At 40.5% G+C, this 144,179-nt stretch overlaps 1 protein-coding gene across 1 annotated transcript; it reads right to left on the bottom strand.

Annotated features, from left to right (window-relative positions):
- Positions 1-464: 464 nt before the first annotated feature.
- On the bottom strand, positions 465-112,403 carry p3h2 (prolyl 3-hydroxylase 2). Its single transcript, XM_039765912.1, has 15 exons — positions 111,606-112,403; positions 35,817-35,969; positions 29,873-30,062; positions 27,457-27,588; positions 26,582-26,724; positions 21,137-21,226; positions 15,565-15,605; positions 15,095-15,186; positions 10,170-10,297; positions 9,984-10,079; positions 9,718-9,868; positions 5,091-5,208; positions 4,862-4,937; positions 4,637-4,777; positions 465-2,306 (listed from the first exon to the last, which is right to left on the bottom strand). The coding sequence occupies exons 1-15, from the start codon at positions 112,023-112,025 to the stop codon at positions 2,214-2,216; spliced, it is 2,064 nt and encodes a 687-aa protein (XP_039621846.1). The 5' UTR covers positions 112,026-112,403; the 3' UTR covers positions 465-2,213.
- Positions 112,404-144,179: the final 31,776 nt, after the last annotated feature.

A 144,179-nucleotide genomic window follows, 5' to 3' on the forward strand; every position in this document is an offset into this window, starting at 1 on the left:
TTTTCAGGTGGCACGCATCGCGGTCCCTGAAATTTATCTGTGCAAAACCTTTTATGACAAGCCTGTTGTGAGCAAAATCCAATGAAACTGTTTAAATACAATAATACGTGGATTCCCAAATTTAGTGTGGTGTGAAATTTCATCATCTGAATAAATAAAACCTATTATTCGAAACAGTATTTAGTTCATTTAACGCTACCATAATTCCGTTTCGCGGAAGTCAACTTCTACTTCTTCACTGTTTGAGCTTTTGGTCACTAGATGAAAGCACAAAGCCGACACTATTTAGTCTTCAGTAACTCTGCCTCACAGAAACCGCTCGCATTTGTTGTTATACGTGCACTGCCGCTGTACCGCATCATAGTCACTAGATCTAAGCACAAAGCCGATACCATTTCGTCTTCGGTAACTGCGTCACATACAGGCCGAAGGCAGGATTTAGTTTCGGGACGGAATTTATTAATTTATGTACATGCACAAATTTTTTCAGTAATTTTATGCATAATTTCTTCCAATTCTTTAACTTTTATTCAGATTTCGGGACGGTTTAGACCCGAACTTCCCCCCCTTACAGCTCTCCCTCCCTTTCAACAAGGTGTGGGGTGGTACGCAACGCAACTCACTTAATCTCACGTGGTACTTGACGTCCAAAGGTTTGGGAACCCCTGGCCTAGGGTACAAAATAACCTGGCACCGGCACTGGCTGTAGCCATAGTCCAAAATCTTAAAACTCTGGTGGTGTTCTTTTTTTTTTTTAATGTGAGCCCTCTAGTGGTGATTGTTAGAGTGACAGATATGCACGCCTAAACATTTGCATAGCTGCTCACATTGGCCTCCCTTGCCAGTTTTCATGCAAATGGTACCCTCGTGTCCGGAAGCAACTATGTTATCAGAAAGTTTTTCTTTTCTTATTTTTGCTCTTTTGAATACCCAAATATAGTAACTCCTCACCATGAGGAAGCAATGACAGGTTCTTTTAAACCTACTATCTTAAGTTTCTGAAATAATAAAATGTGCAAGAACTCATTTGAAATAAAATAAATGAAGTTTCTCTGATTGTCATCATTTCAAGGCTTTAAATCTCAGGAAAAGGCAAAGGAAAAAAAAATTAAATCAAAGTCATTGAATGCAAGTATAATGCTCTTAGACTTCAACCTGTGATTGTTTTGTAATATTTTTAGATGATGTCTAATCAGCAGGAACCCCTAACTTTTTCTGTACAAAAATAGTAAATCATTATTTTCAAATATAAGTGCATCTGTTTGTATTTTTAAGGACACTGAGAATGTACACAATTAACTGATGGTCAATTCTGAGCTACCTTCATTATAGCAAATAAATAATTGCATAGAAACACATTATATGTAAGGAATGTCTGCCTGGGATAAAGACTTACACTAACATAATTCCCTAAGCACATCCCTGCACTCTTCCATAAATGTTTTTTAGATGTTAAGCTGTAAAGACAGCCATCAGAACATGTTTGGCTTTTCCGAGCTCACAGCTGCAGTAGCTCAGCTTGCATGATGCCAGTTCTGTAGCACCCTCTGGTATGTCTGAGTCTGGAATCTCCGCCTCGGTTCCCTAGTAGCTTATGTGCAGCGTTCCCAAAATTCACCAAATGCCATCCATGTCATGGTCAGTAAAAAGGTCAAGATTCCACTACCAGAGCCATGACAAGTGATTTTATAATCTGAAGTAAGCAAAGTAATGTCAGTTTGAAAAGTAGGGATTCACAAGTGAACGGTACAACATCTATAATTTTCCTTTTCTCCTTGATATTTCTCCTGAAAAGTGAGATGGTGATCCTTACTTCTTAGTCAAGGAGCAGTTCTGAATTCTAGGTTAATAAACAACACTGTTTGTCTCTCTCTGTGACTGCTCAGACTTAATTCTGGGAAAGAGATGGAAAGCAATACTTGAACGGAGTTCAGAGAATAAAGTCACACACAGATAGCCACACATACACTTGGCTTTTAAAAAACTAAGACAAATCAATTTAGTAACAAAATGTAAAGAACCCTGAATGCAATCATCTGCTACAGCACATAAAATAATAAGACCACACAACCAAGCATACACCAAGCAAACTCAAGCAGTGCTCCAAGTTTCACACATTGGCAGCCAACATCTGGTCCAAAAGAAGTAAAAAAATAAAAAATTCTGTTGAAGATTAATGTCATTAAATAAATAAGATATCACTGTTGAGATTCCTACAGTTCATCTTTGGGGTTTATCAGGTTGTCCAAGTCCCAGTGCTGCTTGCTCTGCAGGGAGTCGATAACTTCATCTGCCTGTAGCCTCTCCTGCAAGACAAAAAAAAGATGGAAGTGTCAGTCTAACATTCACACCCTTGTTCTAGACTCATAGGAGTGATGTCCTGTAGTAGCAATCCATCTCTAAACCATTAGCTACTTTGTGCAAGTGTTGCTTTTTAGTATAAGTTGTTTGCGCTGTATAATGTCTTTGAATGGTGAATGCTGTAAAAGATGCAATCTAAGATCTATAAAATGGTAAATGGTAAATGGCCTGTATTTGATATAGCGCCTAACTAGAGTTCAAGAACCCCCCTAGGCACTTTACAACACAACAGTCATTCACCCATTCACACACACATTCATACGCTGGTGATGATAAGCTACTATGTAGCCACAGCTGCCCTGGGGCACACTGACAGAAGTGAGTGACAGAAAAAATCATCTCTGTTTCGTATTCTGTAACATCATTGGTATTCATCAAAGGACAGGAGTAAATTCAGGTACAGTAAAGCAATGGAATAAGATGGCATCATTCCCATACCTGGACAGTGGGCCTAATAATGGGTTTTGACAGCAAGAGCGATGAAGAGTTGAAACCAACAGCACTATACAATGCAGAATGCACTCTTGTTAAATTTGTTGTGCCTCATGTCCACAGTGCACTGTCACACATACACAGCTGCCTTGATCATCTTGCAGGACACTATAAGGTGCCTACATTTGGTATTTCTCAGAAACTGAGGCATCCAGAATCTGTTCCAGTAGACTATTTGTGCTCATGCGGCTTCAGGTGGTCATGTTGGTGTGAAAAGGTACTGTATGTCTGCCTGTAGAAAATGAGCGATATTGTGATAGCAGAGGGAGGTGCACAAAGAACTCAGTGATAGTACATCATGTCTGAACAGTGACTGTCTATGGCTTAACAGTACTGGGACACTGCCCTGTGAGACTGGGAATGCCATTAGTAACTAACAGTGAAAGACATGCTAGCAGGGGTTGGTTAGCTACCTCTTGTTGATGTGTCTGGTCAGTGAAGGTGGAGTGCTGCACTGTGGGCCAGGGCAAGTGTGGTCAGCCAAGGGTCAAAATGAGAGAATGGCGGACATTTAGAAGTGGAGTTCTAGCTTTAAATTTGAGCTTGAGAGGTCTGTAGCTGACCAATATCCCTCAATCTGCTTTTATTTCACACGTTTGATTTTTGTAATTATTGACCATGTGGCAGAAATATTTTGAAATAACTCTTTCAGTTAGTTTTATAACTTCTGAGTCATATTTCCTCTGTTTAATCTCAATAATAATTATCTGGCCTTTTTTCTCTCTCTCAAACTGCATTTAGAAGAGCGCAGTAGTGTGAGATTTATTATATGTAATTTAAATAATTGCATTTTTGCCATATTTTCGAAGTTCTTAAGTCCCCTTAATTTTTTTTCTGTTCCCCTTTTTTCTGTAAAGTTTGCTCCCTTAATTGTAAATTAATACTGACAATTAACAATGAATGGAGTAGACATCAAGCAAATTATGCAGAATAATGAAAGGCTTAATAACCAGAAATTTGCTAAATTCTATTTTACTTATGTTGCATTGAGATAATTTAGGTGCTTTTTTGTTTATCCAGGTTTTGAAGATTTTCATCACACTCGTTCTAATATTCATTGCACCATTCCAGGTGTTCTGTGGTCTGCCAGTGAAATACCTGCAGCCTTTCATTATTCACAGTCCTTTGCACTCATGTCTCCTCCACTCCATTAACTGTCATAGAAGAATTAAGGGAGCAAATTTTACAGACAAACCTAAATTAGTGGGAAAATTACAAGACAGTTTAGAACTTTGAAGTATGAGGATATAAATCTTAGTTCTGAATTTCTTAACAATGGCAAACAGTGAAGTGCTAAATTGACTCACAAATTATAAAACTGGTTGGACCAAAACTGCAGCCACAGGGGTCCTTGGGACTGGAATTGGAAAGCACTGGTTCACTGGAAATGTTACAGTGTATTGATTTGAGAAATGCAATAGGAACTGACCACAAATTAAGTAATTGGTTGGAATGAAAACATGTGGCTCTCTTTAGGACTGAAGTTGCCTACCCCCAGCCATTTGTGCAGTAGATTCAGTTACAACAAGTTTTCAATTGCTGCACCTTTGGGTCCAGGAAGGCAGTGGACATGGTACAGTGTTTCAGCTGGTAAAACATTCCTTTTGATATTATTATTTCACTTTCCTTCGACATCTACTTTAAACGGAACTCCTCAGTCTTTTATGTGGAAGAACAGTTGTTTCTCATGGAAAATACATTATTCTAACAGCCAATCTCGTGCACACATCTGATCAGACACTTCATTGTGCTTATATAGTATGCCAAGCAGTAGCCTGCTCACCAATTCCCTGAAGAGAGGATCCAAAGTGAACCAAAGAGCTACAGCACACCGTTGTCCCTTTGTCACGGCTTTAACTCCATGAGGATTCTCCCCACCAGAAGAGAAGCTCACCATGCGACCACAGGTGGGTTTAACTGAGGCCTGAAGAAGGAAACAAGTATAAGGACTTTGTTTAGATCTAAGTAACGCTAAGTCTTCCAGATGACAGTGCAATAAACAACTTACCGTAACTGTCTTGGCATCCATTTCAGTAAAGATGAACTCTCCCCCATCAAAATCTCCATTAAGATACAAAAGGGCACTGAGGAAAAGGGATCAGGGTAAGCATATGATGAGTACATGTCTCAAACATGAAACACACCATTTTAATCATTTTTGATAACACATGGAAACGTATCCTGTACATATACATTTTTCTCCAAGTTAAACAGCTTACTATGGCTGCCTCACACACCTGTAATCTCTATATGTGTAAGCAGGAGGCTCCTTCCAGCATTCATTGGCTTCAGGGTCCAGAAGACAGTTGTCTGCATGAATTGGATGGCTCAGATCATTTCGATGGTCTTGCTGACCTGGAGAGGTACAGATTGCTGTTGAGGTTTGGAAGTGAAAGACAGCAACATGCTCAGCAAATGTGTTCAATGTGGACATCAGGAGACGTGTATGTAGAACATTTCACATGAAATGACGCCAGGTCAGTGGGGTGGGAATAGTAGAATGTCCTATATTGCCTTTTTGATTGATGCATGTTAAATATGGAAGTGACTGTATTTAAAGAAAACATTCCGTAAAGCTGAATGTAAATGGAGAAAAACTAAAGTGATAGTTCACTATGAAATATCGAAGGCTAAAATAACGGAATATAATAACATAGTCCATCTGGAGAGGTGGTGTTACTTCTCTAAAATTACAAATACAGTCATATGAAAAAGTTTGGGAACCCCTCTTAATTCCTTGGATTTTTGTTTATTATTGGCTGAGCTTTCAAAGTAGCATCATAACAAAATTAGGTGCATAAATTTGGGCGCCACAACAGAGATATTGCATGAATACTTAGTTGAGCCTCCTTTTGCAAATATAACAGCCTCTACACCCCTCCTATAGCCTTTTGTGAATGTCTGGATTCTGGATGGAGGTATTTTTGACCATTCTTCCATACAAAATCTGTCCAGTTCAGTTAAATTTGATGGCTGCTGAGCATGAATAGCCTGTTTCAAATCATCCCATAGATTTACGATGATATTCAAGTCAGGGGACTGTGACGGCCATTCCAGAACATTGTACTTCTCCCTCTGCATGAATGCCTTTGTAGATTTCAAACTGTGTTTTGGGCCATTGTCTTGTTGGAATATCCAACCCCTGCGTAGCTTCAACTTTGTGACTGATGCTTGAACATTATCCTGAAGAATTTGTTAATATTGGGTTCAATTCATCTGACCCTCGACTTTAACAAGGGTCCCCCAGTCCCTGAACCAGCCACACAGCCCCACAGCATAATGGAAAATCCACCAAATATGACAGTAGGTAGCAGGTGTTTTTTTTGGAATGCAGTGTTCTTCTTCCGCCATGCAAAGCACTTTTTGTTATGACCAAATAACTCCATTTTTGTCTCATCAGTCCAAAGCACTTTGTTCCAAAATGAATCTGGCTTGTCTAAATGACCATTTGCATACAACAAGCGACTCTGTTCATGGCATGAATTCAGAAAGGGCTTCTTTCTCATCACCCTGCCATACAGATATTATTGTGCAAATTGTGCTGTATTGCAGAATGATGTGCAGATACACCATCTGCAGCAAGATGTTCTTGCAGGTCTTTGGAGGTGATCTGTGGGTTGTCTGTAACTATTCTCACAATCCTGTGCATATGCCGCTCCTGTATTTTTCTTGGCCTGCCAGACCTGGGTTTAACAGCAACTGTGCCTGTGGACTTCAATTTCCTGATTACATTCCTTACAGTTGAAACTGACAGTTTAAACCTCTGAGATAGCTTTTTGTAGCCTTCCCCTACCTAAACCATGATACTGAACAATCTTTGTTTTCAGATCTTTTGAGAGTTGCTTAGAGGATCCCATGCTGTCACTCTTCAGAGGAGAGTCAAAGGGAAGCACAACTTGCAGTTGACCACCTTAAATATCTTTTCTCATGATTGGACACACCTGTCTATGAAGTTCAAGGCTTAATGAGCTAATCCAACCAATTTGGTGTTGCAAGTTATCAGTATTGAGCAGTTACATGCATTCAAATCAGCAAAATTACAAGGGTACCCACATTTTTGCACAGCCAGTGTTTCACATCCGATTTTTATACAACTAAATACTGCTTCACTAAAAATCTTTGTTCGGGAAACCCCCCAGTACTCGGATGTTCCTAGGAAATGAAAGACATACCACTGTTATATTTTTTGTTGAAAGTAAATTATTGTGCAGGCTGAGAGGGGTTCCCAAACTTTTTCATATGACTGTAATTTTAAGAGTTTTATTCTCTATTATTGATTGTCTGCTAAACCCAGGTCACTCAATGGAAAGTCTCCAAAAAACTACCAGTAAAGCTTGTGAAGTTTTTGCTTTCATTTTTAAACATAAAATTGATGATATTAGAAAAAAATACTGTACAGTCCCCCAAAGCTGATCCTATTAATTCCCTGTATTCCATTTTAAACAAATTACATTCATTCACCAGGATAGATTTACTCGATCTATGTAGAATAATTTCTCAACTGAAACCTTCCACCTGTGTCCTTGACCCCATACCAACAAGCTTTTTCAAAGAAGTATCCGATGTGCTAACTGATAGCGTGCTTGACATAGTAAACTCATCACTAGATATGGGGGTTTTCCCAGACTGTCTTAACACTGCTGTTGTTAAAACTGCTGAAGAAAAATAATCTTGACTCATCCATTTTTGATAAATTTAGACCTATTTCTAACTTGCCTTTCTTAAGTAAAATTCTAGAAATGGCAGTCTTTATGCAGTTAAATGATCACTTGAATAAACATGCTATTCTTGATAAGCTCCAGTCAGGTTTTAGAAAAAAACACAGTACAGAAACTGCACTCGTTTAAGTAGTAAATGACTTGCGGGTAAATGCAGACAGAGGCCATTTATCTGTTCTCATCCTCTTAGATCTGAGTGCCGCGTTTGACACCATAAACTGCAATATTCTTATAAATCACCTTGGTCAATGGCTGAGCCTCTCTGGCAGTGTCTTAAATTGGTTTGAATCCTACCTGGCAGGTAGAAAATTCTTTGTTAGTTGTGGTGATTATAATTCAGACACATGATATTCTATATGGTGTTCCACAAGGCTCTATCCCAAGTCCGCTGCTTTTTTCGATTTACATGCTTCCATTAGGTCAGGTTATCTTGGGGCATAATGTGAGCTACCACAGCTATACTGATGACACACAGCTGTATTTATCAATAGCATCTGATGACCCCGACACTCTTGATTCACTGACACAATGTCTTACTTGTGTTTCTGAATGGATGAGTAGTAATTTTCTCAAGCTAAATAAGGAGAAAACAGAAATCTTTGTTATCAGCAAAAATGAATATAATGAGGGTGTTAGAAATAAACTTGATCTATTAGGATTAAAAGTCAAGATGGGGGTAAAGAATTTAGGGTTAATTATTGACTCTGACCCAAATTTTAAATCACATATTAATCGGATTACCTGGACAGTATTTTTTTTACTTAAGGAATATAGCAAACGTTAGCAAGATGCTGAAAAATTTGTTCACGCTTTCGTTTTCAGTTGGTTAGATTACTGTAATGCACTCCTCTCAGGACTACCCAAAAAAGACATCAATCGATTACAACTAGTGCAGAATGCAGCTGCTAGAATCTTAACTCGGAAACGAAAAGCACATCTCTCCATTTTTGATGTCACTACATTGGTTACCGGTGTCATTTAGAATTGACTTTAAAATACTGCTAATGGTTTACAAAGCCTTAAATAATCTCAGTCCGTCCTATATTTTGGAATGCCTGTCACTTTACACTCCCAAGTTGTAACCTTAGATCTTCGAATGACTGTCTGCTTATAATTCCAAGAGCTAAACTTAAAAGAAGTGGTGAGGTGGCCTTCTGCTGTTATGCACCTAAAATCTGGAATAGCTCAACGCTCATAGAAATTCGCCAGGCTAATACAGTAGAGCACTTTACAAAATTGCTAAAAACTCATTATTTTAACGTGGCTTTCTCATAGCTACGTTTTAGTGTATCCCTGTCAAACTGCATGTATGTTCAATTATCATTTTCATCAAGGCTCCGCAATCCATACTAATCCCTACAATTATCTGCTGTTCTTTTTCTAATTTTCTATGGTGGTGATCTGTACCACCACCACCTGATTAAAGCACCGTGCAGTCCCTACATTGATGGATTGAAGGCCAGAGGTCCACATGACCATCACCGTCTAATTCTTCCATGTGAAGCCTGACAACCTTGAGGACTGATTTAGATCATTTATGTTAGGTAGAATGCCCAGTGGGTGGTCTCTTGGCCATGGAGCCCCTGCAGATTTAGTTTTTTTTCTGCAGCCCATCTGGAGTTTTTTTTTTTTTTAAATATTCCAGGCCAACTGACCTTACTTTATTCTTTGTTACTTAGCATTGCCTAATCTTATTTTTGTTTGATATAAACGTTTCTTTCTTCATCTTGTAAAGTACTTTGAGTGACACCATTTGTATGAGAATGTGCTATATAAATAAATGTTGCTGTTGTATGACATTAGATAGGGTCCGATTAGTTTAATAGAAGCTGTCTAATGCTGACTGGACTGCAGGTTATGAGATGAACTTCAGTTGGGGGAGTAGGGGAGGGTCTCAGGTGTTGCACCTCAGTTTTGTTAGGTTAAAATGTAACAAACCTGAACAGTTTTAAACTGATTAATATTGACCCATATTAGTTGCGTAAGCCTAAGCAGATATTATTTAGTTGGGTTGAAGGACACTCGATGAAGTCCTGCAAATGTAACATTTTAGATGGGCCAAAGGACGCTGAGCTGCTTAGCTTGTAGAAGTCGTATGCTTCAAGCGATAATGTTGTACAAGATAAACATGAGTTTCTTTCCATACCTGTAAGAGCAGTGCGGCACACTAGGTGAGTGTATGAGAAGTATAGCGGGGAATTCAGCATGAAGTAGGACTCAACAATTTTCCTTGCTTTCTCACTGACTTCATAGAAGAGCTGGGCACTTGTTAAAGGAATCCGTCCCTCAAAGCCATACTGGGAATACAACGAGTATATAATTAAACTGCTGGAAATTTTAGAAGCTATATATTGATTGTATGGTGGTCAGTACAGCTGCTACTACTTGCTCGTGAAGGTTCTAGACACCCACCTGCAGGGCTTTCATTACGGTGGCACCTTCAAACTTTTCATTGGGTGTGTGTGGTGACATTCTGCCCCTGTAACCGTCTCCAGCAATGGAGATTGTCTGAGAAGAGACAAACATAAATCCAAGTCACATTAAGTCTGGTCAAAAGATCACTAGTTTTATTAAATAATTTAGATGAAGACCACTCACATTGGCCACCTCTTGGAGAGCTTGACATTCCTGCTTCGTTATGACTTTTTCAAATAAAGCCCTCTGAGTGCCATTGAGTGCTTCTGAGTTTAGGACCAGTTGTACGTTGTTGTAGACTAGGGGTCCACCTGTGGAGAGAAACAGAGTGATGAATAATTCCGTGTGACGTTTCCTGTGATTTATAGAGGCATTCTTGTCATGTGCACAAAATTCAATAAAATGTAATACATGTTGACACTCCCCAATGCCATGATTAACAAGCATATTAACCTTACCTCAAAACTTTCTTAACGTAATAAATAATTTGGGTCCTCATAATCTGGTACTGGACTAAGCAGATTAATAAAAAAGAGAAGCAAATAAAAATGACAACGAGCTGGGAGCCACTATCCCATCACAATACTTAGACTGCTTTTTGAGGCCCACCTGATATCTCACTATTTTCAATTTTAAGCTTATTGTCATATTAGGTGAAGTTCTTACTTGTATGCCTTATTTTTGGATGCTTTCCTTCTACATTGCATGGATATGTGCCTACTGTGGAGAAATGGGATTAGCAATTGTTTTCCCGCATAGGACTCACTGGATTGATTCCTTTTTTTGTTTGGACGTTTTTTTATTTTCAACCAAGTAATGTATTTGATTGTTGCATCATAATTCGTTTATTGTAATGGACATATTAGGAAATGAATAAAATTATTAAAAATGGCTTCACACTCTTAAAGACAAATGGAAAAATCATCTCACAGAAAGGAACAACAGAGGAGGTTGGGTGTTTATGGTGCCATAGAGGTTAGCATCCATCCTCCAGGTGACAGAGTATGAATCAAAGGCCCAGTCACTGTTTGTGTAAAGCTTGCAGATTCTTTTAATGTCTGCACAGATTTCCCATTTTGTGCTCCAATAATATCCTCCCTCATCCCAACGACGTACATGTTAGATTAGTTGGTGACGATAAAGTTGCCTCAGATTAACGAACATGGGTGTGTGCACAACTCTGTTTTGCAATAAACTCCCACCCACACTTCAGGTCTAGCTGTCTTACACCCAGTGCTAGGCTGTGGCCTTCGTAAGTGTGACTTGGCTTAAGCAGGTTTGATGATGGATGAAACAATGGACAACTTGCTATTGTCCGTTTTCTGCAAAATTATATTTCATTTAGTTCTCTCTATTCATATTTTCATTCTCTTACATCTACACTGCAGTTTTGACTGGTGGGTAAGCCCTCCTAACAGTATCAGCAGTGGAAACGTGTACTGGCACTAAACTCCGCATTGCTTACCTTCTTCATGTTCTTCATATGAGTATTCCTCACTTTCCACATCACTGCCTCCCCTCATGTTTACCTTGCCATTCCTCGTCTCACGTCAACCTATTTGATCTTCACTTCACATGATGGCAGCTCTCCTTTCTTCACCTCATGCCCACATCCTTCAGCACATGCTCAAGTTACTCATTGTGCCCCCAGCTTTACATGTAAATTTGTTTAGCAGACACATTTATTCAATTAAATACATAGCAGAAGTAGGAAGTCAAATATTAGAAATAAACTTCACAAACTGATATTTGCAAAGAAGGCTGGCCACAGGCAATAAAGCTGCCAGCCCAGTGGGTGTCACCAATTCAGAACCAGACCAAGCGATTTCCTCCAAAGGGACAACATGTCTAATGACAGGCACCCATTTAAACATTTCCTGCACTGAGGTGGCATACTGGGTGTTAACTGGGTTGGAGTGAAGGAGGTTCTAATTAATAATGAGCAGTGAAATCAATTAATTACGTTAATCGAAAAATAGTATGTTTATGTTTTACAGCGTGCTAAAAAGATGACTGAAAACTGGAGTGAATGGGTGAGTACTGAAAAATTATTTTATATACTGTGCATAAAATCATAGCATTGAAAAATTGATAAGGCCAGCAATGGACTAATGCAGAACTAGAAAGAGATTTCCTTCTCTGCAGTTGTTGCTGCCTTGATGAGCTCCAGCTTTCTGTGGTCTTCAGTCAGGAGTATAGTGAAGGAAAGGATGAAAACGTACATCCAATTATTAACACATTTATCAGACAACATAATCTGCAGAATAAATATTTTAAAATAGTTAAGAATACAATCTGTAATGATAAAGTGTAAAACCTTTTAGTCGGGTTTCTCTGTTATATTTTTGTTACTGTGGAGATTGCATGTACATTACAAGTGGCATATCTAGATGTCTTCATACTAGAAATGATCACAGCATGTGGTTTCTATTTATAACATTTGTGAATTTCCAAACTATTTATAATGTCTTTAAAATAGCAGAGTTTTTTTTTTTTTTTAAATGACCTGCTCTGGCACAGGATTGCAACGCAGTATTGTACACTGTCCCAAGTGTAAAAGCACATCTTAACAGAATATTCAGTTTCTGTGAAGATCTGTCTAATTGAAAAAAAGTTTGTACTGTGATATTTTATATTCTTGGTTATTTGTTTAAGTGTAATTGCTTTATTGATTGTATATGTATGAGTTATTACATCTCTGCACATGTGGCAATCAACTTTTATTACCTGTCCTATTACACTTGCTGAACAAACAGGCCGCAGCCTAATGCTACCCGATTATGTTTACCTCTGTTGTAAGTCGCTTTGGATAAAAGTGTCTGCCAAGCAAATAAATGTAAATATTTAAAAGAGTGCCAACAATATATTTTATACACATACAAAACTATATTTAATCAGTTTACAAATTTCAAAAGTTCTTTGTGAACATTTCAATGTATTATATTTTCTATAGCTGTGTTTATAGGTACATTTGCATAAAATGCGAAAAGCACCTATTGTTGTTGTCATGTCTGTCCAAAACAAACAGCTGGACCCCGACATTTTTTAATATTTAGTACATTTATTATAGTTAAATATTTATCATTTAGTACAGTTGTCATGAAATCTCAAATATGTGCAAATTTTTAAAATTTCAAATGCTTCCATTTATAAAGCATTGGCTAATTTTCAAAATTGCCCACCCTAAAACAGAAGCATTGTGAATGCCCTAATTAAGTACTGTAACCAGTAGAGGGCTCCACTAAGCCCCCAAACCCCCAGACACAAGTAAACAGCACAGTCCTCGGTTCAAACACAAGATCTTCTTTATTTTTTTAATACCACCACCAATCTCCAAATTCTCTTTCACAGCAGCATACTATGATAATGGCTTTCTTTTCCCCTTCTGCACCTCCCTTGAAGCCTTGTCCACACTCCTCCCAACTCTAACTGCCCATGCTGGAAATTCAGCTTCTTTTATGCCAGATCCGGGAGTACTTCCAGTGCCACAGTATTGCACATTGGAAGCCATTTAAGGAGCTTTTAGTGAACCCGTAGCTCGCTCCAGGCGGCACTAAAGAACCCCAAAAGGGCTGTCCCATAGGATTGCAATTCCCAGCCTGCCCTGCGCATATCCTTATGGGTGTCCCACCAGTGGAATGCTGCCACCATGTTTATGAGGAGAATACGACCGTGGGAGGCAGACACCCTCTGTCCTGTGTCCTGTGATTGTGGCATCCTGTTCTGGATGCCTGTCCCTTTAACACTTCATTCACACTGCTGTGTTTACTCTTTCAAATTTACTTTGAGAGAACTCATTTCAATTTGTATATTTTCTTCTTTTACACATTCAATAGCTGCTCTAAATCCTTTATACGAGTTACTGAAATACCAGCGCACATGGCCAGGCGCTCGCTGCCACCGTAGCTGTCTGTAATGACAAACTTTAACATAGAATTTCACTCTCCATAACATAATGAATCTTTCAAAAATGTTACATTTAAGAAGTATTAACTACACTTAGACATGGACCCTCCACAACCAATAACTAATGACAGTACATCGATCAATGCCATCACTTGAATTGGAATCTGCCATCTCTAAAGGCTACTTGAACCATCACAGGTCTATTCAGCTTCAATTAAAAACATGTTCCATACACTCTACTAATGCATCTCTTTACATTCTATAATTCACAGTTGTTTCAAAAATATATTAAAAAGCCAAAAATTGATATATCTATATTTGATGAAGAAAAAAAAAATCAAAAATTTCTAAATTCTAAAGTCTGAATTAGCGTAAGTCACCCTAATTCAGGGTGTTCATAAGAAAATTAATGATTTACTTCATGAGGTAGAAGTGCATAATAAACAAGAAAAGTTGCATCAAATATTTGAAAAATTAAACTGTGGGCTTCAATTGAAATATTTCAAGTCAGAATATCCTTGATTATAAAAGACATTTGCCATTTTCACCATCTGATAGTGGCACTAATAGAGAGATAGAGGGCTAAATCCCTAGTACAAGATAAAAAATCAAAAATAACAAATTTGTAATACTTGTCCTTGAAATAATCTAAAATGATACCCTGCATGCTTATGTTTGAAATTTGTTATTTTTAACCTTCTTTTAGAGGGCTGGACCCACTGGTAATAATAATAATAATAATAATAATAATAATAATAATAAGGGCGGCACGGTGGTGCAGTGGTAGCGCTGCTGCCTCGCAGTAAGGAGACCTGGGTTTGCTTCCCGGGTCCTCCCTGCGTGGATTTTGCATGATCTCCCCATGTCTGCGTGGGTTTCCTCCCACAGTCCAAAGACAGGCAGGTTAGGTGCATTGGCGGTCCTAAATTGTCCCTAGTGTGTGTTTGGTGTGTGTGTGTGCCCTGCGGTGGTCTGGTGCCATGCCTGGGGATTTTCTTCCTGCCTTGCGCCCTGTGTTGTCTGGGATTGGCTCCAGCAGACCCCTGTGACCCTGTAGTTAGGATATAGCGGGTTAGATAATGGATGGATGGATGTTATGTAAAATGTCAGCTTTTTCCTTCCTTTCTCAGTTTTTTCCTTCCCTATTCTAGTATGCTTTGCCCAAAACCTCTACAAATATATTCCATTCAAATATCATTTACCTTCTCTCAGCTCTCGATCTGGGAGTAAAGAATTGTTCCTTTTTTCCGAGATGGGAAAATACTCCAGCTCTCCATCTGTGCTCGATGGAACCCTTAGTAGGAAAACAAATGCATATTACTGGCTCATTTCATGTTGTTCACAGGCTGACTTTCAAAATTCTTTTCTAATCTTCCATTGTTGATTACAGTGAAAGGAAGACATGACATAAAATAAAGACAGACTGAGCTTTAGTAACGTGGCACGGCTATCCATCTGGTTAAGGCCAGGCCACTGTTGGATGTGAATGTTCAATGTCCTTCTTATGTTTTTGGTTACTTAATTATTTTTATATTTAGGTATTACTTATTTAATGCCATTGACTTATGTGGCAAAGATCTGGCATGTGCCCCCAGCTCCATGTGACTACCCATTCCTATGTCCTGCTATAATGTGTCGTAGCATTGGCACTGAATAAGGCAAGCGGGCATACCTATTGATGTCCTCCCGTCCACCACTGGAACTCCAGTAATTCTGAAATACACAAAACACAAAGTTAGAAAATGCCAGCAAGTGGCAACTCAGCAAGGATTAATGGAATAATGGAGGAGCAAATACAACATATACATACTACTACCAAATTAGCAATGTATCATGGTGACACACCGTCACTTTACAACAGGCACATGAGTGCAGTTCTACAGTTGTAAGGACCTACACTCAGTGCTTCCCCATTAGTTCTCCTGTTAATGGTACAAAAGAACAGAAGATTGTTTTTATGACCTTAGCTCATTGGAAAAACAAACCTAAAAACAGGCCAAAAAAAAAAACAGCATTTCACAAAGGGTCTGTTTTTCAAAGCACCAATTCTGGGTGTGATATTCTTTCTTCAGTTTAATGCATGGAGAACCCTTTAACAGTGCAGTAAACGAAGCTCAAAAAGCTCAGACTTTGCACACGTAACCCTACCAACTCCCCTAATCAATGACACAAATACAACAGGGTCACACACAATGTCACACAGGTCAGAGGGATTATACTCTGTAGCTTAAGAGATGCCAGGGTGGCTTCTTTCTGACTGAAGTGACACAATGGCTCAATACTTCCACCAAGTCCTGCGCTGATACAAGTCGCTCCTGTTTTAATGCTGATGACCATTGTAGTGGCTCAAATATTAATATTAATACACCGGGTCCTCAAAGACCCTGAATTGGATTAAAGAGATGACATATTATACAGTATACAGATTTCTTTCTTTCTCCCTTATCCTACATCTGTATCTTTTTTTTTTTTTTTTTTGTTTATGCTGCATTTTGTTTCTTTTTATATCTAGCACAATTATGATTCATGTTTATGTTGCACTTCCTTCTGTAATACTATATTTGTAATTTTTGTATACTTTTCTGGGCAAAGAATAAATTAAATTGTAAGTTTGATGGATAATTACTTTACTTAGGGTGAAATTTAGCTTTTACAGAAGTTCAAAAAAGATAGAAATATTAAACAAAAGCAATAAGCACTCCTTCCTTGAAAAATAGGAACTTCTGACATAGCAATCCCAGTCCCAGTGAGGCGTTATGCTGACATATTACTCTTGGTATAAGGAGCCCCAGTTTTGTTTTTGACACACTTCTGCTGAATGATTCGTTGGCTGAAAGTCCTCAGTGTTACGGTGTCAAGCATTATTTATAATGCCACTCAGCTTGTTGGACTTCTCTCCTTTGCTACGGCCTCCAGGGGGCCCAGAGTGTGTCCCGTAACTGAGCCTGACCTTTAAATTAGCTTGTTGATTTGGGGAACCTCTCTTGAAGTGATTCACATTGGGTATCACAGAGTTATAGATGTGAAGGATGTCACATTAAAAGAACTGTCTCCTAAGGAAAAACAGCCTGCTCTGCCCTTTCTTATACAGTGCCACTGTGTCATGAGACCAATCCCGCCTGTTACTGAACCACCCTAAATATTTGTTGCAGTTCATCATCTCCATATTCAATCTCTGAAGAGTGGGCTTACGGTGAACTGGATTTAGTGGGCTTGGTAAAGAATATAATGGAATCCCAGCCAGTGCTGTTTCCTGCCTTTTGCTAATTTTACAAGGATATGGTTTAGAATGGATATCTTCTTCTTCTTCTTCCGGCTGCTCCCGTTAGGGGTTGCCACAGCAGATCATCTTCCATATCTTTCTGTCCTCTGCATCGTGTTCTGTTACACCCATCACCTGCATGTCCTCTCTCACCACATCCATAAACCTTCTAGGCCTTCCTCTTTTCCTCTTCCCTGGCAGCTATATCCTTAGCATCCTTCTCCCAATATACTCAGCATCTCTCCTCTGCACACTTCCAAACCAATGCAATCTCGCCTCTCTGACTTTGTCTCCCAACCGTCCAACTTGAGCTGACCCTCTAATGTACTCATTTCTAATCCTATCCATCCTCGTCAAATGGTTTAGAATGGATAAAAGGATCCATATTTTTTAATTGTAATATTTTTTGTGCTGTTTACTATAAATTTCTATATTCATTATGTGTGCAATGTTTTGTCCTAGACTGCTATAAAAAATAAAATAAAAATAAACTGAATGGAAAAATGGAACTGATTGATGGTTTAAAAGTTATTTATCCATTTTCCTAAACTGTTTTTCCAGAGAAGGATAGCAGACAGATTCAGCATATCCAAGCAATCATTGGGCAGGAACAATATTGGGTGAGGGCACCAGTCCATCTCACACACACACACATACGCACACATCAATTTAGCAGCAGTGTTAATTTAAGCTATTACTGTACTAGGCTGGATGTTGCATCTGACGAAGAAAACAATTCTCACCAGCAGATGTCACTGCTGATCTATAAATATGAAATTTTAACTCTCAGCACAGCAATGAGCAGATTATGCTGGGGAGAGGTAATGGAGTTTGGGGAGTCTTGTTAGCACTTAATGCCCCTATTTTGTTATGAATGTCATCCGGGATTTGAATTTCAATTACGAAAAAAAGGATTAAATGCTAAAATTGATTGCTATAGCAAAGAAGTATCTGATCCTTAAACCCCTGAAATTCATTCACTTTCTGAGTTTATGGCCGTGTAAAGGTGAATCTAACACTGCAACTCAGAGAACACATTTTCCAGCCAGCTACTAAACATACTGCAGAAGTCTTCTGGAAAGGATTAAACCCAGATTTTTTCACTCAATGAACGTCTATGTCTCAGCTTCTTACTAGACCGAATCTAATTAGAACACTTTTAGGAAGAAGAGACCACTCAGGCCAAAAATACCTGTCAATCCAATCTACCTAATTCCTTCAAAATAACAACAAGTCGAGTTTTGAAAGTCCCTAAAGTCCTGCTGTCTACTACACTGCTTGGCAATTGATTCCATGTGTCTGTGGTTCTCTGTGTGAAGAAAAACTTTCTAACGTGTGTGTGCAAGTTACCCTTAACAAGTTTCCTACTGCATCCACATGTTCTTGAACTCATTATTCAAGTAATAGTCTTGCTCCACTGTACTAATTCCTTTCATGATTTTGAAATCATCAGTCATATCATCTCTAAATCTGTTTTCTTAAAACATTCCAGCTCTTTCAGTCATTCCACATAGTTCATACTTGGCAGTCCTGGAATTAGTGGACTTTGCACATACGCTGCTATACCTTTTTTGTAATACGGAAACCAAAACTACACACAGTATTCCAGGTGAGGCCTCACCAGTGTGGTAAAAAGCTTAAGGATAACCTGCTCCAACTCGAACTCCACGCATCGTGATTTATAACCTAACACCTTATTAGCCTGGATGTCTAGTGCTCTAGTGAGAGTATCGGTAGTAGTAGTAGTGTTGCACAGTACTGAAAAATACAATCTGTAAAACAATACGGTACCAGCAATTTAGTGCTTTTAGTACTGGAAGTCAACAGTAGGTTTAGAACACCTTGCGCTTAGCACTTTGTTATTCTGGTCTTTGAGGTTCTGGATACTCCACTGAACCATATTCAACTTTGAAGAGAAGGAGACTCCATGCTGCTCTTCAACACGCTGGAGACTCCACTCAGGTACCCCCTCCCAACAGTCTTTGACACACTAGAAACTCCATGTGGAACCTCCTCCACTCCTCCCATCAATGTGCTGGAAAATTGAAAAGGTGGATGTGCAGCATCTGGTGGTTGAAGTGGCTCTCCACTCTCTATGTCAAGCACATGGAGTGTTCTGAAAAGCAATGCAATGTCTTCTTCTTCTTGTTGTTCAAAAGAGGAACCTTGGTACTCTAACCCTAACCCTAACCCAGAAAGGCAGGGAGGACCCAATTTATTTGGCACAACAGGGAAGTTGCGCAATTGTGTGCCACACCATGGAGGATGTAGTGAAACACTTGAGGGTTCATCCATGATTTGCTTCAGTATCATTTCAATGCTAATATTGAAGTCTGAAAGCTGGTACCAGTATCAAAGTTAAAATTTCAATACTGATCCAAAACTAAGTAGTGATGGTAGTGCTAGTATCATGGTATGTGCAAAGTAGATTGAAATTTTTACTTTCATAAAATTTCCAACATGTAGCACATTACCACTCTTCAGCCCCATAGTAGAGAAGAATGCATTAAAATAGAGAACTCCACTACGACTCCTAAGCCCTTCTCATAAGGTGACTTTTCAAGTTTCAAGCCCCCCCTTGTGTATTCCAGCCTAACATTTTTACTTCCTATGTGTAATACTTTACATGTAAAACATTAGACTTCACCTGGGGTGGCAGGGTGGTGCAGTGGGTAGCGCTGCTGCCTCATAGTAAGCAGACCTGGGTTCACTTCCCAGGTCCTCCCTGCATGGAGTTTGCATGTTGTCCCCGTGTCTGTGTGAGTTTCCTTCGGGTGCTCTGGTTTCCTCTCACAGTCCAAAGTCATGCAGGTTAGGTGCATTGGCGATCCTAAATTGTCCTGGGTGTGTGCACGTGCCCTGTGGTGGGCTGGCACCCTGTCCGGGGATTTGTTCCTGCCTTGCGCCCTGTGTTTGCTGGAATTGGCTCCCATGACCCTGTGTTAGGATATAGCAGGTTGGACAATGACTGAATGATTCCATATGCCCCAAATTTGCCAAAGTCCCACTGTAATCATCTGCTATTCCATTTAGTTAAATATCATCTTAAAACATAAATAGCTTGTTATTTATGTTCTTGTCAAAATCATGTATATATGTATTTAATAAGAGCTGTGGCTCAGCAATGGAATGGGACACCATTTTTAACAGAACAAAATTTTTTAAAAAATCCACACCATTGCTGCCAGAGTCAATTTTGCATCCACCTCCAGACTATACCCTGTATTTGATCCTTAGACTTACCAGAATTTGAGACAATGGCATGATACAGAGACGGTAATTGCACAGAAGAGCCACTAGGGGTCTCATTTTGAACGGTTTTGAAATTCTTGGCGCAAAGCCAACCACCTGTCCCTAAATTGCTGCTTCCCCTTGTTTGAGTGCAGCCAGCCAGGGGAATTCCTGGGTGTCTCTGGAATGGCAGCTTATGCTATGGAAAACAGAAACATGGATACATCATTGGAAACCCAGCATCTGCGGATCTGTGCTTGACGCCTTCATTCTGTTTAACAGAGTAGCTCAGAAAACCAGAGAATTTCACTTAAATTCCAGAAAAGCTTGTATGTAGATTTCATGCCAGGCATCCCACTGAATTTTACTGCTGTCAACTCTATTTTGGGCAGCAGTGTCCCTAGGAGCTTAAAATTGCAGACACTGAGCAGTGAAAATATCTTCCAATTTCCGCTTGGCGGAGATCCTCTTGTTCTTTATTTCATGTCCTTTGGTGCACCCTGCCCTTTAAGGTTTGCCCCTTTGTACCCCTTTTGAGCTGCTTGCCAGTTGAGCTTGGTCACTGAAGTTAAACAGCATGGAGTGTAACAATCTCCAACATCTCCTTTTACCTTGGTGCTCCAGAATGACTTATGGCTCGACTTTGTTTCTTCTACAACTGGGACACAACTTTAACTGCTTCTCACCCAATGTATCCCCAAAATTATTAAACACACTCAAAACCATTAAACATATGCATAAGCTGCTATACCGATTCAGTGAAATCCAGTTCCATGATCTCACTTCCTAGACGGAGCAGTTCCACTTCCTTCTTGTGCCTCCTCACATAGCGCTCCACATCCTGTTGAGACAAAATACATTAGTACACTATTAATAGACCTTCTTATAATTGAGGGTATACTCTGGTCTGACTGACCCTCAATGTTTTAGACATGTTCTTGAATGCACCTGCTATGAGAAATCTGTGATGGTTTCCACAGCTTCTATTAGAGACCAGTTAGACGTCCCATCACATTGATATTAGATTTCCTGTGTATATATGCAAATCATCAAATGTCATTTCCACAAAAAGTGTGATACCTCCAAATCAGCAGTGGGCAATGTTGGTCCTAGAGAGCCGCAGTGGCTACTGGTTTTTGTTCCAACCCAGTTTCTTAATGTGCCAGACTGAAAATTATCTGTTTTAGGCTTCAAATCATTTGGATGATATTCTTGGAAAGTAAAAAATCTATGATATAAGAATCTTACATTGAAGACTAACAAGCCATAAAATTAAATAATGTTCAAGACTGGCAAGGATTGGTTTCTAATTAAGCAGTTGGGTTGGAATGAAAACCTGTAGCCACTGCGGTTCTCCAGGACTAACATTGCTCACCCCTGCTCCAAATGATTTACAAGAAGCATTGAGAAGGGTCTGAATGGCAAAAATCAACCATACCACTTCCCCTCAGCCCATCAGGGCAATGGCCACGATGAAATTTAGTCTGATCCACTTAATGCTTCAGCTCTCCCATTACATCTCTGCTCTGTAATTTTCTCAGGGTGATGCCCCCCACTCAGCTACTCATCATCCCTGAGACAGCAGCAATGGAACTAAAAGTAGAGGCCAATCTGCACTTCTAACTGAATTACACAGCAGGAGGCTCACACCCCTCGCTTTACATTTGTCGATCCCCTGAGTGACTCTAAGTCTCAACGCGATTTGTTTCTGCTCACTCATCCTCCCTGAAACTGTAATGGCAGATTGTGGCTTAACTACAGTTTTGGAGGAGAATGTTCTGTAAACCAAAGACCCCAAGTTTGAATGTCAACACTACGGTCTGAAGAATGATCATCAGAGATAACATGCGTTTTCTTAAATGACTTAGTCGACACATTGGGTGGTGAGGCACAAGACCCACCAACTGCACTCACTAATACCAGACCAAATTTAACCTCCTTATAGTGGTATTCTTATCCTGTCGAATTTTTTTAACAAGAAAAATGTTATTATGTGTAACAGAAACATGCAAATCCCAAAACATCAGCATGAATACAGTAGAAAAGGTATGTCTAGTGTCCAGTGCTGAACTGTTACAGATTTAACACACATCCCTCATGTAACAAGTTTTGAGACAGTCACCAATGTTGTAATAGGCCTGTAAAAACAAGTTTCTTTGCACACTTTTCTTATATATTTTTTCTATTGCTTGTACATGAGAGTGGGCGGAGTGGTGGATCTGAGGCTAAGGATCTCCACTGGCAATGAGAAGGTTTGGTAAACACCAAAAGTAACTCTACTTGATTGGGCCCTTGAGCAAGGCCCTTAACCTGCAATTACACCGTGCTGGGTAAGACGTTAATCTGCATCCAGCCCTGCATGTAGGCCCTCCAACCTGCAGGGAAAAACTTGGGGGTTGGTAGCAGAATTGGCACTCCAGCCCACATAACAAACTTCACACTGGTTCCATTCCATCCAAACTAATGTGGTGCTGAGGTGTCACCCGTTGTATGGCTGCACTTGGGTCCTAATCTAGGATGTTGAGTTGGTTTGTGCGGCAATGCACGGTATCAATGCATGCTCCTAACCTAACCTTGCACATGAGAGGGGAGAATGTCAGTGCCTGACTTACACAATGGACATGTCCATTTTGTTATTGTAGGCTCCACAACCCAGCACAAACGTTGACAGTTGCTGCATTGTGAACACTGCCTAGGAGGCTACCATCTTTCTCATTCTACCACTTGATTGCAATCATTTCACACTTCTGCCATACTGAAATATCACAAGACTAAACTCACCAGACTTATCATGGCAGTTTGGTTGTACAGTGTCATATGCATCAGATTCACTATCTGTGTCAGCATCTGGCAAATAATTCACATTGTCACCTCCATCATTTCAACTAATGGTACAGTTTCAGCTTGTTCTAGAACTGGCTTTACACTTTTTTGTTTTTTGATTGTGTGTTTTGGTTAAAGGCTCCTCATCACTCATAAATATTAGCACAGAGGGGAAAAACAGACATATTCATGACTTTTTGCAGCATGATATTATTTTATCCACTAGGTGGCAGCAGTAGTCTGTCCTGGGCATCATTCAGGCTTTACACTACGCATTGAATCACACTAGTTTACCCAGAGAGACACTTGGGCTTAACCATATTTCCATAGAATTCCAAGCCTGAGATATGCTCAGGGTTAACACCAAAGTGGTTAACAGAACAGATAACATAAAACAGATGTTTTTGTGGATTACTAAAAAACTCCAGCCCACATAACAAACTTCACACTGGTTCCATTCCATCCAAACTAATGTGGTGCTGAGGTGCAAACCCACTAGGAATACATTTTTTTTAAGTTGTTACTCCACTATTTATATTTAACCCTACTAACTGCAATATGTGACACTTTTATATGTATGTCCCTGTCTAATTCACAGTTGTTATGCCCAAATAATTCATTTTTAGTGGAAGTTCCAGGTTTTGTTTTGTATTTGCAAAGTTGCTTTTAGTTACAGTTTTAATTTTCTTTGTTTGCATAACACCATCTTATTTGCTGTCATATGACCATAATCATCACCAGGAATGGCATAACAGGTTGTGACAATATAAATATGGCAATGACTGCACACTGATTCCTCCCTCAGAGTTAGCTGATTTCCCAAGATGGCCGTAGCATTTTGTACTTTGGTTTTGACTTTGTTACTGGCTTTGACCTTTGCACTCATCTCATCTCTTGGAATTGATTGCCCCTTCACTTTGTATAAAAAAGTCCATTGGCTCCACTTTCATTTGCTGGCTTCCCTTTTGCTCGCATTATCCTGAGGCACATAAATGTGTCTTTAACACTAGCTGATGTCCACTTTAAATCTTGATAGTCTGTTAGTTTTGTTGGGCTGCTGCATCTTCAACACAACAAAACCTGGTAGCCATGGTATCACAAAATATGGTTGACGTGTTATAAGTTAATATGTCACTTACTGTTGCCATGCATGGAAAGACATTTGCCCCGCTTCTGAGAAGAGGCTGTCTACCTGATAGCACTCACTACTTTTAAACTGACTTAATTGTACATTTTCAGACTTCTGGGTACCCCGTAGGTAAGGGTGTTTACATAAAATATTGTAGCATAACAATCCAATCTTTTTTTCCTAATTCAGGTCTGAAGCGGACCAAAGTCTGTCTTGGATGCACTGGGTGCAAAGCACAAAACCAGTCTACCACAGGGCCCACTCACACATAGCAAATTTGAAATCACCAAAGAACTTAACTGGCACATTTGGTTTATGATTCTTGTTAATATAAGCTGGGGCGAGATTAACATACCAGTCAGATGGCCCGTCAACCCCAAAACACTTAATCCCCTAAACGCTTACACTTGACCTCTGAGATGAGCAATAACAGGAGGAAGTTGCAGTGTTGGTCATTGCTGGATGTTTTCGTCAGGCATTTGGAGGTGTGGAAGATGTTGACAGTATGGAAGTCTTTTTCCATAGGAAGGAAAATCACATGAAATATCCCATTATTTTTAAGAAATTCCTCCAAATTACCCCCTCTAAGACACTCTTTCCTGCATTTAGGACATCTGAATGAAGACTTCGAATTTAGTTTACTGTTTTAGGGTTTAGACATGCGTTAGGGTGGCTGTTTGGTGACTGAATCTGGCCAGTTTACTGGCATTTCCAGTCCATGGACCTCATTTATAAAGCTTGTGTACGCACAAAAAAGAGTCTCGAAATGTGTGTACAGAACTTTCCATGCAAACACTGGGGTTTATAAAAGAAAACTTCACATAAAAGCGTGTGTGTATTTATAACAATTCTGGAGAAACTGGGAAATCATGACCCCCTTGATCAACTAGGTTAATGCAGCCAAACCAGCTCACGACTCACGTCTAATTCATATCAATGAGCACCTTACTATAATGTGAGTTGAATGACAAACATGTTAAACCCTGAAAAGTATGGAATATGATGTATAGACTCAATCTGGGTTCTCTTTCAAGAGGGCCAATGCTGCGTATTTGCACTGAAGAACCTTTTTGGTTATTTATCAGTTTTCTTATTGGCTCTCTGTTGTGATTTCTCTGGGACCTGGGTGGACAGGTCAGGAATATCTCAGCCAAGCTTCACTCCATCACTCCATCATCCATCTTCTGTGCCATAAGTGGACTGAGGAGGTACTACCTCCTGTTTTTTGCATCACTTGGATGTACATACATAAAACAGAAAATACTTTTGCTAACATGAAAAGGCAATTTGCAGCAGTGTCCGGTTCTGCTAATGTAATTGCGATCACTTTACTGCACTCATATTGCTTTTGTTAACCGTAAGCTGTTACATTCTATTAACACACAAGTCATCTGTGTTGCCGAGATGAGACAGACAAATGTCATGGCTTCAGTCTCCTGGTCAACCTGTCATTTATTTATTTTGAGGCAGTGTAGCTTTGGCAGATGTGAGGGGTACTGGCTTGTTGGTGAGGAAACTGTCTGACCCCCAATTTTTCATATCATCTATAGTATTCATTGTATCAGCAATCACATCATTGCATGTGCCAGGTGATAGTGGCTACCCGCTCAGACGCTGGCAGAGAAAAAGCACTATAAACCCTGCTTGACCTTACGCGCTCAGTTGCAGAGCACAGGCAGATGATCTTCAATACAAGTGGTGGGGTCTCGACACATCAGGATGAAGGCTGCTGTACCAGCCAATGAGCACCTGCAGCATTGCCACTGCATATGTATGAGGTTGATTAGCATCGAGGTGCCTTCACGAATTCACACATTTACAAGATGATGTGAAATATACTGTACAGGTAAATTGTGTAGAAATCTGCATATGTCGGGTTTCATAAATCTGTTTTTTAAGAATATCCATTTAAAATTTTTTGGCATGTGCATATTTAACAATCAAATCCATGCAAAGTTTTATAAGGACATCTTCAGTCACTTTGTTTGTCTTTCCTTATACATGGCATAACGCACATCAGGTAATTTATTAGTCAGGTAGCAGCCTAAAGACTTGGACAGAAACTATCTGTCTAATTAGGCAAGAAGGATTTAGCCTCCAATTAAGTAAGACTGGGCTGGTGGGCTTGAAAGCTCCCAAATGAAATCGCACAAATTGCACACAGATAATGATGAGAGGCCCACCAGGCAAGTTAGCTTCCAGACTCTTCAGTCTGCTGGCGGGTTAGAGCTGTAAAGGCTTTACCTGCCGTGGTTTAAATTCATCTGATATGCCCTCTTCCATCAGACTTCTTCTGTAGAAATCCACATTTTCCGAAAGAAATTCATCTCCCTCATGAAAAAGCAGGTACGAAAGAGCACATTCAAGAGCCTTGTCCATCTTTCCAGCTAAGAGAAGAAAAAGAAAGATTTACACTTACTTATTTTGTCTGACACTTTTATCCAAGGTGACTTCAACAACATTTGAGAAACATTTGGTTATATTTCTTTTGTTTTTCCAATTGGAGCACAAGCAGGGGAAGTGACTTGATAGTGGACTTGATAGTGACTTGATATGAACACACAACCTTGTACAATTAATCCTGAACATATTGGACTTAACTAGTGACCATCCACTTAGTTATGGAGCACCAAAATGCAAACACGAGAGATGGCAAAAAATATAAAATCAGTGCATAAACTTGTAAAGAAAAGTGTAAAATATAATAAAAAAGTAGTGAATAAAATTAAAAATCAATGTGTAAAATTCTGCGGTGGGCTGGCGCCCTGCCCGGGGTTTGTTTCCTGCCTTGCGCCCTGTGTTGGCTGGGATTGGCTCCAACAGACCCCTGTGACCCTGTACTTAGGATATTGTGGGTTGGATAATAGATGAATGTGTAAAATTTTAAAAAATGGTGCATGAAATTATCCTAGAAAATAAATTATCAAAAAATTCAAAGATTTGACACCAAAAACACTGGTTTCAAATTTCTTCCGTTCTTTTTCTTTGTGTTTCCATTTTTTTTTCCTTTGCCTCTGTTCTGAGCCACATTCATGCAAGTTAAACCAGAGCAGAGGACAAGCAATCCCAGACCCTCAAGACCCAATTCCATCCCAGCTCCTGTAGTTCCATTTCATTACCTTTAAAGTAGGCAAACTGCAGGTAGTCGTAGTGCAGAGGGAGGTAGTTCTCCATGGGAGAAAGTCGGCCAGGCCTGGTGGCGAGGTCTCTCACACACTCGTGCTTACAAGCTAAAACCTGTGTGTAGTGATCTGTAAGAGAAAGACCAACATCACTGACGTCCAAGTCTCCAAAAAGTGCTCAGGTCATGCATGCAGCTCTAAGTGTTCAGAAAAGGAAATCTTCCATGAGCACCCAACATGTTCATACCTGGGAAGTTTATTTAGATCTATAATGGGACGAGTGAACTCTTAGGGTCTGTCTGTGTGATAGCTTTGCAAAGGAGTGTCTTAGTCTATAGGGGATCTCTCCGAAAAGGATCAAAGTCTCCCAAAGGGCCAGAATCTGGGTACATAAATAGTCACACATGTGGGCATGGGAGGCAGCTAAAGGGCTTGACTAAGGGCAATTCCGAATCAGACCAGGATGTGGCAGAGTGCACTGACTCTTTTCTCCCTTTCCTGCAGACCATTCACGGGAGATTCCACCTGGCCCTCTTGACGTCACTTCCGGGTCCGAGCCTTTGGAAGAAGACCTTGCCGGCTCCAGCCCCTATTATGCCATGTCCGGGCTCAAGCCTATGACTGAAGACCCTTATGAGCCCAACCTCTTTGCCCTCACTTCCTGTCTTCCCCTTCAAAAGCCTCCACCTTTTCCCTGTTTCCTCAGTTCTGTTTTGGACTCAGTTTTGTGCACATCAGTGCTGTTATACATTTTGCAGCTTTGCAGCCAGGATACCAGTATACGGCTGGCCGCCCCAAACCTTTTTATGACTCTTATGTCTGGTTTTTGTGACAAGGGGTATGTCCTATCTTTCTGTTATTAAAAAACTGAACTAAGTTCTAGGATCAGAGCCCAACTCTGTATTGGCAAATGTCCAATGCTGCTTAAGTCCTACAGGGTGTAGAAAACAGCCTAAGTTAATAAAACGGCTGGTGTCTCAGAACAGAATGACTGTATAAACCTAAATCGGAACGTGAACTTCACAACCTGCACTAGTGAGGGAACTAGAGCTCCACCAAGTGAGGAGGCTAATGGGCTCTAACTTGGCTGAGGAGCCCCGTCACAGTCCCTTACTTTGACAGAACATTAAAGCAAAGCCAATTCTATGATGATCTCAACTCGGCAGATGTAGGCCTTTGCTCCCTTTAATTAAACCCACTTGTATTAAATCAGCTGACTGGCACCCTGCCATTTCCAGCAGGATCCTAGTGAAGTAACATGAGCAGGAAGATGCTGTAACTGCACTTTTCTAACACATATTCTGTAGCATTGCCTTGCTTATTCTTTCCTGTGAGCTTTATAAATATATAACCTCTGTGTATATATATAGCAACATTTATTCTCACGGGACTGATATTGGTGGTGTGATGAGCTCCTGCTGAGATGGGTGGTTATGTCTGGAAGTAACCAAAGTGAAAACATTAAACAAAGAGACACCAGAAGTAAGTGTCTGAAGTGGAGGAGGAGACAGTTTGACTCAAAGGGCTTAAGTGACATATGGCTGGGAGTCCACAACGAAACTGAGGGGTGACTTCTTGGAAGGTAATGGAAGAACCTGAGAGGTGATACAGAAAAAAACCTGAGAAAATGACCAAGGAGAACACTGGCTGATGTTCCAAATTAGACACTAAATCACAATCTCCGCTGCCCGCCTCCAGTTCAGTCACTTCCTCGCTGTCCATTTGAGAATCTGACTCTTGGGCCAGGCTTCTGTCTGGGATCTTTAACACCACCTCCTTCCTTTCTTCATCCCCCTGAGTATAACTCAGAGTTCATATGCAGAAACATTTTTATGTCAATTTCCTTCTTTCTCCTTAAATCAAAACCTTGAGCAAACACAGAAATCCCTGAAGTAACGTGCCTTTAGCAGCCGTTGGCTCATTTCCTTCATTTGTTTTCCAGTTATTCAGTATCACATATTGTGCTTCTTGTACCATTGCTGGATGATTTAAGGATTAGTGAAGTTTTCCCTCTCTATTTGAGCAGATTATTTTTTTAATTGGTCATTTAGACACACAGACTGACATGGAGCCCTCGAACAGCCCCTAACACACGTCTACTCGCAGCTGCAGACGCACATGAGAAGCTCTCCCTTTTGATCCTTCAGTTCTGGTGATGCCTAACTCTACCTCAAACAACTCCTTAACACATACCCAGAGGAAAAACAGAAGACATTTTAGCTCTTTTATTTGTATTTATAAAAGCAGCCATTTGTATCAAATTAAGCTGTTCATTGCTCCAGGGCTGTTGATTTTTTTTTTGGGGTTTCCTAACATTGGGATTATGTGCATCCTAAAACTTTCACATACCCAGAAATCAGCCCCCAGAACAGGGAGCAAGGTGCAGTTCAAATAAGCTAGTCGATCGGTCTACCTGAAATGGCCTTGTGTAGGTGCGGCTGATACTCCAGATACGCATGGTCTTCAAATTTCTGGGGGCCTTCACACAGAGCTCGGCACTCCACGTCCGCCTTGAAGTACTCGACCAGGGCTTCTTCAAACGATTTGATGGCTATTTCATAGTTTTCATTGTCATAGTGTTTCACCCCAGTGCTGAACGCTTGCTGTAACAAAGGTAAGCACAGTGGTTAGGCAGGGGCAGTTGGGGGGACATGTTAAACAGGAGAGCACACTGATATTTGAGCCAAATACAAAATCCGTTGAAGGATTAGTTTGGTATTTTTCAAGTCAAAGTTACTTTTTTCACAATGTGGTGTACATTAATTTGACGCATGATATTGTGTTCTAAAGTGAAGCACTTTTTTAAAATATTTAAAAATACTGTAAAGTGTCGGTCAGTGTTGATCAGTGAAATTCACCGAAGCGTTTTGGCAGTGAATATACAGTGTGACCTCTTTCACTGAACATTTCCCATAGAAACACTTTCCATAAATGAATTGTTTTTCCCAGTGCCCCATGATGCTTTGCAAGGCCGGTGTGATATCACATAATGTTGAATAGAACAGTTCCCCCACCCCAAGTATACAATGTTAATTCTAGCAGTGGGCTAAAAATTAGCAGAAAACTTGTGAATATATTTAAACAAAAAGCATGCCACACAGAAGGAAACTGGAAATGTGTCTGTGTATTCATATCTTGGCATTTTGTATGGACTTGTTTGTGACCTGTATGTAAGACATAAGCCATCCCCCTTTAATAATATTACCCTGAATGCTGCGCAGTTGATACAAACAGGAAGGAGTGAAGAATCTGGTGCTTTAATGTTGCGCTTATTTGGTAGCAGCGGCAGTGAATGAGCAAAAGCATCAGCGAAAAACAAAACAAACTGCACTTTTCAGTTTAAGAAAGGTGAGTACCTATTATAGAATCTGTGGTGGGCAAGCCTATTGAATTCAGTCTTCCTGTCTGCCACTGTCTGCAAGAAATTTTGCTGTTTTGATATTTATTAGGAACGCAGTGGTTAGCACCACTGCCTCCCAGCTCAGGTCTCATTTTTGGCCACAGTCGGTCCAGTATAGTTTCCCTAGCCATCAGGGACACTTTAAAGACCAGTGCACCTTTATAATCCGCTAAGAAATAGTTCAGTTCCTTCTTTGCCATTAACTTTCACAGAGTTTCAGCGAAGTTGACAAACCTTTCTGCAATTTTGCCACACACAAGGCAAAGCTAATTTAGTGCGGTTTGATCATCATTACTCTTTAAAATGGGATCCAAAGGGAAGGAAATCCTTTGGAGAGTACATAATAAACCCAAAATCAACATGGATAGGATGGCTCTGTTGGCTCTGAGGCTAGGGAGCTGTGCCAGCAAGCTGAAGGTTGCCGGTTCAAATCCTGTAAATGCCAGGAGTGATTCCACACCATTGGGCCCTTGAGCATGGCCCTCAACCTGCAATTGCTTTGTCCCGGGTGTGACGTTAACCTGCAGGCAGGTCCTCCAACTTGCAAGGAAAACTTGGGTGTTGGTGGCAGGATTGACACTCCAGCCTCTGTAAAAACCTCACACTGTTCCACTCCATTTGAACTAATGTGGTGCTCGGGTGTTTCATGGGTTCTGATATGGAATCCTGAGGTGGTTTGTATTGGGTATGGCAATATGCATACTTCCATCCTCCTCCTCAACATGGATATGAAAGGGAAAGAAGAAAAGAATATATATATTTTTTTTACTTATAAAGATAAAACAAATAAATTAGAAAATACACGGAAGTGCATTCAGGGACCTGGTCAACTCTGTTCAAAGTGGAAGCATTTTTACTTCTTCAAAGAAGCCTGTGACAACCATCCCTACTGATATCAATTTATATATTATATTTATATATACAGTATATATATTAAAACTATATTTATTATATATTTTGTAACAATAAGTCATATTCATAAATCACAGTGATAACAGAATGTAATCTATATATATAAAAGTCAATGTATGTGTGTGTGTGTACACGTGTATGTATGTTCCAGCATCACTTCGAACAGCTGGAGCGATTTTCATGAAACTTGGTACACGTGTTTCTCAATGGTTGACTACCCACCCCCTTCTGGGTCTTGTATGCATGTTATCATCCAGTTGACACTCGGAACGACCACCAGAGGGCGAACTGGAGGTGACTGGCAGCATTCTTTATGTTTGAGCACCAGTGCGACCCTTTGGCTTTTGAAATTAAACAGAGTTGGCCGGTTCCATGCGTCAAATGGTAACATACATAAAAGACAACAAGACAAGCACATTAGTGAGTCTTCATTGTTTGTTAATTTATTTTTATTTTTAAAGTTGTGCTTTTTATTTTTGTAGTTTTCTCAAACAATAAAAAAAAAACAACTTTATTTTCCTCCTGGGCATTGCTGGGTATTTCAGCTAGTTAGATATACTTTTTAGGGAACCTAACATATATGTTTTCAATAGCATTTTATAATATCAAGCACTAATAAATGAAGCCCGAATAAGATTGTGATGGTATAAGTAGCTTTGATAGTCAGCAGCGTCCGAGTCTCGTGATCCCGGAAGGGCATCGATTGATGGCCTAATGTTAGCTGCTAGTCATGGAGTAGGACCTATGACCTTGTAATTCATATTTCTTAAACAAGATATTTTTGAAAGAAGTTCCAGATGGAGAGGTATAATCTGTATTTAAGTCACCACATGCACAAGCAAAAGAAGTGAATGTGATGGCGAGTTCTCGGCCCCACTCATGACTCTGCCTCCACTTCAATAATTTTCTTTTGCTGTCAGCAGTTACAGTATCAGACATGGAAAAGAAAAAAAAACAAGCACATTGAAACAACCTTTCTTAAGGCAAGTTTGAAAGAATAAACAAATCTGCAATTGAAGTATTCAGTTTAAGGACAGACAATCTCAAAAAATGGGAGTTTACAAAAAATTAGTACAGAATGCTGTATTTGGGATACCTTAAGGAAAATTTAAATTTTGTGACAAATTTCGTGTAACAAATTGCAATGCAGTTGGTCTACAGAGAGTCAAGTTAGTTCATGTGGATGACTGACAGACAAATGTGACAGCAGCAATTGGGGGTTCAGCAGCTTATATAAATGCACATAAATATTATTTTGTAGGCAGGGACAACCCGGATCCGCGTCAGTGGCAGACACATGCTGGTCGGCGGGGTTTCAACGGCACGGTGGCGCCTGCGGGAGCTGGTGAAAAGGAGCCGCTGCAGGAGGGGAGTCAAAATGTCCCTCCCCCTGACATGCACGCGGTTGGATGGTGTGTCTTGCGTGCCCGCCAATGACTGGAGAGTGGCGGGACGAAGGAATCTCCTTTGCATGCCGGGGGGAGACCCGATTGGGCCGGAGGAAGAGGCCCACAGGAAGTTGCCGGCGTCTGGGGCTGACGGACAGGTAGGCTCCACGTCGGTTAACGTCCTGTCTTTGCCGATGGCTCTGTCGGAGCTGGAGTCGTGCTTTCAGCCCGCGGAGCAGCGTGTGTCGCAGGTGCTACATGCCCTCCGGGCAGAATTGCGAATCCTGGAGATAAAGGCGGTTGCGTCTATGGAGGAGCTTTTGCTAGCGATCAGACGGCGCGACGCTGGATTCTTCAGCCGGAGGTGTACGGCGGGGAAGGTGAGTACAGCCGCCCCCGTAAAGCATGAAGGAGGGTCTGCTGAAAACGGCGGTGATTGCAATGATCAGCATCAAGTAAGCAGTCCTCCGACAGTGGATGCGGCACAGGAGGCTGTGCGCGCGATGAGGGGAGAGACAGCTAGAGGGCTGGCAGGACATGGGCTGTTGAGTGCCCCAGGTCCTAGCGCCCTCTGCCCCGAGTCGGCAGCAGTCTCGTGCCGCTCTACAGGGACGCAGACAGGAAGGAGGCTCTTTGTTTTTAATAAGGAGGCTCAGACCATCAGGGTGTCCCAGAGCGACAGGAGGAATCGGAAGGTGAATGCCGGTTCCTCCGATAGGATGGGATGTGGTGCTGGGTGCAAACGTCCGGGTGCTGGCCGCCCTCTGCGTGGGCAGAGGGAACCCTTGAGGTCAGCAGAGAGGAAAGGAGTGCAGGCGGTTCCGTCTGTTCCAACGACAGGAGGGACACGGAACCCGCGAAGGGGGTGCCGAACAGGCAAGTGCCGGGGTGCCGGATGGAGGGGGGAACGCTGCCAGTGCATGGCACAGAGGGACGCCAGGGAAGGGTGTCCAGGCAGCGGTTCTGTCCCTTTGTTTCTGTCTGTTTCAGGGCCGGACCCCAGACAAGCTGTAGGACCCACTTCGTTGGGAACCCGCCCTCAGGAGACAGGCCGTCTACTGGAAGGACTCTACGCTGGTGTGCGGGTGCCGCCACGGCTGGAGGAGGCTAAGAGGGAGCGATTGGCTCCAACCAAAGGGGCGCGAAAACCTCGGAGGGGGTGCCAAAGGAGTGGGCTCCGGGGTGCCGGTAAGAGGGGGGAGCGCAGCCTGTGCAAGGCACAGGAGGAAAACAAGTGGTGGTGTCCAGATGGCATCTCCGCCCCTATCCCTGTTGGGAGAACAGGGCCGGACCTCGGCTGCCCAGGAGTAGGACCCACTTCGGGGGTAAGCTGCCCTCGCGAGACGTGTCGCTCCTCCTGAGTGGTCTTCGCTGGCTGTGGGGCACTGTCAGGGATGCCAGGGGCAACGACCCGGCCTGGACGCCTTGAGGGACCGGAAGAGGGTCTATGCCCGCCCTGGATCACGTGGGGGCCGCCATCCTGGTTGCTTTGGGGGCCACGGGTAGAGGGCTTGGAAGCCCAACCCTGTAGGGACCCGTGGTCACCGCCAAGGGGTGCCCCAATGCCTTGGGGACCCTGGACCTCAGCACTTCCACCACACCAGGAAGTGCTGGGGGGAAGAGGAGCAGGGACACCCAGAGAGCTTCCGGGAGAACAGCCGGCACTTCCGCCACACTGGGGCGTGTCCAGGGAGGAGTGCCGGGAAACACCTGGAGCCCATCCGGGATGAAATAAAAGGGGCCGTCTCCCTTCATTAGGAGCTGGAGTCGGGAGGAGGCAGGACAAGGCAAGAGAGAGAGAGTGGAGGTGGCCCGAAGAGAAGGCGTTGAGTGGCCAGGACTTTGTGGGGGTTTGCGTGCACGGACTTTGTTCTGTAAATAGTTGTAAATAAACGTGTGGTGGTGAATTAACAACATGTCTCCCTGTCTGTGCCCGGGCCGCGTCCACAAGAGACACTTGAGGATGGTGACTTCTGTCCAAATTAAGAAATACACACAACTGCATACACACGTTCACATAACGCACGTTCACATGCGCAGCAGTACACACTCTCACAGCATTCATACAAAAGCAAACCCACAGGAACATATCTGGCTGTGCTCACCAATACACAACCTGTCACTTGGGCACAAGGTCACACTTCAGTGCACAATCCACATGTGTTTTTACTTACTGCCTGTAATATTATTTCTTCTGCACAATGTTTTCATTTGGTGCTTGCTGATATAAAATAACCACTGATGGGTGGAGATTTGCAAAACACAGTTCCACCATACCATGAACACAGTCACCCGCTACAAATACACACAAGTCTCACCCAGGCAGCCAAATAAAGGCACATTTGTGCGCACAGCTACTCTTTTACTGTGGACCCCATCTGAACAGAAGCACAAACCACTGCACTCCTTTAAACACACAAAAAGGCAGGCATATTTGAGTCATTGAGCAAGACCCTTAACCAGAAGATTGCTGCAGGGGAGCATAGTACAATGGCTGATCCTGCGCTCTGACCCCCAAAGGTCATGCAACAAGACTTAATAAAGGATTAATAAAGTGTAACAAATCAAAATAATTGTACACATATACACAGTCCTGCATGTAAACCTTGTGCCCTTTATGCCACCTCCACAGCCTCACACATGCATCCATTGCTCACCTGGTGCGGCCGAGCCTCTCTGTCCAAGAAGTGGCTTTCTTCTACCCCGTCTAGCAGCTTGTACCGTTCCAGGTTCTGCCTCATTTCCATGTGCTCTGGGTTTGCCACGAAGAAAGTGTGAGCCGCAGCAGCTGCCTTGTCCATCTGGTTTAACTGGGAGAAGAACATAATAGACTGGTTAGGGGCAAGAATCCAGGAGACAGTAGAAAAAATGAAAATGAAGGACAGCAAACTTGGCACTGGTGGTCAACAAACCAAATGCTGTATGTGGGGCAAGCAGAGCTGCTGGGAAGTAAAAGTTAACGAACATTGTGACAATGCCTAACGTCATCCCAGTTTGAACTGTGATGTTGAAAAGGATCAAATGAATTATGCTGTTCATCCACTAATCCTTGCAAAGGCAAACAAACATTTTATGGCTTTACTTATATAATCATAATTTGTTTAACTGGGATTACTCCACACTGCGACTGACGTCTTATTCAGGATGGGTTCCTGTCTTGTAGCCAGTGCTGCTGAAAGCAGATGCAACCCCCAGTGACCCTGTATTGGACTAAACAGGTTTAGAAATTGGATGGAAGGAAGACTTTCTGGTAGCTCATCAATATAAAAACTTAATAATGTCAGACCAATTGATCCATTTTCTGATCCACTTTATTTAACTGTTGGGCCATAAGACCTCAGAGCCTCTCCTGGCATCATTAGGCACAAAGTGGAAGCCAGCCTGAAAGGATGCAAGTCTGAAGCAATTATCCATCCATCCATAACTGAACATACGTAATCTGAATCAGGGTCACATGGAGGGGAGAATTTGGCAGCATCCATTCATCAAAAGCTACTTTTAACACATACTCCACCACTGATATGGACCCAGCTTACCAAACTGCACAGCTTTGGAAAGTTAGAAAAGAAGAATTTTGTCCATTCCTCCACATTATATTTCCAAATAAAGAAAATGACTTGATTCCATAATTATACAACTTAACTGTAACAGACCTAAGGAGATAGTCACAGGCGAGGAATCACTCAGTGTCCGACCGATATCTGTTTCATATCCTGGAATCAGAAGTGATAACTTATCCAAGGTCAAGGCCATCATCTTTTTATTGTCACATGTACAATGTACAGAACAATTCTTACTTGTGTAATGTTCTTTGCAGACACAGCATGAAAAAAAAGCTTGAATTTTAATCTAATATCAATAATAATCACAGCAAATAAAGCAAAACACAACATTAAAATCGCAGAAGACATGGCCCTTAATTCACTTAGTTGATTACAGAAAGTTTATCACATAAGACTATTGAACAGCCTGCCGATAGAAATTGTCCTTAAATCTTACCATTCTGGTGTTAATAGTTTTATAGTGTATACCTGATGGAAGGTGACTGAGGTCCTTTATGATTTGTTTTGCTTTTTCCTTGGCAAATATGCCCTGCAGAGATGGCATCTGTGTCCTGTTGATGTTTTCATCACCCTCTGCAATGCTTTGTGGTCCCTAGCGGAACTGCTGCCATACCAGCAAACCATGCAGCCAGAATGGACTCTACAGTACATTTCTGAAAGTTCATTGAGAGCTGCTGGAGACATCCGGGCCTTCCTTAGATGTCTGAGAAAGTAAAGTCATTTGTAAGACTTTTTGAATAACGTGGTAGTGTGTTCTGTCCACCTAAGATCATTGGTGATGGTAACCACCAGGAATTTAAAACTGTTGACTCTTTCCACAGCCTCATCCCAAATATAAATTGGGGGTGTGATTTAGCTACTGCTTCCTGAAATCCATGATCATCCCTATAGTCTTGCTGACATTCAGAGAGAGGTTATTGTCCTGACACCACTCTGACAGGAGCCTAATCTCCTCTCGACAGGCAGTCTCATCATTATCTTTGATCAAGCCTATGATGGGGGACTTGTCAGCAAACTTTATGATGGTATTGGACAGATATGCAGAAGGGGGAACTCCCCTCTGTACACAGACTCTGGTGCAACTGATTGTAAAAAAAAAAAAAGGTTGCATCATTGGTAGAATGATGTTCAGCTTTTAAGGCATTTTCAGGAAGCTGAGGTCACGTGAACTAATCTCTAGTAAGACCTACAGTTGGATTATAAAGCTTCAGAGCAAGATCACGTAATGGAGGTAAACAAACACTCAAAACCAACACAAAATAAGCTTACTGAATAACAACTAGGAGGAATGGTGTAAGAAAATGGGTCAAAGTTGGTATGGCCTTCAAACGTGAACATCCAGCAAGGAGACCTTTAAGTGAACTACAGCTGAAAGAATAACAAGTGGGCCTGAGGAACCAAATGATTAAAAGGTCTGCAGTGAGAACAAAAGTCAAGATATTGTGAAAAAGAGTGGTTTGTATCAAATTTTGTTACTTTATGCAGCTTATTAGAAGATACTGAAGTTTAAAACCAAGTGGAAGAAATTCCTCATTCTGATGAGATTAAAACTGACATTTAGTGGAAGCATAATAGCGATCACGAGCCTGTGACCACCATCCCTTACTGTTAAGCACGGCTGGATGCAGCAATACGCCATGAAGATCAGCTTCCTGCACAACATCTGAAGACAGAAGGGCAAGATGGATAGCTTTAACAAAAGCCGCGGTGGAAATATGACTTGTGGCAAAATGTATCTTCCTTCAAGGGACAGAAAATAATATATATTTAGATATTACATATAAATAAAAGGGTTCAAATAGGAGATTATGGAAAAAAACTAAATGCTGGGGTACCAGCTGGTAACCCTTTTTAATGGTGATGAAAAAAGATAAAGAGTACAGGGCAAACATGGGTGAAAACTGACATTTGCCATGTCAAGAGAATAAATCAAAGTTGAGGAAACGTTCCATCCTCTACAAGTGACTTTTTACAAATGAACCCAGACTACCGGTGACTTCTGTGATTTTGATATTGCCAACTAGGGAGGGCGGAGCTTCAGGGCAGAAGCATAAACTGGGTCACATGTCTTTAAGCCAATTAGCTTCATTACTGCAGATAAAAGAGGAGACAATCAAGCTGTAGTGACCTAAAATGAGAAGAGCAACATTTTGGAGAAGCTCCAGTTGAAGTCCAAACTTTAATTTAATCAAATATGGAATTCTCAACAATTTTGTCAACGACAAATGAGACGAGCCTGCCATGCTGCTGTCCTAAATGTCATTTACCAATGATGTTTCTTCTGTTTAACTAGTCAGAATTTTGACGAATAACAAATAAATAATTAAACAATCAGACTAATAATACAAATTAAAAACATCACAATGTCCCTGAGGTTGGTCTCATTTTTGGAATGACCTTTTGCTATTAATTTGCTTAGCCTGAAATCAAAATGAGCGCTGTTTTTTTTTTTGTTGTTGTTTTGTGAAAGAGTGTCGCCATTTTGTTTCTCATTAACAGGCCCTTATGCCGGACATGTGATGTGTGTCGGCCATCGTTTTCCATCATTGTGTTATGTGTATAAAACATAGAGGGTACATTTGGTTTTGGATCAACTTTAAAACGCTTTCATTTTTATGTAGTTGTGGAGGAAGCTAAAAGGCATTTCCAGGAAAGTTAAATAGTGTTAGGTTCTTTCTATTCTGTTTTCTTGACTTCAAGTTTTGCTTTGCATTTTGCAGTTTTGTTTACTTATCTGATTGATTATCCATTTACAACAACCTATCCCTTCAGTATTTATTCTAATTTACCCCTGCATTTACTCATCTCTTACGTAAATTACAACTTTGGTTTTGATACTGCAAAAATGCATCTATTACTCATTGACTCTTACAGTATTTTACAAGACATAACAAAGGCTTCTTTTGGTCTTCATCACACTCATAAAACATCGCTAGATTGGTTATTCATCTTTGTGCTGATGATAAAATGACTTGTTAATATGAAGGAGCCACAGATCTTACACTAAATATGTCATATCAAGAGAAGTGTATCTCAGTAAAGCTCTCCAAAGTGACGTTTAGTTAGTAGGTCACATTGCAGAGATGAAGAAACACTTTAGTGATGCTTTGGAAGCGTTATGAAGATCGCTATGAAGTGTTTGTTAAGGTCATGTTGCATGTACAAGATGCATTTTTTTGCAATATCGCTCTAATGCCTCACTTACACTTGATGCCTTGATGCACTTGATGTCTTGGCCTGAATCAGAACTGGTGAAGAACTCTGATCCAATGTGTGTGCTCATTACACTAAACAGACTGCGTTCTTATGAGCGTCAGGGAGACGATGCAACACGTCAGCAGCTGATGCTCAAATGAAGCTCACTTTCTCTGTCTTGCTGGTTTTAACTCATCTTCACAGTGAGGGGAACAGTGATAAAACCGTAAATGTAATGTCATTCGCAGGGCATGACTACCTCTGTGCTGGGAACAGGAATGGAATTTAGAGTAAGAGAATGTGTAACCCACCTGCCCGGTTCCACTTAGGTTTAAATTATTCCCTATAAGACACTTGTGAAGTTCACATGTCTGACAACATACACTTTCAGCTTATGTAGAATATTTGTGCCGCACTTGCATTGAAAAATAGTGTTGCTAGCAGGGTGTAAACATGGAAACTTGTGTGTTTGGTTCTGCTGATGTTCAATTTTTTTTTACTCTTTAGAAGCAGAGCTATTGAGTGCTATGACAGAATATGCTTTGAATTTTTGTGGCAGCTTCCTCCACCTCCATTCAGAGAAGACTCTGATACACAACAGAAGCCAAGAGTGGAGCAACTGTATTGTTAGCTGCTCTGATGACTCCAAGTGACTGGGGAACTTTCAAACAAACAAATGTCAGTTGATTATCTATGCAATCATATCCCACTTTCCATTTAAAGTGTCACAGCAAACATAGAAGTGATGTAATCAAGCCTCATCCTTGAGTGGAAACCTGACTGATAGACTAGAATTGACTTGAAATTGACTACTGCAGCCGGTATCTGATCACCAAAACAAAAAAGGGATACTACGTGGTTCTCAGGTGTTTACACCAAAATCCAAGCTGTGTCAGATACAAGGAAAAATCCTAATCTGGTCACATCAGGCTGCTAGTGTAGACGCGGCCATTATGAACAGTTGTCTGGCTTACAGAGTGAGTCAGCAGTGAGATCTGAAGCTGTGGCCTTGAGAACTGAAGTGGAAATCCTTAGTCAGATGAACACTTCGGCCAGTATTTAGTAGCGACGCCATACCAGAACATGTGTTCTGCCTTGCTGACAGACGCGACTTTCAAGCCGGTCCTCAATTTCCCACTGATACTGTTAAGTAGGGGAAATGAGGCTGAGGAAGGTCATTCTCTGCATTTTGCTGGGGTAAACGTGCCAAGTGCATTCTGTAACATCACCGCTGATCTTAAATTCTGAGCGGACAAATTTTAAGAAGAATGTTAGTCCTAATTATGCTCAGTGGAATTGCAAGCCAAGATTTTGCCTTTTATCTCTGTGATGTGAGCTAAAAATTAAACAGTCGAGTAGCGCACTCGTAACCAGTGAATGGAAGAAATATCATTTAATGGGTGCATAAATCTCTGGAACGTGCACCATGTATGGGCATAATTAAAGAGCTTTACCATAAGGCCTTCTTTAAATGGTGCCTTAAAAAGTATGGGCTGAATGCCGATAGATTGTATTGAGCACCTTAAAATACTATGAAGGCTTCAGCATGCTTTGCAGAAAGCCTTTTCAATAACACCAGTTAGGAGAAATGGTTTCTCAAATATTGATTGAGTGAGAGATGATGTGAAAAGCGTTAAATGGGGGGTAAATAATGCAAGGACAGGTATGTTACGGGGTCATTAAACTTCTCTCTCAAGTAACATTAAAGTGCAAGGAATAAAAAACTTAACAGCCAAGGTGAAAAACAAACTCAAAAAGAAAGGAAGATGTCAGCGGCTCCCTTTATGTGAAATGTGCCATCCTTTTTTTTCCCCAGACTTTATTGTGACAGTTTGCATTTGTAAACATTTTAAAACTGTGCTACCAAAGAAGCTTAATTCAAAAGTCGTGATATTGAATAATTGAACTACTATGATGAACCATGTACCCGTTACAAAGGCAAATCCAAGGGTAACGCATGAGACCTCGATCTGATTCCTGGATTGATCACCGCCTGTGTGAAATGTTCATGTTCTTCCCATCTCTCCATTGGTTTTCTTCTGGGTTAACTCTCATCTCAGATAAAGGAGCAATGGAATCATTGGATGGAAAGGTTATCTCATCAGATTGGACATCACTGACTATTGGAATGTAGGAACCCCGACAGGTTTGCACTTCCGGACAGCCTATCCCAAGCAACCTTGCAGGTGTCCCAACTGGGATCCCATATGAAGACCATTGCCACCTTGCATATGGGGGATGAAAACTCTGCTGAATCTTAGTTTCCACTGGTCCTTCCATTATCTCCTGCCATCTGAACACAAAGTTACTTTTCAGTTCTGCTGGCCAATTTGTCGTCACTCTGGCCTCCCGTGTGGGTAGTGAATTTTTCCCCATTTCATCTAGGATGCCCATTCTCCTTCTACAACAGATATTGTTGGTTTCCATTTCTGCTAATCAGCTTCTACTTTGTTTTCTGTGCGCATTAACAAATATGTATCTTTATATGTAGATTAGATTAGATTATATTACACTACATTAGATTAGATTAGTTTAGATTAGATAAAATTAGATTAGATTTGATAAACTTTATTCATCTCATGGAGAAATTCAGAAGCATACAGCAAAAGAAACATAAAAAGCAAGAATACAGACTCACAGGACAGATAATACAGCCAATCCATCCATTCAACACTCAATCGATCAATCAATCAATAAATCAATCAACAAAAATAAATGCATAATGTGCAGATATTTCAAAATGAATTTAACGAGGACATCAGGAGGATGCACCGAATTGCCTGATGGACAGTTAAGACCCACTGACATACTTCTTAGCACACCGTGGGGGAAATGAGCCTTAGCTAAAGGTGTCCCAAGAAAGTGCCTCTTGGCATCCAATTTTGCCACCATCCTCTTTTCCACAACAGTTTCCAGTCTCCAAGGTTCGCGCAGTGATGGAGAAAGCTTGTTCAGGCATTGTGCTCCTTTAGAGCTCTGGTTGCTTCCCCAGGAGACTGTAGCATAGAACACCACCCTGGTTAGTAGGGACTGGTAGAACGTTTCCAGCAGCTTGCTGCACACATCAAAAGACCTGAGCCTCCTTAGCAAGTACGGTTTGGTCTGGCGCTTCTTGTGCACCACTGTATTGTCAGACCAGTCCACTTTGCTGTTTATGTGAACCTTCAGGTAGCTCTGCACCACTTCCCCCATCCTCTCCTTCAATGGTGACTGGCCTCAGAGGCTTCTTGGCATGTCAGACGTCCACCACCAGTTCCTTTGTCTAGCTGATGTTGAGATGGAGGTTGTTGTCCCTGCACCATTAGACAAACTCATCCACAATCTTCCTGAACTCTGATTCATCTCCATTATTAATGGAGCCTAGGAGTGAGGAGTCATCTGAATATTTCTATAGATGGCAAGCAATGGTAATGTGCTAATACTAATTCTGTATTTAGTAATTAGTGTGATCTGTACTTGAATTATACCTAAGAATTGGTCACAGTAATTTGTTCTTTGTGAAAAATGGTGCACAAAAATAAATTGTAATGAATTATTTGTATCATAGATCCCAGAATCACACAGGTTATTCTCAACAATGGACGACTGTGAGATTTCCCACCCAGATTTGGGTCCAAAGCTTTCAGGATTGGCTTCAGAAGAACTGGGTTCAGCAAATAGATGCATTTCACTATATACAGTAAACATGTCCAAAATGGATGAGTAAAGGGATTGCTTCAGTGTTTTGTGGATTTGTTACAATATTTTAAACCAAGAACAGAGCTGCTAGAAGGCTGCTAAGTGTGTAAAAGTAAGACAGTTAACTTGTGTAGCACTTGCTGCTCATCCTCCAAGTCTTGCTGATTGTCTTGTTGGTCCTTTAAAGAAACAACTGTAGAATGGCACATGCTGGTGTTCCACCGCATTCAAGCAGGATACAAGATGAGATGTCGCTGTTGGCGCACAGGTCAGATTCAGCGAACTGACGCTCAGTCAACCCACTTCTGCACTCCTTCACCCAATGCGAAGCGTTGTGCACGTGTGATTCTGAGACTCCCGACAACCCCCACACAGATGCAGCTTTATTTAATAAAATCAAGTCTGAAATTTCCAGAGCTGCACAAGGCACTGGCCACATAAAGACTGCTTTCTGCAGTGAGGAGGGAAGGAATGAAGCCACCCAGCTTTGATCCGAGTCTGAATTCTAAAATGTATATAATCATCTCAAAGTGGCGACTGGTGCCAGGAGCGCTACTGGAAACCACATGTGAAGCGGAGCACAAGCGTTCCTGTCTGCACCACACCTCACCATGAGGACCATGCAGCATTTAAAAGTGTTTTCTGTAAAAACACATGGAGACAGGGGAAAACGTATGAGAGCACTTGATATTTTGCAGTTGAAATCTACAGTTGTGCTTGAAAGTTTGTGAACATTTTAGAATTTTCTATATTTCTGCATACATATGACCTAAAACATTATCAGATTTTCACTCAAGTCCTAAAAGTAGATAAAGAGAAACCAGTTAAACAAATGAGACAAAAATATTATACTTGGTCATTTATTTATTGAAAAATAAAATAAATAAAATAAATAAAAATAAATAATAATAAAAATGATCAAATATTACATATTTGTGAGTGGCAAAAGTATGTGAACCTCTAGGATTAGCAGTTAGTTTGAAGGTGAAATTAGAGTCAGGTGTTTTCAATCAATGGGATGACAATCAGGTGTGAGTTGGCACCCTGTGTTATTTAAAGAACAGGGATCTTGTCAAAGTCTGCTCTTCACAACACATTTGTGGAAGTGTATCATGGCACGAACAAAGGAGACTTCTGAGGACCTCAGAAAAAGAGTTGTTGATGCTCATCAGGCTGGAAAAGGTTACAAAACCATCTCGAAAGAGTTTGGACTCCACCAATCCACAGTCAGACAGATTGTGTACAATTGGTGGAAATTCAAGACCATTGTTACCCTCCCCAGGAGTGGTCGACCAACAAAGATCACTCTAAGAGCAAGGAGTGTAATAGTCAGCGAGGTCACAAAGGAACCCAGGATAACTTATAAGCAACAGAAGGCCTCTCTCACATTGGCTAATGTTCATGTTCATGAGTCCACCATCAGGAGAACACCAAACAACAATGGTGTGCATGGCAGGGTTGCAAGGTGAAAGCCACTGCTTTCCAAAAAAAACATTGCTGCTCGTCTGCAGTTTGCTAAAGATCACGTGGACAAACCAGAAGGCTATTGGAAGAATGTTTTGTGGAAGGATGAGACCAAAATAGAACTTTTTGGTTTAAATGAAAAGTGTTATGTTTGGAGAAATGAAAAGACCGCATTCCAGCATAAGAACCTTATCCCATCTGTGAAACATGGTGGTGGTAGTATCATGGTTTGGGTCTGTTTTGCTGCATCTGGGCCAGGACGGCTTGCCTTCATTGATGGAACAATGAATTCTGAATTATATCAGAGAATTCTAAAGGAAAATGTCAGGACATCTGTCCATGAACTGAACCTCAAGAGAAGGTGGGTCATGCAGTAGGACAACGACCCTAAGCACACAAGTCATTCTACCAAAGAATGGTTAAAGAAGAATAAAGTTAATGTTTTGGAATGGCCAAGTCAAAGTCCTGACCTTAATCCAATTGAAATGTTGTGGAAGGACCTGAAGTGAGCATTTAATGTGAGGAAAATCACCAACATCCCAGAGTTGAAGCTGTTCTGTATGGAGAAATGGGCTGAAGTTCCTCCAAGCCGGTGTGCAGGAATGATCAAAAGTTACTGGAAACGTTTAGCTGTGGTATTGCTGCAAAATGGGGGGGGTTTGGTCACATCATTTTCCTTAATAAATAAATGACCAAGTATAATATTTTTGTCTCATTTGTTTAACTGGTTTCTCTTTATCTACTTTTAGGACTTGAGTGAAAATCTGATGATGTTTTAGGTCATATTTATGCAGAAATATAGAGAATTCGAAAGGGTTCACAAACTTTCAAGCACAACTATAAGATTGGTTCAATTTTGTTTTCATTAATAAAGTCAAATTATCCTTTTTATGTTCACCTTTTAGACAAACCTATCACTAGATGGGACATCCTTGACTTGAAAAGGAAAATATGGAAAGAAGACATCAAGTACATCCTAGCTTGTAAATGAACCTTGAAGGGTTGTGTCTGGTAAAGTGGTAATTTCAGCTGCCTAGTGATAACAGGTACCCATTTTAGAATTATTTTTTTGTTTATACAGAGTACAGAAAAAAACACCCATACATTTCCTAATGTGTCTTGTGATGGATGGTCAGGGCCATTACCTGGCGGGGATCCTAGCTGGATGGAAGGACTAAGGAAGTGAGCACATTTGGTGAAATATCTTCCCCGGGATGCTAGAGGGCTGCCCTCCTGGGTTGCTGCAGCACCATGGATTCCCAAAGGGCACACTGGGAGTTGGATTATGGAGCAGCCGTGTTCGGTTCCATAGGCACTGCCAAGGAGTGCCGCAGGTATGGCTGAGCTCTTTGTGGCACCTCTTCTGCCTCACTGATGCCAGAAGAAGGCCGTGGAGCACCTGGGGCACTTCTGGGTGCCCTATAAAAGGAGTCAGCTGCCACTACTCGAGGAGCCAGAGTTGGGAGGAGGTGAACAAAGTTTGTTGGAGGAGAAAGAAAGAGAAAGGAAGGTCTATGTATAGTGATTGGTGCATTGTACTGTGTTGCTGTGGGGAGTGAGGGAAAAGCGCTTCCCCACTATAATAAACGTGTGATGTGCTTGAACTTGTGTCTCTGCCTCTCTGTGTCGGGGTTGGGGCGGCTGAAGCGGGTGAAGCACCCCTGGTTTGCACAGTCACATTTAGGCAAAGCATTTGTTCTTTATATCTGTTCAGCTGATGATCCCAAACAAGAGGAAGCTTCAGATATTCAGGTAAACTAGAAGACCGTCCATCTTTAAAATATCATGGATTAATGCTAGCAGCCATGAGAAGGATAGAACCTCAGAACTGCAAACACTCAAAGAACTGCAAAAGAAAACTGAGTTATCTGCACCCAGGAATGGGCTCTCATTCAAGTGGTCCACATAGCTGTCCCTAGAGGCTACTGACGAATGTCCACCCTTCCCAGCATGACTTAAAAAGCAAGCTGCAACTGAAGCACTGACATCAATCAAGTGACCCAGATATAGCCAACCACCTGTCTGAATAACTAGACTCTGCCTCACGGTTGCCATAGTAAGAAATCTCAAATGGCCATTAGACATTCCAGTCAAAAAAAAAGCTGGTATCTCATATGACAACTGGATGAGGCTCACAGACCACCAAGATCAAATCGTGTTGTTGTCATGGCCAATGTTAGTGAACGTTTCAAAACCTTCAGCTCACAAGGGGCTTACAAGCCCGGTCAGCAGTATGTGGTAAAGATGCACAACAGCCCTGTCAAGAAAGGGGTCTTCTAGATGAAACTCTCACCTTCTTGTTTAGCAGCTCCCAGCATTCAAAAAGAACATCATTGTGTCCCAACACTCCTCTATCCTAGACAGCAGTAATTATCACCTGTGCCATTGGACAGTGACACATTTGTGACCTCCAACCATCTATTTCAGGTATCGCAGTATTCATATTTTATTGAAAGAGTAGCTTACAAATGGAGTCTACGCTGCTCATAGTGAGCTAGCCAAGGCCTGAAGTGAATCATTCCTGAAATCAAAGGCAATCGCACTGGGTGCAAGTTAAGTTTGACATGTGAAGAACCTGAAAAGAACTATGCAGTCACAGCCTATTAATGTTCAACTAGCAGAGCTACCGTGGAATAGAATGCAGGTGCAGTCACATTGGGAAAAAATTTGGCCCCAAACCAAAATTTCAGTGACTAAACCTACCATGAGGAGCGACTATGCGTACTTGTGCCAAGTCCCAAAAATGCCTTCTGGCGGAGGCGCACTTCCCTAATAAAGCACAGATGTGGTCATCAGGGGGAAACTTTTCCCCGGTGTGATTGTGGAATGAAGCAAAGCTTATGGCCTTCCCCTGTGCAAATGATGAGGAATTTGTGCAAAGTTTGGCAGAGATAAGATGTGTGGATCAAACACCCATTCAGCTTGATCTACATTAGTAAGGTAGAGCGTATGCCATAAGTCACTTGAAAAACTGATTCTTCAATGTTTTAAGGATTTCAAACTAATTATTGATCTGCTTTTAATACACAACATCATTGTATTATAGCAGCTTGCTATTTATAAGAGGAAACGCCTTACCTTGTTGATTCTATGGCTCATTTGAAGGCTCAAAGAACTGAGGCATATCACTCTATTATAATAAAAAAATCCTGGGACATTTTATCCTGGGATGAGACGTGACTTTTTCAGAGAGATACTTTCATGTCCTGTGAGACGAGACTTTGTGCTGAGGGATTTGACCACACCCGGGGCCGGAAATAAAAGACAAAGAGTAGATGACAAAGTAGAATGTCGTAAAGAATTCAAAAACGTTGGTGCGATACACATGCAGAGCAGGTTAGAGATAATGAAAGTACTAAAATTTGAAAGTCTCAAAAAAATGATAGTAAAGATCACATTAGCGCAAAAAAATGGAAATTAGTACTCTGTGAAATAATGGAACAGCGAAAAGAGATCGAATATATGGACATAGGTGATATGACAGAAGTATGTAGATATTGTTCGGATTTAAACTTTAAGTTTAACTTGTAGATTGTCTAATTTGTGTTGCCATCAGGGAAAAGTAGTGCTGTCTCCCAATGAAGAGGCGTATTCGCAATTTGTTGCGAGCGGCAGAGATGCTAAGTGGCAAGTGAAGCGGGGGGTTGGCAATCGAAGCGGGCAGGAGGCAAAGCCCCCTAGTAATAGTAATATGAGAGGAACTCCCTTCTATAAACCCACAGCCAGAGTTAGGACTCGTCCACAGTTCTTTCAGCCAGCATCACTTTTTGGGAAATAAAACATGTGTTATGCTGGACTGGACATTGGCCTGAAGAAACTTCTACTAAGCAAATGCATTCCAAATGTATATTTCTTATTGTTCCAAACCAATATAAGGCAATGGAAGCTTTAGTCAAAACCAACTGCAAGACTAGCTGTGTCTGTCACTCTGCTTGACCCGCCAAATTCATTGCTATTTGACTTCTAAACTAAAATTACTTTTTATTTCTCATTTTATTCTCTGCAGTGTGTATTTAACAGTAAATTGTTCATTCGTGTTTTTTTCCCTTTGGATAATGTGCATTTCTCTTTAATACATATTTTGCCAACTTCAAATGATATTAAGTCCAATCCAGCAGTTTTGAGAAAAAAAAACATGGGACACATGAATGACAGCAGCATTCAGCTTGTTCAAACAAAACAGCATGCAGAAACAGCTGAAGACTAGGATTTTCTAGACCTAACAGAAACATGGGACAAAGTCTGGTAGAGTGGATTTGCTGTAGAAACTCATTTCCATCTCATTTTGTCTGCTAATGACAAATATGTTTTGAGGGTTTTTCAAGTATAGAAGACAATAAGGTCACCAATCACTGCACTAGATCAGAAGTTCCTAATGCAGGGGGTGTGAGATGGCAGTTCACAAAGAGAAATACCTTGTCGTGTTTCGCCAAAATTGAGTGAGGTGCATGGTCCAACTTATTCTTGCAATGTGCCGTCACATGTAGGTCATTTGTTAGTTAGTGCTTGTGTTCTATGATATTATAAGAGTGAAGCTCTGAGCATGCAATTGTCACCTGTAAATGTGCATTCTCTTGTGTTATTTGCTGTGGCTGAATTGTTTGTAAAGATGGAAAATGTTTTTAAGAGAATGGAATTTGGACCTTGCAACGATCTGTAGAGAAGGACGAGGACTAGTACTGATTTCTGTGCAAGCCCTGAACCCAAAGTATCACTGATTTTGAGGTTTGATTGGCATTTTTGCCTGGCAAAGGGGACTGAATTGAAGGCAACACCTGCAGATTACAGTCATCCCACCTCTACTTCTGGCCATCCTGACTGTAGCGCAGTAATTTTAACCATGCAGCGTGTCTGTTTTTGAACGGCAGTGCAGGTGTTATCAGGGGACAACTATGTTTAATTGCTTACTGGCATGTTGGCACCTATTGCTTCACAGGGGCGTCCGATACCCCAAAGCCCTTGATCGTTGATCGTGCGCCATTTCCTCACAACGCTTGATCCTTCTCGGGATACCCCAACCCATGGGTCCTCAATGGCGAGTCTAAGTTTCATGAGGAAAATATTTACAAGATTACCGAGATTTATAAAGGTAAATCGCTCAATTTATATTTAAATTTTATACACTGAGTTAAAAGCATATTTTTCTGATTTCAGTTTGTTTACCCAGAGTACTGTATGTGGTTCAAAAATTTGAAATTTGACTTCTTCACCTTCAGATGTGATATTACTTTTGTAGGGGGCACAACCATAATCAAACAGAAGGGGTGCAGGGCGCAGAAAAGGTTGGGAACCACCGTGCTAGAAAGTGGTGCATTGTTGCATGTCGGTTATCACATGTAAGAAAGAATTTTACTGTACTCTGTACACGTGATGATAATGATCCAAAAAAACCTATAAACCAATTAAGTATAATACCACTGCGGTCTGCACTATAATTGTTAAGCTTGTGTTGGTAGCAATGTTAATTACTGCCTAGTAGTCTACCACAGTAATCCATTTTGGTCTCAGTCACATCCCATACATGCACACAAGAGTGAAAACACTGCCAACGTACAAGTGAATGATGAAGACCAATGCCAAGCACTGTGTTTTCAGACAATTTGAGGACTACCTAAACATGAGGCACTGCCAGGCGTGACAGATGGTCAGGGGCCTTGCCATGTTGAGATGCCCTTTTGATGGAAGGACCCGGAGGAGGGGACATGTCCATAGCAATATCTCCCCTGACACATGAGAGGGTAACCCCCCTGGATTACATCAGGGCCATTGGAAGCTCAACCATGCTGGGGCCCGTGGCCATTGTTAGGTGGCACCTGAACAGTTCTTGAGCCCTGGACTACAGCACTCCCGCCACACCTAGAAGAGCTACTAGAAGTGGATCACACAGCACCTGGAGCACTTCCAAGTGCACTATAAAGAAAGCCGCCTCACTCCGTTCGAGGAGCCAGAGTCGGGAGGTCGAGGATAACGCTTGCTGGGAGAGGACTGGATGCAGCAGAGAAGAGAGAGAAAGAGAGAGAGAAAAGAGAGAGAAGGGACTGAACTTTATTGTTAAGAATTGTGTACATTGTGTGCTGTAAGGACAACAAACAAGATTAAAGGGTGTGTTGCTTTTGGACTCGTGTTTCTCTGCCTGTCTGTGTTTGGGTTTGGGGAGCTGAATGTCTCCGATATACCACACAGGATACTTGGGCATACAAGAAACAGTGCAACCAGGATCAGAAGTTGGAATGTCCAGTAGACAATACTGGGAGTCATTTTATGGGGCACTGAAGGAAGAACGTTCTCACGCTTTTCCTTTGTACGTCATTCTTCCAGATTACAGAGCAGCAGTGTGAGCTCATTCATCAGACAACACTTAGTTAACAAATTACACTGGCTGAGGTGTTGAACACTGTTCTGCCAACATTAGCTTATACTGATCCCTGAACAATATGATTATATAATAAAAAAATACCAACCAACACTAGACTACCTGAGCACCAACTGCTAAAGGCGCTCATAGTCACAAATATTCCGATGCTGATAACAATTCATGAATTCTTCATATGACAGACAGTCAGGAGGCCCACAAGAGACTCCAAAGAAAGCAATGGGATCAACATGGTGGCCTCAGCAGTACTGTACTTTTCAAAGAAGGTAATTGAGTGTTAGGATGAGATGTTTGTTCACCAAGTGCGTGCTTGTTCAGTCACTCAGCCTGCTGTCAGTAAAGCACGCTAACTCAAATGCACCAGATGGGCTATTCTGCATTTTTAGGTGCATGTGGTCTGCTTTTTCTCTCCTTCAGCATGAAACAACACAAAACTAAGTGGACCGATCTGGTTGAAATTTGGCCCACTTATTTTTCAAAAACACTTGTCTGGAAAGTTCATCTTTTGTTGAGTTATCTCAAATTGAATGCTCTGTATAAACCAACCAACCATTATCCAACCCGTTATATCCTAGCTACAGGGTCATGGGGGTCTGCTGGAGCCAATCCCAGCCAACACAGGGTGCAAGGCAGGAAACAAACCCCGGGCACGGCGCCAACCCACCGCAGATGCTCAGTATACATTTTTTGAAATTGCTAACACCTCTGGTAAGAGTCAGTCTTAGAATGTTTGATATTAATGTTAAAAGGCACCTGAGTGATGGCTTAATATGTTTAGAATGTGAGTTTCGCATAACTACATTGGTAATCGACGATTCTGTTTAACCTCTAAAACTAATGTGTAATGGAACTTCCTTAGTGCTCCTCTTTATCTGAAGTACAATAATAGAATTTTAGTCAAGTTTAGTTAGCTGTTTGATTTGCCTTGTTTTCAATGGAATAATGGCGGCATTCTGAAAATTAATATTTCACGTCTGCAAGTTTGACATATGAACATGAGACTGTATGTTATATAGAAAAACAAATTATTATCTGTTTCTCTCTTTATTATTTGTGTAAACTGTTTTTGCTTCATATTTTTAAACGTAAAACGTTTAAAATGAAGGCACTTGAACTGTCGAATTTCTTGCATGTGTGTCCATGAGTTACACTCATTGCCTGAACCCCATAAAAAAGCAGAAGCTGTGAAATTTGTACTAAAACTTTTAAAAAGAAGACACTTGAACTGTGGAAATATTTGCTTGGATACATGTTATCATGAAGGACGTACAGCTTTCCTGGCTGGGACAGAGGGTATATTCTTGCCTGGTCAGGAGGCCATAATAGAAGGACGTCGAGAGTGGAGACATAACCCAGCCAGAGTACCTTACATTCTTCATGGACTTCATGAATACAGAAGTTGTAGACAGTCCTTTCCACCACAAGGTAGGTGGCAGCGTCCCTCCAAGTTTGTCCCAGGACTCCTGCAGGGTTTAACAGAAGTTGAGTTGGAGATGCAGAAGAGCAGATCTGTTGGGGTCCATAGGTGCTGCAAGAGGGTTCTGCTGGTGATGGGGGGGACTTTCCTGGCTACAGTATGACCCGGAAGTGCTGCGGATGACCTCTGCTGTGACACTGGAAGCATTCCTGGGACTGGCCTAAAAGAAGCTTACCACTTCACCTCAGTGAGTGAGGAGTCAGAGGGCAAAACTCACTTGGAGGAAGAAAGGAGAGAAGAACTTGTTAGTTGTGTATATTCTTGTGTTAGTTTGGCTGGTGCTCAATTGGGATTTGTGCTGGGTGCTATTGTGTCTGTGGTTTGGGACTCAGTGGCACCCCCTTGTGGTTACAGAGTCCATACTCATTGCCTGAACTCCCATGAGAACGCAGTAACTGCAGAATTTTTGGAAACAAGATGAACACTGCTACACCCCCATTGTAAACCATTCTCAACAATCTAATAACAGAGAAACTTCCTGTGCAACTTCAACGACCGATTCATTTGCTATTCTGCTTGTATATTTTTTGTTGGTTTTAGTTGTCTGATAAAAGCTCCTGTTGGCTAAACAGATCCTGAATACAAGTAAACACTAGCAGAGCTGTGGTGACTTGAGTTAACATCTGCCACGCAAACTCATTTCTCCTGCTGCTTAAAGTTATGCCAGGTCAGTTCATTTATCTGTGTGACCACAAAAGTAAAACATGCAAGCAAGGAAAGAAGAAAAAGTCAGTTAACTAATCAAGAAATGAATGAAAGATGAAAAGAGCTCTGCAAGTATAGAGTGAATAAACGCGGACTCCGTATTTAAACAGCCTCACAGCTGCATTGTCTGCAGATTACAAAGGTTTGAAATTTCACAGACCCTAAAACTTACCAGCAAAGCTCCACAAAGACCTGCAGGCCATCATGGTCAGCACCATTGCAGTCAACAATTTTAGCTTGAGACTTCAACATCGATCATAAATTTTCATTTGAAAAATTTTCATTTTTCTTATCCAAAGATCTTGACCATACATTGTTCTTCTCTCCCTTGTTAAATGGACTCTAGCCTGAATGAATCTATTAATTTCTTACATTTAAGATTTCTCATTTAAAGATTTACCAATGTTGTCTTGTCCTAGTGTGTATATAAACACAGGGAACTCCAGTTTTTGTATTGAGTTGCCTTGAAAGCTTGCATATTGTAATCTTTTTAGTTAGCCAATAAAAGGTGTCATTTTGCTTGGCTTTGCTCTACATTCATAATGGCTAACACGGTACAAACACCCTAGTACTACACTTTTATTTCTGAAATGTTATGTATAAAAAGTATAAACTAAAATGGCCCTGCACTAAGCAAAGTACAAAAAGTACAACTTTTAAATCACTTGAGTTCTGCTAGCAATGAAGACTCCTTCCACTGCCACAATCTTATTTGGGCTCAAATTTTAGTTACCTGATGTGGTAAGATGCTATTAAATCTGTACTAATATATATAATTATATTCTATCAGCACTGTATTTTTGAGTATGACTCATTGTTACAAAAATATTTCATAAAGAAAAATGTGACTCAGCAAACAAACAAAAGTTAAAAAGGCTCAAACTTTCAAAATGGTCCGTTTTCTCATTTAGTTTTATCTAGGAGGGTCAATTCCATTCCATGCCATTTCCATTTTTGTACTACAGTCATTTCCAAGTGAACCCCACAATCCACTGCTCTCATAACAGATCCGTTTCTGCAGCTACTCTGAAAGTGGAATGATGTAATGCTCAGAAACAGAATCTGCTATCTAAGAGTTTATTGCCAGCATCTGAGCTTTTGAATGACTTCTCAAGTGGCTCGTGACAGAAAGCTGAAATGAAATGCGGGGGACCAGGTGACACGAGAACATGCGGTTTTCAAACAACGGGCCTCTTCACAAAGTGTTTCCAACAGCCAACAATCGGCCCATTCAAACACTGCGCCGTCTAGCTGTCTGGTTTCTTGGCATATTTTCCTGTCCTCCCAAGAGACAGGCTTACATTTACTGTGGGTCTTATCAGGGTACAGTATGTAGGGCATGTGAGAAGGGCTGTATGCCACTCTGCCCACTCAGATTTTCAGTTCTTGTCAGCTAGCATCCAAGATCTTCATTCCAGCACACCCAAGAAATGCAGGAAGGTTTAAGCTTAGAATAAGGACTGCAGGGAGGCATTGACAGCTGGGGTCATGAGGGCAGTGCCCCCTTCTGCTGTGTCACAGCTGGGGGTCAGCTCAGCTGAGGAGGCAGCCTTCATACATATACCACTTCTCCCACCAAACAATTTAGAAATTAAATTCAAAGTAACATAGTAAAGAACAAAATGCAAGTGGTGTCACCCTGACACTTTCGAAGAGCAGACTGGCAGCACATCACCCACTTGATGTTCACATATAACAACCGTAACAAATTTAACTACTACTAACTGGTGGCAGGCTGGCATTCAAGCCAAAATGCCAATCAGCTGCCTTGTTGTCTTTGTCTTCACTCAGGCAGAAAAGTCCCTGATAAAGTAGGCCCTCGACCCCCCTCCACATTCAGAGGCTGCATTACTCATACATTTTATTTTATGGGTCAGTAAAAAAAAAATAATTAATTAAAAAAGTCCTCACTCACCCACTAGGTAATTTAAGACATAAGGCAACAACACACTGCTTACGAGACACAAAAGAGAGACCATTCAGCTACATTTTAACAACCAGCATGGGACTTTGGAGCAAATGGAATCCAGAGATTGGCAGGAATGCCCCTTGTAAGACACGTCATGTCTTGTAAATCCCAGGATTTGGGAGTCAAAAAAATTGCGGCACACTGTCTTGATGTGGGCAAGATTCTAAAACCAAATCAACACCCAGTGGAATCATCTCAAGCTACCACAGTGCTGTTCCGTCAGTTTGGAGCAGGGGAGGACCATTGAACATTTGATCCATGCGTCAGCAGCCTGCCTAATGCCAGAGCTGACAGTTGTGGAACATAAATGCTGCTGCCCCCATCTTATTACCCCAGGGCATACAGGAGTCAGACACTCTCTCTAAAGAGGATTTTCACAAGGATCAGAGTGATGCTATGCCAAGACCAGCTGTGGGGCTTCCACAAGGATCACAGTGTCCATTTCCATATTTCAGCCGCTGGAACTCAGATTCTTGTCATTCCGAAGTAATGAAGGCACAGAAAATATGATAGGGATAGTAAACAAGAGGAGGCGTAGAGAGGGAGAGTGGCTAATTCTAGCAGGCAGGGCCTTGATGACAGAAACTTTGATTAAGCACTTGGAATCTTTCTGCTAGTACAAGTTATTATCCTGCAGAGAATGCTTAAACGCCTGATTGTGCAGTTAGCCACTAGTGCAAGAATATCCTTCCGGTAAGACGACTGGATGAAGCTCATCGCTGACAAACCCACCGAAGTATGCAGCAGGTGAAAGTGAGTCCTACCCACCCTGCTATTACATCAGCATTGTACCCCACCTCTGCCCCTGGTGCTCCTTTCCTGTAATTATCTCTCCAATGCCAGCATTTAACACTGCAATCTGGGTTTTATTCCAGGCCTGTTCAAACGGAAAAATTCCATGTCGAATTAGAGAGTTAGTGCAACCGGAGGCTGCCTTGGTGTGTAATTATTGAGACATGGCACACTGAGATCAGTGCTAAGAAAAGACTGCGCCACCCTTTCCTTCATGCCTAGAGGGTCCCTGAATATCTGAGAAGTTGTCACTTTGACAATCTAACACTTAGGGTGGTCTGCTCAATGTAATGCAGTCCAGAGACAAAGGGCCCACCACCTCCAAGGGGAAATGGGGGGAAAAACAATAACAAAGGTATGAGGTTTCTAAACTCTTTTGGGATTCCCCCCACTGGAACGACATGCAGAAAAGTGTCCCTAAGCATGATCACCATGTCTGTGGAAGACTGTTTATCCTTTTCCGTGGCAACTGCACGTTCACAGTGCAGCAGCGGCTTGCCACCAAAGCAAATCCGAGCCAATCGCGGTTGTGCTATAAGTGGCTGTCGTCGATGGGTGATGCAAGGAACATTAGAAATGTAGGGAATAGTATTACTTGGCCACTAAACTGGCCATGGACCTGCCTGAGTGCTGTGTCTGTGTATAGGAGAATGGTAGATCCCACTACAATAAATAACCGTGCTGTTCCTGTTTCAAGCTGAATAATGCTACTTTTGCTAAAGTACTGAGACTCAGCCTCGTGTTTTGGGGTGCAAGACAGTGACTAACACGTCATAAAGAGAAGAAACAAGAAAAATGGACTGTACGGAATATAATTTCATCAATTCAAGACTGAGGAAGAGAAGTTGCAGATAAAGCTAGGTGAGATTTCAATATTACCAAGATGGAATGGCTTACTTGTCTGGTGCCCAGCAACAGCCAAATATTTATGCACATGAATTACAAATGCGAACCACAGAAGTCTTCTCATCCACAACAGCAAGAGATGTTTGGAGAGCTAGAAGCTTTCATTGTTGTATAATGACAGCAAAATGAGAAAGAGCGATCATGGCGAGTGTGGCAAGCTGCATGTTTGTAGCACATCTGACCATTATTGGTTTTTACCTAGTCTCGAGGGGGCCACTCTTGATTCTCAAGTGAGAATACACGTCTGGGGACAACTTGCTAAAAGGTTTAGAGTGTATAGTGGCGAGATCCTGCCCTTCCGACAGGGCTATGCCTACTGGGTTTCTTCCTAAGACACCCGCCACCAATCCCTTCAGTCTATGCACTTTAAACTGGCACAGAGGTTTCAGGGAGACAGCAAATTAAATTGAACAGAAGACCTGATGCTGAGACAAAATAAAAAAGTTATAATTGCGGTCATTTCAGGATCTCTGCAGCATAAGGTAAATGAAGCTTAATAATTAATTTGTATGTTGTAATGAGCACTGCAACAGTGGAGGCAGACAGACACAGGCAGACAATTGCAGCTACTTGGCTCCACACATTTGTTTCTGTCTACTATGATATCTTTCTGTGATCTTGACTACTGCAAAAATAAGACAAACTGCCATGTAATCTCAGAAAACAGCATGCATCCACTGTACAGATTGGGCAGCGTCCTAAAATGTAAAAATGGTGCACATGTGTGGTGCAAACTGGACAGGGAATGCAGATCAGGTACTGAGACCTTCTTTGGGGAATTACAACTGAAACCAACGCTTTTTAATTAGCAGACCAGGATCTGGACTCATACCAAAGACGATACAGGGGGCCCATCAACAAAGCAAGCCTCAGGTATCAAGAAGTGAGAAGGGGGCTTTTTAGTTTAAGAAAATGAAACCACTGGTAAAGGCACTTTTATGTTTGTTTGAGCCTAAGGGGGTATGAACTTCCTCAGTTTTGTTGTGATATTTTATGATACTACACTCATAAAGAAAAACCTGATGGGGTTTGGCTTATTTTGTTTTATAAACTTCTTTTTGCACGGAAACTGGTCCGTGGTAGTGGTTATTCAGGATATGAGCTTAGCTTAGGAGCGCTTCTGTAAGGTCACAGTTTTGTGCTCACTGGAAATGAAATGGCCAGCATAGGATAACATTGACACTGACTGCAATACAGACTCTCATCAATGACAGGTACTGCTTAGGATTCTGGGACATTGGGCAAATGACAGCATAACAATCAAACAAAAAGAAAGTAATCAAGTAGTAGATGATGGTGTGGTCAGGTGCAGTAAAACAGTTAAGCACACCACTAAAACCACTAACAAAGAGGCAAGACAAAAAAGTACAGGCATAAGATTAAAAAAACAAAGGTTCAAAACATACAGAAGAAAAAAAAAAAAAAATCCTAAATTGTCCTTTGCGTGTGCTTGGTGTGTGGGTGTGTGTGGGCACGCCTTGCCCGGGGTTTTTTTCCTGCCTTGCGCCCTGTGTTTGCTGGGATTGGCTCCAGAAGACCCCCCGTGACCCTGTAGTTAGGATATAGCGGGTTGGATAATGGATGGATGGATGGATAAAATACTAAATACTAAAATAAAAATAAAAAACTAGCAATAAGGATCAATACCTGAGTGCCAAGTCAGTGCTAGTACACAGCTTAAATAGGGAAATACTAAGGCTGAAGCAGGTCATGGATGATAGCAGAGAGACAGAGAACCAGATTGAATGCAAGGTAACAATAGAGAGAGTAGCCACATCGACTTTATCAGTAGATGAGAGGACAGACACAGGACTGTTATTGCTGCTATAACTGCCAAGAATATTCTGGGTGTATCTGAGTGACAGGTCAGATATTACAGAAAAAGGGTAGGTAATTATATACCAAGTTAAAGCCCATAAAAGAGCCTAATACTCAAAATCAGGACCTACAAGGTTGAGAATTGTTAAAGAAGAGATGGTGGTGAATAATTGTGCAAACCGAGTATAGTGCTTAGGGGCTCTTGTGGTGAGTTCACCCTGTCTGGGGCAAATCTGACCATATCTGTTGAGGTTAAAGCCTGTAAGTACGGGTGCACCTGGGGCCTATAGTGGGAGAGTCAAAGATACAGCCTGGCACTTGTACACAACTTTTAGAAGCCTGGAAGGTTTCCCTGTTATTTGTTACCATTTCTTTCCCTCTAATTCCCTGCAACCATTTATTATCATCATTTTGATTTATTCTAGGAAATATTTAGACCTCTAATCCTTGAAGTAAGCGGTTCTTATGAAACACACCCCAGGTCACTCTGGTGAGGGTGTCACCACTTTTTTTGTGCCCAACTGGTGTGTATGACTTGTTTTTGTGAAGAAAACGAACAGTCAGACTGTGCAATGTGTTTATAATGTTCCTTGCATCACCCATCGACGATTGGCGCTTATACTGCGACTGCAATCGACTCAGATCTGCTTTAGTTGCGAGCTGCTGCAGCATTGGAAGCCCTCGGTTGTGCCGGCAACTGATAAACTGTCTTCCACAGACGCAGCAATCATGCTTCGGGATGCCTTTCGGCGTGTCATCCCATTGGGTTCCCAAAAGAGTTTAGAAACCTTACAATATACTGCACATACTGTAGATACTTTGGCCTCCTTTGAATTACTTGGGTTCTGCTTTGGCTCATGAGTGTCCCTTCTGCTAACAATACAAGGTTAAATGTGTTCCTTTGCTTTAGCCTTTCTGCTCCAAATAATTTTGTTGACTGATATGCAGAAAAGGCAAAGGCACTTCCTTCTTAACATTTGGTTGCAGTTGTCCAGCCATGAGTCAGTTCCCTGTAGATTACTTCCCAGAATTCTCCTTTCTGTTATCAAAAGGAACACATAGTATCTTTTTCCCCTCATAATGTGACCAAAATGTTCCAGAATTTGTCACTGAGTGATGACAGATTACTGCTGCTTCCTTCTTTGTAGTAAAAGGGTTCAATGTCCCTACAACATTCTGCTATTTGAAAAACGTTCAGTTTTATAGTATCTTACATTATCATTGACCACATCTTCATTCAAAAGAGAAGCAACAATAAATCTGTACCATCATGGTATCCATCATCAATGTATAAATCTCAATACATTTTAATGAAAGCATTTCAAATATCATCCTATATCTGATACTGGTCACATCATTTGTTAAGCCATAAAATCAAGAATGCAGAAGCTTCTGTTTGATCAAACATATTGTATTTGCTGTCTCTTAAAAAGGCCTCAAAAATAGACTGAAACTGACTGTTTTACTTTAATTTGCAATTAATGAATTCTAAAATAACCGTACACATAAAGTACTCAATTAAGATATGAAAAAAACAACAATAAAAGAACAACAAAAGGATTCAGTGTTGTATAATTAGAGCTGGAAGTGACAGGCCACAAATGCAACAGGAGATGAAGAATCAAACCAAATCAAAATACGGACAGAGGTCAGGAAATCAATCAGTACTGAAAACAGCAAACCCAAAGCAAAAGCCAAAAACCAAACTCCAAAGCAGCACACAAAGCAGTGGTTCCCTAAATGTTCATTTAAATTGCTAAATGCACTGTAACGTTTGTTACAGAAGTCCAAAATCTCTGAAATATATCGTGGGTTGATGAAGTCATATGCCCTGACTTCTGGTCATCACATGTTTGCAACGATGGTCGGTTCTTTGCAACAACTAGTCTGTGAGCCACTAAAAAATACACAAAATAGAGGCAATGGAGTTAAGAGTGGACAGACAAAATGGAGACTGGCAAACAAACAAAATAATAATAGTAATAATAATCACATATAGTTCAAAATGAAAATGAAAGTGCAATATATGTACAAAAAAAGCAATCTGCACTTGCCAGAACCTTAGATTCATAATAGATGAGAAGTAACCACTCACATATATGGAGGCACCCCATGGTTTAGCAAAGGTTCAGAGTTTTTAATTAATTAAAGACAATGTTAATATCTGCTGTATTCTAAAAATGTTCCCCAATTGTTAGACAAAATAGCACATGCTTTTTGTACTGTGTTATGGATGGTAAATAATATGAGGATATACTTTCAGCAATTGCTACTGTATGTGTGTGTTTTGCTTTTCACATTTTATATATAATATTAAGGCGTTTCTTTGTAATGATAAAGCATGTATTTAGAAAGATATAGAGTCATAAGAAAACCATTTCTTTTACTCTTCTATATACCAGAGAAAACTTTCCATTAGATAAGATCTTGTGTCTGCTCTTCTCACCTCATAACAGGTCAGAACAGCATAAAATATGCCTCCTGAATAGTTCAGCAAGGACAAGAAACAAGTTTACCTCAACCTACGGCTACAAGTGGAACTCTGTTAGTAGAAGGTTCAAGGAATTGGATTGTTTCAAGGGAATGAGGCCTGAACATGAGAGGGCAGTTGATCCCTACACTACGATGTCCCATTGATGCACAGGGTATAGAAGGGAAGCATAAATTCAGAGCTACTGTATAGAGTAGCTCAGTGTGTCTCATGGCATCAGTTCCACCCAGAGACAATGCCAGCTCAGAGACCAACCAGTTCACAGTGCAATTCAAAGAAAATTGGCCATCGAAGCACATTGGGTGTCTAGACTCTTAGTAAGATAAGCTGCTATCCATTGTGAGGTACAAATGAGGAAAAAAGGAGAACAAAAGAAACGTTGGGCTGCCAACTGGGCCGCCATGTTTAGTAGTAATGTCCATAAAATAGAACCAAAATGAGCACACAGTGGCACAACAGAAAGAAAGAGCAACAGCTGCCTTCCTAGCCTTTGTGGCTTCTTGAAAATTCCAGCTGTCTCAAGCAGGTCTGGGTCAGTACCTCCTTTATACTGGACCAGGTTCCACAGACTGAGACCTCCTTGAATTCATGTCGTCCCAACCAGAAGAGGCGTGCATTAGTTGACTGTGGGCATGGCTTAGGTGCCTTCACTGGCTGGAGATACAGAGGAGAAAAGAGGCCATATTTTTGAAATTGTCACCCTCTGTTGCATCCATGCATGACACCATTCAGGTTGTACTGGTGTCATTTGTTGCACTCATTTGCTTTGCTTCTGTTTTTGTCACGTGAGTAACCTTAAGTTAGAGAATATTAATCTATAACTAATGAGTAACGGTGTAAAATTCCTCTCCAGCTTGTTCTGGTGTTCCCTCTTGTTGGCTGGGGTAATAGATATACATAAGAGAAAGGGGAATTTATTCACCTGAGCAGTCATCACTGATGGTGACCAGAGTGTAGCTGAAGACTGCAGCTGCATCTCTGTGATGGAATGTGGAGCATAAATATGTTAAGACAAGAGATAAGGCTTTGGGACATTCAGGTCTACAAAGTAAAAGAGTCTTTAAGTGTGAGTAGAGTCAATTCAGGACCCTTTCATGATAAAATAGTAACTTAGGACTCCACTTGAGCTGGAGAAGGTGATGTACTGGTAGTGTAGTATAAGTTACCAGCACAGATTCTTGATGAAGCAATGGAATCCCTTGGGGCATTGCTGCAAGTAGTGCTGTTTGAGGGTTTATTGTGCTCTCACAAACAATCCCATTAAGGACATTCTCAAAACATGCAGCCCAAATAGGCAAGGAGTTCATTCACAATTAGAGTTGTGATTCACGTTCACGAAGTTAAATTTGAGATAAATGTGTAGGCTGGATTCAACTTTTGAGTTTAATTAGGCCATATTTCACACAAGCTGAGATGGACTGTATTTTGTGGACATCTGATGTCCATTTGTTATCTGAAATTATAACTGAATGGTCTAATTCTGAATGTTGTCTAATATTATGTAGGGCTGCTGTCATTTAAAGATTGTGAAGGAAACTAGGGCATCAGCAAGCCCAAACCCCGACACGAACACACAAACACACAAACACAGTCCCGGGTTCAAATAAATGTTGATTTATTAACCAACTCCTCTCAAATATATCACAAAAAGTACAAAAACAAAGGTTTTTTCTCCTCACAATAATCTTCTCACCACCCGCCTCGCCTGGAATGGGAAGTGCGGTCCCTTTTATTACAGACCTGGGAGTACTTCTGATGCCAGGGCAATCGCCCAATCGAAGTACTTCCGGGTGACACGGGAGTCCATCAGAGCAGGGAGCTTGTCTCCCTGCAGCATCCTCTTGCGGTACCCCGTGACCCCAGGAGGTCTGCCCTGCTGGACTACATTTCCCAGCATGCCCACTGGGTGCCGATAACCAGGACTGCTGCCATCTAGCATGCTGGGGGGATAAAAAAAACCCCAAGCGATACCGTTTCTTTTTAATGAGCTGTCCGTCCAGCCTTTCCCATTCTTCTTTCCAGGTCTGCTCCCTCTTCTGGCCGAGATGCCCATCCAGCCCATGTGGTATCTACAAGATGAAGTTTTAAGATAATACTTACATCTTCATCTTAGCTAGATTATATAGTTTCCACAGCAGATATTAAAGGAAGTCTCCAAGTCCCTGCATATAGTAAAAGAGAGGTGTTGATGGAAGATTATTCTTGAGGCACACTTGGTCAAAGAATGCAAATCTCTGAAATCCACAATGCCAAGCACAATCCTTGTGTTATAAATTGTTTTGTTTATGTGAGGTGAAGTTTTGTTGTGGTAAAGCTGAGAGTAGAAACTCGCCATTACAGCATCTCCTGTATTGGAACAGTCTGGTTTTACACCGAAGAAGTCTACCATCGACCGCATCCTGGCACTGAGGGTTCTCATGGAACGCAAATGCGAATATCAGCAGAGTTTCTTTGTAGCCTTTGTCGATTTTTGTAAAGCGTTCAACTCAGTTGATCGAGCTGCCCTGTGGGACATCCTGAGGGTTCGCGGGATCCCCTTGAGGTTGCTGGATATCATGGTCAGCCTATACACTGGTACTGTGAGTGCTCTGCATAGTGGAAGCAGAACCTCTGTGTTTTTTCCCAGATTCTGGGGTTCGTTAGGGGTGTGTTCTTGCTCCTACTCTGTTCAATGCTGGTATGGAATGGGTGTTGGGCAAGATCGTGGGGTCCAGTGGCTGTGGGTAATCTGTTGGTGAAGAAAGATTCACGGATCTTGACTTTGCTGACGGTGCTGTGATCTTCGCGGAGTCAATGAAGGCTCTGATCGGGGTGCTCGAGAGACTGAGTGAGGAGTCTGAGTGTCTGGGTTTGCGAGTGTCCTGGATAAAAACCAAGATCCAGGCCTTTAATGACCTCTTGGGCACAGCCATCAGCAGTGTGTCTGTTTGCGGAGAGAGTGTCGACCTTGTCAAGAGGTTTACTTACCTTGGTGGTGACATTCATGTCTATGGTGACTCTTCCTATTAGTCAGTAGACAGATTGAGAGAGCATGGGGGGTCATGAGGTTGATGGAAAAGGGTAAAGGGCACGATATCTATGCAAAAAGACGAAGGTCCAAGTCTTGGTGCTTCCTGTCTTGCAATATGGTTGCGAGACATGAACGCTATCCAATGACCTGAGATGAAGTCTGGACTCCTTTGGTACCGAAAATCCATGGGTACCATTGGTTTGACTTTGTGTCAAATGAGCTGTTGCTCATGGAGTCCCGAATGAGGCACATGACCTGCATTGTGAGGGGGTGTCAGTTACGGCACTACAGCCATGTGGTGCGTTTCCCAGAGGGTCGTCCAGCTTGTAAGATCCTCATTGTTGGGGACCCAAGTGGCTGGACCAGGCAAAGGGATCTCCCACGTAACACCTGGCTGCAGCAGATAGTGGGTCATTTCCGGAGGGTGGCACTGGATAGCGTGTCTGCCTGGGGGGTTTGCCAACCAGGATCCTGAGTTGTTTTGTCGTGTAGTGGGTGCGGCAACACACTGTACCAGTGCATGCTTCCCAGCTTGACTTAAATTGACTTGTATTGGTACCACATCATGTTGTCTTATCACAATGCGAATGGTTAACAGTAACTAGTGACCACTGGTGAGCAGAGCAAAGTACACAGATAACAGTCTGGGCAGGATTTCCAAGCTTGTATAGTTGCATTTTACTCTGATTTCTTTCATAATCTCATTATATGTATATTTGTAAACTAGTAGTAATACTGTAAAAATAACCACTGCCATAGTGCTCAGCAACTCTGCAGAATTGATTGTTTTTCAATCAAGTTATAATTGTTTACGAATTTTTAAGGAAGGATTTGTTAATGTATTGTATATGTGTAGGGATCAGTGTTTTGGAACGTTGATTTTAAAAAGTTACTGGTTACCTGCAACAAATGTAATTAAATATATTATCGTGAACTGTAACACATTAAACTTCTTTGGTATGAAAAGCTGCATTTGTTATTAAATTCTAATCCCAGAGCTGGCTCTTGTAAAATCTTTGCTATGTGCAAGCAAAAAAAAAAAGTCCCTTCATATGCTGAAAGGAGAAAAAATAGTTGTGATTTTTTACATTGCTGAGGGATGAGTTGGCATACTATGAGTTGGCATTCCATCAGGCACATAAGTAGCTTCAGTGCCAGCTGTAGAGAAGCTGATACAAATGACAAGATGTTCAAAGTCAGGTCCTTGTGGTGTCAGTAAGCACCCAAATAGCACAGATAGTCATCCCATGTCTTGAAACACTCAAGTTAAATACTGCAGAGAGAGATACTACAGTATGCTCCTCACAAGAAATACAACAATGAAATCAAGCCTTTCTACAAAGACCTCAAGGAACACCTCAATCATCCAGCCTACAAAGAGATCATCATAAGATACCTAAATGGTTGAGTAGGTGAAATTTTCAGAAGATGAACACAACAAAGGTGACAAATGGCTCATAATCTTTGAGCTGCAGAAGTCATGTGCACGTTGAACACCTGCTTTAAGAAACCAACTTGGAGGCTACCAGGACTTGGTACTCTGCTGGCAACTGGAACACCAAGGAAGAGTCGACTATGTATTGTGTGAAGATGTGAAATTTGTTCTTCATTCTGAAGTAATGCTCCAACTCAACAGCAACAGAAGGCCAATGTGAATGATGCTCAAAACATCCTTCGATGACAGGTCCCAAAAATACAACAGTACAAAGCGACTCGGTTTTAAGAAGAAAATCGGAAACAATAAAGGAGAAAGTGTGGCCTGCACTACAAATAGATTAGCAGCATATCTTGAAAGTTCCCAGCAAAGAAGACGAATCTAAAGGAGGAAAATTTGTTGGATAGGGTTGAGCTGTGTGAGCTGAACCTAAAGATAGGAGAAGACTACGATCAATAGTAAACACAACAACTCAAAAACGCAATAGAAACAAAAGGTAGCACCATAAGATGCTGGAAAGAAATACGTACAACAAAAAGAAGGGGCTTAAGAAGGCCTTCTTTTGCTTACTTCAGCATTTCCAGCCTTGTTATCTTTTGATCTGTTAATCGCCACTTCTTAATTCTTCCTTGTAAATCTCCTGTCCATTAAAGTCAGCCTGGCATGCTCTGGTACAGTTGTATAATTACTCCATGAACTTGCAGGATTTCAGTGTTGCATCTGTTCCAATTACTCCATACTTTTTAAAGTCTGCTCCTTTTAAATAATCCTGTGGCTTTTTTCATCTTAACTGCACAAAGCGCATGTACATTCTTTGTAATTGTTCGATTTCAGCACATTTTTTAGACTGGTATTTTTCCATAGTCTCCCAGATTTTCATTTTGTGATGAATGTTTTCCTCTACACTGACAAAATAGAAAACTAAAAGGTTTTTAAATTTCATTCAGATGACTTTTCAATATGTTCAGCTGTTTTCACTCCACCAGTATGTTTTTGTGACCAGGAAGGTTTTGTGACTTTGCTTTTTGACAACAAGCGATTGGGGATATAAATCTCTACAGCATTTCTTTAAATCTTTTTTGGAAATGATCGACCACTTTCATCAGCTCACTAACAAAGAAAAGTGACATGTCCAATTCCTGATGCCCCATTCTTTTTCTATTTTCTTATGGTTACCACAATCAAGTAAGCATTGATGTAAGTTTTAATATTTTAAAATTTGGATCAGGGAGGATAGCCAGTAAAACTGAGCAGAGCAAATGACATACTCGGGATTACACATAGGTAGTAACTGAATTAAAACACTGCACTGCTTTTCCTTTTCTTACCTTGATGTTCAAATCTTACATTGCAATTGTACCTTTCCTTTTTTGCTTATTGTTTTCAACATCCCATTTACCTATTTATAAAAACTGATATTTTTACTGTGTGCTTTTTTCTTGGTCTTGACTACAATTGTATCCGATCAGCATCTCCTCAGCCATCAGTTTATTATCTTTTGTGTATTACAGGTAGATAGTCATTGGTGGTTCAATAATAGTGTTGATCAGCACACATGTTTTTCGTAGCCAGTAGACTGTGTTCATCAGTGACTTCATCTTCCTGGAATTTCATTGTGCAGTCGGCTTAGACAAACTTTTTTTTTCCCAGCGCCCCATGATGCTTTGCAAGGCCAGCTTAACATCACAGAGCTATAGCACCCATGCACAGAACGTTCACGTATGTGTACTGTAAAGATATTCCACCTCACATTTTACATCACTGCCCGATTTGTGCTGCACAAGTGTGACGTCACTATCTGTGCCCAAGCCAAATTTGCAACCCGTATACATTAAAAAAAAAAAAAAGAAAACTGCAGTATTTTCATTTGAGAAGTACATTAAGTAACCATAATGAGAATATTATTATTACTGCCACTGAATATATAACACTGATCCTTGTACGTTCACTCTTTCACCATAACTCTATGTGGATAAATTTGCATGATGGCTGAATGCATGCATATTTAGCCACGTGGCACAACAACAAGTCAAAATAAATCTTAAAACAACTGCTTCATCTCCGTCTCCAGAAATGAGACAACGCATGAGAACCCGTAAAACAACAGTAATAACCAAAAAATTTGTATTATTTGAAAGAGATTTCTATGTTTTTAACCGAAGACAAAAGCAGGAAACATCGCACAGTGTGACAGATAGGGGGCCCTATCGCTCCCTTGAACCCCTGTCCACGACTCCAGACACCAGGTAAAAGTCCAATAATCAACTTTATTAAATTGCCACAGTGCACAAAGCACCCTCTCCTCCACAATACTCATTGAATAACCAAATACAATAACAATAAACAATCCTCCACTCTCAGACGCGTTGTCCTCCTACCACCCAGCTCAGCTCCCATAGTCCTTTTATTCTCCCTGACCCGGAAGTGTTCCCAATCCCCAGTCCATGTGATTTTGTATCACTTCCGGGTCAGGTAAAAAGTCCTTTTCTTCACCCCGGAAGCACGTCGCTCTTCCTCTGACGCACTTCCAGGTTATAGGGCACAAAGAAGTCTTTGGTCCTCACTGCAGCTCCCTCTTGTGGCCCCTGTGGTATCCAGCAGGGCTGAGGATAAAAACTACAAAGTCCATGACTCCCTGCTGGTCTTCGGGGCACCTCCATACTGCAGGGAGGGCTCTATCTGGCAGCCTGGGAGTATTGGCCGGGATGACAAGCCGGCCAAATACCACAACAGAAAGATTTTATTTACTTATTGTAAATTTGTGGACATTTGTTGTATTTTGTTTGTGGTTACTGCCTGCGTCTTTTGTTGTTTGAGACATGGTGGTGCCATGTTTAGTACTGATGCCTTGCAGCTCCGGTGACACACAGTTGTCAAATGCTTCCCTAGACCTTCTGGGCACTTAAAAGACCATCAAAATCATTAAAAGCAACTCAAAATGCATTTTGCCGAGTTCTGTGAAGTTTTCTAAACGTTTCTGTGATTTCTCTGAACTCATAGAGAAGCAAAGTCTGCAGGGTTCACTTATCATTACATTGAGAGCTGATTTTTAATGATAAATATGATTTTCACTATTATATTTTGATTATACTGAATGACTTCATCCTTGGTAACTGTTAGCTTTTGCCTTTGGCACTCTTAGAAAGCATTTTAATTAAAGCCTTTTGATCTGTGACCCAGTCCTGCTGTTACTTTAGCACAAGGACAAGTATTGATAAGAAAACCTGCGCAGAATCCTGACTCCAACGGTCTTGTCTATCAGTGACTAGCAAGGACATAAGAAATTAAACTAATCACACACTTCTGTAACTGACAAGTGTATATAAGAAGTGTAACCAGCACCTGTAAGGCACACATCTTCTTCCATTTACTGATTTACTCCATGTAGGTGTCAATAAAGGATATTCTTCCCATCCTGAACTGGCTTCGTGAATCTGACCTTGACACTATTTAAATAAAATATAATTCATGTAACTTTGGGACATCAGTGTCTATTGAGCAACTTGAACTCTTCTAACACCCAACATACCGAAAAATAACTTCTATTTTTCCAAAATCATATTGTAAATTTACCCTCCCTCCATTCAGGATTACTTTTCTCAGTACTTGCTGGGAATTTTCCACAAAATTTAGCCAAATATGTTCTAGTGGTCTCAAACTTAGTCATGATGGCTGTGGGTTTTCATTCTGGCCATTTTCTTTAGTAGTGGCCTATTACAGCAACCAACAGGACATACTTTGTTGTCTTGATTTTAATCAGCTTGAATTTGCAATATTCCAAACTATAAAATTTTCGGTGCTCCTTAACACTTGCTTTTTTTGTCTCAGCACTGTCATAAGTTAGCAGAGGATAAAATCTTTACTATTTGTGGACTCACTGAGCCTTCTTAAAGAATAAAATTACTAAGCTGCATTGAACATTGTCCAGAAGTCCATTCACTTTGTCTGTGCTGTAGACAAATTATATTCAAGTAAATTAAATTAATTGTCAATACAGTACAAAGAAGAGCATTTGTTGTTAGTCCCCCGCTACAGAAATATACAGCGACTATATAACAGACAATACAACGACAGAGTAGACACAAAATACAAAACAATACAAAATTAATTTTTGTGAAAGTTTTAGTTTTGTGTTGTATCACACTTGAGCATAGATGGGAGAGTTTAAGGGCCCTGGTGATGGTAATTCTAATTCTAATTCCAGGGAATGCTGCTCTGGGATAACTTCTCCTCTTTTTGACACATTTTCCACCACTATATCACTTCCGGAGTCCATCCACTCAGAATGACATTCACAGAATCTCCCATCTGCATGGACCCGCCTCTTCCTGTCAGAATCTCTAATAGCAGGAAGATCCACCTTCTTTGGAAGTCGAAACCAGACTCCTGTCTGAAAAGATGTCTCTCAACGCTCTTATCCATATTTCTTTTCCGAATTTTTGAGATTTTAATTATATGAGGTTTGCTCATGGGTGTGCCCCAACACTTCTTACTGTTTCTGCTTGTTTATTACAGTAGCTAATAAAGGAATAATTTTGTTTATATCTTGCCTCACTGTTCTCTCTGGACAGCTTACAGTGTTGACATACTTCCACCAGAAAGCTTTCAGTATCTGCCTGCCACCCAGAAATTTGTTTGCAAAACTGTTACATCTGGAATTATGGCAAGGATTTTGGAGAATACACCAAATTTTGCTTTATTCATTTGTAATGTAAACTGCTGCTGTGGTTTACTCACTGATTCTATTAACCTTTGGAAGTCAGTCTCACTCTCCAACAAATTAACTGTACTGTCAGGGAATCATAATCTACTGTTTGAAAACTCTTCTATGGAACACTTCACGTAAGATGGCTTTGGAATACAGACAGCAGACACACCTGCTTGGTCTACTCGTCTGTTGCCATATTTACAATTCTAACCACTGCACTCTGATTCTGGTACAGATGGATTATTCTAAGTATGTCCTACATGTCATACTTTTCAGTCAAAATCTAAATACCCAGTGTATTTGGCTGGTGACACCCACTTACTGACAAAAAGATTCTCCTACCTTAAACCCTAATCGTAGGCAAAAAGGAGGGCACTAGACTTGAACATTTGAGAAAAAGTAGCACTTAACTTGATTCTTAAATCTTTCAGGGCAGATGTTGACTTTTGTCGAAATTCAGAGGTCCTCTAAATGACAAGAATGAATGAAATGTCACATCTAGCGATCCTCTAACACTACTCGACTGTAAATGGCGACAAAACTCACCGTTACGTTTTAGTTCGACTCTCTTTGCTAGAAGGAAAGTTAGCTTCATTGATTTGACCTTGATGTCCTGCATGTGTAGAAATAGAGAAGAGCAAAGAACCTCTAAAATGGAATCGACATCTGGCCAGAGACCAAAGTGAGGGCGTAAGATCAAATACTCCCTGGACGGCGTTTTTGATGCAAGTGATCTGGAGATGGAGATGGAAAACGAAATTGGCACACCGCCATCAGCTGATCGTGGTGCAGAACACGTTCACGTAGATGATGTGCATATGGCAATGTTTGCCTGGGAGAACCGCCACTTACGATGACAAGAGGTACAAACCAGACTGTGTCACACTATGACTACCGCCACCACCCATCCATCTGCTGCACAAAGACAGCCAGCCCACTGTGTATTCCTGCTGACTGTTGATCGATGGTGAGCGGGTGCCGGCAGTAGCCACAGACGTTTATGTTTGAAACCATTGCTTTGTGGGCTTTTCAGCCCCCAAAGAGTTAATGCAAATGTACCTTCTTGGAACAAATGGCTACAAAGACACCACATCATCATCCTCAAACCAGAGTCTAAGTACTGGGCTGCTCCAGATCAAAAAATGTCTGAATGATGTATTCAGAAAAAAGAAAATAAACATGTCTAACACAATGAGTGAACTGCCAAGATCCCAAACTCAGATCCTGGATGGCTGCAGTGGTTTCAGGTTTTCACTGGAACCAGATTTTTAACTAAAAACAAACTCTTGATGTTAATGAAATATATTACTTTTTTTAATGACATGACTTGGCAGTGCAAGGTCTCTTCTGTTGCTAACATTATTTGACTATGCATTAGGAAAGTGCTTGGAATTTAAAAATATGCAGTCACTGCAGCCTTTCAAGAACTCGGTTTGAGGCGCTTAATATTGGAAACTGTGCTTCCTTTCAGCCTTGATGATTCTACTACCAAGTTTTTGATACCTTCTTCATTGCAAGAAATACTCTTAACAGTAACCAGCTCAATCCATTCCCTTCATTAGTCCTTATAGCTTTGTTGGCACCACGTGACTGTGGGTGTTTTAGAGAATGTGCCCTTTGAATGCTAAACTGGTATTCAGTTCAAGGTCATCTCCTGTCTTGCTCCTAATGTTGCTAAGACAGGCTTCAGTCCACTGAGACCCCTATGACTGGATTATGCTGGCTCCAAAAATGCAAAATATCATGGAAACATTTTTGGAACTTACACCACCTTTACTTACTGTATCTTGATATTTCTGTCACTTTAATCTCTGCAGTGCCTTAAAGCTGGCGTCATCTCCTCTACCCCATGACCTGTGGACATGGCCGAAAGGTTACAGCCCAGCCCAAGCTTGAAATCATTATGCAGGATAAAAGAAACATTGTCAGTTTCATAACAAATATGGAGAGAGTAACAGACAGGAAGGAATTTTGTTTAAGGACATAATGTCAAGTAAAGTTCACTTCTTAGACAAACAAGGGCCTGTCACTCCTGTAAAAACACTTTCAGTCAGTCAAGCCTGGGGGCAAGCAGCCTCTCCCCCCGTGCAGGTCACCGGCATCAAAAAAGACACTTGGAATGATGTGCGATGTCATGAGAAGACATGAAAACTTCGGCATCATGACTATTCAACATCTCTTTTACTTAGAAACCCCTAATTGAGTGCAGGGAACTAAAGATGTTCACTTTGCCATGCCAGTTAAAATATGAACATTGAGAAGAGGAGCAATCAATCAAAACAAGTATTGGCATCTTGGGAGAGCCCAGATCCACGTCTGGAGGACATGTTGAAAAGAACTCCAAGCAGTAATGATTGTGTTTTTACACATGTTGAGGGTAAATGAAAAAAATGGTTCACTCCATGTTTGTGGTGTCGAAGATGATGGACTGATAGCCACATGTCCCAGTCTCTGGGAGTCTGCCAGCAGAGGACTGTGGTGAGGCGGTTTACGCTCTGCATGTGATGTTATACACAAGGGAGATGCTGCGAGGATTTTACAGCTGAGTAAGTGCAGTACAAGGAAAATGCACATGCAACAAATTAAAAGCTGAAGAAAATTTAAACAGGAATTTCTTTTTTGTTCTTGTAAACAATTGTGTTGCCGCAACACCAAACCAAGGGGGATTGCACTGTATGGGCTTGGGGAGAGCATTCAGCAACAAAAAGCTTAATTCTATTCATTTTATAGAACGCTTTTCCTAATAAGCAGGATGTGACCACTGCAAACATATACAAATATAATTTTAAGGTAAAACAAAAAAAATGCATCTGTATACATACATAAATTACATAAATATAGTATGTATATTAAATAAAAAAATAAAGGCAATGTGAAATTTACATGGTAACCGCAATAGTCAGAAGCTGACATAATAGAACACGTTCACAATGGCTTATGGGTAGTTTGAACATGCACTGCCATTAGTCTAGTTGAAGCTCAAATGAACATGGATGCTCCGCTGTGAGATTGCACCATTGTTGAACAACATGTACCATAGTGAGATTTCTTTGGGAAGAAGGAGTGAAACCTGATGAAATTCACTGAAAGATGTTTGCTCAGTACAGCAGTGAAAACAGGATGTCTCACCAAAACGTTAATGAATGGGTCAAAAAGTTTAAAAAGGAAAAAGAAGTGTAAGTAACAAAGCTCGATCTGGTCAACCATGAACATCTCGTGCACAAGCCTATATGGACATGGCAAATGAATTCATCAGAGAAGACCGACCAATGCCACTGTCTGCTTTTGCTGCACAATTGAATATCAGCTATGGATCTACACATGCCATAGTGCATGATGACTTGGGGTTCCATAAAGTTTCTGCAAGATGGGTACTCATACTGATCTGCACAGGCTAACATCTTTCACTGTGCTGTGCATGTTCTAATTACCCATAAGCCATTGCAAACGTGTTGTATTGCGTCAGCTTCTATCCATTGCGTTTACTTCATAGATTTCAAATTGCTTTTACTTTCTGATTTATCCTTTTATATACAGTAACAACATCACGGTCCAGATCTGAGAGGTACACACTCCTCAGGTGGCCAAGACCTGCCGCAGAATGAGTGAATACCTAGAGAAGCCAGCTATAAAGCAGTCTGTGAGTAGCAGGTAAGTGGCAGAGTTCAGAAGGACCACTTAGAGAGCACCTCTATCAGTTGCTAAAGTCAGATGCCTGACTGCCAGACAGACTCGGATTTGGACACAGGTCTTGGATCAGCTCAAACAGCCAGGGGTTTACCTCTGACCCTGGGTCATATGGGTTACCTCTGACCCAGTCTGAACAGAGTGTGTAGAGCTAGGTTGCATTTGTGAGTGGACAAAGGGACAAAGCAGCTGGGAGTGCATGTCACAGCAGAACATCCAAGTGGCATTGCAGCAAGTGGCGCTGAAGATGTCAATCAGTAATTGGCGTGAAGAGGCTAGTTCCATTCCTCTGTCCCTTGTACTCCAACCCCATGGGGTGTTACACTGGTGACAACTGTCTGGGAGAAGAACAGACTAACGGCCCTGTAACAGATGACTGGTTCAGCACTGACCGTTTTGGACCCTTTGATTATGTTCACAATGGTTCACTCAGACAGAGCAGACCAGATTGCCTCGCACCTCTCATATATCCTAGTGGCTGGAGTTCATGCTACACTCAGGACGAGGGCCTAAAAGGAGAGGGCAGTGTAGTGACCTCAGAGACTTGTCCAAGGGGGAACAAATACCTGGAGAAGCCGACTATAAAACAGCCCTGAGAGCAGCAGGTAAGGAGTGGGTGCAGACATAGCACTTAGAGAGCACTTCAGTCTCAATTCCATGCTGCTAAAGCTCATTGGCCACGATGCCTGGATTTGGACCCTAACCTTGAATCAGCTCAGGGGTCAGGGGGTTAGTGTGGCATACAGGATCACGGTCTGCCTCTGGTGTGCTTTCATTACAACCATGAGCTCTACCTGCACACCAGTTGACACTAATGGAAGTGACTCATTTGTGTGCATTTACTAACCTACTGTACTCAAGTTATAGGAAGGAAATTACTGCAGTACTAAGCACAGTTTAAGCTGCTTCTTTATTAGTTCCTTTTTCCTTTTCAGCATTGTGTTAAGCCACACAGGAGGCCCATTTCTGCCAAATTCTTGGCAATTCATTTCCATTCTGAGCTTCCTGAAAGAATAACATTTCCAAGTTGCACTGAGCTCTGCTAATAGGTCCTTGTGCTTGCACTGCAGTCTGACATGGTTGTTAATTTAATTCAGTTTATTGTCATTATACCTAAAGCAAGAAGACAAGCATCTTCTACTGGACATAGTGGTGTAGAAAAAGCAGTGAAGGTGAAGACCATGGAACAGCAACACAACAGGAACCGATTACCGTACTAAAAAGAACAACATCAATCAAAGATAACAAATTGAAAATGCAGTAAATCTAATCTATAAAGCTGAACATGTGCGTGTTTGACCGATATGCAAATCCACACTGTCTTTACCAAATTTTACACATTTTCCCCTTTATACGGGGGGGACACCATAGGCTGTGTTTCATTCCAAAGTGCTAGCCCTTGGAGAACTTAATTTAGGGAAATGACCCAAGGAGGCATTTTCAGGACTTTGCAAAGGTACACAAAGTTGCTCCCCAGGGAGGGTTTAGTCACTGAGATTTTGGTTTAAGGTCCAAATTTTTCCCTCTGGGGAATTTACTTAGTGGTAGCACATTGATGTATTTCACCCTAGGCAGCAGCAACTGGTAGATAAAAAATAATCAGCTTGGTCAGTCGGGGTTGGTCTTTCCACCGACCCCAAATGAAATGAACACCAAGGAGTCCAAACTATAACAAATAAAATGTATTTACTGCAAGAAAAGTATATTAATGCAGTAGAGTACAAATACAGATACGCAATAAGGGAGAAAGATGAACAAAGTCATCTCCTCTCATATTTCTTCCTTCTTTGGCCTGTCTTTCTCCCCTCTCCTTCCTACTTCAAATTCACCAGCCTTATGGCCTTGTGAGGTTTTTAGGCCGCCCTGTTCCAAGTTTGGGAGTAGGCTAAGGAATCCCCTGGGATTGGCCAGTCTGACCATCCCAGAGTCTGGTTGGCTGTGAAAATATCAAGCAATCCCCAGATACTTGTACTCTCCCTACTCCTTATTACAAATAGCCACTAGACGTGAAAACCTCCCTGCTGCCAGCTAAAGAATTGGTGGACTCCAAACACCCTGCATTTTTGGCTTGGTATTACTGGCACTGATGATATTGCCAGTTCACATGCCCACTGGGTACCTTATGTCACAGCTCCTCTCCTGGACTATGGAAAAGTCTTTGCAATTATGGTCTCAGTTGGGCCTTCTATATATATAAAAATACGATAGGAATCAGCCAAACAGTACAATAATTGAATTACTGGTGCAAAGTAAGTTGGCAGTGCAGAGTTAAAATAATTTTGCATTAAAACCAGGCCCCGCTCCTGGGGGTCATTAACCAGGCTAAGCCGCCTCAGATATCATGTCAAGCAATTCTGCCATGTAGCTGGGTATGCTGTTACTGGTTGTTTTTTTATTTGAAATGCCATCACACGACAACAACAACAACAACATGCCAGTATTTCAGATGCCCCCTTACCATTTTCATTTGGAGCCAGGCCTGATAAAAACTGAGTACAGTGCAAAACAAAACAAGTGAAAACAATTGTTGTGAATGCTTAAAATGCTATAAATCATCATGTTTCTGACATCACCATGACCTTAATATGGCATTACCAAGCTGCTGCAAGTTTCTTGTATGAACCAGGGATGAGCCCTAAGACTAATGGCAGGTTCCAGGAATCTTTTGGGTTTGGGTCACAACTGGAATCAAAACATCTGACACCTTATTATGTGAAGGTACAACATAAAATAGCGGCAAAATAGTGACCCGTTCAGGACACCAGATTTGAACCCCAAGCCGTTCATGTTCTATGTTCAGCTTGTCCATTTCACAACTATGTCTGCACAGATTTAATTCTCACATCACAAAGAGGTACACGTTAGGTTATGTGGCATATAAGTATAAGTGAGTATGTCCCTTAGTAGACTGGCACCCTGCTCAAGGTAGTGCCAGAATCTGCTCTGGCCCCAAACAACTCATGGTGGATGAATGACCAGCACAAAATGAAGTTTGATGTTTGCCTATCAAACACCAACAGCACTGGACTGAACTAATCTTCAGACTTTGAGTATAATTAATGTATCTGAGCTGGCATTTCTTTTATAAAGTGCACTCCTTTCAACCTAGTTGCCCCCTTTACCACTGCTGTCTCTCTTCACTTCCACTTCACTCGTTCATCTGCTGTCTCGGCAAAGATGCCCCCCCAGCCCACCCCAGACAAGTGTGAGTCAGCAGACGACATTCCGTCAGAATGGGCTGAGAGCTCAAATCTCCATTCGCTGGACGCCACTAAATCTAGCCTGTGTCCATGTGCCCAGGGGCTGTTAAAATAAAAATAACACAGGCAGCGACCCGTGCACAAGACCCACTGCTTTTTGGATAGTTAACATGTTTTTCAAGGACATGCCAATTACTGGAAAAGAAAAAGGAGATGAGAAAAAAAAGCAGAAAAACACTTTGTGCCTCCACAGATTGAATATCCCGAGACCACCAATCACCGAGACAGGACCCTGAGGGTGAAAGTTGCAGATGACTCCACATGAGTCATCCGGACATTTAGGCAGAATCGCAGACACAAACCGCCATCATTGATTGCAGTTTGTGTCTGTTACTTGACAACAGTTCTCATTTGCGGTGGCTTTTAATAGAGAAATTCTTAAAAATAAATAAATAACACACACACAGCGTCTTAATCAAAAATGACTGCAGGGACTCATAAAAACTCAAAGATGTGCTATAGCAGGACTAGCTGTTCCATTCATAGTAGGTAAGACTTAAATTTAGCAAATCAGGCATATAATAACAATAATGTCCACCAGGCTGGAAAGCTGCTCAACTGCCTTTTTTAAATTTTAAAATGGTTAATCTTTGTGTTTATCAAGGACCTGGCATCCCATCCAGCTCTGGTGCCCTCGGGCAGCCATGATACAATCTGAATTCTCAAGACTGCAACCAGGACAAAGTGGATGGAAGGCCAGCCTGTCGGATGTCTTTGCATGTACTGGATGGGAGAGCGAGACCATCAACTGATTTTTCTGAAGCCCACTTTGTTCTTTTTCTTGTTGCCACAGCAACAACGGCTTAAAATACTAAAGTTACCCAGCTGTCATTTGAGTGAAGAAAAAGAACACGGAGCATATGAGAAGATTAACCATTAAAGGGTTAAACCTTTGTGCTGCTATACTGTGGGACGATTCCTCAAGAGACAGCGGCCGTCTGCTGTTTCCATCTAATATAAAACAACTTAAAGTGATGCCAGCCAGGATGTGCCAAACGAGCCAAAAATGAGACTACCAGGACTGGTGGAAAGAATGAAAAGTGCTCACTCAGCCCATTTTTTCACATTGAGCATCACACTTGCTATTCCAACTTGCTTTTGCATGGCTGATAAGTTCTCAAAAGAGGAAAAAAAAAACAAAAAATAAACACTGCTTTTTTGCTGAATCATTTGCCTGAGATGTCAGTGTCTTTCATTTTATAGACTTCTGATGATACCTGGTAGGTTATGATGGCATCATGTTAGAATGGCTGGATTGTTTTGGCTATATTATCATTCTTATTATGTTACTGCTTAGCTTACTTATTACTAATGAACCAGGCAGTCTAAGGTCCTAAAATAAAATGCAAATACAAACTAGGTTATAGATAAGGTGCTGTTGACACTTTGTACATTTTCTAAATAGTTTACATTTTTTATGTACTCTAGAAGTCATAATGTACTTTAATATTTCAGGTGGCTCATATGCAGCAAGATGGGCCTTTCTGTTTTGTCAACACGTTCCTTTACTCTCACCATTAAAAAATCGATCACATTGGTTATTGAAAAAAAAGAATAAATACATCAGAAATACCACACCTTTTGCAGGGTATCTATCTAATAAAATGACTTTCTTATCTATCTATCTATCTATCTATCTATCTATCTATCTATCTATCTATCTATCTATCTATCTATCTATTAATAATCGTGACTAATTGAAAAGAAAATTGAATGATTAGTTGACTACCAAAATAATCATTACTTGCAGCCCTACCACTATGCCCCCAGGCCACCCACATAACAAATATAAACACGAAACAATAAATGTGATTTATTGTTTCTGCTATTCTTCTTCTTCCTACCATTATTGTGGTTAGCTGTTTGTTTTACAAGGACTTTGCTGTGCATACATTAAAAGAGTTTGATTTTCTGTCACTTACTCATGTTTAATAATGTTCGAGACTACCTGGTCAATAAATACTATAGATTCAAAAATGGAATGTTGTTATCATAAGCACATTGTTTTTTTAAGGTAAAGTAAGGAAGCTTTCCATGTTGCATGACACAACAAAAGGCCAGATAATTCACGCTTGATTCTGAATTCTGATTATGCATTTGATGACCTTCTTGATTATCAGCATGCACTTCTCTATCCTTCTCGTCTGTACATTCACATCCCACACTTGACACTCAGCAGATGTTGCTGGTGTTCTTCTTTTTTCTATTATAGCATTCTTCCTAACGTAATCTGCTTTGGTGATTAGCTTGACATTAAGGAGATATCACTGTTCTTCCTTTTCTTTCTGCCATGTCACTTGATTTTGGGCTCCCTTTGATGAGCATGGGTCACTTTGCTGAGGTTGCTGCTACTTCAGAGGTTTTTTTGAATTTCCAGAATGTATCAGGTCATAAGCTCTCAAGGACCAAGCTCCAGTAATTTGCTAGTAATTGTGTGACAGATGGACAGACCTTAACTAGCAGTTACATGGCAGTGTACCATGCAATTCAGATGTCTCTGTCATATGCCATTTGGTATGTGATTTGTAAGAGCAATGTTAATGGTGGTGATGTGCCATCTGTTGGAATGACAAAGGCAATGCATTTTATTACTAAAAATGTTTGTGATGTGCCATCTTTTAGAATGACAGAGACATAGCATCGAGATGGACACAGCGACAGACTCTTATCCTTTTATTAAGGTGGACTGATTTTAATGTTATGTTAACTGCAATATTTTCTTTTTTGTACAAAGTTTATATTTGATGGCTGGATTGTTTGTTAGTGTTTCTAATCTTAGAATAATAAGTTTGAATCGAGCTGAATTGAAGAATGTTGTGTTTGTGCATGTAATCAATAGCGCTATACAGTGGTGCTTGAAAGTTTGTGAAACCTTTAGAATTTTCTATATTTCTCCATAAATATGACCTAAAACATTATCATATTTTCACTCAAGTCCTAAAATTAGATAAAGAGAAACCAGTTAAACAAATGAGACAAAAATATTATACTTGGTTATTTATTTATTGAGGAAAATGATCAAATATTACATATTTGTGAGTGGCAAAAGTATGTGAGCCTCTAGGATTAGCAGTTAGTTTGAAGGTGAAATTAGAGTCCGGTGTTTTCAATCAATGGGATGACAATCAGGTGTGAGTGGGCACCCTGTGTTATTTAAAGAACAGGGAACTATCAAAGTCTGCTCTTCACAACACATTTGTGGAAGTGTATCATGGCACGAACAAAGGAGATTCTGAGGACCTCAGAAAAAGAGTTGTTGATGCTCATCAGGCTGGAAAAGGTTACAAAACCATCTCTAAAGAGTTTGGACTCCACCAATCCACAGTCAGACAGATTGTGTACAAATGGAGGAAATTCAAGACCATTGTTACCCTCCCCAGGTGTGGTCGACCAACAAAGATCACTCCAAGAGCAAGGCGTGTAATAGTCAGCGAGGTCACAAAGGAACCCAGGGTAACTTCTAAGCAACTGAAGGCCTCTCTCACATTGGTTAATGTTCATGTTCATGAGTCCACCATCAGGAGAACACTGAACAACAATGATGTGCATGGCAGGGTTGCAAGGAGAAAGCCACTGCTCTCCAAAAAAAACATTGCTGCTCGTCTGCAGTTTGCTAAAGATCACGTGGACAAACCAGAAGGCTATTGGAAGAATGTTTTGTGGATGGATGAGACCAAAATAGAACTTTTTGGTTTAAATGAAAAGCGTTATGTTTGGAGAAAGGAAAACGCTGCATTCCAGCATAAGAACCTTATCCCATCTGTGAAACATGGTGGTGGTAGTATCATGGTTTGGGTCTGTTTTGCTGCATCTGGGCCAGGACGGCTTGCCTTCATTGATGGAACAATGAATTCTGAATTATATCAGAGAATTCTAAAGGAAAATATCAGGACATCTGTCTATGAACTGAATGTCAAGAGAAGGTCATGCAGCAAGACAACGACCCTAAGCACACAAGTCGTTCTACCAAAGAATGGTTAAAGAAGAACAAAGTTAATGTTTTAGAATGGCCAAGTCAAAGTCCTGACCTTAATCCAATTGAAATGTTGTGGAAGGACCTGAAGCCATCCATCCATCCATCCATCCATCCATCCATCCATCCTCTTCCGCTTATCCGAGGTCGGGTCGCGGGGGCAGCAGCTTAAGCAGAGAGGCCCAGACTTCCATCTCCCCGGCCACTTCTTCCAGCTCTTCCGAGAGAATCCCAAGACGTTCCCAGGCCAGCCGGGAGACATAGTCCCTCCAGCGTGTCCTGGGTCTTCCCGGGCCTCCTCCCGGTTGGACGTGCCCGGAACACCTCACCAGGGAGGCGTCCAGGAGGCATCCTGATCAGATGCCCGAGCCACCTCATCTGACTCCTCTCGATGCGGAGGAGCAGCGGCTCTACTCTGAGCCCCTCCCGGATGACTGAGCTTCTCACCCTATCTTTAAGGGAAAGCCCAGATACCCTGCGGAGGAAACTCATTTCAGCCGCTTGTATTCGCGATCTCGTTCTTTCGGTCACTACCCATAGCTCATGATCATAGGTGAGGGTAGGAGTGTAGATCGACTGGTAAATTGAGAGCTTTGTCTTACGGCTCAGCTAATTTTTTAACCACGACAGACCGATGCAGAGCCCGCATCACTGTGGATGCCGCACCGATCCGCCTGTCGATCTCACGCTCCATTCTTCCCTCACTCGTGAACAAGACCCCGAGATACTTGAACTCCTCCACTTGGGGCAGGATCTCTCCCCCAACCCTGAGAGGGCACTCCACCCTTTTCCGGCTGAGGACCATGCTCTCGGATTTGGAGGTGCTGATTCTCATCCCAGCCGCTTCACACTCAGATGCGAACCGATCCAGAGAGACCTGAAGCGTGCAGTTAATGTGAGGAAAACCACCAACATCCCAGAGTTGAAGCTGTTCTGCATGGAGAAATGGGCTAAAATTCTTCCAAGCCGGTGTGCAGGAATGATCAAAAGTTACCAGAATCATTTAGTTGCAGTTATTGCTGCAAAGGGGAGTCACACCAGATACTGAAAGCAAAGGTTCACATACTTTTGCCACTCACAAATATGTAATATTTGATCATTTTCCTTAATAAATAAATGACCAAGTATAATATTTTTGTCTCATTTGTTTAACTGGTTTCTCTTTATCTATTTTTAGGACTTGAGTGAAATCTGATGATGTTTTAGGTCATATTTATGCAGAAATACAGAACTTTCTAAATGGTTTACAAACTTTCAAGCACAACTGTATAAAGCAACCACCAGCTGAGTGCTAAACAAACCCATGTGATGGCTGCTGATAAAAAGGCCACTTTCATATACTGTATAGTCAGCCTAAGTTCCTATCCCTACCACACTCTGTTGTGCCAATTGACCTCCTGGTTTTATATTGCCACTCAATGCCTGCATTGCCTATTCTCCTCATTGTCATACTACCAACCTTGTCTCTATTTAATGAACCAGTTTCCTCCAATAAGGGGTTGTGGAAGGCTGAGCCTATCCCAGGCAGCAATCCTGGGGGGGATTCCAGGTCAACAAGGCAACTCACACACAATAAAGACAATTTAAATTCAAAGCTCTGCCTGTCTTTTGGAGAGCAGCTAACACCAGCGACTGAACTACTGCGCCACTGTGCTATTTTAATGATTTTGCTGTTCTGTTTTGTGAAGCTGCTGCCTCCTGACATGCTCTTTATAAAGTAAAGGCTCATTATTATAAAGGCACTAAAACACATGGAAGATAGTCGACCGTGAGCTCCAGGCTGACAACTGGGATAGGTTTGTATGGCCAAGTGGCTCTTATACTACAGAGCAGGCCAAACGTTGACTTTATGTGATTCTGAGAAAATCATGTACCCTGCCAGTGCTCCCTCTGCAGAATTGATTTATAAGTCACTTTTGGTAAAAGCAGGAGTGGAAAAAACAAAATCTAATTGTGGGCAGCCCAACTAAATGAGGTTTTGTTTAGTATGAGTGCCAAATTGTTCTCTGGGGAGATGTTGTCTGTACTCTTCTTATGCTCGCTGGCTATACATTAGGGAAAAGGGCAGCACATTACCAGGCACAGGTGTCAGGGAGTGGGCACCCTGTCGGCCCAAAGACAAACGCAAGAGTGAGAGCTCCACTTACCTAAAAGCCCCCCTCCCACCCCCACACCAACCACCATAGCAGCAGCAGTCCTGCCTCATGAGCAAAGCTTAATCACCTTTCAGTCTGCTCCATTTGATTCATGTGCTGGCCAGACATGCGGCGTCTGAAGCTGTGCAACAAATCAACAGCTGGATTTCCTGTCTTGACGCAGGACAGGGGTGCAGGTGGAGTTGTGCGATCTTTGTATTGTTGCAGTGTGTCCATTCAACTTAGACAGGAATATCGCAAACATTTGTCAGTGAATACAGGTATAGTAATACATACATTTGTGTATATAGTGCCTTTTCTTAGTGAGCACTATTACATGTTGGGTTACAAGTATAGAGCTACAACTATTTACAACTTTATTTTCTGCAGCTGGAGTCTAGTCAAGTGAAGTCTAATTGGGGCCACACAGGTAGTCGTAGTGGGCACTGAACTGGCATAAGTGTGCTTTACAGCCCAAAATGCAGCACAGCTATGGAAGACGGTGACAACTGAGTGGTGTGCATGACTCCTAGAGGTCAGCGCAATGAAGTTTATCAGATATTCATCAGGAAAAGACATGTGACAGAAAAGTGTTTCTCAGCCTTTCCCCATCAGTGAATCAAGCGCAGGTCTGGGGATAGGTGATCTAGCGTGATTGTCTGAGCAGTGACTCTATTTGCAAATCATGTCCTGACCCACTACCATTATGAACGACTTGTGACCCACTGCATTAGGAGATCTCTGACATTTCTCATTTGAATTAAAATCTATATTTTAAGCTCATGTTCAAGTGGATATAAAACATCAACTGAATTATTTTCGCCAGTGCCAATGACATGAGGTTTCAGTCCATTATAGGGTGCACTCAATCCTATTAGAATCATTGAGGGTCACAAATCAACTCAACACATGGTGGGAAAATAAAAGGAAGAAAACCCCCTGCTTGATACAGGGTGAATGGGAAAACTCCACACAGACTGACTGAGATCTCCATAATCACTATGCCACCATACCACTTGTGTACTGATATTTAAGTTGTTACAGAGAGAAAGAAATTCAAGTAGGAATTCTAAAGGAAATTATTAAAAACCAATATGCAAAGAGATTGTAAACATATGGTATGCTGACAGTTGTTGAAGCACTTCTACAAGTCTAATATGTGAGGGTGCTGGTGCATTATGAGACACATGGCATGGTTTTGAAGTTCAATCTGGATTATGAGGATACCTGGTAACAGCATCCTGAACCCGGGGCAATTTAAACAGTTCTTCAGATCCATTTTTTATTCCTTTTGCCCCATTCCTTTATGAAGTACTGACCCTCAACCCCAAGAAGTGGGTGCCCAGATCCACATCTTGGTCAAATAAAGCCAATTTGCTACTCCAAGAATCCTGGACCTCCCTCCAACTCTTCTTCTCATCATTTCTTTGCCTGCTGTCCTGCAGACCTCCCTTATCAGGGTGTTGTAGCACCGGCCATGTAACACACACTCGGAGACCTGCAATGGGCCCCTTCAAGCATCAATCAGTCCATGGCTATAGTTTTCACTGTGAAGCGATCGTCCGGAAACATGTGGTAGCAGTTAGTGGGGAATGAAACATCGTTGAAACCTAAAAAAATGAGTCGTGATTGATGACTTACTTAGGAAGCCAGCATCAGTTCAACATTTGAGTGGCCACATGCAAAGCTTTCACCAGGGGCTTCCCTGGGCTCTTGGGGCACTGACGGCATTTAGTTACCCTAAGCCAAAAGCCTCCCAGGCTGCTATTTAGATATCCTGTCCAGAAAGCCTTACAGCTTTAAAGAGCTGCAGTCCCTAAATGTAAACCTGTGTGTTGAGTATGTTAACTCTTTCAGCCACCACAGTTAAGGGTGCCCCTCCAAATGCACCGACTGCCACCATCGAAGATACAGCTTTCAATGACTAAAGGCACCATGTCACCCCTAGCAAAAAAATAACCAGCGCTGGACAGACAAGCGAACCCTCGTGGACGAGTGCCTATCTGCAGATTTTTTCCTCTGTGCCTCCAAGATGAACCACATATTCTCATCGCCAAATGATGAGTCTTTCCTGGAATCCTACCAACCCATCAGCCATTGGCACAGAGGCTACAGTGAGTGGGAACGACAACATGCGAGCCTGCAGCTGTTAATGTTATCAAGCAAGCCAAATAAATAAAAAGTCAAGTCGCAGACAAAAAGCAGGCGTGCAGGAGGGAAAAACAATTAGAATAAAGTCTCAGCCGAAGCCATGCGGCCAGCTCCTTCCTGAGGTTTAGCGCAACAGGAAAGTGACCTGCAGGTGAGTGAACCCCTAGGGTCCATGTCCTATAAGTGAGTGACATTGACAAGAATCAGGTGGGCTTAGACTTCTTTTAAGTTACATCCAACAAGCCTAGGCTTTAGGTCCTCTAAAAGGATGGCATTCTGTAGTGTGGACACTACAGGAGCAGAGTATCAACAAGACATGAAGACATGTGCCCAACTCCCCTGTCACAAACCTTTAATGGCTTTTGAAATCTACCAATGTTAATGTTTTATATTGTTTTCAATGACACCTGATATCTCAAATCCAGTTGCTATAAATTACTAAGAAATGTTTTTTTGTAGACTCAGGAAGGGCAAGTAACAGCCATCTTGTTTGTGGTTCAAGCTTCCTGAAGTCCATTCCTTGCCAGCTGGACATTTCAAACAGATTTGGATGTTTAAGTTGAATGTAATGATTATACACCCTTTGCAGCTTTGTCTTTTAATTTATAATTCACATAGCTCCTCCCATATCCCCTGTAAGTAATTATATCTAGAACAGTGCCATGGGAGCGGTGCGGCGTTGCAGTGCTTAGTGCTTCCAGCTCACAGCCCCAGTAGAATGTGTCTGGTCTCAGTCTGTGTGCAGTTTGCATGGTCACCCTGTGCCTGTGTGGGTTCTCCTGTGTATTTCAGACTGTATGGTTATTCTAAATTTGACTATCATGAGCATGTGGACTCTGAATGGACAGGTGCCCAGCCCAGTGTTGGCTCTCACCTTACCCTAATGCAGCCATCATAGGCACTAACTGCCAACAAACCTGAAGTAGATGAGCTGGTTTGGAAATGGACAGATGCACAGGCTACATGCCAATGCCCAGATTTCTAAATCCTCCATTTATTGTAAACATTAATAAATGTGTGTTCATGACTATAAATATTGTTAGGTTCTTTCTTACTTGTAAATCCATGCAATTGATTTGAACATGCCATCAACAAAGAGCGCTATATGAGACTGAACTGAAACTGAATTAACTTTAATAACAAGGCTACAACCTTACAGGATGAGACAAAGAAGACATCTGATGGGGTGAGCTAACTGTAATTAAAAAAAAAATGGTTATGCAACTCCGCCAACAACTCGCAGCAAGCGTGCAGACTTTATTAATCTTGCCCTGAAAAAAATTCTTGGCAAGGCACACGACTGAAGTGCTTTATAAGTCAAATGAGCCACCTCTGACCTCGGGGGCACCTGCTGAGCCCTCCATGCACTGCTTTTTAAAAGACAGAAGGGAGGGAAATGGAATTTGGTTCTGGCACAGACAGGTAACCACAGTTTAACACCGGAATGAACCTACATACTGCAGCCTGCAATTCTAAGTCCCATGGGGCTTCACACCCCACATTCTCTGGCTTGCTCGGACATTCATTCGTTGCATATCCTGGTTTTAACCAGGCAAGAGGTGAACGGTAAGATGCACATCACTTTTGACCTCACAGTTCACCTGCCTCCTCCTTTTGCAGTTTCATTAGAAAACCTGAACAAATGAGTCACCAGACAGACGTGGGGATGTGTCATCTTTAGCCGAGAGAAGCAAAGCACATGTCTGCTCACACAGACTGCAGAAGAAAGCCTCATTCATAATGACGCCACCATGGAAACAAGATGGAATGCTTTGGTCATGACAGAAGTTGGCGGCTTGTGGAAAACACTGCTGAATCAGCTCACTGAATTGCTAAAGGCTTGCTTTGGGAAACATTAGGGTCTGGATTGGGATTAATTGATCTGAAGCCCATCAAGGTGAGAATGCAGTAGGAGAGAAGCTGGAGGTCAGTGTCTGGGAATACAACCAACCATCATTGCATTTCCAAACCCTCTTTATCCAATTCAGGGTCACAAGGGGCTGGAGCCTATCAAAGCAGAATTAAACCCTGGATGGGATTCTATCGATTTTATTGTCCGCTTACGCACAAAAGATCCATTTAGAGGCCTCAGTCAACATATTACACACACATTTATGGGATAGGAAAGGAAAACAGACATAAGTATGAGAATAACCACAAAGACAGGGAAAAGTGAAAATTCCACACAGCCTATGATCTGAGCCCAGTCTCAAAGATCTAGGAGGCTGCAGCACTAACCACTGAGTCACAGAGCCATCTATTGGGAGCACAGTAAGATCATTATTTTACATAGTGCCTATCATTACAAATATCATCAGAATATGCTTCAAACATAAAGACAGGATAGGAATTTAGCCTACTAAAAAGGCATAAAGAAGTTTGAATCCTTCAGTTAGAGTCAGAGTATGATAGAGGGGATTTGGAGGGGGAGGCCGTGAGACTGAGAAAGAGAGAGAATGGATTAGGACGGTGTCAGAGTCCTCCAGGATAAGAGACACTTGGGAAGGGGGTGGGGCCCAGAACTGCAACAAGAATTCCCCCACCATTCACCAGAGTGGTCTCTGAAAGAACAAACCCCTCCCCCAACACCCAGTCACCACTATGCTTTGCATTGCCGCCAGAAAATCTCCAGGGTCCCCTGGATATCTCTGCCTTTTCCAAATTAACTTCTCACTTACTGCCAACTATCAGCTTCCTCTAATCAGAAAAAGCTTTGGGAAATCTACGCCAAGCATTTTAGACAGACAAAGACAGCAGACCGCCCTGGGGCCACCTGGTCAGGACTGGAAATCAGTGAAGTGGGGGTTTTAAGTGTCAGGAACAGTGCAGGGGACTACAGGACAAAATAATGGCTCATCAACACCTCCTTCTGGGAAAAAAAACACTAACTCAAGTGTGGGGACGCCCTAGGTGTCTGCATGCCAGCACAGAGGCTTCCCATGGTGGATTGTCTGGTCGGTCGGGATGCCAGTCTATCGTATTTCAAAGCAGTTCTTCTAATGGTCTGCATGCCACACAAGGCAGAAGCTGTACGGTATGGTACTTCAGTACTGGGCCATCCCAGAGCTCCTCAGACAAAGGCAGGTCTCCAGATGAATGGCTTCAAACAGGGGTTAGGTGCAAATTTAGCACAGGATTTAAAGGTGCCTAAATGACATTCTGTGAGCACACAACAATGCTAGTCATTAACAACTGAATGGTGTGCACACCAGGAAACAGCATGACCACTATTCCCTGACTAAGTTGGTCCCAAAAGAAATTTAGTTGTGAAAATGAATGGACCTTTACGGTGGCAGCCCAAGTACCAGGCATCCTACAGTTTTATCCTAGAAACTCACAGGGACAAAGAGAAATATAGGAATGCTGTAATATGGAGCCAAGTTAATAACTGAGATGTTTTATGAATGCAATTAGCTATCCTTTACTTACATAACAATGGTGGCTTGTTATAGAAAATGTAGAGAATCCAAGTTTTTTTTTTGTTGATTTTTTACAAGGTTTCTTACCATTTATTTTTTTACTCCCAAATTGTCCCAAATTGTGATTATCAGCCTTAGAATGGTATACAGTATTATGGAAGGGACATGTTAGCACACAAATGTTATGATTCTCTGTGTAAGAAAACATTAAGCTCTTCAGTGCCCACTCCAGCACCCTGTTACTCAAATGAATAAAGAATGTGATGGGTTGACTTAAAAGACTTATACTTCCAAGCAGCATTGGGGGTAAGGAGTTAAAAGTAGAATAACAGTTAATGTAACAAGTCAGTCAGTCATTTTCCAACCTGCTATATCCTAACCCAGGGTCACGCTGGAGCCAATCCCAGCCAGCACAGGGCACAAGGCAGGAACAAACCCCGGCCACCTTGCCACAGGGCACACGGGACAATTTAGGGTCACCAATGCACCTAACCTGCATGTCTTTGGACTGTGGGAGGAAACCTATGCAGATGGAGAACATGCAAACTCCACGCAAGGAAGACCCAGGAAGCGAACCCAGGTCTCCTTACTGCGAGGCAGCAGTGCTACCACTGCACCACCATGCCGCCCTAATTTAACAAGTAACCTACCGAATACTTATTTTATTGAAGTAAAAATACATGTGTTGCTTAAAAAAACAGGTATGCTGTACTCCATTCCTATGGAAGCTTATTTTTGACACAACACAAAACAATAATAAAAAAAAAATGGTTGCGTTATTTTGCAGAAGTATTGCCTTTTTTCGTAAAGAGTGTGCCTGATCCTGTCAGCGTGACATTGTGCAGGCGCATCTACTGACAACTGAGGAAGAGGTTAAGCACATGCGTAGCGTGCAATTGAGTGAAAAGAACTGAACAGACGTTAAAGATACACACTTAATCTTACATGTGCTGAGGGGTAAATTCAACCTGCTCTGAAATAAATGTGGACACTTCAGAAGTCCTTTGCAGGGCTCAATCGCACAGCAAATCAGAAACGACCGAGCTGTGTGCAATCCACGAATAGAAACCTATTAATAAAGTTTCAGTTTAGTGTTAGTCCAGTTAATTGCTATACATATGTTGAAACGGGGTGACTGGGTAGCACAGCAGCCAATGTTAATACCTCAAATCTTTGGGGGATTGTGTAGGAGATGGAAAAAAAGAGGATGGAGGTTATTAACTTAACAGTGCATGAAGAAGTAAAGTATTTATAAAGCACAAGAAAATGATCAAATGTGGCTGCGTTTCTGATCAGTATCATGAAGGTTCATATATGGGCTTAGAATTTAAAAACAGGTCCTAGCCAGTGAAATATGCAGTTTTTCATACAAACAAAGAAAACGTAACACAAAAGTAACACCCTGTTTGTAGTGCATTACATTCTATAATAAGAAGCTGGAAGTCTTTGGAAGAGGTGCTGTCCTGGGCTGCTGAGTCAGATCAGCAAAGATCTTTGCGGCCCTCTTCCTCACCCTGGATTCATGCAGGACTTCAATGTGCAGTACATTACAGCCTATGATCCTTTCATCTATCCATCCATAATCCATCCCGCTATATCCTAACTACAGGGTCACGGGGGTCTGCTGGAGCCAATCCCAGCCAACACAGGGCGCAAGGCAGGAAACAAACCCTGGGCAGGGTGCCAGACCACCGTAGGGCGCGCACACACACTCACACCAAGCACACACTAGGGACAATTTAGAATCGCCAATGCACCTAACCTGCATGTCTTTGGACTGTGGGAGGAAACTGGAGTACACTGGATTTGTTAGTGCGCTTCAGATCGGCCTGAGCAGAGGCAGCACCAAACCAGACAGTTACAGATGAGGTCAGAATGGACACCGGAATAACTGTGTAGAACAATATTGCTTGGTGGAGATTAAATTTCCCCAGTTGATACAAAAAGAACACCCCCGATGGTCTTTCATAATAATACATGTGATGTTTTCATTCATTGTAAAGTTTTGTGACAACACAGTCCCCAGAAACTTACATGGCTCTGTCACCCCAACAGCTGAACCATTTATAGCATGTGATCAGTGAGCAGGTGACCATTTCCTGAAATCTATGATCATCTCCATTTTTGAATATTAAGGTCAGTTGGACCATCTTGTCCAGTCTGGTCCTCATTCTAACTTCCAATCCATAAAGGTGTAAGCAAAGGGGCATTTAATTGAAATGGAAGTGAACCGATTCCTTGTATTGCACCTGTTCAATAGCCTGCCAAAGCGGTCAGGTGTTTGGACAGGTTGGGCTGGTGGGGTTGATCTGACCAATGACCATAGGCTTACAGCTTCTAGAGAGAGATCAGAACACACATGACTGAAGCATGTGGTCTTTACTGTCACACATTAAAGGTAACTATGCAGATCCACTATTGCTTTGTCTTTGTGTTGGGATCTCCACTCCAACTGACTATAGAGGGCTCAAAAAGCAAATAGTTTCAGCCAGGAGTGAATCATGAAGTTAATAGCATGGTGGCTGTGAGTCCACTGGGTTAAACCTCTAATCTCAGATGACAGGAGATGAAATATCACATAAAGAAAGCGGCACTTAGGTCCGGCTAAGGCCCCTGGCTGCGGTTATCGGTCAGCATGACGGATTCACTGGTTTCCATTCAGCCCTCTGATAATGTTTGTCTTTCAGGAATTTACAAGGTGCTTTTCATCAACTGCATTAAAAAAAAAGCAGCAACTACAGGAAAATTAAATATTTGCTAAAAATAAGACGTCGGCCAAGCCAAAGGCAGCACTGCAAAATCTCGAGCCGCTGCCACTTCTGTTCTTATTCACATACCTGTTAACCTGCTTTTTTTTGCCCGTTGAGCCTTGTTGCCCTTACATTAAATTAACCTACTGCTGCCCTTGGAGCTGCATATTTCATTTTTACTTTGTAATGATTTATTGAATAGAACTAAATCATTCATTTAATTTTTATACCTGAAAATTTCAATACAAGATCACAAACTGAGCCTATCAATGGACGCGAGGAGTGTTAAATGGGGCACCAGCCCACCACAGAGTACAGTCGATCATATTGGCATCATAGAGATCTAAAAGCTTCTTTTATAAATATCATACCAGTTCCAGCTGCTTCATCATTTTGTTTCTCTTAAACTCAACACATTAGGAATTTAAGGGTTTTCTGTAGTGCAGCCATTATTAGTCACTTATAGCTACACTATATGGGGAAAAGTATTGAGACACACCTCTTAATTATTGAATTCAGGTGTTTCAATTAGACCCATTGTCACAGGTATACAGTCTCCATTTACAAACATTTGTGAAACAAAATGGGTCGTTGTGAAGAGCTCAGTAACTTCACGCATGGTGCTGTGATAGGAATGCCACCCTTTCAATAAGATCCATTCATCCATCCATCCATTATCCAACCTGTTATATCCTAACTACAGGGTCACGGGGGTCTGCTGGAGCCAATTCAAGCCAACGCAGGGTGCAAGGCAGGAAACAAACCCTGGGCAGGGCGCCAGCCCACCACAGCTTCAATAAGATGGTTAGTGAAATTTTTTGCCTGCTGGATATTCCACGGTCAACTGTAAATGGTATTATTGGAAAGTGGAAGCGTTTAGGAACAACAGCAACTCAGCCACGAAGTGGAAGACCATATCAAGTCACAGAGCAGGTTCAACAACTGTTAAGGTACATGGTGCACAAAAGTCGACAACGCTCTGCTGATTCCATAGCTGAAGAGTTCCAGACTTCAATTGGCATTAATGTAAGCACAAAAACTGTGCAGCGGGAGCTTCATGGAATGGTTTTCCATAGCTGAGCAGCTGCATGCAAGCCTCACATCACCAAGTCCAATCCCAAGAGTCAGATGGAATGGTGTAAATGTGTTCTATGGAGTGATGAATCACGCTTCACTGTTTGGTATTAAGATGAGCGAGTATGGGTGGATACTGGGAGTACATTACCTGCCCGACTGCATTGTGCCAACTGTGAAGTTTGGCGGCAGTGGGACAATGGTGTAGGGCTGTTTTTCAGGGTTACTTCCAGTGAAGGGCAATCTTAATGCTTCAGCATACCAAGACCCTTTGGACAACGCTATGCTTCCATCTTTATCGAAACAGTTTGGGGAAGGCCCTTTTCTATTCCAGTATGACTGTACACACAAAGCAAGATCAATAGAGATATGGTTGAATGAGTTTGGTGTGGGAGAACTTGACTGGCCTGCACAGAGACCTGACCTCAACCCTTTTGAACACATCTGGGATGGACTGGAATGGAGATTGTAAGCCATGCAAGACAGACCTTCTAATCCAACATTAGTGCCTGACTTCATAAATGCTCTACTGAATTAATGGGCACAAATTCTCATAGAAACACACCAAAATCTTGTGGAAAGCCTTCCAAGAAGAGTGGAAGCTGTTATAGCTGCAAGGGGGAGGGGGCAACTTCACATTAAAGTCTATGTGTTTGAATGCAAAGTCATTAAAGTCCCTGTTGGTGTAATGGTCAGGCTTCCCAATACGTTTGTCCATATAGTGTACGTACCACCAACAAAGCCTTTGTTGCGGTCCTGTTCTGTACTGTAGTAGTAAGTGACTAACAGGTGCACTTTGGTAGCTCCTACTCACATGTTGTCAGGAGTACTTTATAAGTCTTTTTATGACCAAAGACAGAATTTCTTAAAGTTATTTTATATTACCGTAATTGACTAAGAGCAGCACCCACTATCCTAAACCTAACTGTTTTATTGGTGAAAGGTGCTTTACAGATTTTTTCAAACTGCATTTCAGGGAAGTGTGGCATGGGGTGCAGAGTGGAGCCACTTGTGCAGCTCAGTCGTTCCTTTCAGTGAACTCTGCCCTGTAAAAGAATGGCATTTCACAACCGCCTGAGTAACAATCTCTTAAGCAGCATGAAACAACATTCTGCATGTGAGGCAGGCTGTCTACGAGCCAGAGACATCAGTTTACAGCTCACCGTGAAAGCCTTTCTTTGGATTTTGATTGAGTGCTACTTCTAAACTCCACTGGACATTCAAATAGTTTCTGGGTCGGCATGGCATCTGGATGGCCAAATATCTTAATTGTCTCCATATCTGGATTAGCAAAATTAAAAGCGGCTGCAGGCTTTCTACGGATGTGCCGGAGCAAACTTTCTCTTCAACAGACAAGCAGTGTGTGTGTGTGTGTGTCTCATACGTACATATGGGCAAATGTCGCACTCAGACATAAGAGTGAGGATTGACTACATAAACAAATAAAGAACATTTGGCACCATTTTGGCCAGAAGACGTGTGACAGTCCTGTTAACTAAAATTTGCTCAGACTGTTGTAATTGCACCCATTGCAAATTAGGAGATTAGCACACAACACGAAAATGTAATCCGTATTTGGTCCTGGACAGCAATTTCAGAAATATCCATCCTTCTATTTTCAGATCTCCCTTAATCCAATTTAGGATTGTGGAGGCCTAGGCCTATTCCAGTGGGAAGCAGCAATGGATGGGGCTGTAAATAATCGCTAGGCATGTTCACACTCCTCCCCTATAATATGTTATCTCAGATGTTTCAAAATATTAACAATATGGCTGTTTTCTACCCATTAATTAATTTTCTAAGCTAGGTTTTCCCATTAAATGACCTTATAGATCCAGAGCTGAAGCCTAACCAGCATCAAAATCAAGGTAGGAATGGACCCTGGATATATCTATCCTATCCAGCCACGTTAGATTGCTTTAGGATGTGGCAGAAAGCTGGAAGGATCCAGAGAAACACAGATAATAGATAAACTGCACACAGGCAGTCAGCAAGGGGACAAATGAATTGACATCCCTGGATATGTAAAGCAACATTGCCAAAACATAATCCCCACTCTGCATTGCAAAATGACCACTTAAGTTGACCTGTGCACCAACAGGATTATGTCTGATTGTGCCAAATTCTGGATTTGTCGCAACATCTCTAGACACATGCAGCCTGCCATGTTTACTTCTGATTCGAGCTCTCTGATCTTTCCTATCAAGTGTCTTATTGTGATTTCAGATTTACATGCAGCACATCATATTCCAGATACCCAGCTCTATATGAAGATCAATACTACATGGGAGAGATAAACCACTACACAGTCCATCTCAATGTAAGCCTTTCGTGGATGCCCACCAACGCCTTACAGTTTGATGAACTGTTTCTTGCAGAATCTCCAGCTCAATTTAAAGACTCCTCATTAGACCTTGGTGCTTACAAATCTACTCCATCATGCTGTATCGCCACTCATGATGTCATAAATGGATACAGTCTGAATTTAAATGTTACAAGCTGACTGCAACCAAAACAACTGTTATAACAGTCTTGCCTTTCCTCCTCTGGTGCTCTTTTGTGCCACCATCCCGTTAAGTCAGATTTGCTCAGGGTTCAGTGCTAACACAGTAACACAATTAATAAGTTCATAATGCACTGTAAAGATGAAATGCCATAATAGCATCAGCCATCAAATGCCTAAACCACACTGGCTGATCGTTCCAACGTCCCAGATTATTTATCAGTATATGCGTGCCTATCAGGCCTCCATATCAGGGCACAAGACTGACAGCAGAAGGAAGGCAACATATATTTCCAACCACTCTTAGACTAGATAACAGCCAAAAATCAGAAATGACCAAAACCAGGTGAAGGAAGAAAGTTAGCCAGATATACAGATTTGATAACCCAGCATGGTGGACAGTATTAGAAGGCTGTTTGAAGTGGACTGCAAAAGATTTGCTGGGCAATTACTCTGTACGGGCTATGACTTCTAAGAATCTCTTAAGAGGAAATTCACCAAAACCACCAAAAAGGCCTCCATATGGTTAGAAACTACAAGGAATAACTTATAATGCTAAAACTTGATCAGTTATGATTTGAGGACCTGATAGTATAAGGTCTAGGTGTCTATTCAGCTCAGAACAAATCATTTATAACATGTATATGGTCATGGGACCACTGTACATGTCCATTCATTTTAGCAAGCTCATTTTTTTGTGTGAAGAGGTTCAGAAGAAGTTGTCACCTATTCCAGCAATAAACATTTCTGGAGGTACAGCATCAGTCCCCAAAGACCTTCATGTGCACACAAACACCAGGCCAGTCAAGAGCAGCACCCCATCTTTAAGGGATCACATGTCTTTAGACTGTGGGATGAAACTAGAAACTCTGAAATTAAACCACACAAACAACACAACTCAAATTGGACACACACGTAAGTAGAGGATACCCCAATGAAAAGCTAAATCGGAGTCCGAATGCTGTGAGTGCCACAACACTATCCGGTATACCCCTCTGAATAAAGTAACACATTATATGCTAGAAAAATATGTTTATATTTTTGGTAGTCAAATATTTTTCCTGGCGAGGCATGAATGTGGAAAATATACTTTTTTGGAAATACACATTAGTTACACTATAATTTATGAATGTATAAACTACTGAAAGTGTGATCTGGAAAATTAACAACAAACCTCAGAACCAAAAATGCACTTTATACATAATATTAAAGGAAACACATTCCTAATTATAATGTCAGAAATGTTAATATGAGGGTTCTTCAAAAAGTCTCCACACCTTTATTTATTTATTTTAATTTTTTTTTGGAGAGTGCCAAGCCAGTTTTGCAAAGCTTTACCACCTCGTCCTCACCTACAAATCAATGGCCTCTGCAAGCTGTCATGTCATTCCCTGTAACATTACTCTTCTGTCCATAAAAATTATCACCAGCCTTGTCTTCCTGCTTCTCAGTGGTTGTTCATTCTGATGCCAGTTACAAGCACTCTGCCTACCACATACTTGTCCAACTTTCTTGAACACTTCTAATTTCTCTTATGCACCTCTGCAAGGTAAGACATTGTCTTTATCCTGAAAGCATAAACAAGTGTGAATTTCTGCTACTTAAAGTACTTAGATGACTAATGACAAAAATTGCCACTCCCTGTTCTTCTGTGGTGAAAACAGACAAGACGTGTAGCCATGTTTATGGTGGCAGCTCGCACACTGACAGCAAGGTTACTCTACAAAAGTGACTTGGAGATGCAAAGTGAGTAACTTTTGAAGACACCAACCAGGACATGTCAGGATGACTGACATCTTTTGGAAGCCAACACCCAGTCACACAATCACACCACATTCAGGACAGCACTGAGTAACTGGGCTTTTGGAGTTGGATAATCCTAAAACATCTGATCTGCCACTCCCAGTTTTTTTTAAAGTCACACTCATTTCTAATTCTAATTCAAAATCATAAAGGAAATAATAGCATGTCCAGCTTGGGAATGCATCATCAGCCTGCCTGAGTCTTTTTAAATGTGCAAAGTGGCCAGTAGACCCAAAAGAAAAAGTACAATTAGGTGGCAAACAGTCAAATATATTAAATAGTGTAGATATAAATTTATTTCTAAATATATAAAATATGTTTGCACAATCCCAGTGTAGACCATGTAAATGTTCAAGTACAACATTTACAAGTTAACATATCATACATAATACATTTAAGGAATATTCAATTTCCATAATTTAGTTCAAATTTTGTAATGCTAAGCAACAAAAATGGCTGGTACTATATACATGATAGATAGATAGATAGATAGATAGATAGATAGATAGATAGATAGATAGATAGATAGATAAATCCTCAGTGACAGATGGCTGAGATAATCAGTCTTCTGCACACAAATGCATGATCAGTCCATTCCTCCATTAAGTGCTCTGCAGCCTCTCATTGGGACATCTAAGCCACATTAGATTTAAAACTATCTGTACCTGCACTAGTGGGTTGGCACCCTGACCGGGATTGGTTCCTGCCTTGTGCCCTGTGTTGGCTGGGATTGGCTCCAGCAGACCCCCGTGACCCTGTATTCGGATTCAGCGGGTTAGAAAATGGATGGAGGAAGGATGTACCTGCACTAATCCACTAAACACCCCTGGCACGCTTCACCACAAATTGGTATAGTAAGGCATTGGTGGCCTACCTGTGACTGTGTCATCAAGTCACTATATCTGCCTGTGCTCAATCTGTAAAAGATATGTGTAAAAAGCTGTAACATATCCTGAAATTTTACAACAGCTAAATATTGTGTATAATAGAAGCAACTGCTTTTACAGTACAGATTTGCCATCTACAGAAGATGTCTGACTAAACTTTGGCTGCCTCAAAGAGTGTGTCCTTCAGTTCTAGCATCCAGCAAGGACTGGAATATGGTGGACATTAAAATGACAGTGAAAAATGGGATGGTTCAATTCATCCATCTTATATTCAAACACAGAGTGGCATGGGCCACCGTCTGGACTAGTACCATTAGGTACAAAACAAAATCCAACTACACAGTAGACGACAGGTCAATGCAAAGGACACACTTTCCACCCCTACACACACAGACACAAGAAGGTCAGTTTAAAGTCATCTTTCAAACGAATGCCTACTTGGTTGGGATGGGGAAGCAATGGAGTCAAAAATCATTTTAACATAGCGAGACTTAAGAAGAATAAAACAGAACTTAAAAAAATGAAAAAATATAAGGTGTTAAACAAGGCAAAAGGCCAATGTTTACACGAAACCAAACAGAAAGGCAATAAAGATAAGAAGACTCATGAGACACAGTCAAGGATGCCAGGAAACTGAAGTAAGAAATGCCAGCAAAACAGATCAGAATGCAGTTTAATCAAACAGTTTTGATACAAAGTTTACAAGACGACAGAACTATTATAAAAACAACCCAACAGCTGTGGCAATGACTTAAAAAGGTCTCTCATGATTTGAACTATTGAAGACACCCAGATGTATAAAATAAGATTCACTTTTACAATACTTTTTACAATAACTGAGCTTTCATTATTTACATACCTTATCAACACCACAATACCCTTCTGCCCAAGTCTGACTAGCTTATAACACTGAAGTCATTGGGCTACCAAGAGATCAGCCGCCTACAAGCAGCATGGGGGCACAGAAGTTAGCAATGCCACCTCACCACAACCACAAAATATGCATTGTATAGGAAATAAATGACAACATAATACTAATAATAAAGTGGCACAGCATTGAAAACTGCCACCACACCACAATAAATGCCACTGCTCATATCCATAGCTGGTGGATTGTCTGCATGGAGCCTTTGGTATCTTCTAGGATCTACAGGGTTTTCCTATTCTGGTCTTCTGCCCAAACCCCCAAACACATACATATTAAGTTGTGCACAAGTATACCCAGCCATGGACTGGCAGCCCACCCAGGACAGATTTCCACTTTGCTTACAGAGCTGCTAGAATTAGGCACCAGCACTGATTTGGATATGCAAGCTAGAAAATGTATTCCACTTAAATAAGTATTGGTAGGACTGTTACCTACAGCATAGTAATCACCGTCCTCATGGAGTGAGCACCATCTCCTTCTGTCTGCAATCTTTTTTCTTGGTTGCTTCACATTTTCTTATTTGGCCTGGCAAGTGAGTTTAGGTGCAGCTATGAATAAGTATTTGTTTAACTGATCTCCAGCCGCTGAAGCTTTCATGACAACGTGACCTGTAGAAGACGTAACAGAGCCCAGACACAGCTGAACAGACAACAGGCGTGGGTTCAACTGACCTTTCATTTAGACAGTACTTTTATAGACTTTATTTCAAAACACAATTCTTCTCCTCCTAGGCAAGCTTTGCCCTCCTCTTCTCAAGACTCTGATTCCCAGTTAAGGGAGCTCCTTTGATGCTGGTCCTGGGAGTATTTCTGGTGCCACAACGTAGCAACCGGCTCAGACCAAACTTCCATAAAACTGTCCTCTTCCGGCGGCACCATTTGGTGATACCCAGTAACCTCAAGAGGGCTGCCCTCCCAAACTTCAACTCTAACGAAACCCTGTCCAAACTGGAGCCATGCCAGGGAAGCACAGCCATAATGGGAGATGAACTGTTCTTGGCAGGCAGTCTCCCCTCCTCGAATGGGAAAGGGATTAGAAATACATCTTGGCCATGATATGCATCCTTCTTTAATGGCTTCCCGGCCATCAATCTACAATCAGTTACCCATCTCCTTTGGTATTTGTGTTGAGATTTTAAAAATAAGTTCTCATATGCTATGCCTAGTCAAACATATTTGTAAAGGGCGTTGTTAGGTCATTCACTATGAACGATGGTATAAAAAACCAAGACTGATTTTGCTAAAGGTGCTTTGTACCTCATGGTTCAAATCACTCTTTAGGAATGATCAAAGCACTCCACATCCAGTTCTTTTTTCTGGTGACTCCGCTGCAGCTCAGATTAAATATCCATCACTTTCACACGAGACACAAATAAGGAATTACAGCACAGTAGCGTTTTTTTTCAAGCTACAGTACTTTCCCCAATGCTTTAATTAGATTTTTCCTCCATGGTCTTACCACTGTGACTCTGTTTAGGTTTCATCATTTCAGCTGTAACACTGAAACCTTTTTCATTTTTGTTTAAAAGCGATGTCATTTTTTCCATTCCCCGCAAACAGCCTACTGAAAAGACAAGGTGCCTGCAGTGTGTAATAAAACAGAAAAAGCTTAATGTAAGAAAATGGGATGGGGGCTCAGACTGAGTCTTTCCAGACTCCTTTTTACAATCCAATTACAAGTGGCTTATTGTTCAACTGAAAGACACAAAGAAATTCTGGAAACCAAATCCACTCTCTGAACAAGTCTTTGCCATACTTTGCTTTTGTCCTTACTATCAAACCACACCGTTCACTTTCCTTCTCTTGAATTATACATTTTTGAAGGGCAAAATTAAAAACAATTTACTTTTTCAAGCTTTTAAAAGTTGAATTTCTATGAAAAGTTTCAAATAAGGTCATAGAACTGTGACATTTCATAAACCGAAAATGCTATTAATAATTTAACTTAAATAGCACATTTCATAATGACTGCTCTCCTATAATTACTGTCTTAATATTACTATAAAAAGTAATATTACAAACGGAAAACAACATATTACATTGAGCTTTGATGGGGACGTGATGTGGCATTTGTTAATATTGATGCCTCACAGCTCCCATGACACTAGGATTGAATCACAGGCTGTGTGGAGTTCTCATGACTGCATGGAGCTACCTGCCATATTATAAATTGAAGCTCAAAAATGTCCCTTGCCCAGCATGGGCACTTAGGGGACATTTTCAGGCTTCCGAAAGGTATGCAATACCACCCCAAGCAGAGAGGGGGTGCTGTCACTAACACCATCTTCTGTTACATCTGCAGTTCAGAGACTCACCAGCCAAATGACGAGTGACCAGCTTCTATCAACTTCTATCATGAAGCCTTGCTCTGGCACTGCAAAGATCTTGAAGCCACTGCAACTGGCAGTTCATCTGAGGAGCAGCACTTGAGGAAGACAGATGCAACCCTCAGCCTTCTCATTCTGTGTTTTTGCAAATGTGTGCGCATTTTTCTTTTACTTTCTATTCCACATCATCAAATGAGGTTTCCGGATGACACCCCAACCCTTTCTATATTTGATGATCCTTTCTTTGATCTCACAGCCCCCAAAAGGGTTGTTTGAATGCACCCTGTGATAGACTAGCATCTGTCCCCTTCTGTGTGTTTGCTTTTCACCTAATGCTGACAGGACAGGCGCTATCCCCAGCGGTCCTGAGCTAAATCAAGCAGGCCTGAGGATGGATGACCTTTCAAAGAAAAAAACATACTGCAAACAAAAGTTAAAGAGCTGGAGTAGAAAAAATGAGGCACATGTGTGCAATCTCACCACTTGCTCGGCATGCATCTTTCAGTGAAAAGATTTATTTTCTGGACCCCCTTTACTTTTCAACTAAATTTGTCAGCATTTTTATTATGTAGTTAATGTGTGGTACTCCTCACATTACACTACTCTACTACTTTCTTTTAGTGTTTTTTTTTTTCAAAAAAACACCATTCTAGAACATTTTCTTTTTAGATGTTGTACATACTACATAGACTTAATTAGGTGATTTAACCTGCCAGCACACAAATACTGTATCCAAAGGAAAAGGAATAGTCCAACAGTGTCAACTTGATTTACGTTTTCTTTTGAAGGTGATAAAGAAATACTTGGCTTCAGCTTTCATTTTATGTCCAGAAGGTTCAGAGCTACTACTCAATGAACTTAAAGTATGCACATAAAAAGCAACAGCTGTGCCAGACATTGTTTCACCCACCATGTTCAAAACTCTAGTCTTCGCACATATTCAGTCTCTAGTTGTCACAGTATTATATTTGCCAAAATATCACGTATTTGTGATGGCCCAAGTGAACTAAAGTAACATGCCCAAGTGATTACCTGCCAGATGCACTGTAGCTATAACATGCTTGTAAAGATTTTCAAAGGCTCATATCAACAGCACTAATCATGGCTCTTAAGTTCAAATTCAGTTTACACACCTTGTAAAATTATCAGGTCAGTGGATGATGCCATCTCTCTGGGCCTACACTTTATAGAAGACACCTTGGTAAGTGAAGCACCTATGTTATGATGCTGGTCAGCTCTGACTACAGCTCTGCTTTTTAGTACAACCGTCCTCTATTGGTCTTGACTGGAGATTTGGGCCTGAGTAATTCCTTCTGCAACTGCATGCTGAAATGGTAGAACTCAAGTACCAAAGACGACAAAGCCCCATAAATGCTGACTTTGAATGGAGTCCCTCGAAGTTCCTACTTCAGCCCTGCAATATACATTGAAATAAAGTAACGCAGCCTACAAACAATAACATTCCAAATTTAACTTCCCAGCAACACATTTCTTTCACTACCTTCAAATCAGAAACTTTGTTAAACAGAACCTGCCCAGTTTTCCTCACCTCCCACCAACCTCTATGCCGGAAAAAATATTGATCAGTTTCAAGGACTCAGGCAGCATTTCTGCAATATATAAAACCATTTTACAGTCCCTCCCTTTCAAAGATCCAAGAGGACAGTGGGAAAAGGATCTCTCACTCAATATTTCAGAAAAGGAGTGGAAAGTTGCACTGCAGAGAATTCACTAGAGCTCCATATGCACAAAGCATACAATTATTCAACTCAAAATTATATATCGAGCACATCTGTCTCGCTTAAAATTGTCCAAAATGTTTCCAGGGCAAGATCCAACCTGCAAACGTTGCAATCAAGTCCCAGCCTCACTGGGTCACATGTTCTGGATCTGCACCGGGTTAACATCATTCTGGACCAAAATCTTTAAATGCCTATCAGACAGCCTTGGTGTCACAATCCCTCCTAACCCATTAACAGCTGTGTTTGGTGTACTCCCAGATGGGCTTAAAGTGGAGAAGGAGAAACAAACTGTAATTGCCTTTACTACACTAATGACACGCAGACTTATTTTGCTCAACTGGAAGAATCCTAACTCTCCTATTTTAAGTCAGTGGGTAACTGATGTTATATACCATTTGAAACTGGAAAAAATAAAATTCACACTTAGAGGATCTGTGCAGAACCTTTTCAGAACCTGGCAGGATCTAATCAATAACATTTTAGAATAAACTTTTAAAGCACTGAGGATTTCTCTATTTATCATTATTCACTTATTAATTCATATATTTACTTCTTTTTACTAGTTTTAAGTTTTACCCTGCTTACTTAGCTCTCTTTCTCAGGGATGGGGGTTGATTTGTTTTCGATCTTATGTTTGTAAAAATTGATTTATTTGTATGGTATGATGTGTGATTTTAATAAAATCAATAAAATAAAAAAAAAGAAATAAAGTAAAGCTTCATTAGATCTGTTGACAGAGACAATGTGATACAGTAACTGCAGTGACTAACATTAATGACAAGACGCGTACAAGAATAAGGATGGAGATCTGACAAAGTGGAGTCACTACACAACCTTGGTTTTGAACATCACCTGCATAAAGAACTTACTGTGGAATCACATGCCAACTGGCATCATTGAAAAATCAATACAATCTGAAAGCTGTCACCAATACAATAGTGTTACTGATCACAATCAGTCCAAAATCTCAGCTGGACTAACACCATTGCCCTACTGGAAAAAAAAAATGTCTGTCTTCATTCTTGAAGAGTTGAGGGACATGAAACAGACAAGGGAATTGATATGCTTCAGAATTAATTGTGAAAAGTTCAAAGTCCACTCAGAGAGTTGTGACATCTGGAGAGAAAAGTACAGAATCAGTTAAATGCAATGTGGAAAAAGGGCAGGAGAGGTTTTGGTCATTTATGTGAATGAGGAATAGTGTTCAATTAAAACCAGTCACTGTACCAAAGAGCCTCAATACCCAGTCACTATTTAGTAAGTGGATGTGGAGCTGAAGTACTGCTACAAGTACATGGAGGTCCACCTCAGTGACAAGCTGGAATAATCTGAAAACACTGAGGAATTGTATAAGAAAAAGGAGAGCAAACTCTTTTTCCATAGGAGACTGTATTACTGTAGTGACATCCTTCACATCTTTAGACAATACTGTGATGACCAGTGTGATCTTCTACGCTATGGTGTGCTGGGCTGGTAACTTCACTTCCAGAGAGGCCCATCGAATGAACAAGCTAATTTAAAGGGCAGGCTCAGTTACAGGACACGCTCTGGACCCTTTGGAGGTCATAGCAAAGCAGTGAATTAAAACAAAACTGAGTGGCATTATCAACAATGCTGCACATCCTCTTTCTGACACACTAACACTGAGGACTTTCAGCCAATGTCAAGAAACCCTGCTGGTGCTCCTTTATACAAACTATAATACGACTGTGTGATGCCTCACTGGAACTGTACTTTTACCTTAAGCCAGACCAGAACTTTTTTTTTTATAATTCTTTGTGTTTGTTTGAAGAAGGTTCTTTCTATTGTTTGTTACAATATTTCTTGATCTTTATCTATTTATCTATCTCACACTAGTGGATCCTTGCAATTTGTTTTATATTTATTCTGTATAGTGGGAAACTGTAAACGTCAAGCTCAAGCTCTGGGTTCAAATCCTCACTTATTCCCCTGTGTGTGTGGAGTCTGTACTGTATAGTGTCCCTTGTCTGTATTTGTTTTTCCTCAGGTTTTCCTCCCATATCCCAAAGATGTGCAGATCCGATGTACTGATGACACTAAAGGGATGCACATACAGTATATGAGCGAATTCCTTCACAGAATGGTGCATTGTGCAGAGCTGCTTCTTGCTTTGCAGCCTGTGCTGCTGTGATACGCTCTCACACTCCATGATCCCAAACTTGATTTAAGTGAGTTTCCACAGTGGGTGGATGATTGTGTGTAGACTGAAATAAAAAGCATATACAGTAAGGCTTTCAATTTACTTGTTACAAATGAATTTGAGCATGAAAAACTCTGAAATGGCAGAAAAAAACAATTTCAGAAGGAAATAAATGGTAAGCCTTGCCAATGGAACTCGACAATATTTAGGAAACTAATCACAGCATTTTACAAGTTACATCAGGACACATTCAAACGGAGTAACACCGTACTGCTAACCACTTTAACCTCAGATGCGTTTGATAACACCTCTAAATATTAATGATTCCAGATAACAACCTATCTTGACCTGTTCTTCCTCTGCCAGGACAGTTGGAAAACCATGTATAAAGAAAACAAGCTAGCCTCTATATCCAGCAAATGAAATAAAAAATCTCAACAGCTATGATAAGTGCTTTGTTATATTCAATTGAGGCTTTAGGATTATGTGTGGTTGTTACATGCCAATGGACTGTAAGCCGAGCCCTGCATGCCACTAAAAGTTTGGAGGTATTGTGCAGATCTCCATCACATCTCATGGCTACAGGAAGCTTTTAGGAGCACCATGTTCAGGTCGATGAATCTGAGCAACTAACTCTGCCCCTTTTTCATCTGAAGTACCCTTGACCTTGACGAGCCACACAAGCAACCCACTGTAAAAGCAAATGCGACTCAAGCGTGCAATTCAAAGCAAACATCTAGCTCTGGTCACGGCAGTAAACATGTCCTGGCCGGTAGAACATGGCTTTGTAATACAAAAAGAATCTCATGCGATGCAATGGTTCAGTCAGCTATCACATTTCACACAGACAAGTGATCTAAACAACAAACACTCAATCATATAAACACAGCTTATAAAAAAAGAAAGAAAAAAAAAAACAACTACCAGGAACACTGCACCTGGATGGCAAGTCTTCAGAAGATTTAGAACGCTGATCCTATCCCATATTGCACTCCTGCAACTTTACCCGCTTGAAGTCTCATCCTATCCTGTCAGATCAAAGTAGCTTATACTTTTACTCTCACAGACGCTGGTCATTCATTAAGCTGCTCAAAGCTCGGCAGATCACAAATGTACTGTGTGAGCGTCTACTATAGCAGATGTCTTTCTTATAACCTAATAAAATGTAATACAGCAAAAACTTAAAAACATGTGTTTCAAAGGGTATCACGGGCAGATTACTCAAACTCAGAAATCCTTAGCACAATTTATATTATTTGACACCCGGATTAAAAAGACAAAGCGAGGAACCCACTGCAGTATTTTATAACAGGAAAACCAAGCATCCATTGATTTTCAATCACTCTACTCATCTATAGGATCGTGGGTGGGGGGTTGGCAGGAACCTCTCCCAGGGGCATTAGGAACCAAACTTGGGTGTATTTTAAAAATTATTAAGCTCAATGAATAGCTGGTGAAGGAGGGCATGAGGAAGAACACTAGGAATTAAGCTCTGGAGACAACTCTAAGAAAAAGTTATCAATGTGAGAATTTCATTATGGTATTCAGGTTGCCACAGTTTCTTTTCGAAAATATTATCTCATTGAGAGGCCACTGTAAAAAATACATGACTTTTCCAACAATTTTCAGTCATATCCTTCATTTACGTAATTGTAAGAAAATCAAAGCAAGCCGCAGACAGTCATGGCATGCCAGTGGCCATCAGTCAAGTAGTGCTGCACTCCCCAGAGACGTCACACTCTGTGACTCATTACATCAAAATCCAAATGGCTTGATTTGATTGCTGATGTTATGATCAGCAGTTTTAGCTAACTTTTATGTGTCCGTGTGAAGTTTCGAACAAAAGTTATTGTCTATTTTGCAGTTTAGACACTTAAGGATTTAAATGCCTTCGAAGATGAGGTAATCTCATAATAAATTTGCAGTATTATAAAAGACATAGAACTGCGAGGACGTTGTATAATCAGTTATCCCCTACAATTCCTGCTTGTTTCATTTGACAACCTCAAAGGCTGCATATTCGGTAACTGCAGCTGTTGAAGTTAACCTGTTCTCCAAGGAACAACCGTGTCAAGTCAAGTAGTATAATGTCAAAATTACTGGTCTGTTTGTTGCCACTAATGTGACACTGACAAAAAAATCAAAATCCTAACATTCTTAAAAATAATCAAGAAGACAAAAGTTAGTGTAAAATGACTAAATATAAATAAAGATTACATTTTTTTTTCATTCTGCATTTTCAAACCCAATTAATCCAGTTTCTTGGACAAGTGGTCAGAACCTATTCCAGTACAAACTGGAGGCAAGAAGGAAATAGTCCTGGACAGGGTGGCAGTCCATCCATCACAGGGCCCACTCATGAACATACCTACGTTCACACTGGACCACTTAAAATTCACCAATTAACCTGACCTGTACATCTCTGGGGAGATGGGTGAAAACCTAAACAGAACCGGGGAGAATGTGCAAATTCCACACTGACAGCAATCAACATGAAATTTGAATCGAGAATTTTGGATCCATTACATAGTGGCACTAACCAACATGTCATGAAATACTGAAGAGCGAAAACAATTTGACAAAAAATATGCAGATACTTGTTTTACAAGCAGAAGACTAATGTGTTTAAAAGGGTCTGAAAGATGACACTGGCATTGGATTTTTTCTTGTGGGCAGTGAAGGGGTGCTTAATGTTTAACACATGTTTTTAAACAGATAAATGCATGTAAGTTTACATTTTTGGAGCATTTTGCTTACCAGTATAATGTATTTTTTTTCAATGTTCACCATTTTGTCAATAATTGTTCTTTTGCCATAGAGTCACAGTGATGTTGTACTGAAACAGTATGATTAACATACTGAAGAATGTGCTACTTTCGATACATTCAAAAAATTGAATTGGTTTTTTTTTATTTATACCGCTACTTTAAATGAACTTAAAATTATCATAATTGCTGTCTTTACATAGCTCTTCCCAACAACATTGAAATAAGCCTCTTGGATGTCATATTAACATGTTTAATTTCCATTGCAACAAAGCTAGCAGGTGGTATTCCTTTAAACAGAGACATTTTGGGTCCTGTTGTATTTATCCAGCAACCTTAAGTTACTTTCTGCCCCCAAATTATCACCTTTTGATACTCAAAAAAATGGTATGGCTATTTTCCCAATACACAGATGTATTAAGTTAATTTAACTTAAAATGAACAGACTTTCTCCTCTAAAAATATTATTTTTGAATGTTGTCCACTTGAGAGAAATAGGTTTGGTTAGGTTTCCACATATGAGGTAATTTTTCAGAACTGTTTCCGTATATTCTGAGGTATTTTTCTAGGCAAAGAACTCTATATTTTCATAAAGTGATTTTACTTACATACTAAAAAAATCCCCATTTTTGGGGTAAAATGATACGAAGGGTTTCTGAAGATCCTAATACCTATGTAAAGTTGGAAAGAAATTAAAAACAGTTAATAAACTTCATTTTTCTGAGGGCTGAGGGTAAACTGCCCACAGTAAGGTTGTTTTCAATAAGGTGCAAAAACCTGTTGCATTCCCACATCATAAAAGCACCCTGGTGAGAGTAGTTTATAGAGAATTTATTTGCTATCAGATTGTGGAAGTTTGTTGTTTGAAACATGTAAGCCTGCATGTAAACAGGTCAATGGTCTTGCTAATAGTCAGTTTAGCTGTAACTTTTGTGGCAAAATTAAAACAATGTTTAAACATTACTGTGAAATATTTGTAAAATGGTTTATACGTACAAGATAAAATAGTTAATCTAATGTTAATGAGGGTAGGATTTTAATTATTTACTGAACTATTACTGATAAAAGCAGTGTGCTTCTAACTGTATTTTTTCTGGCAACTCCGCATACATATTGTATGGAATGTATAAATACATATAATATATTGGACATATATACAGCACAGCTGCCAGTTACAGTAAACATTTGAGAGTGTACATTTCTAAGAAACCCTCCTCCAGGACTGTCCTTTGTGCCATGCTCAGTGATGCTCGGATTGCCTCTGGTGCCCTGCAGTCCTGAAGTGGCTTGGCTGGTACAGTAAAGAAGACGAATGGATAAAATGTACTTTAGGATGACATTTGCTATATAAAGATACTATTATCGTAAAGAATGACTGGTTGATTGTAATCAAGTTGAACCCTTACAGATTTTTTAGGTTTAATGTTTATCTTATGATTTTTAAACTAGTATCTCTTCTTCTAATTTGCAAATATGTTATTGGTATATAGCCTTTGCAGTGTATGAATACCAACACTCTTAAGTGTGTTTTCATGATTTTCCTAAGTTTTTAAACCGCACAAAATTCGCAGTTAACGAGCTGCTGTTTTGCTGGAATCTTTCTCATTTAAAACTTGACAAAACTATCTTTATAGGCCATCTTTAAGCCAAGCAAATTAAAAAAATAGTCAGATAGAATTAATCAATCTATTTGAATTAAAAATCAGCTCGTGGAAAAGAATAACTCCTGCGCAGGAACTGGGAAACCGCAACGTATTTTCAAAATCTGGAAGCAATAAAGAAGTTAATGTACATTCACCGTTTGTTTGAACTCCTTGGGCCGTTCACGACTATTGCTGATTGCTGAATGAAAGATAAAAGCTGAACGCACGCAGCACGTGGTCATCAAACTAGGAGGCGTGGACTTCGGTAAGGGGGCGGAGCGAGACTCCGTGCTCCAAAGCGCAGCACGTACAGAATTCGGAACCGAGCAAAGTTGGGGCTAAAGACATTGATTATGCACATATACTGTATACATACATATTATGTATATATATCACATATATACACATACATACATACGTTTGTGTTGGTATACATACACATTATAATTTCATTGCAAAATTGACATTTTTGTTCAATCGCTCATTTTGCTTCTGCTTATTTATCGTAAGTAACTGTACATTTTTCAGCTTCCGATACATTAAGGATGTACGCTTCTATATGCGCAGGCGCACAAACGAGTAACTACATCTGAGCAGGTGCGATGAACACAGGAACACTTTTTAAAAGTCTAATCCAAGCTTCAGTATCAAGTGCTTCTCAAAAAGCTTAGAAATGAACATCGACATTTACTTCAGTCATTTTGTACGTATTATTTCTATTTAGCTTCACTCTCCTAAACTTATTGACTCAAGGCGATCGTTACCTCGATACAGATGCGTAAAACAGTACAAAAGAGTTAAGCGGATTCGGTAAACAGTGGGCATTATTATCATCAGTCCTTCGATCCTTCTTCGGTTAAGATTTTGTGCCAACTATAGCTAGACTTCAAGCAGAGAGTGCTGAACGTAACATGTACCTCACAACCCCAAGCATCATCTGCTTTGTCAGTCACTCATGGAATGAGGTATAAATTAAGTTTCATGCAGTCGTCGTGAGGTAGTCTAGAGAAATCCAGCGGACTCCGAGAGGAGGTGGATGCCGTATAAAGATGGAATAACAAAAGGATCAGGACCCTTTGCTTATTCGTAGGAACACATGACCTCGAAAATCGATAATCGTCTGTATGCAGTTTTTCACATCTTACTGAGTCGTCTTCACATTTGAGGTCCCCACGCAGATATACTGTAGAATTTCAAGTGGGTGGATTCCGATATAATTTAACTTTGTGACACACACACGCACACACAAGCCACACACGCAGATACACACATTACGATTTTGTTTCCATTCCTGACAGCTGCCGTTATTACACTGTACAGATTATGGCTTGTAACAGATTCCAACACCACCAGTTAATCGTTTTATCCAAGCATAGTTTCTATGACAGGCGTCTGTTAATTGAGAAACCGAGCGCTAAACATTTACAAGTCATATAAAACGTGCATACTGCGTTATGATTTTATGAAACTTCTTGTCAAATTCTTAAATTCGTAACTGCTCTATCAATTTTACACCTTAAGCTGTACAAACATCCGCTGTCAATTCCTTTTCAAATTTTACTTTATTTTCAATTAATAAATAAATCATCCCATGGACGTTTATATTCAGGTGGGCGCGCCGGGAGGATGCAAAAGGAGAGCTCAGTTATTTTTACCTTATAGTAGGCGAGCTGCAGGAAGTTGTAGGGGGTCCTCCTGTTGAAGTCCTGGATGACATCCTCGCTGACCCGGTGCACAGACTGCGCTCCCACCCTCCTGTCCAGGCATTCATTTAAGCACGCTGCCCTTCTAAGTACCACATCAAAGAAGGGCAGGTCCGAGGTGGTGTTCGAGAAGGGGTACTGGTCCTCACAGCTCAGGGTGCAGCCCACGCGACTTCGCCGGAGCTCCCAGTAGCTGCTCAACGCCTTCTCCATGTAAAATACGACTCGCTCGTAATCGCTGCTATAGAAAGCCTCGACACCGTTATCATAGAGCAGGTCGAAGGGCTCGAGGCGGGCTTCAGTCCTAAGCCACAGCAGAGTCGTCAGAAGAGCGAGCGTCCAGCTGAAGGCAGTCATGTCCGCAGCGCACATCACGTCTAGAGAGCGGAGATAACAGACAGGCGGGCAGGCAGGCAGGATAGACCGCGTCTGGAGCGTCGGATCTCAAAGACAGGAAAAGGTCCGCTGCGCAGCGTGGGAGCCGCAGTGAGCAGCGCCGGAGAGGGGGGCAAGTCTCCTCCCAGCTGACCACCCTCCGAGAGTCCAGCTTAGATCCACTCACTCTCACTCGCCAGTTCTTCGGCAGGCCAGGTCAGTTATGCTGACCAGTTGGATCAGAGAAGACTGCAGCAGAGGGTGACGGATTGAGCGCATGCTATTCTGTGGAAAACTTGGCATCAGTTAAGAGAAATATTTATAACCGCGGGCCGCTTGCTACCAGCAAGTTATCTGCAAAAAAACAGACGTTTGCCAGGCATCCATTCATATAAAAAAGACATCCAGAGTTACGATGTTACCTGTTCTTTATCAGCATGGGATAAGTAGTATAGGGCTGCTTAAGGGATGATCTCGAAAGCGAGCAACATATATAGACCAGCATATCTATTATGCATGTCAAGAACTGAAGATGTCAATATAATTGCTGCAGTTTAAACACGCGATTTTTAATTCAAACTATATTTTATCATTAGACTCCGAATAACGCACATCGCGTTATAAGCACAGTATATGTCACATTTCTTGGAGAATAAAGTCGCTTAAACGGGACACAAGCTCATGTTACAGTTACTGTACACTCTTTGGATAAGTAGCCGTTGGTCTGTGACGATCTAAGCTCAGATAAGAACAAATCTATAAAAACGATGTTACTGAGGCTGGAATTTAAAGTTGTACATGTGTCCGATTTGGGCTTTACGCAGGACACAACAGTTTGCTTTACCACTGCACTTAAAATTTGAGGTGCCAACGTGGTTCTTCAGAGTGATGATATAGGGGAACTATTTTGGGTTCCCAAAAGGACCTTCCATTTGAATGTTCAAGAAACAACTTTTCATTTCGATCCATAGCAGGTTCCATAAAAAAAGAATAGATAATAACAGATTTGTAAAATAGTATGGCTTTGTGATTTTAAATGGGCTCTTGCCAAAGAACCAGTTTTATATGTAAAGAACCCTTCCCAGAATGAAATAGGTCCTTGTCATGCAATAGATCAACAAGGAACCACACAATCCAGTAAAGTGCCATTAAAGAATTATTATCCTTAAGACAGTACGTGTGGTGTGGTGACACAGTGGATAACACTGATGCCTCACACATCCAGCATGTTGAATATCATACCTGGGGATGTCTATATGGAGTTTACAAGTTCTTCTTCTGTGTGTGTGGGTTTTGTTCTGGTTCAGCTTTTTCCCCTCATATGTTGGTGCCACTACACGATTGCAACACCAGTACATCTGTACATCTTGTGGTGACAACATCAAAAGCATGGCAAGAATCAACCCTGGATAAGATACCAAGATCAAGGTTCTAGCCCCAGTTGTGTGACAGACAAACAGACTTTAGCATATTAGACTTTTATTACAATAAATGTTTCTGCACATTGGTAAAATGTGGGTGTGCAACTTAATTTGTTTTCAATATCCAGAACATATCAGACTACAGTATATTCAGGATTTCTTGCTGCTTAATTGTGTGTCTCAGCATCTTGTTTACTTATTCTTTCTCAGTGTTTTGTCACTTAACTGTCTGATGTGATTTCCTATCTGCTCAGCAGATGGAGCTGTTCTTCTTCTTCTTGTTTCTATTACTGTGTTCTTTGTATGTAATGAGCTTCAATGATGTGCTTGATCCTCAGCAGATGTTGCTGCTCTTCTTCTTCTTTCTATCACAGTGTTCTTCAAGTAACAGGCTTCTGTGGTTTGCTTGATGCTGCTCTTCTTTTCCTTTCTGCCAGGTCACTTTCTTGATCTCTTTGCTATAGGAAACACTAGACCACAGTTCACTTCACTGAGCTTCCCACTATTTCAGTTTTTTTTTTTAATTTCAAGAACGTGTCAGATCAAAAACTTTCGATTAAGTTCAAGATGAAGGTTCTAGCCCCAGTAGGAGTAATTGTGTGACAGATGGACAGACCTTATATACAGCAGATTAATAATGTGAATGACATTAACATAATGTATACTATTTTTATAATAGTTCTGTATTGATACACAAAAAACATACCAAATCATTTTGAAATTTCCTTTACCTTTAATTCCTCATTATCCTTGAAATAAACTTGTTGGCTCAGTAGCTGGCCCAGCTCCAGAGGCATGTAGTTAACTAGCTTAAGTGGGTTTTGGACAAACCAAAGACATGTAACTAGTTTAACTGGTATCTCCAAATTGTCCCATTTATTATAAATGTGAATTTGTGTGAGTGTCATTGAGGTCTAGTTCCTGTTAGAAGAGTCTCTGGTTGTGCATAGCTTTCTAATTTAAAAAGCAAGCTCATAAAATAGAAAGGTCAAATAGATTTTTCTACTACCTTCAGCAAAATTGAAATCTTGTCCTAGTAGAAGAAGACACAAAACAAGAATCACAGCCTTGTCAGAACCCACTTCATCACAGTGCACCTGTGCCCCTGTGCCTACCCAGAATAGGGCAACATGGAGCGATATAATGGGATGTCTCTGGATTTGAGAAGGATGGCTAATGGAACATGAAGAAAACCAAACAGGCTTTCACCGCAGCCCAATATGAAATATTCATCCAAATATGCTTGGCCGGCTTCTTCACGGAGCTTATAATTGAACGCTGATTCACAAATTATAAACAAATTAAGTTATCATCCATCTATTTCCTATATGCCTGCTTTTTTCATTACAGGATCTCATGAAACCAGAAATTGTCCAGGAGGATGGGACATTAGGCAAGTCTAAACCTAAATGAAGTGCCATTCTCTCACAGGGTACAGTCTCACACACACACACATAGCCTCACTTACAAAGTTTAGGCCATTAGTCAGTCTAACAATTACATTTTATGAGGAAGACTCTTATTACTAGTAAAAAATAATGCAGAAATAAGGAGACAGACTGCAACCAGTCCGGGATTTGAACCCAGGTCCTCACTGCAGTGTACAGCTATTATGCCACAGTCTGTAGCATTCTGAACGCAAACTGAAAAATCCCAATGTTACAATTCACTAATGCGGGGTATACTGCACATCACTCAGATGTATGGGGAATTTTGAAATTTGCAAGTGTACTTCATGCTGCCCCATACCTGTGAATATTGAAAGGCACTATATAAAGCACCTGAATTCTTGTGGTTTACAGCCCAACCCTTTAGCCCCAAGGCCATACTTAAAGTAACATAAGACATCCCATATCCTAACCACCTGAGTATTTTGTCAGCGTTTCTTGAAAAGCCCATCCTCTCCTCTTCTAATTCTGTAGTTCCTTCCCACGGCTACCATTGTGTTTGGTGTTCAAAAGGGAATTGTGCAATATACAAAGCATTTATGAGCCATGTCATATTTGTGGTAATACACAGTTTTTATTTTTTTGTAGTCAGGCTATTCATTAAAATCACAGTACATGCCTAAGGCTTCTCACGTAAGGATCTGTCTGTATTGTTTGGTCCCCTGTGGGATAAAAATGTGCTTCTGGGCTATGCAGGTAACATAAAATCCAGAATAGGGAGGACCACTTTGGCATGATACAATAGTGCAGAAAGACAGGAATCTGTGAAAAGTTGTTTTGCAGATGCTGCAGTTTGGAGGCATTTCGAGGACCTGAAACAGATGAATGAAATGGTTTCTGCTGAGTAAAATGAAATGTGAGGAGTGAAGCGAACCTCTCAAAGCTAAGCGTGCCATTTTATTAGCCGCAGACAGGTTGTCTGTAAACGCTGAGACAGGGTGAAGGTTTGTAGACAGATTGACTGAGAAGTAAATGTGACAGCAGGCTGTATGAGCTGAACTGAATCTGATAGGAGCCCATGCCTGAAGGACAAGCTATAAAATAACAAAGTGGACACAGTTAGGGACGCAGTCAGTCTCCTTACCCCTAATTCTACCATTTCTTGAGAGAAATCTGCAGCACCAACTAAACACATTCACATTCTTAAAATGTTTTAGTTTACTTAGCAGGATAAACTCACCAAATTATGAAGCGGAGGAGATTTGCAGCCCAAGGAATGGAGGTGCCCGCTCTACTTTCAAGTTAACAAGCAGCCAGTGTCTGCTCAGTAAGCCCTTGTGGCTTGAAACCAGTGGCTCATAAGCACACACGGTCTCAGCTCCAAAAACATTTCCCATTAGCATTCCAGAAAGATTCCAAAAATTCTCCCATTCATTCCACAGCCTGAATCTGCAAATATGAGTGAAGGATTAAAAGGAGTTTCATTCTATGGTGTGTATACATTTTTGGAATTGCAAGCTCCAGCTTTCTGCCTTCCTGATCTGACTGTGCATTTATAAACATGGATGGATGTTTCATTATACATAAGACATTCACTGCCAGATTTTATTGATGTTCCTCAATATGTCATGTCTTGTTTGTTAACTACATATCATATCTAAGTCTGCTGAAAGTCACTCAATCAAATCAAAAGGTATTTTAAATTCTAGACACCATTTCAGAATAATTTACACGTCCACATGTACTTTGCCATCTTCTACAATGATTAATATTGCCAGTATTTCATTTGAAATTTGACATTTAGCCTGAAACATGAATACTTAAGTAAAAGAAATATGGGGACATGAAGGCAGACTCCCACCACATGTTTTCTTTTAAATACTCACTGCTTTGTGTGTTCAGTTAGATCCTTTGTCATTTCTTTTGTTCTACTCCCACATGTAGTTTGTATTCTGTCACTTTTCATATTTGCAGTTTCCTGACAGCTTCAATTATCTTAGCAGTCATTTAAGACCTGTTTATTCTTTTCTATGTATTTGAAGGCTCCTTTAAAATAAGACGACATGGTACCATTCTGTTTTGCTCTGACCCCACAAACCCCATTCATTCCTGCAAGATGATCTCTTGAGAGTAATATAGATGAAGATCTTTATAAAGAAAGAGATGTAGTAAGACCAAGATGAAGGTTCTAGCCCCAGTAGTTCAAGAGCAATACCGTGATAGATGGATATCCCTTAGCATTTTATATATAGAGAAGATTAATAATGTGAATGACATTAAACCCTTTCGGCCCTGGATTTTCTGTTTTTATGGGAAAAATTATTTTGTGAGATATTCTAACTTTACAGTTTCTAGGAAGCTTAAACATGAAAAAACAAAAAATGATCACTATTATTATACAATAGCTGCCAAATACTTCAATCTCCTTGAGGAAATAAAATTGAAAATGGTGCACACAGTCCGGAAGCACTAATTTTCACTTCCGTGTTTTTCGCAGACTGTTTGCCAGTCTCTCCAGTCTGCGCTAATAGTAACACACCCGATTCCAACGGCTGGACTTTACAAAAACGGCTACATATATATGTACTAGTAATAGGATGTTAGGGCCAGAAGGGTTAACATAATGTCATTCTCAGTGTTTGTCACTTATTCACCTGATGTGATTTCCTATCTGCTTAGTAGATAGCACTGCTCTTCTTCTTCTTTTTTCTCTTACGGTGTTCTTCAACAAGTAACAGGCTTCTGTGGTTGGCTTGGTGCTCAGCAGAAGTTGCTGCACTTTTCTTTCTTTCTGCAACGTCACTTTCTAGATCTCTTTGCCATAAGAAATACTAGTCCAGAGGTCATTTTGCTGAATTTCCCACTACTTCAGATGTTTTAAATTTTAAGAACATGTCAGGTGATAAGCTTTTGATTAAAACTAACATGAAGGTTCCAGTCCCAGTAGTTCAAGAGTAATTGTGTGACAGATGGCCAGACCTTAGCATTTTATATATATAAAAGATATAATGTGAATGACATTAATGTGATGTATACTATTGTTATAAATAATATGAACAGTTCTGCATTGATATACAGGGTGTTCGTTAAAAGCAATTTGTTGGTGCATTTAAGGAATTTTAAAGATGGGAGGCAGGACATAGTCAAATTAGACCAAGGGTAACATCCACCCATCCATTATCCAACCTGCTATATCCTAACACAGGGCCATGGAGGTCTGCTGGATCCAATCCGAACCAACATAGGGCACAAGGCAGGAACAAATACCCAGGTATGGCACCAGCCCACCGCAGGACACACACACACCAAGCACAATTTAGGATCGCCAATGCACCTAACCTGCATGTCTTTGGACTGTGGGAGGAAACCAGAGCACCCAGAGGAAACCCACACAGACACAACATGCAAACTCCATGCAGGGAGGACCCAGGAAGCGAACCCGGGTCTCCTAACTGCGAGGCAGCAGCGCTACCACTGCACCACCATCCCATCCCAGGTTAACATTCAGTCAGAAAATAAACACAAATCAAGACAGAGTTTAAAAAAAATAGCCAAAGGATCAAATCTGAAGGAAGCAAAGCAAAGGTTTAAGAATCAGGAGCATAAAGACATAAAACTACTGTAGATATTACTGTAAATCAAGGATTCATCATAAAGTGCAACCAAGGATTCAATCGCCAAGTGAGGTCAGTCCTGAGTATCATTTGATCATATTTGTTTTTGTACTTGACATGTTTTTAATAATGTTGAAAAAAAATATAATTCTCAATGGCACTATGTTGTCCTTCCTAGGGGTGCTGCCATTTGTTGATGTTTGCTATGCCATTACCATGTAAGGTCACCCAAAAGTGTGCAACATATGACATCACCAGATTTCCCTTCCTGATTGTCCAAGATAATGGACTCTCTTTTCATTCATTGTTGTTTTTGAATTCCTGGTTATGAATGTGTTTTGCCAACTACTTTGAACATGACTATAATTTGTCTCTTTATTTTTGGTTATCAAACTTTCTTGCACCATTTCCAGACTACAATTGAGCACTTTTTTCTTTTTCTGGCCCTTGGTGACACCTCCGAATTCCAATTTCACTGAAAGCTGCTGCCACCTTGTGCAGTCAGTTAAGATGCAGGGAGTCAAAATAAAAGAAAATATTATGTAGTACCAAGAAGATGTACCAAGATGGAAGAAGATTATGTAACCCCTAATAAGTCTTAGCACCTAAAACTAGGAGCTGGAATGGAAATGTTATGGATGAGTCTGCAAGGGGTTACTTCTTACACCTGGTCTTGAGTAACCATACCTCAGTGCCTCCTAACAAGCACACAAAATCACAGTGCTGAAAAAAGGAGAAAGCACAAAATAAATCTACATAAAAGACTCCTTACCTCTAAAAACAATATTTAGAAACCCACACACACAAAAATAAACTTTTAACAATTAGGAAGAGCTTAAGGCATCAAAGTGACACAGTCTGGCATTTTCAACAAAGGTAAAAAGAGCTAACACTGTTAGTTATATCTCCATATCTCTTGTTGGAGATAGCTGGGGTGGCGACCCGGCCGGGACGCCCAGAAGGACTGGAGGAAGGGCTTGTGCCTTCCCCAGACCATGTGGGGGTGACCGCCCTGGTACCTTTGGGGGCCACGGGTTCAGAGCTTTGAAGCTCCACCCTGTAGGGGCCCATGGTCACCGCCAGGGGGCGCCCCTATGCCTTTGGAGCCCTGAACCTCAGCACTTCCACCACACCCGGAAATGCTGGGGGGAAGAAGAATGGGGACATCTGGAGTGCTTCCGGGTACGCAGCTGGCACTTCCGCCACACTGGGGTGTGTCGGTGGGAGGTTGCCAGAACACACCTGGAGCACATCCGAGTGCTTATAAAAGAGGCTGCCTCCTTTCAGACAATGGCTGGAGTCAGGAGGAGAAGACAAGGTCTTGGAGGAGAGGCAAGGAGGCAGCCTGAAGAGAGTAAAGGCATTGGACTGAGTGGCCAGGACTTTTGGAGACTTTTGGGGGTTTACACTGTACATAATAGAAAATAAACGTGTGTTGGGTGACAAGAACGTGTCCGCCTGTCTGTGTCCGGGCCAGCTTCCATACTCTTTTTATAGGACAAAAGACAGCTATAATTTAACTACCATTTGAAATAATAATGTCTTATCCATCTTCGATGGAAACAAATGGGAGTGTGGCAACCAAACAAAGCATCTTAAAAAAACAAATAAAATGAAAAAAGAGAAAAAAACAGAAAGAAAGTAGCATGACAACATTCTCAGCTGCAAATAGAATGTCCATCAAAAACAAAAATTGACCACATCCATTTATCTTTGAAACCCACTTTCCCAGAGCAGGATGTCAGGGAAGCTGGTGTCTGTCCCAGCAATCATCAAGCACTAGGTAAAAACAACCTTTGGACAAGGCACAAGACTATCATACAATGAACAAATACACATGTGTTTGGACTGTGAGAGGAAACCGGAGCACCCTGAAGAAACCCATGTGGATACGGTGAGATCATGCAAACTCCACACTGATCTCAATGGAAACTTAAAATCCTGTTCCAGCACACCAGGTACACTTTGATGATAGGCCACATTATCCTGCATTACAAGTTGCTTTCTATACACCATACTGGTATTTATGTATTCAGTTCCCAAATCCACGTAGACAAGTATAAGTTGTGGGGAGTCAGAGTTTATCTTGGCAGCACTGAGAATAAAACAGAAACCATCCCAAGATGTACTAATAGCAGAAGTAGTGTCACGTATACAGAGTGCAGTGAAATTCTTACTTTCATGTCCGACCAACATGCAAATTATTGGTGTCCTCCGGCAGCGAGATATCATGTCTGGACTGGGATTGAAACACTTTCTCCTGGAACTGTGAGACAGCAACTCTAATGACTGCACCACCCTGCTCTGGCCTGCCAAAGAAATCACAATAATTTATGTACAGTATGTGTATAAATATACTTGATCTGTCCCTGTTTCTTTTTCTGTGTTATTGCACATTTGCTTTGGTGACTGTTATGAAATTGCTAACCAGAATCTAATATTACATAAAAAGGACTCTAGGTTAGAAGATACCCCTGAAGTTTAATATTTTCTTCATGTATTTATTGAAGAAAGTTTTGAAAAAGTATCTGCCCCATAGATTCAGTGTCAAGGTGTGCTATCATTAGCAGTGCAAACTGCAACCAGCATTTCCTGCCTGTATTGAAAGATCTTTCACAGTGCTGTTGAGGAATTTGGAGACATGTCTTATTCTAGAACTGCTTCAATTCACTGACACTTTGAATTGCTCCCTTAGGATCCTCCTCTCTCAGTAGGGTGTCAGGTAATTCCAAAAGTCTAAGTTTCTTTTCTACTGTCATGCTGATACAGATATATGTGTGTCTGTGTGTTTTATAAAATTTTAATTCTGCATGGCACAACAGTGCTACATTTCCAGCTCACACATGGTCATTCTATTATTCTATCCTGTGCAAAAGGAAATTCATTGCTGCTTCATTGATGGCAGGGTGCATAAATCCTATTGTGATAAATGACCTCCAAATCATGACATAACCACCGCCATGTCTCATCAATGGCAAGTGGTTCTTATCGCTAAATGTGGTGTTAGATTTTCTGTGTATAATGGCAACTATGTTAGCCAAAGTTTCATCTTTAATCCACTGACTCATCTACCCATAGAATGTTTTTCTAAATCTCTAAAGAATAATCCTGTCAAAGTAGAGGTGAGCACTCATGTTCTAATTAGTGTGCAGTCTGTTATTTTATGTTACCAGAGTAACAATGTAAGCAAACATGTATAGAGATAAGCGAGAAAACACAAGCTACAGAGACCACCTTGCTAATCTGCCATTGGTACTACTTTACCAAGTGGATTTTTGCTGGCAGAGTCCTGAATCTTGACTCACATGTGGCTCTTTGTGACTTACTGCAAAAGTTCACATCTTGCCCTTGGAGTGATTTTGGTCAGACAACCACACTGTGTCAAACTTTCTTCATTTGTTATTTATGGCTGCAGTGAAACAGATTCTAAGCATCCTAAAATTTCTTTGCAGTTCTTTAAAGATTGATAGATGTTTTTTCTGAGCCTTTAAATAGTTTCTGTGGATGTGGCCTAACTCCATGGAGACAACTTATTGTCTTCTTTCTGGCGGTAAGGTTCAAAGCTTGGTCTATGTAAGGCAAGATTATTTTGCAAAATATTGCAATGACTTATCCTAAGGATCCATTTAGTTGAAAAGAATTCATTTTAAGATATTTAAGATTTCATATTTAATTACATAGCACAATACATAAATAAAAGTAGCATCAAACTTTAATTCCTTTCTCAGACCCTTGTATGCTACAACAACTCACAAAATGATATGGCCAATTTGACGGGAAAATTTAAAATATTGAAGAAAATAAAACTGGGCAAATAATTAATCATACTGTGGTATGTATCAGCATTTATATCTCTCTTTATATCTTGGAAGGAGACGAGACATGATTGCCTCAGAGACACTTTCACATCTCGCAAGACAAGTCTTCGTGCCAATTGATGTAACTACGCCCGGGGCCAAAAGCCCTGTGACGCAAGAGCTTATGCAAAGAGATTTGAAAAAGTCCTGGGTGGTTATGTCAGACACATTTCTTGTAGAGAGAAAGAAACGATATTTTCTCACGACAGTTATACGTTGCGTTGTCACAATATAAATCCAAAAACGGAATCAAAATTCTGTGCAATATTGATGAAAAGGTAAAAGCGAAAACAGATCGAATATATGGACATAGGTGATATGACAGAAGTCAGCCAAACCAGCAGATGATTGAGCAAAGAGGAGGTAAAAAAATACTGTATGTGTTTCCCATTGTATCACCGTTTAAGAGATTGCATTTCCTTGGGGTGCATTCAGACCCCCTCTTCATAACGTGTGTGGCAGAGACACAAAGTGGGTGGCGCGTAGCACGGGCAGGGGAGGGAGGCGGAGGTCAGCGAACAAAGCGAGCAGGGGGCGAAGCCTCCTAGAATATAACAAGGAAGACCAACAATGTAGTATTCCCAGAATTCCTATGCCATGATTTCGGAAGTCTAGTAGCAAATTAGACTTGAACCCAGCCACTCCATTTAAATGTAAGACAACAAAATAAAAAAGCAATAAACTTTACAGCAATAAATAGACACACCAGGGGACAGAGTAACACACAACAAAGGTACGGCCAACCTGAATCAATTTTCAGTAGGTCTGACTGGGGAGATCTGTCCTGTTGAAGGCTCAAGTCTTTCTGGTGATGGCCATTTGTATATTTTTTGGACCTGAAGGGGCAGGTCCATATGGAGTAGCAGAGGTGTAGTCAGTAACCCTCTTGGGGTCCTGGGGTGTCTTTTATGTGGTGCAGAAGGAAGAGACATGGCAGTTAGCGACAATGCCTGCACTCGTCTTGGAGCAGTACTGCATATCTGATCAGAGACATCAAGGTGATCCTCAAATCTGCATGTGTGAGAGTGTTAATATTTTTTTAAATTAATACTAAATCTCATATATAAATTTAAGTTAAGGTGATCATCTAACTCACAACAATTGCTAAATCAAAAATATTACAAATACAGTATAAAAAATGCAGTTCTATTATATAAAAGAAGAATGGAACATCCAAGACTATTAGCATTTTTAGAGATGTGTTCCTGCTAGGAAACTCTAAACAATACTTTACAGCATAAGTCATTAATTTGCCTTTTTGAGGCCCACTACATGTCATTGGTAATGTTCTGTTCTAAATTGAATTCAAACTGTTGTAATACACAGATAAGATGGACACTGTGGACTGGCATATCTTTCATGAAAGACAGAACCTCTTTAGCAATGAGCGTCACATTTCTCAGAGCTGATAATCCAATCCAACAATTCTCAACTAACCCACCATATTTGCAGCTTGTGTCATGGAGTGCAGCTCCACTGTCTATGAATTTGACCACCACTCTTCCACAATAGAAAAGCTGTAACTATTCAGTAATCCATCAGGAAGACCTCCCACTCATCGTGCCAGTGTGTTTGGTGCCATTTGTCGAGAGGAAAATGTTCAATCACACATGGCTGCTCTTCTCCAGAAATGTGACAATGAGTGCTTCACTAGATGTGTTTCTAACCCGGTATGTGCGGAACAACCTAGGATGCCAACTACAATCTACTCCACACACTCTAATGGCCTGGAAATACAGTTACATGTAACTTTGTCAGATTTACCTCCAAACTTCTGCTTTTCCATGCACAGACACAGGTAGAGCCACTTATAATAACAGCAGTAATGTCTTCTTTTTCTCCCTCATATATATAGTAGGTCAATTCTGTGATGACTGCTCACTCATCATTTCTCACTCATATGTCTCCTGTTCAGTTCCAAAGTTTTTTGTGCAAACTGGACCTCTGTATCTGTGTGCAAATATGTTTTGTTTTATTCAATTGCGCTGAGAAGCCACTCTTTGAAAGATCTGTTTACAGGAGAGGGGATTCTGCAGGAAATATTCACTGATCAAAAGGACAACATTCCTGTAAAACATTAATGCAGGAAATGGCCTAATTGTCCTGTACTAAAACAATCTGTATTTTTATGTTATGCTTATAAATAGATTAACTGGTTGAATTGATTCTGACAGAAAAGCTATTACGGAAGAGTGGGTAATATCATCTGGGATTTTCCTATTCATGTTCCTTCAAAGGGGTGGCATGGTGGTACAGTGGTAGTGCTGCTGCCTCGCAATAAGGAGACCCAGGTTCACTTCCTGGGTCCTCCATGCGTGGAGTTTGCATGTTCTCCCTGTGTCTGCGTGGGTCTCCTCCCACAGTCCAAAGACATGCAGGTTAGGTGCATTGGCGATCCTAAAGTGCGCTGGGTGTGTGTGTCCTGTGGTGGGCTGGCACCCTGCCTGGGGTTTGTTCCTGTGTTGGCTGGGATTGGCTCCCGTGACCCTGAACTTAGGATATAGTGGGTTGGATAATGGATGAAGGGATATTCCTTCGAAGAAGTGTATAACCAACAAAATGAGTAAAGGCTGGAAAATATTTAAGATGAAAGGAATTTTAATTGGACAAAATAATGTTTTACTCCCTTCCTGTTGTTGTCTGTGTGAAATTTACACGTTTACTTTGGGAAGTCTGGTTTCCTCCTACTTATCAAAGATGTATATACTAAATAAATTAGTAACTGAACTGGTCAAGTGACAGTGAGTGAGTGAAATCAATGGCCTGGTAAATCTCCATGTTTGTTTCTACAAGGTGCTGCAAAAATAGGCTCTAACTACCCATGACATTTTTAGAAAAGAATATTCATTCATTCATTCATTCATCCATCCATCCACTTTCCTAAAAAACTTATCTAAGTTAGGGTCACAGGGCAGCTGGAGCCTATCCCAGCAATCATAGATGATTGTTGAAATATGTCCATGGAATATTAGTTTGGTGATTTTTAACTCATCACTACAGATACGGTTACAGACTTTGACAAAGCCACTCACCAAGCATATTTCCTAAAATTTAGAACTGAAAGACAGAATATCTTTAGTCTGACCTGTTTATAACTGCATCAGAGGTTATTTGATTACAACCCCATGCTCCCAACCCTCCAACTCAGTCAGAAATGTAATTGCTGAGACATTCACCAATATTTTTACAAATAACATGAAATAACTGAAATCTATATCCATTGCTAATGTTTTAATTGTAAAGAATTATATCATTTAAATTGGAAGAATGCCTAACATTATTATGATTTTGGTCTGATTTACACTATAGAAGGCATACATAAATGACGTTGTCCTGTCTCAAGTAGCAAGCTAATAAAACAGTAGGAAAGTTCTAAAATAAAAATTAAGTGCTCTCTTGACTCTAAATGCAAAACTTCAAAACACTAACCAGAAATCTTATCCAAAAAGTCAAAGCAGAAAGACCGTAACTAGAATTATCTATTAGAAAAGCACACACTAATGAAATGAATTCTGTTTTAATTTTATCTGCAAACTTGAATAATCAGGAAGATCATAGTGTTGTCCTTTTAATCCATTGCATAGGTGATGTCACACGCCATGCACTCCTGCTCATCCCTGCGTAGCAGGTTCACAATAAACAAACATAGTGATGCTCAAAATAAACCATAAAAAGACATTGTCTAACATTCTAAAATACACGTTGGATAAATTTGTAAAAAAAAAGAAATTAATTCCTCATGAAGCAAAACCCTCAACAAGAGGAACTCAGGTTTAAGAGATACAAAAGCGAGAGCAGAGATGTGAAACGAGGATTGTGATATTCTTCAGTTGTTAACAATAAAAATATTGGTGACAACATAATAAGAAAGAGGAAGTAACTTAAAGGTCTGCGGTGCAAGGTGCTCACTTAGAGAAGAAGAAAATGAAGAGCTTAAACATATGAAAAAGTAAGTATACTCCATGGAAATTGTTTGCTTTTTCATCATATTTGAACAGCAAAATATTAGAACTTCATGTAAACAGTGACAACAGATAAAGGTAATATCGCTGAACAAATGACACATAAAATTGACATGGTGCGTTCATTCTTATAATCTAAATTAACAAAAATACAGATATGTCAATAGTATAAAATAAGTGCATCCCTACATTTATCACCATTTCAAATCCATAAAATTAGAATCAGATGCTCCAGATTTAGTGTCAGTGATTACAACCTCTCTAGGAAGTATGCAGGCATAACCAGCCTTATTTAAAGCATGGATATGTAGACTATGGTGTTCTCTGCACTATTGACATATGTGGTGTTGTTATACCTTATGTAAAATCGACAGTACCAAAACACAATATGTCCCAAAATAGTTCAAAATGCCCACTGGGATGGGGGTTATCATACCCTGGTTGTCATAAAAAGGCAATCAAGAATTTTTATAAAGAAAAAGATTTATTTTACAAAAATGCTCTATAATAATAAGAACTCTCAAAGGCCACAAAAGGCAAAAGGAGTTGAAGAAAAGGCAATCCAAGGCAACAATGTTGCAAAACATGAATCCAAAGAATATTCGAATAAACAGCACAGAGGTGAAAAATCCAGTAAATCACAATAATCAGTAGAGGAAATCAAATTCATGAGCACATTCAGAGTGAATCACAAGGGCCTGTGGGTTTTCTCAGCCTTTATAGGCCTGAGGGCAGCCCTTTGACAGTGATGTTGGTGGCCTCACCTCTTGGTGGATCACCCACAAAACCCACAGAACATAAAAGAAATATTTAGGTACACAACACCTAAATTACCAACACTATTAACATAAACAAAGAACTGAAAAAGGAACAAAAAAAAATACAAAAATACCTTTTCAACCCCAGCCAGGGGAGAACCCTGGCTGAAATGTAGCTGTTCTTTCAGCAAATTGACAGATAAGTTTTCGACTCAACCGGAAGATGCACATAATAAAACAAAACAAGTAAAAGGTTGATAAGAAAAAGAAACCAAAGTCCAAAACAAGAACCAGGAATCAAAGTTGAAGGAACAAAAAAGGTCTTAACAGAAAGTAACACATGAGGCAAGAGTTAACAAGGTTGTTTAGTCTTTTTTGCAAAAAGTTTATGGTATCCACAAGTCAGATAAGGATATGAACACAAAGCCATCCTTTTATCCAGTTGCATTGATAATCATGGGTCACAACCTCAGAGGCCACTTCCTTAGAAAAATGGGAAGTAGACTTTACGACTGGAATGAAAACGGTGGAGTTTCAGGACCCAAAAAGGACTTAAAAAGATTGCAATACTAAATAAAAATATTGTAAATAAGCAACATTGAATTGAATCATGGCATAACAATGTAAAAAGAACTCTCTAAGGCACTCAGACAGAAGGCTGTGGATGCCTTTAAGCCGGGCAAGGGTTTTAAAAAGATCACCAAATTATTTGAAATGAGTTATTCCACTGTAAGAAAACTCAACTGCAAGTGGCATAAATTTCAAACGACTACTAATTTGTCCAGGACTGGCTGGCTCAGTGAATTCAGCCTAAGAGCTGACCATTTGATACTAAAAGAAGTCTCCAAGAACCACAAAATGTCATTGTGAGATCTGGAAGTAACTCTGACAAAAGCTGGTGTCAAAGTGCATGCATCTACAATTGGAAAGAGATTACTAGGTGACAGTTCCAGTCTGGACACCTACAGGGCTGCATGGGAGTTGGAGTTCAGAAGCGTAGCCCTGTATGGATCCCTGGGGGTGGGCAATAGAGGGTGGTGCCGGAGAAGAACCTGTCTGGCTTTCTTATAACCCAGAAGTACTTCCAACTGACCACGTCACATCAAGTGTTCCCGGGTCCACCTTAAAAAGAGCTTGGGGACACAGAGTCGAAAGGCAGCGGGAAAAACTCATTGGAGGAGGAGAGAAGGAAAGGGAGAGTGAGAGAGAGAGAGATAGAAAGCAAGCATTTAAATTCTGCTTATTGTCTGAATTAATTGTTCTTTTCAGCTGTGTGGATTAAGGAATCATTTATTTCAACCCAGAGTGGGTTTGGGTAATTTGTTTTTAGGGTTTGGGGGCTTGCTAGTGCCACCAACTGGTCACAATATATATTCACAGTATGCATGTACAATGTATGTGTCAAGTTAAAATAATGACCTAATATAATTCCAGCTTTGTTATTAATTTGGTATTGCACAGCCCTACCTAAATTATTCTTGTCGCTCAAAAGAGTCTCTCTTGGTCAAGCTCTTAATCTTGCTAAATCAAATATTAAATACAAAAAGTGCAATCCTCAATTGGCAAAGAAAGGAGACATCCTAGATATCACTGCATATATGATTCATGACATCCTCGTAGGAAGAATCAAAGGAATAGATGCATTTTGGAGTTAAGCACCCAGTAAATTCATCTGGTCTAAATTTATAGAAAACATGTAACGAGACTTAAAGAGTCAGTGAGGTGTTCCACTTCAGCTCTTCTGTAAAGCTGAAAATAGGTTTCTGTACTCATCTGAGCAATGACTTCATTTAAATGGCTCTTACGACCTATGCTGGCCACTGTACAGTAGTAGGGAATCCTACCATTTGCACCTCAGGCCTGGTCTTTTAAAGGATGTGCAGGATGAGCTGTTAAAGTTTCATACCAAAGTATTTTTGGATTAGGGTGACAGTCAGAGGCAGGGCTGGGATTGGGCCCACCCACTTTCCTCATTGATCCACCTTGCAGTTTAGGTCATTATTTTTTTTTACTTAAATGACAATTAGCCAGTACTGCATACATGTATTTTTACTCACATCTCACATGATTAAAATATAAGTTGATTATAAACTTGCACAGCAAAATCCCGTGTTAACTTTATCACCAGAAAAGTTTAATTAATTCTTAAAAAGTAAAAGTAAGGTGCATATGGTTGGCAATAATATGGTATAAATACTGCATGTATGGCAAGTTTTAGAAAATAAGATTGACTTAAAATGTTTCCAAACACAGCTACTCAAAACACGTGATGTTAAAAGGAAGGTATCAACTGAAGTTATTTAGCACTCCCATTGAGCATGACTGAATCAATTTGTACAATTCACTGAAAAGAGATGTTGAAAAAGAACAAAACATTAACAAATCACATATCACTAGTATTACTGTCGGATTAAATCTTGTTGAAGGAAAGTGTGAACAATGTCTTGAAAAACAGTAGGTTTTATAGCAAAAGGAAACAAACAGAAGTGCAAAATGCTGCAGAGTTTGATGTTGGTCCTGAAAATGTTGGTGATGCTCCAATGGTGAGTAGAAACACCGCTGCTAGGTGTGTTCACTTTAGTGATGGGTGTGCAATCAATGTTGCTACTGAGTGTGCTGGAATTACCCTGACACCAAATGTCAAAGAATCTGCCAGGTCACAGATATGTCTGATGTCCATGAGTCACCAACTCAATCGGTATTAAAGTTTCAACTTCTGTTACAGCTGGTAATCCATGCGGCTTTGCAGTTCACTAATACAACAAATAACATTGTGTTGGTGGAATATGGGATATCAAAATGTATGATTTTGTCATATTTGTAAAAATCTATTTGAGGACAGATACACTTGCATATTTGGAGACATGAAATGCATATATCAGATATACACACACAAATTGAAAGGAGTGGTAAAACAGTAATCAGAATATTTGCTTTTAGTAAATGTTATATAAGTCAAAATGATATTTGGCTGTTTGTGCCTTGTGATAAGCAAGTATGTCTTATGTATCAAAAAATGATAGGCACTCAATTTATCTATTTTAGAGAGAGAGAGAGAGAGAGATTGGGAGCATGCATTGCCACAACCACCACACAACAAACCATCTAGATTGGGAACAAAGTGCAGCGGGTGATACCTCAGCACCACACTGAAACAGTGTGAGGTTTTTTACAGTGACCAGAGTGCCAATCCAGCCACCAACCCACATTTTAGGTGGATTTATGTTAGTGTTAACATTTGTGCAAACTAGATGTGAACAAAAAAAAACATTTACGTTAGAATAACTGGACGTCTAATTTTTTTTAATAAATGTATATTTAATTGTAATTTAGGCCCAACCTAATATGAAATTCTGGCCCCGCTACTGGTGACAGGTATGTGAAGTCATTGCTCTTTCAGAGCTCCAGAAGATTGTAGAGATTGAGTCCCTAGAACAGCCACTTCACTCTCTGTGTGACGTTTGAACATTGTCTACATGTCTCTTTGGATATCTTCCTCCCAAATCCCAAAAATATAAATATAAATATAATTTTATTTGTAGAATTGTGGGTGCACAGATTTTGATGTGGGTTTGTATCCAGACCAGGGTTGATTCCTGCCTTGGACTGGATGCTGCCAGGATAGGCTCCAGCTCCTGCAGACCTGTGATTTAGTTAAACAGGATAAGAGAAATCTGGGTGACGTTTTGAATTCCATTGTTACAAATGGGCACTGGCATCTAGAGAAGGTGTGCTATGTGAGAAGAGTCTTTAAATGACACATTGTCTTGTTAATGTCTGGTTTCCATTGGCAACACTGCAAGGTGTGTATTATGTGGAGTCTAAGTTTCATCTTGACACCACACTGAAGTCTACCCAGAATTTTGATCTGTATGAGCAAACTTCAGACTTTCTAATGTCAGAGAATAAAATACTGAACTTTTAGCAATAGAGTAACATCTTAAGTATGATCAATTAAATTAACTTTAAATACTTTTTAGAACACCAAGTTTTGCAGCACTAGTGTGCTTTATTATTATGTACATAGTATAGTATGATGTCATGTTTATGATCATATTGTTATAATCTATGTGTGCTCCGGAGTGTCTCCAAGTGTGCCATTCTATGTGATTAAGATTCCTTTGTATCTGTCATTTCCTTTACATTCACCATGAAGATGATGAGATCATATGCTATCAATACTTTTATTACAGTAGTGTTTATATATAAAATGCTCCTATTTAATGATGTTTGCCAAAGACATTTAACTATCCAGCCACTTTGGGACCTTCACGTCTACAAAGATATAGGGTTTCTTATGGTTTATACTATTTATATTTATATTGACTAGTGCAAACTAATGTATGTCTTACCTGTGTTTTATCCTGGCTTTATAAACCAAATACTCTCCCAACCTTACTCAGTTTAGCATAGAGAATCAAGTGTGGTGAATGGCTGGCCGTTTATCCCGGCCAATACCCCCAAGCTGCCAGGTGGAGCCCTCCTTGCAGTATGGAGGTCCCCAGAAGACCAGCAGAGCATCATGGACATTGTAGTTTTTATACGCAACCCTGTTGGATGTCCTTGTACTTCAGACAATCCATCAATCAATCTTTATTTTATATACGGCTCCATTAACATCATGCACCAACACAGAGGAGCAAAAATGGCATTCTAGATACTATCAAATATATGACAGGTAGAATAATAAATCTAAAAATTGGAAAAACACATAAAACCAAAAAATGAACCACAGATAGAACCAAGAAGATCTAGGGAATAGACCTAATACATTATCACAGCAAATATCATCCCAAGGTACACAACATTGTCAAACCTGCTTAATCCAGTTTAGTGCCATATGGGACCAGGCCTTATCCTAGTAGCATTTTGTGTCATGCAGGGACCAAACCTGCCTGAATAAGGCATCAGTGCATCACATGGCCTGCTCACTCACAATCTCACAATCACACAATGACAAATTAAAATTGTCAGATCAGACACTCATTGTTGGGATGCAAGAAGGAAAGGGGAGTTAAGCTGTGATTAGGCAAAGGGAGAATATATAGTCTCCTTACAGAGAATGATCCAGAATGCTGAATTAACAAGGTAGCAGTACTGCTGAAGTTTTATGAAAATATACCACAATTAGAATATCAAAGTGCAAATGTTACATGGCAAAAGTGAGACAAAAGTATAAAACTGGAAAAACTGATGCAGATTTTCCAGCTTGCAGCTCAAGTCAGTGTACAGCATGGTGAGGTCATTGTTATCACAATGAAAACGTTTTGGGCTTAAACACAAATCACCAGACAAGAGGTGCGTTTTCCGGCTGGATTTGGCCATGCAATGGGTTCATATCTTGTGAGCACCATAAATATTCTGAATTTTTGGCACAGCTTTTAAAGTCAGTAACAGAGTCTTGAAGATGATTCAATATTGATTTCAGGATTCTTAGCTGGGTCAAATGTATTATAATTGGAGATTATTTAATTGAAAATGAAATCTATTTACTGTGTCCATTCTTATATTGTCACTGTCCTGATGACATTATGTTGTGTTTTACATTGTGCTGCTCTTTTAAAGAGGTTTTTGTCATGGCAGGGATATACTGATGTGGCCCATTTAAGAGTCTAGGTTTGCATTAAAACTGTCTGTACTTTACTTAAAAAATAAACCCAAGAGCCATTTTCAACAGTAATTTAAAAGAAAGGCTTTGGTTTTGAATTTCAAATTTCAGACTAAGAACTCTAGACTACAATTTCTGGTTATTCCTTTTAAATGAAAGTTTGCTTGATGATTTGATCAGTTGCTTATCCCCACTATGACTTCTGCATAACATATTCAGCATCTAACACTCAAGAAACATTTTACTTTTTTTTGTAAAATTGTTCTCTGTGGTCACAGCATCAAAAATGGTGAAATAGGGTAAGACTGTGGTATGGAAAAAAATAAATATTAACTGCAAAAGAGATGTGCAATGTAAAAGCCTTGCTGAAGGGCCCAACAAAGTGGAATCACTTCTGCCATTTACGGGATTCAAACAAGCAACCTTCCGATTGCTGGCACCGATCCGTGGCCTCAGAGCCATCATAAAGCAAATTTAGGTTGGGAATTAGTACTGTCAAAATGAATATCCTTCGAAAGCCCCTTTATTTTTTTCAGAGCATCTCTATATACATCAACAAATCCTTCTTTAATAAGTTAGACTCAACTGTAATATAAAATATCTGTAATTCATAACACCCATGCATCAAAAAGGTGACGTCACAAAGATTTAAATCAGAAGGTGGCATGGCACTACCTAGTTTTCAATTCTTTTGCAGGGCTGTGAATATTCATACAACGAAATATTATATACTTTGAGAAATCAACATATCTACGCCTGTTTGGTTTGCAATGGAGAACAAATCCTGATGAAGGCCTTCTCTGTATGCTTTGCACTGTGTCCAGTTAATTATTGTCAATTTAACAGCACTCCTGTACAACGTTCTCACTGAATTTTTTAGCTGCTGAGCAGATATGCTAATAACTTATGGGCTGGTACTTTTTGTTTATTATGTTTCAGATTAAAATTTACAGATAACTACTTTTTTATGTATACAATGTAGAAGCTTTGTTAAAATAGCCTATCCAATTGCCTGCACCTTTCACAATTTTATATTCCCGAGGATGAAGATTCATGACTCATCTCCAAAAAATATTACAAAATTTAAGTTTTCAAATAAAATCTCAGAAAAGGAATGGAATTAATCCATATATAAAATACATTTTAGTTTGCACCAAGCATGCCATAATTCCAATAATCTTTTTTACTGATCACATATATCACATATTTACATCTAAAATGTATGCAGGGCAAGATCCAATGATCGAGTGATTGTCAACAAGCAACTGCATTGCTAGGTCATATGGTTTAGGAATGTCCTATACTTAAACCATAATTTCTTTGAATAGTCTTAGATCTAAAATTATTTCTCCCACCTTAACATCAATATTTGTGGTAAAACTATATGGCTGAAAAGTGTGCTATAAATCAGTTGAACTTTCATATATCACACCAGTAATAACAATACATTTTATTTATATAGCACCTTTCCCATGTTCAAAGCACTTCACAGAAATTTATAAAGAGCAACAGGGCAAATATAACATTGGATACAAGAATATCTGCATAAAACACTAAATAAAGATAAATCCAGTATATACAAAGCATTGAAATAGAATAAAAGACAGTAAATTATAATAATATACAAAATTACTACAAGAAAACCCTGAACAAATGACATAATTTGTGATATTAAAACAAATTATCTTGGGAATCAGGACAGAGAGGGTAAACAGAATGAAGAGACAAAATGTTGGTGAGTTAAACTCCTCCCTAGATAAATGTGAATTTAGTTGTTTTTTAAAAGAATGAATCGAGTCAGTTAATTCCATTAATTTTGATAGGTTGTTCCATAGTCTGGAAGGCTTTGTCACCCATAGAGCACTGTTTAGTTTAGGTGACAACAAGATGGCCAGAATCAGCAGACCTTAGTGGACAGACAGGAGCATAGTAATGGAGGAGGTTACTGGTGTAGTCTTGTACAAAGACATATAAAGCTTTATAATCAATCCTGACACAGAGAGCCAATGAAGAGGGAGCAGGATGTTTGTTGTGTCTTCACTGTTGGGGGTCTCTGTAAGGACTCTTGGAGCAGAATTATGAAACAACTGTAGCTGTGATAAAAGACTAGAACGGATACCTGCAAGCAGACAGTTACAGGACTCAGTGTGTTTGTAATTAAAGGATGGACAAGGTTCTCAGCTTTGGAAAACAAGAGGAATGAGCAAACTTGAACAATGGTACAGAGATGGAAGTAAGACAAGATTTAGAACAGAGGAAAAAAGTATAATGACATCATCACCAGGAGTGATTGAAAAGATGATCACTGCCTTCACAAAAATGTATTTTGCTCAACTGGAAGAATTCAAAACCACCCTTTGCATCTCTAGTAAAATAATGTTCTATTCTCCCAAATTGAAAAAAAAATCAAATTTTCTTTACAAGGATTTGTTCAAAACTTTTTCAGAACTTGGTAAGAACTCTTTAATATAATTCTAAAGTAAACATGTTATGCTTGTGGTTAACCTTTTTACTCTATACATTGATCTATGTTAGACTGCGCTGTTTATTTACATTGCTCTCTTTTTTGGGTTGGGGCTGAATGCTGAGTTCTTTTAGGGTTGCTTATGGGTTAAATCTTTCTGTCATTTGCCCAAATTAGTTGTGTTTTCTTATAATATTCTGTGTTGTGAGAGGGTAAGCAAAATGACACCTTTTATTGGCTAACTAGAAAGATTACAATATGCAAGGTTTTGAGGTAACTCAGGCCCCTTCTTCAGGTAAGATGTAATAGAGCAACTGGAATTCTCTGTGTTTGTAAAGACACTAGGACAGATGCAACATTGGAAAACCATTATGTGAGGCATCTTAGACGTAAAAAATGAATAGACCTCTCCAGGCTAACATTCATTTAGCAAGAGAGGATGACACAATGTATAGCCAATATCATTTGATAAGATAACTGTCCAAAAAAGTGTTTGATGGCTTTTCAAAACAATGTGGATCTGTAGTCAGGTTGTCTGGTCAGTCCAAGAGATGCAAACCATCCTCATATCTGGCCGCAAAACTCTTGTCTTTATTTAAACCATGTTGTGATGTGTTAAATTTTAGCCTGAGTTTAACTTCCCCTTCTTTTCTCTCTTTCTGTGTTCTGAAGTTGCCCATAAGCACTGACTTTAAAGTCCCTCTTACAGTGTCCATGGCTGTTGAAGTGAGCTGCTACAGGAACATCTCTGTTGTCATGATTAATGTGTAAGTTCATTCTTTGGCAGAGTGTTTGTCCAGTTTCATCCAAATAGAATGCAGTGTCAGGACATTTCATACAGAGAATTAGGTAGACCACATTAGATGATCTGCAGGAAAAGGATCCCTTAATGTGATGTTCTAGTCGGCAGTGTGGTATAACTACACAATCTGTATTATAAATGTAAGAACATGTTTTACATCTTTTCTGTAGGCAGGGAGATGTGCCATTTTCTGCTGGTTCACTTATGGAGCTTCAGACAATTAGTTGCTGCAGGTTTGGAGGTTTTCTGTATGCCAGGATGGGTGGTCCTGGAAATACATTTTTCAGGGTTTCATCATTGTTTAGCATTGGCTGAAGTTCTTTTATAATTTTTCAAAGTGCTTCGAAATATGGGTTATAGGTGACAACAAGGGGAATGCAGTTCTTATCTTTGTTTTTATATTCCAGAAGTTTGTCTCTGGGTATGGCAGTAGCTCTACTCATTTGTCTGTTTTCATTTTCCTTGCTCTGACAACTCAACAAAGGTCAGCTCTTCCCTGGACTGCTGTTCCTCTTGCTCCATTATGAGACTCCTCTAACTGCTTCACTTCCACTTCACTCTTTCTCTTTTTTGCTTCAGTTTTCCCTTTTCCTCTCTTATTCCCCCTTTCAATCTTCTCAGACCCTTTATATAACACTGTGAGTGTAAGTCCTGTGCTTACTGACCCATGTTACTGCTAATGAGTGATGGCTGCGCAAATCACTCATTCTCACGTGCATAATTAAATAATTCATTCCCCCATTAGCACTCTGTGACCACAGATCTTTTCCACAACTTGTGAATCCGAGCCACACTGTTTAAAACAAAATATTTAAGCATTAGAAAGATATTCTGCTTGTATAGCCCCAGAAAGAATACAGCACAAGGCAGGATCAATCCGTGAACTAGCTAGCGCTGCTGAACCGTGTCCTCACATGTTTAATTATTAACAATACAGATTATTTAAATGAAGTTAAAGTTCTATCTATATAATATAATCAACATATTTTGCTGCATTTCATCATAAAAATTATATCGTCTTCATATGTAAATACGCGCTTTATAAAGTGCCGCAGGTTGTGCAATATTATAACTGTAGTGCAAGTTTACACTGAGGTGATTGTACTTATAAGTATAAACAGTTCTACAAGGGGCACTTGATGGACTGATTAACTGTTTAAAGTTCTTGGGATGAAACTGTTTCTGAACCGCGAGGTCCGTACAGGAAAGTCTCTGAAGCGTTTTGCCATGGCTGAGGCAGCATGTGCATGATGCTGTATACCGATAATTCTCTTTCCGATCAGCTGCTGCTGCAATTCCCACTCAGATACAGTGATATAAATACTCTGAGTGGTGCAGTGAGAGTAATATGGAAAAAGATGATCTGCTGTGGCAACTCCTAACAAGAGGAGCTGAAAGAAGAAAAAAAAGGTGCAGTAAGAGTAACAACGCTAAAGCAGTTATGGTATTTGGAATACTATGGCTGTTCCCTTTACCATTATATTGTTACAAGTTAATTACCATCAGATGCATTACACTAATAAACAATATGCAGTTAGTTTCAGTGTATTTATAAAGTCGTGTCAGGAAAATAAAAGAGTAACCACACAGGAACAGTAGCACTGCTTTGATGCTGGGTGCCGCCAGTCTGCAAAACCAAGCGGAGAACTTGCGTACGACAGGGTATGAGGTACCATGGAAATGTGAGTGGCTTTACGCCAAGTGTAGGTTTTATACATCGTGATTTGAACGTGGAAACGTTCTTATGCAACATTTCAGTGCGTATGCACCATTTATGCATGAGGCCCCTGGTACTTACATTCTTATCTATCAGTTTTATTTCTATAAATATATGCACTGCATTACTATGAAATTACACCTATTAAAAGTCAAACTATATGAATGTTAAGGGTGATAGAATATCACCTGACCCTTTTAAACATATACTCCTAAAGAAAAATACAATTGAGCATTCCAGGCTATGAGAGGTAGGTAGAACAGTGGTTGGCACCAGTGTAGGTTGACCAGATTTATATAGTTCCAAAAGGTACTCAATAGACTATCAAGTGTAGTAGACATTGATTAATTTGTCTCATAAAAATATATATTACACTACTGATCAAAAGTGTTAAGACACCTCAGTTTCTCCAGTTTTGCTTCAAACTGAATCAGTTGAAATGCAATGAATTACCTAAAATGGTGAAAAGGTAAGCAGTAAACTGCTAGAGGTTTAAATTTAAAGTTTTGGTTAGCAAAAACTGAAAATATAGGAAATATCAGAATAATACAAATGGACCTTCTACAAGGAACACCTGATAGATTACAACCTACAGATGTTCTGCAGCAATTAAAGTAAATTAAAGCAAACAATTTGCACAGATGTCCAGTTTCTGTTGATTACTTAAAAACCCTCTGTCTGTCTTAAAGTTGGAATGGACTGTGTTACTACACCCTCTAAAGTACTACTTGGACAATATTACATTACAGAAAGATGTAAATTCCTGTAATCATGGCAAGAAAATGGAAATTAACAAAGGAAATGAGACAAAACATTATTATCCTTAGAAGTGTAGGCCTTTCATTTAGAGAAATTGCAAAAGAAAACAACAAAAAAAAAACCAAAGTGTCACTGAGTACATTATCCTACACAATCCAAAGGCAATTGGAAACTGGAAGAAATGCTTACAGGAAGAGATCTAGTAGACCCAAAGTCACAACCCAATTAGAAGACAAGTTTCAGAGGGTCACCAGCTCTCCTAGCATAACAACTTTAAGCACAACTTAACAGTGGTTGAGTAAAGCAAGTCTCAGTTTCTACAGTGAAGAGGAGACTTTGTACTGCAGGTTTGACAGGCTGAGTGGCAGTAAGAAAGCCATTCCTTAAAGGATAAAGTAGGGCCTTGAAATACTGAAATGCGGACTGTGGACTACTGCAGACTGGAACAAAGACTTATGGAACAATGAATCAAAATTTGAAATCATCGATTCATCATGCAGGATGTTTGTATGCTGTTGAGTTGGTAAAAGGATGATTCCTCAGTGTGTGACGCCAACTGTGAAACATGGAGGAGGAGGTGTGATGGTCTTGGAGTTCTTTTGCTGGAGGCAGGGTTGGTGACTTTCACAGAGTGATTAGCATTCTGTATCAAAAGGGTTACCAACGTTTGGCTGTTTTGCTGTATCAGCAAAAGGTGGCTACTTCAATTAATCAAAAATATGAATACAATTTTGTACACTTAATGATTCCTTCACTTATTTTTTTATTTTCCATTATTCATTCTATATCTTGATTTCAACAAACATTAAGAGATTAAACTTAGTGCATTTCCATAAAAACTGAAAAAACTGAGGTGTTTTAAAACTTTTGACCAGCAGGGGTAAATCTAGGAGCTGGGTTCCTTCTAGGAGTTTCATGTGCATTTATTAAATGACAATAAAAAATGGCAACTTGGGATAAATTATGTAACGTAATGCATAAAAATGGGATGTCTTGTCACTAGAGACACTAGTGGAGTCCTGGGTTCCTGGCTGAGGATATAAAAGTTAGTGTCCCAAAGATGTGCATGTTAAACTAATTACCCGCTCTAAATTAGACCTGTATGGGTGCATGTGCAAGTGTGTCCTGCAGTGGCTTGCCACTAGGATCAATATTGGTTCCTGCTTTACATGTGGCCAGTATAGACTCTGTACATTATGATAACCATTAACTGGATTAAATTGGTTTGAATGGAAGATGATATTCTAGGTAGTCCATGTGGAAAGGTTGTAGGGGTATACTAGGGGGCCTTGTGATGATGGATCACTTTGTAAAGCACGGCACAAGTTCCATCATGCCTTGAAAGTGTGTGGCACACCCAGTACCGCCCCATGGCATGGCAGTACCTGCTTCAACTCTCAGATACACCTCTGTTTCATTCTGTTGAAGTTAGTTATGTTGCCCTATTAATTTGTTACAGTTGATTGCTGATGAATACACTGTAGCTGGTAAAGTCCAAATATTGTGATGTCTTTTTACTTACAGTATATGTTTGTTTTATTTTTATTTTTTTTCTGTCTATAGATTAACATGAAAGCTATCATCATACTAACCACTGGTTTTTGAGACATATATGCTTCCTACATAAAGGAAGTGCTGTTAATCATGTTGCATAAAAGTGAGCCTTCACAGGTTCTATTAATGTGTCCACCAGAGATGTTTATGCAGACAAACCTCTGTTGATTTTTTCTTCATGTGAAAGAATTTTACTGTCAGCTAAACTGAAACACCAGATTTTAAAATGATAACTGTTCGGGCTCGTTGGCTTCCAAGTTTGGAAAACAAATTTAAAAAAAAAAAGAATTATGTAAACAGGGCAAGGCAAAACAAGCAGCAGGCCATGTAGCCTAGTGACTGAGGAGTTCTGTCTTTTAGAATTCTACACTGCCTCCAGTGATCTTCAGAAATTCATATTTAACGTCCTTGAACTTTCATTTTTTTTATTTAAATGCTTTTACTTTCATCACTAAATATAAAAAGCACTAGGCTTAAGAACACAATGAAGGACACATTATGAAATGGACATAAATTCAAAGAAAAGTTATGTTGTCCGAGAAAAATAGAATAACTAGGCTCAAAAAAGTGGCCTTGTGAGAAGTCTTCGAGCACTCAATAGTAATTCATGAAAGGCGGACAGGCAAGCCAAAATATCCAAAAGCAAAGCATTTTCTTCCTTATATGGGGAAACCTGAAAAGAGAGGTCACTCTGTCAAGGTCATCTTGTAGAAAGAGAAAATTAAGTAAGCAGTGTACATTGGGATTGAGAACTAAAGCTACTCACTGAAATAATGTCAAGAAGACAGAGCGGGCAACTCCAAACATTGTATCCCAGCATTCTTTATTACTTCAAAATTTAAAGAAAACCTTGTTCTCTATAACATGTAGGTCTTTCTCAAATTCCACCTCTCCCATTCTGGGCCCTGCTCCTAAAAGTTTGTGCCCCCCAACCCCCTTGAGGTTTACCTGACTGGTATTTATATTGAGAGTTAGGTTGCAGTTCTTGCCCCAAGTGTGTGATCTGCCTAGATGGCTCTGCTGTAATCTAATCTGACAAAACATAGTGTTATAGAGAAGCAGATTTAATTGCAATCATATTATAAGAACAGGTAATATTAAGAATCATATTCTAAAGTGCTTTTAGTTTGACTCTTTGTGAATGATTAATTTCAAATTGCCCAATGTAAATTAACATTACTGTGCATGGGGATGTACCCTTCAAAGGATTGGTATGACTTTCAGATGGGATTCAGATATCATGACCTTGTTCCATGTATAGGCTGTGGCCCCAGTGGTCTTCAAACTGGCAAAGCAGAAGCAGAAAATGAATGGTGGGGCGATGATTTGAAAGTTTAGTTAGACTACTTGAATGAGAATGCCTGATCTCTCATTAAAGTTTGATTTCAACCCTACATTGGGCTTTTTACTCAACTGGAATGGTGCTGAAGAATATCAGTTCTGGGTAGTTGAAATATTGTTTAACAGATCAAGTGACCTGAGTGAAAATCCTGTTCCTGGAGATGTATATGTGAAGCCAACATGTTCTCCTGTTGTTTGCATGGATGAGTGGGCATTAAAATGCACTAGTGTCCCATCCAGGGTTGGTTTCTTCCCTGCTCCCTATGTATTAGGGAACGGCTTTGGTTTTGTGTGGCCCTGAAATTAAAAAAAAAAATCAGAGAAAGGATGTGTTGACTCTCAGACCACAAAACTCCACTGATCTCTTTGACAGACTGGACTTCTCTGTCAAAATACAACTAGAGGAAGTGAAATAACTCTGTAGGGATCACATCCTAAATAAGAGAAATGGGTAGGGCATTCATTAAGAACATAAGAAAATGGTCACACTTACAAGGTGATAGGACATCATTTATATGGCACATTATCTTTTTGTAATGCAAGTGTGTTTTAAGGGGGTTATTGTTGTTGGTTGTTATACTATTTCTATATTTCCTGACCTTCTGTAAAAGCTAAAATTCCCTTTGAGACATTTAAAGCATCTATCTATCTATCTATTCTCCCCATGCTGCAATACAGGCCAGCCATCTACCATTCAAAAGATTAAGCAGACAATATATATTTCCCTAAGGAATGGCAGTCCATGTCCAGTTGATCTGAAGGTACAAATGGTCATGGTTCATTGCTGGTGCCTGACATGAGGCCTATGCTCAATCGAAGAGAGAGATGTATTGCCCATGCTAGACAGGGGAGTTGACGGACAGCCTTTAGAGCACAATTAAGTTGCACTGGTAAAATATATTGTTGCTTGAAGAACAAATCTCCCATCTCACTCAGGAACAGGACCAGAACTGGCTGCATTATGTCACTGATGCACTATGGGCAGTGCTGATCAATGGCCACTCCACAAACACAAGACACAAATGAGAACTGTAGTTGATAGCATCCCCACATCACGATGCCTGGTGTGGGCCCTTTGTGCTGCGGGCAAATAAATAACCATCATGCACATTCACAACCATTTCTCATCATTAAGCAGAATCTGCCTTTATCACTAAAGATGACAGACAGCCAATCCTCACTCGAATTGGCCCATTCAAGTCAAAACTAACAATGTACATGGTGGATACAACAATTGTGAGGTAGTTTTGTTTCAAGAAGATGACTTCATATAATTACATCTCAACACATCTCGTGCAGCATTGGATGTTCAGCCTGCCACAGCCTCCCTTACCTTGACATATATCCACATGTCTGGGTTGTCCGGAGCCACATCTCCATTTGTGGGTATCCTTCAGTTCCTATCATCACTAACACCAATGCACTGTAGACACTTCCTCTTTGATATGTTTTAACAGGAAATTAGGACAATTTTGCTTCATGAAGGCCCACTGTATTCAAACTGCATCCATTGAACAGATGTTGCTGTGTTTACCAGGCATGAAGACCACTTTACAGATGGGTATAGTCAGGAATTATTTTCAAAGTGAGAATAAGAAAGTACATGAAACACAAATAAGTCTATGCTCCATCAGTTGGAACTGTCATAAAAATACATTTCGGTGGGGTTCAGACTCAAAGTGTGCACCGTCAACTACACCTATGTTCACTGGCCAGGCATGCCTGACCTGTCCCAATTTGAGAAGATTGGCACAACATAACTCCTCAAACTATTCTTTACTTGGTACCCTCAGTGCCAAAATATCCTTTGAGTGTTGTGAGAAGGAATGGCGACATTACAAAGTGGTAAATGCTTTACCAACCTGATGTTTTTTGCAGTGTGTTACAGGCCTGAAATGCAGCAATGGATGTACTGTATATTAATAAATTAAATGAAGTTGACCAGACAAAACATGAAATATATTGGGTTCATACAGTGTGCAATTAAATAAAACTCAAAGTAAATTTAAGAACCACTGCTTTTGTTTTTGCATTTTTCGTACTCTCAGAAATTTTTCTGATTTGGAGTTGTAAAATGTTACTCATTTGTAAGATCAAATTCCTATATATAGTAGTTATGGCCATAAAGTAATGTATTTAAAAATTGTTCAGTTCTGGTTGCTGGATTATGTCATGCTTTACTTGCAATATATGTAATATACAATGTATGTTTTAATTATTATGCCTGCTTACATCATCTATAGAACTCTTTTTTGAAATGTGTGTAGACCCCAATATTATAAGGAGAGTTCTGCTTCCCTCTGGTGGTAAAAACTGATATGGTTGAAAAGAAGCAAATCAACAAGCAAACTAGATAGATAGATAGATAGATAGATAGATAGATAGATAGATAGATAGATAGATAGATAGATAGATAGATAGATAGATAGATAGATACTTTATTAATCCCAAGGGGAAATACAGATAACAAAGAATGAATTTACCATTATATTGTCATTAAAACATCCACAAAGTACCACTATAAGTAATACTCAGTGAACAGTCAAAGGATAGCTATGTTTCAGGGAAGGGTACTGTGTTGTCTAGTTATATTCCCCTCTATACAATTGTTAATGAATTAACACATTAATTAATTGCAGGCTCAAGAGAAAAAACTGTGTCCAAACAAGGTGGACACGGGGACCTATCCTGACAGGCATGCCAGCCCATCACAGGCACAACAGGCAATCACTAGTCAAGCTCAATTATATGGCTATGTTTTATGGTGTTGAAGAAATCCAATAACAAAAAGAAAAAAACATTACACAGGCCCGAACAGTGACAAAGAAGTTCATTAAACCCACATCTGTGGAAGCAGGAATCATAGTCTGAACTCCTACTCCAGGGTGGTTAACCTGCTTCAGTCA

The sequence above is a fragment of the Polypterus senegalus genome, chromosome 1, assembly GCF_016835505.1.
Source record: "Polypterus senegalus isolate Bchr_013 chromosome 1, ASM1683550v1, whole genome shotgun sequence".
Taxonomy (NCBI): Eukaryota; Metazoa; Chordata; class Cladistia; order Polypteriformes; family Polypteridae; genus Polypterus; species Polypterus senegalus.

Excerpts from the sequence above, each read along its gene's own strand:
- p3h2 (XM_039765912.1), bottom strand. The coding sequence starts at position 112,025 with ATGTGCGCTGCGGACATGACTGCCTTCAGCTGGACGCTCGCTCTTCTG. Across the intron at positions 35,970-111,605 it reads TGCAGCTCGCCTACTATAAG|TTAAACCAGATGGACAAGGC; the intron begins GTAAAAATAACT and ends TTCTTCTCCCAG. Across the intron at positions 10,298-15,094 it reads AGATCGAGAGCTGAGAGAAG|GTGGACCCCTAGTCTACAAC; the intron begins GTAAATGATATT and ends TTCTCTCCACAG.